We start from the raw sequence: 133,223 nt of genomic DNA, 5'->3' as shown, positions 1-133,223 counted from the left end.
CAGGAACCTGTAATCCCAGCTACTTGGAAGGCTGAGGCAGGAGAATTGCTCGGCGGAGGTTGCAGTGAGCCGAGACCACGCCATTGCGCTCCAGCCAGGGCAACCAGAGTGAAATTCCGTCTCAAAATAAATAAATAAATGAGGTGCTATTAAAATTTCAAGCAGAATGGATAACATGATTGGATTGGGTTTGGGGGTTGTTGTTTTTTCTTTTTTAGGGACAGGATCTGTCTCTGTTGCCCAGGTTGGAGTACAGTGATGGAATCACAGCTCACTGCAGCCTCAATCTCCTGGGCTCAAGTCATCCTCCTGCCTCACTCTGGAGTAGCTGGGACTATAGGCATGTGCCACTACTCCCAGCTAATTATTTTATATTTTTGTAGAGACAGAGTTTCACCCTATGTTGCCCAGGCTGGTCTCGAACTCCTGGGCTCAAGCTATCCTCCTGCCTCGGCCTCCCAGAATGCTGGGATTGCAGGCATAAGCCACTGTGTTCAGCCCAGATTAGATTTTTTAAATGATCACAGGTAGTGTAAGAATAAACAAATAGCTGGGCGTGGTGCCTCATGCCTGTAATCCCAGCACTTTGGGAGGCTGAGGCAGGCAGCTGAGGTCGGAAATTGGAGACCAGCATGACCAACATGAAGAAACCCCATCTCTACTAAAAATACAAAATTAGCTGGGTGTGGTGGCACACGCCTGTAATCCCAGCTACTCAGGAGGCTGAGGCAGGAGAATTGCTTGAATCTGGGAGGCAGAGGTTGCCGTAAGCCAAGATCACACCATTACACTCCAGCCTGGGTAACGACAGTGAAACTCTGTCTCAAAAATAAAAAATAAATAAATAGAAAGAATAAACAAATAGATCATTGAAACAACACAGAAAATGCATTAACAAACCTATGTATAATCCCAGCACTGGCTGGGCGCTGTGGCTCAAGCCTGTAATCCCAGCACTTTGGGAGGCCGAGGCAGGAGAATCATGAGGTCAGGAGATAGAGACCATCCTGCCTAACACAGTGAAACCTTGTCTCTACTAAAAATCCAAAAAATTAGCCGGGCATGGTGGCAGGCACCTGTAGTCCCAGCTACTCGGGAGGCTGAGGCAGAATTGCATGAACCCAGGAGGCGGAGCTTGCAGTGAGCCAAGATCACGGCACTGCACTCCAGCCTGGGCAACAGAGCGAGACTCTGTCTCAAAAAAATAAATAAATAATTTTTTTAAATCCCAGCACTTTGGGAGACTGAGGCAGGCAGATCACTTGAGGTCAGGAGTGTGAGACCAGCCTGGCCAACATGGTGTAAACCCCATCTCTACTAAAAATTTCCAAAATTAACTGGGCATGGTGATGCATACCTGTAATCCCAACTACTTGGGAGGCTGAGGCAGGAGAATTGCTTGAACCAAGGAGGCAGAGGTTGCAGTGAGCTGAGATTGCACCACTGCATTCCAGCCTGGGCGACAGAGTGAAACACTGTCTCAAAAACAAACAAACAAAAAAACCTATGTATTTGTGGGAATTTGGTATACTATTAAGGTGGTATTTCATTTCTGTGGGAAAAGGAAATTTTCTTAAAAGGCCAAATAGTCTGGAGTCATTCCATTAGTGTTAGAATACTAATTCTACCAGTTAGTATCTGTATGAATTGGACAAACCATATAACCATTTGTTGCCTTCCTTGTTTCCTTTTTAAAATGCTTAATCCTCAAAGCAAACCTGATAAAGTGAGATTAAATTGAATAGTACCTGGCCCAAGGAAGTGTTGTTCAGTAAATGTTACTGATTATTACACGATGGCAAGGTGGCTATCCATTTGAAAAAAAAAATTAGGCCAGGCGCAGTGGCTCACGCCTGTAATCCCAACACTTTGGGAGGCCGAGGCGGGCAGATCACCTGAGGTCGGGAGGCGGAGACCAGCCTGACCAACATGGAGAAACCCCATCTCTACTAAAAATACAAAAGAAATTAGGCAGGCGTGGGGGCGAATGCCTGTAATCCCAGCTACTCAGGAGCCTGAGGCAGAAGAATCACTTGAACCTGGGAGATGGAGGTTGCGATGAGCCAAGATCATGCCATTGCACTCCAGCCTTGGCAAGAGTGAAACTCTGTCTCAGAGAAAAAAAAAAAAAAAAATTGATTCCTACTTCACATGATTCATAAAAATATTTCAAGTGGATCAAAGACCTACTTTTTTTTTTTTTTTTTTTTTTGAGACAGAGTTTCTCACTCTGTCACCAGGCTGCAGTGCGTTGGCACAATCACGGCTCACTGCATCCTTGACCTTCCCAGGCCCTGATGATCCACCCCAGCCTCTCAAGGAGCTAGGATTTTTGTATTTCTTATAGAGATGGGATTTTGCCATATTGCCCACCTTGGCCTTCTAAAGGGTTGGGATTATGGGCATGAGCCACTGCACCCAGCCTAAACTTATTTCTAAGCTATGGAAGCATTAGGAAAATAAATATAAAGAAAAATGTGTTTATCGCCTTTGGATAGAGTTCTTAAGCAGAATCTAAAAAGATTTAAAAGTTTGAATATATTAAAATTATAGATTTCTGTGCAAGACACTCCCCCCCTAAAAAACAAGTGACTGATCAGATTTTCCAATACATATAACAAGGGTTTGGAGAAATGAGTACTGACGTCATGCTGACAGAAGTGCAAATATTTATGACCATTTTTTACAGCTGTTGGGAAGATCCACTAAAATAAAAATTGCGGATACCTGTGAGCCCAATTCTATTTTTTTGGTTACTTAATAGTATCATACAGGTGATTTACTTTAAAATACCTCTGCATGGACAATGTGATATGTATGTGAAGAAACATTCACATGTGTACAAGGAAACAGGTAGAAGGATGTTTACTGCACTGCTGCTTATAAAAGAGAAAAACTTAAACTAAATGTCCATCAAAAGGATCTTAACTATAGCCAGGCATGGTGACTCACACCTGTAATCCTAGTACCTTGGAAGGCTGAGGTGGGTTGATTGCCTGACCTCAGGAGTTCAAGACCACCCTGGGCAACATGGCGAAAACCTGTCTCTACTAAAAAACAAAAAATTAGCCGGGTGTGGTGGTGCACACCTGTAGTCCCAGCTACTCAGGAGGCTGAGGCACAAGAATTGCTTGAACTCAGGAGACGGGTTACAGTGAGCCAAGATCGCACCACTGCACTCCAGCCTGAAGACAGAGAGAGACTCCGTCTCAAAAACAAACAAACAAAAAAAGCGGTGGGGGGTCTTATCTATGGAATGTCATGAACATCTACAAAAAATGAGGGAGGTTTAAAATGGGCAAAGGACTTAAACATTTCTCCAGAGAAGGTACACAAATGGCCAAGAAACATGTAAAGATGGTCAATATCACTAATCATTAGGGAAATGCAAATTAAAACCACAATGAGATACCACCTCACACCCCTTAGCCACTATTAAAAGAAAGAAGCAATAGTTATTGAAAAGTACTTGTGAGGATATGTAGGAATTGTAACCCTTAGCTGTGCACTGCACATGCCCATAGTTCCAGCTACTCTGGAGGCTGAGGTGAGAGGCCTGTGCCCAGGAATTCGAGGCTGCAGTGAGCTATGGTTGTGCCACTGCACTCCAGCCTGGGCAACAGAGCAAGACACTGTCTCTAAAAGAAGCAAATTAGAACTCTTGTGTACTGTTCGTGGAAATGTAAAATGATATAGCCACAAAGAATATGGCAGTTCCTCAAAAAGTTAAAAATGGAATTACCACATTATTCCGGCAATTCCACTTCTTCACATGTATTCAAAAGAATCAAAAGAAAGATCTTAAAGAGAGTATTTGCACACCTATATTCATCACAGCATTATTTACAATAGCCAAGAGGTGGAAGCAACTCAAGTGTCCATCAACAGATGAATAGATCAACAAAATGTGCTCTGTACATACAATGGAATATGAGTCACCCTTACAAAGGAAAGAAATTCTGACACATGCTGTAACATCGATGAACCTTGAAGCCATTGTGCGAAGTGAAATAAGCCAGTCACAAAAAGAGACATACTGTATGATTCCGCTTACATGAGGTATCTAGAGTAGTCAAATTCACGGAGATGGAAAGTAGTGTGGTGGTTGCCAGTGGCTATGGGGATTGGGGAATAGACAGTTGTTTAATGGGTGTGGAGTTTCAGTTTTGCAAGATGAAAAGAGTTCTGGAGATTGGTTGTACAACAGTATGAATGTACTAAAGCCATTGAACTGTATGCTTTAAAATGGGTAAGATGGCTGGGCAGGGTGGCTCATGCCTGCAATCCCAGCACTTTGGGAGGCCAAGGCATGCGGATCACCTGAGGTCAGGAGTTCAAGACCAGCCTGGTCAACATGGCAAAACCCAGTATCTACTAAAAATACAAAAAAATTAGCTGGGTGTGGCAGCACGCACCTATAATCCCAGCTACTCAGGAGGCTGAGGCAGGAGAATCACTTGAACCTGGGAGGTGGAGGTTGCAGTGAGCCGAGATTGTGCCACTGTACTCCAGCCTAGGTGACAGAGAAGAACTCCATCTCAAAATAAATAAAATGGTTAAGATGGTAAATTTTCTGTTATGTGTCTTTCACCATAATTAATATAAATGAGATTGAGCTGTATCACTTAAATGGAAATAACTGTGACCTATTTATTATTAAGAGAAAGTAAATTGTAGAACAGTTAGGTACAGTGTGATACTGGTTTTAAGTTTTAATATCACAAAAATTTTTAATTGTTTATTTAGAAATATACAATAGATAGAAAGAAAAAGGTCTGAAGATAATTCTTTCTCTTCCCTCATCACTGGTATAGAATTCCTTAAATAAATTAACGTCAGGCTGGGCGTGGTGGCTTACACCTGTAATCCCAGCACTTTGGGAGGCCGAGGCAGGTGAATTGCCTGAGCTCAAGAGTTTGAGACCACCCTGGACAACATGGTGAAACCCCGTCTCTACTAAAATCCAAAAAATTAGCCACGCGTGGTGGCACGCACCTGTAGTCCCAGCTACTCAGGAGGCTAAGGCATGAGAATCGCTTGAGCCCAGGAGGCAGAGGTTGCAGTGAGCCGAGATCACACCACTGCACTCCAGCTTGGACTACAGAGTGAGACTCTGTCTCAAAAAAAAAGTTATAGGACTGGATTGTGGCTCACTCCTCTTGCTGCTCCCCCCCTCCCCCATAATATGGGTGGAATCATCCTGGATAGGCCAATTATAATATTCTTATTCCCATTGCCATTGTGATTATTTCAAACCTGAATATCAAAGACAAGCCAAGTAGTTGTAACCAGAGCTTTCACTGGAGAGTTACGCTCTTTCTGTGGGAGAACTGTTCAAAGTTTTAAATATAAGCTTTAAAATTGAAAGACCGTATTTACTAACACATTGGAAGTGCCAGGCTGGGCGCGGTGGCTCAAGCCTGTAATCCCAGCACTTTGGGAGGCCGAGACGGGCGGATCACGAGGTCAGGAGATCGAGACCATCCTGGCTAATACGGTGAAACCCCGTCTCTACTAAAAAATACAAAAAACTAGCCGGGCGACGAGGTGGGCGCCTGTAGTCCCAGCTACTCGGGAGGCTGAGACAGGAGAATGGCGTGAACCCGGGAGGTGGAGCTTGCAGTGAGCTGAGAGTCGGCCACTGCACTCCAGCCTGGGCGGCAGAGCAAGACTCCGTCTCAAAAAAAAAAAAAAAAAAAAGAAGTGCCTACCTGGGTTTTACTTTACATAGCGAAACCCAATAGTAATTAATATGGAATGTATGTCTCCTAAACCAAAAGACAACAGAAAAGAGAAATTCAGCTCATTAAAAAAAGCAGAATTTGTCAAAATGTATGGAATTGCACCATTACGAACTGTATATTTGATTATGTGTAAATTTTTTAAAAACTAAAAGGAAAAAGAAATGCAGAAGAGGAGAGGGAAGAAGCAGCAATGGTAAATACAAAACAAAGTAAGATAGGGACTGGGCACGGTGGCTCTCACCGGTCATCCAGCACTTTGGGAGGCCGAGGTGGGTGGATCACGAGGTCAGGAGATTGAGACCATCCTGGCTAGCATGGTGAAACCCCATCTCTACTAAAAACATACAAAAAAAATTAGCTGGGCATGGTGGCGGGTGCCCGTAGTCCCAGCAACTTGGGAGGCTGAGGCAGGAGAATGGCACAAACCCAGGAAGCGGAGCTTGCAGTGAGCTGAGATTGCGCCACTGCACTCCAGCCTGGGCAACAGAGTGAGGCTCTGTCTCAAAAAAAAAAGAATAAGATGGTGGGAATAATGACATGACTACATGCAGTAGTCATGATGAGTGTGACTGGGTTAAATAGCCTTATTAAAATAAGCACAATGACTACATTGGGAATTAATGACATGACTACATGCAGTAGTCATGATGAAAGTGACTGGGTTAAATAGCCTTATTAAAAGACAGATACTCAGGTTGGAATTTTTTTTTTTAATCTTGTGGCTGTACTTTATTTACAGACATAGCTAGAACAGAACGGCTCAGAACAGCTGGAAATAAAGAGAAGGGAAAAATAAACTTACCATACAACTCAACAGTTCCTCTCCTAGGTATCTACCCAAGAAAGAGGAAAATACATGTCCATACAAAGACTTGGACACAAATGCTCATATTATTATTTTTTATTATTATTATTTTTTGAGACAGAGTCTCACTCTCTCACCAGGCTGGAGTGCAGTGGTGCAATCTCAGCTCACTGCAACCTCCGCCTCCTGGGTTCAAGTGATTCTCCTGCCTCAGCCTCCTGAGTAGCTGGGATTACAGGCACTTGCCACCACGCCCAGCTAATTTTTTTGTATTTTTAGTAGAGATGGGGTTGCACCATGTTAGCCAGGATGGTCTCGATCTCCTGACCTCGTGATCCGCCCACTTCAGCCTCCCAAAGTGCTGGGATTACAGGTGTGAGCCACCGTACCCAGCCGCTTATATTATTTTTCTTCATACTAAACAAATGTGAAAACAAACCAAGCAACCATAAACACAGTGGTCCCCAATGTTTTTGGCACCAGGGACTGTGGAAGACAGTTTTTCTACAGATGGCAGTGGGGCATGGTTTCTGGATGATTCGAGCACATCACATTTATTGTGCACTTTATTTCTATTATTATTATTACATTGTAATACATAATGAAATAATTATACAACTCACCATAATGTAGAATCAGTGGGAGCCCTGAGTTTGTTTTCCTGTAACTAGACAGTCCCATCTGGGGTTGATGGGAGGAAGGGACAGATCATCAGGCATTAGCTTCTCATAAGGAGCACACAACCTAGATCCTTTACCTGTGCAGTTCACATTGAGGTTCACGCTCCTATGAGACTCTAACGTCGCCGCTGATCTGACAGGAGCTCAGGCAGTAATGTGAGCGATGGGTAGTGGCCGTAAATACAGATGAAGCTTCACTTGCCTGCCCACCACTCATCTCCTGCTACGTGGTTCAGTTCCTAACAGGCCGCCGGCCACTAGTGATTCGTGGCCCATGGGTTGGGGACCCCTGCATAACCAGATAAATGGATAAACAAAATGTGATGCATTCACACAATGGAATACTGTTCAGCAATAAAAGGTATAAACCACCGATAGAACAACATACATGAATCGCAAAATTGAGTCAAGCGAAAGAAGCCAGATATAAAATATACAGATGGTGCCTGACTTAGGATGGTTTGACTTAGGATTTTTTGACTTTACAATGGGTTTACTAGGGTATGCATTTTCAGCTTACAGTATTTTGATTTACACAAGACTTATTGGGGCTGGGCATGGTGGGCTCATGCCTGTAATCCAGCACTTTGGGAGGCCAAGGCAGGAGGATCACTTATGCCCAGGAGTTTGAGACCAGCCTTGGCAACATAGAGAGACCCCATCTCTATAAAAAATAAAATAAAAAGAAGGTTTACTGGGATGTAGCTCCATTGTAAGTCAAGAAGCATCTACACACTGTATGATTCCATTTACATGAAACTCTAGAAGAGACAAATCTAATCTATAATGATAAAAAGTAAATCATTGTTATGGTATTAGTGGTGTCCATGAAAAAAAAGAAAAAGAAAAGAAGAAAGTAAACATTGTTCACTGAGGTGGAGGTAGGGTATTGGCTGGGTACAGGCACAATGGAATTAGTGGGGAGGGGAATTCATTGTTTCCAAAAATTATCTATTTTGATTGTTGTGATGATTGCTTGATATATTGATTTGTCAAAACCAATGAAAATGCACACAAAATGATTGCATTTTATTGTGTGTAAATTATGCTTCATTAATTAAAAGATGGAAAAGGACACACAAAAGAAAAGATAGGCCAGGCTCATTACTATAATCCCAGCACTTTGGGAGGCTGAGTGGGCAGATCACTTGAGCCTAGGAGTTTCAGACCAGCCTGGGCAACATGGCGAAACTCTGTCTCTACAAAAAATTTAAAAATTTGCTGGGTGTGGTGGTGCAATTGTATAGTCCCAGGTACTAGGGAGGCTGAGGCAGAAAGATCGCTTGAGCCAAGGAGGTCGAGGCTACAGTGAGCTGTGATAACGCCACTAAACTCCCACCTGAACAACAGAGTGAGACCCTGTCTCAAAAAAAGAAGAAAAAAATGGAAAAAATATGCTGTTTGAATATGCAAGATGGAAAATATTGAGGTTTTCTTTGTGGGCTAACACATGGAAAATGTCATGAAAGTACAATGTACACTTGAAAAGGAGGTGCACTCTCTGTTATGTAGGTTTAATATTTATCCATAAGATCTACCTAATTATTTAGGTCTTCTGTATGCTTATACTTTTTTTTTTTTTTTTTTTGAGATGGAGTTTTACTCTTATTGCCCAGGCTGGAGTGCAATTGCGTGATTTCGGCTCACTGCAACCTCCACCACCCAGGTTCAAGTGATTCTCCTCCTTCAGTCTCCCAAGTAGCTGGGATTACAGGCATGCGCCACCATGCCTGGCTAATTTTGTATTTTTAGTAGAGATGGGGTTTTGCCATGTTGTCCAAGCTGGTTTTGAACCCTTGACGTCAGGTGATCCACCCGCCTCAGCCTCCCAAAGTGCTGGGATTACCCACCCATGTCCGGTCTATGCTTATACTTTTTATTTTTGACTCAGAAGTCAAAAGCAGAAAAATACATTAGAGTGTCCTAATACTCGTGCATTCTTTTTTCTTCTTCTTCTTTTTGAGACAGAGTCTTGCCCTGTCACCCAGGCTGGAGTACAATGGCACGATCTCAGCTCACTGCAACCTCTGCCTCCTGGGTTCAAGCGATTCTCCTGCCTTAGCCTCTCAAGTAGCTAGGATTACAGGTGTACGCCACCATGCCTGGCTAATTTTTTGTATCTTTAGTGGAGACGGGGTTTCACCATGTTGGCCAGGCTTGTCTCGAACTCCTGACCTCGTGATCTGCCCACCTCAGCCTCCCAAAGTGCTGGGATTACAGGTGTAAGCCACCACACCTGGCCTTTTGTTTTTTGGGGTTTTTTTTTTTTTTTTTACTACTTAGTGTTTCCATTGCATGAAAGTTGCTACTGTATTGTTTTGTGCATAGATACTTATAACTGATATAGTTCTTCCTAATTGTAGCCTTTGGCACTGTACTAGTTCATTTGCATGCTGCTGATAAAGACATATCAGAGACTGGGTAATTTATAAAGAAAAAGAGGTTTGGCCGGGCGCGGTGGCTCAAGCCTGTAATCCCAGCACTTTGGAGGCTGAGTGGGCAGATCACTTGAGCCTAGGAGTTTCAGACCAGCCTGGGCAACATGGCGAAACTCTGTCTCTACAAAAAATTTAAAAATTTGCTGGGTGTGGTGGTGCAATTGTATAGTCCCAGGTACTAGGGAGGCTGAGGCAGAAAGATCGCTTGAGCCAAGGAGGTCGAGGCTACAGTGAGCTGTGATAACGCCACTAAACTCCACCTGAACAACAGAGTGAGACCCTGTCTCAAAAAAAGAAGAAAAAAATGGAAAAAATATGCTGTTTGAATATGCAAGATGGAAAATATTGAGGTTTTCTTTGTGGGCTAACACATGGAAAATGTCATGAAAGTACAATGTACACTTGAAAAGGAGGTGCACTCTCTGTTATGTAGGTTTAATATTTATCCATAAGATCTACCTAATTATTTAGGTCTTCTGTATGCTTATACTTTTTTTTTTTTTTTTTTGAGATGGAGTTTTACTCTTATTGCCCAGGCTGGAGTGCAATTGCGTGATTTCGGCTCACTGCAACCTCCACCACCCAGGTTCAAGTGATTCTCCTCCTTCAGTCTCCAAGTAGCTGGGATTACAGGCATGCGCCACCATGCCTGGCTAATTTTGTATTTTTAGTAGAGATGGGGTTTTGCCATGTTGTCCAAGCTGGTTTTGAACCCTTGACGTCAGGTGATCCACCCGCCTCAGCCTCCCAAAGTGCTGGGATTACCCCCCATGTCCGGTCTATGCTTATACTTTTTATTTTTGACTCAGAAGTCAAAAGCAGAAAAATACATTAGAGTGTCCTAATACTCGTGCATTCTTTTTTCTTCTTCTTCTTTTTGAGACAGAGTCTTGCCCTGTCACCCAGGCTGGAGTACAATGGCACGATCTCAGCTCACTGCAACCTCTGCCTCCTGGGTTCAAGCGATTCTCCTGCCTTAGCCTCTCAAGTAGCTAGGATTACAGGTGTACGCCACCATGCCTGGCTAATTTTTTGTATCTTTAGTGGAGACGGGGTTTCACCATGTTGGCCAGGCTTGTCTCGAACTCCTGACCTCATGATCTGCCCACCTCAGCCTCCCAAAGTGCTGGGATTACAGGTGTAAGCCACCACACCTGGCCTTTTGTTTTTTGGGGTTTTTTTTTTTTTTTTACTACTTAGTGTTTCCATTGCATGAAAGTTGCTACTGTATTGTTTTGTGCATAGATACTTATAACTGATATAGTTCTTCCTAATTGTAGCCTTTGGCACTGTACTAGTTCATTTGCATGCTGCTGATAAAGACATATCAGAGACTGGGTAATTTATAAAGAAAAAGAGGTTTGGCCGGGCGCGGTGGCTCAAGCCTGTAATCCCAGCACTTTGGGAGGCCGAGACGGGTGGATCACGAGGTCAGGAGATCGAGACCATCCTGGCTAACACGGTGAAACCCCGTCTCTACTAAAAATACAAAAACTAGCTGGGCGAGGTGGCGGGCGCCTGTAGTCCCAGCTACTCGGGAGGCTGAGGCAGGAGAATGGCGTAAACCCGGGAGGCGGAGCTTGCAGTGAGCTGAGATCCGGCCACTGCACTCCAGTCCGGGAGACAGAGCGAGACTCCGCCTCAAAAAAAAAAAAAAGAAAAAGAGGTTTAATGCACTCACAGTTCCATGTGGCCGGGGAGGCTTCACAATCATGATGCAAAGTGAAAGGCATGTCTTACATGGCGGCAGAGGAGAGAATGAGAGCCAAGTGAAAAGGGAAACTCCTTATAAAACCATCAGATCTAATCCCAGCACTTTGGGAGGCTGAGGCGGCCAGATCACGAGGTCAGGAGATGGAGACCATCCTGGCTAACATGGTGAAACCCCGTCTCTACTGAAAATACAAAAAATTAGCCGGGCGTGGTGGCGAGCGCCAGTAGTCCCAGCTACTCGGGAGGCTGAGGCAGGAGAATGGCGTGAACCCAAGAGGCGGAGCTTGCGGTGAGCCTAGATCGCGCCACCACACTCCACGCTCTGCTCTGAGCCGCAGAGCAAGACTCCGTCTCAAAAACAAACAAACAAAAAAACACAAAAACCAAAAAACCATCAGATCTCGTGAGACTTATTCACTACCACGAGAACAGTATGGGGGAAATTGCCCTCCTGATTTAATGAACTCTCACCGGGTCTCTCCCACAATGCATGGGAATTATGGGAGCTACAGTTCAGGATGATATTTGGGTGGGGACACAGTCAAACCATATCAGGCATTATAATGCATCCTTTTGCCTCATTTAATGATTTTTGGCCTAAATTCTACTTTTTCTGATATTAAGAACAGGACTTCCGCTTTCTTTTTCTTTTTCTTTTTGTATTGCATTTGCCTGATATATTTTGTCCATCTTTTTATTTTACCTTTTCTAAATTCATTATCCCCAAAGTAGGGTGCTCCAGACTAGTCACTGCTATGTGTCCTTTGTTTTCTTTTTCTTTTTTTTTTTTTTTGAGACAGAGCCTCACTTTGTCACCAGGCTGGAGTGCAATGGCACAATCTGAGCTCACTGCAACCTCTGCCTCCCAGGTTCAAGGGATTCTCCTGCCTCAGTCTCTCGAGTAGCTGGGATTACAGGCATGCCGTCAACACACCCAGCTAATTTTTGTATTTTTAGTAGAGATACGGTTTCACCATGTTGGCCAGGATGGTCTTGATCTCCTGACCTCTTGATCCACATGCCTCAGCTTCCCACGTGCTGGGATTACAGGCATGAGCCACTGCGCCTGGCTGCTGCTTCTTGTTCTTCTTCTTTTTTTCTTTTTCTTTTTTTTTTTTTTTTTTGAGGAATCTCCCTCTGTCACCCAGGCTGGAGTGCAATGGGGTGATCTTGGCTCACTGCAGACTCTGCCTCTCAGGTTCAAGCGATTCTCCTGCCTCAGCCTCTGGAGTAGCTGGGACTATAGTTATGCACCACCACACCTGGCTAATTTTTGTAGTTTTTTTTTTAGCACTCAGGGTTTCGCCATGTTGCCTAGGCTAGTCTTGAACTCCTGACCTCAAGTGATCCTCCCGCCTCAGCCCCCTAAAAGTGTTGGGATTACAGGCACTTTTCTGTAAAATCTGGGATTACCCAGATTTTTTTCTTTTTTAAAATGGGAGTGTTCACTGTGGATGTTCTGTTCCTATTCTGCCATTGTATATGTGGTGTTTGAAGGCAGATTATTTGTCCTTTTGGCGCATAGGTCTCTAGATCAAGTGAAGCCACACCTCCTGATATAGCAACTACTACATATACCCCTTGCTTGCATCACCTACATATACCTCTACTCTCATCACCTAGATGTGGTGGTCCTTGAGCATGATGCCATTACTGGACAGGACTTTTAAGATTGTCTCTGTGGGTGAGGGAATTGTGTATACGTTGCCTATGATTGGGAAAGTGAGTTCAACATTTGGTAAACAGAAGGGTAGAGTGTAGCAATGGCTTGTGCTGGTCACCAAGTATTTCTGGCTCTCTACTTTATGGACCAAGGTAGCATTGCTCTTCCCCACCACCTGTAAAGTCAGGTGTGGCAAGTTGACTTGCTTTGGCCAATGAAATGTGAGTGAAGATGACGTATCATTTCTTGACAGAAGCTTTAAGTCATTGTGTGATTAGCTGTGCCCCCTTTGCCCTGAGTTGGTAATCATGAAAGCCTGGAAATGGAACCCAACTTGGCCTGGGTCCCACAGAACATCTTAGCCAGTTCATGGTGGTAACATTAGGGTGAATGATAAGTAAGCATTTCTTGTTTTAAGCCACTGATATTTGGGTTGTTGTTTGTTTGCTTTTATTACTGCAGCATGACCTTGGCCTATACCAACTGATAAAGTATATGTTAAAAAGTTGGAGTTGGAGCAGTTAGAAAAGAGAAACAAGTAAAAGATATCCAAATTGGAAAGGAAGTAAAATGATCTCTATTCACAGATGATGTGATCTTATATGTCAAAATCCCTAAAGAATTCACAAAACACTGTTACAATGAATAAATGATTTCAGCACAATTTCAGGATACAAAATCAACACACAAAAATCAGTAGCATTTTATATAGTAATAATCACGACTGATCTGAAAAAGAAATTAAGAAACCAATCCCATTTGCTATACATCAAAAAGGATAAAATACTTAGAGTAAAACTAACCAAAGAGGTGACTGACTTGTACACTGAAAATTATAGAACATTGCTAAAAGAAATTTTTTTAAAAAGATAAAAAATATAGAAAGACGTCCCACACTCATGGATTAGAAGACCCCGTATCATTAAAATATCTATACTACCCAAAGCAATCTACAGGTTCAATGTAATCCCTATGAAAATTCCAATGGCAGGCGGGTCACGGTGGCTTATGCCTGTAATCCTAGCACTTTGAGAGGCCGAGGTGGGCAGATCACTAGGTCAGGAGTTCAAGACCAGCCCGACCAACATGGTGAAACCCCATGTCTACTAAAAAATACAAAAATTACCCAGGCGTGGTGGTGTGTGCTTGTAGTCCCAGCTACTTGGGAGGCTGAGGCAGGAGAATTGCTTGAACCTGGGAGATGGAGGTTGCAGTGAGCCAAGATCACACCACTGCACCCCAGCCTGGACAGTGTAGCAAGACTCCATCTCAGAAAAAGAAAAGAAAAAGAAAAAAACAAAAGAAATCCCAATGACACTTTTTGCAGAAATAGAAAAAGCCATCCTAAAATTCATATAAAATCTCAAGAGACCCCATATAGCCAAAAAAAAAAAATCTTGAAAAAGAAGACTAAAGTTGGAGGTCTCACAATTTCTGATTGCATACTACAAAGCAGCAGTAATCAAGAAAGCATGGTACTGGCATAAAGACAGATAGATATGTAGACCAATGGAACAGAATAGAGAGCCCAGAAATAAACCCTTGGGTATTTGGCCAAATGATTTTCAACAAGGGTAATACTGGGGAAAGAGCAGTCTCCTTAACAAATTATGTTGAGAAAGTTGGATGTCCACATGCAAAATAATGAAGTTGGACCTTATACCATATACAAAAATGAACTCAAAATGGATTAAAGACCTAAATGTAAGGCCTAAAACTATAACACTCCTGGAATAAACTGGGAGTTTGATGGCTCACACCTGTAATCCCAGCACTTTTGCAGGCCAAGGTGGGCAGGTCACCTGAGGTCGGGAGTTCGAGAACAGCCTGACCAACATGTTGAACCCTCATCTCTACTAAAAATACAAAATTAGCCGGGTGTGGTGGCTTACACCTGTAATCCCAGCTACTCAGGAGGCTGAGGCAGGAGAAATCACTTGAACCTGGGAGGTGGAGGTTGCAGTGAGCCAAGATTGCACCATCGCACTCCAGCCTGGGCAACAAGAGCAAAACTCGGCTGGGCGCGGTGGCTTATGCCTGTAATCCCAGCACTTTGGGAGGCCGAGACAGGCGGATCATGAGGTCAGGAGATCGAGACCACCCTGGCTAACACGGTGAAACCCCGTCTCTACTAAAATACAAAAAAAAAATTAGCCGGGCACGGTGGCGGGCGCCTGTAGTCCCAGCTACTCAGGAGGCTGAGGCAGGAGAATGGCGTGAACCTGGGAAGCGGAGTTTGCAGTGAGCTGAGATCGCGCCACTGCACTCCAGCCTGGGTGACAGAGCAAGACTCCGTCTCAAAAAAAAAAAAAAAAAAAGAGCAAAACTCTGTCTCAAAAAAAAACCCAGAAATTTATTTTTTCACAGTTCTGGAGTGTAAGGGAAGTCTAAGATGAAGGCACTGGCATCTGGTGAGGGCCTTTTTGCTGTGTCCTCACATGGAAAACAGATGACAAGCTAGTCGAAGGCTGCATAAAGCTTCTTTTGTAAGGGCCTTAATCCTGTTAATGAGGGAGGAGCCCTACGGGCCTAATTACCTCTTAAAGATCCCACCTCTTGGCCAGGTGCCATGACTCATGCCTATAATCCCAGTACTATGGGAGGCCAAGGCAGATGGATCACCTGAGGTCAGGAGTTCGAGACCAGCCTGGCCAACATGGTGAAACCCCCATCTCTACTAAAAATACAAAAAAATTAGCTGGGCATGGTAGCGCATGCCTGTAATCCTAGCTACTCAGGAGGTTAAGGCTGGAGAATTGCTTAAACCTGGGAGGTGGAGGTTGCAGTGAGCCAAGATCATACCATCGCACTCCAGCCTGAGCAACAAGAGTGAAACTCTATCTCAAAATCAAAAACAAAAATGCCACCTCTTAATACTATCACAGTGACATCATGTAGATTTTGGAGAAGAGACATTCAAATCATAGCAGATGGTAAATTTAATGTTATCTTTTAAAAAAACACAAAAGTAAATATAGATATGTAGATCAAAGCAATGCAGAATCTTTTAAAAAAACACAAAAGTAAATATAGATATGTAGATCAAAGCAATGCAGAGTGGGAAATGAAGGTTTAATTATCAAAGGAACTGTTGCTCTGAACATCATATCCATTTAAGGTTGTTTTATTGGTTTTTGTTTGTTTGTTTGTTTGTTTGTTTGCTTTTGAGGCAGGATCTGGCTCTGTCACCCAGACTGGAGTGCAGTGGCATCATCTCAGCTCACTGCAACTTCTGCCTCCTTGGCTCAAGCCATCCTTCCACCTCAGCCTCCCAAGTATCTGGGACACCACACCCAGCCAATTTTTGTATTTATTGTAGAGATGGGGGTTCGCCATGTTGCCTAGGTTGGTCTCAAACTCCTGAGCTCAAGCGATCACCCACCTCAGCCCCCCAAAGTACTGGGATTACAGGCATGAGACACCGTGCCTTCCCTAAGCTTTATTTTAAAGGCTGTTTTCAATATTATTTGAAGATTGGGCAATACATGATGCAATCAAACAAAACACAGGTTTCAGGTATGTATAAATGCTTATGCTTTATTTCATATATAATGCTATGTGTTCCTTGACACACAGAGTTCTATGTATTCCAAGTGGTCACTGTAGTTTATCACAGCAAATACATCTTCAAAAGGAAAATGTTAATGCCCTAGAAATTTTCATCTGAGGTATCTAAGCTCATAATAGGTCATCATTAAATAGTCTCTGAATTATTGTTGTGTATTATATACTGTGTGTATTGTATCTATTATATATTGTGTATTATAAGTTACACCACAAATACTATAATATGTTCGCTCACTCTAGAAATTTAAAAGTGGGAGATATACTTTAACAAATAACGGATTGACCCATAGATGACTTTTTATTACATAAACTACTGAAGACATATTCTTTGTGCTGCTTTTCTAAAATAGAATATGTTAATATAAACATATTTGAAATTCAAAAAACTTGGCCTGTGTCTGTTTTGTTTCTCAGTGCAATTTCTGTTATCAATGTACTTGTAAGTAATAATTTATTAATACTACTACTAAAATATTCACATGATTGAGAGGAAAAAATCTGGATTAATTAGCTAAAGAAATAGAGAAGCATGTAAGGCTGGGCGTGGTGGCTCATGCCTGTAATGAGGCTGAGGTGGGCGGACCACAAGCTCAGGAGATCAAGACCATCCTGGCTAACACGGTGAAACCCTATCTCTACTAAAAATACAAAAAATTAGCCAGGTGTGGTGGTGGGCACCTCTAGTCCCAGCTACTCGGGAGGCTGAGGCAGAATTGCATGAACCTGGGAGGCAGAGCTTGCAGTGAGCCAAGATCACGCCACTGCACTCCAGCCTGGGCAACACAGCAAGACTCTATCAAGAAAGAAAGAGAGAAAGAGAGAAGGAGAGGAGAGGAGAGGAGAGGAGAGGAGAGTAGAGGAGAGGACAGACTGAATGAGACAGGAGGATCACTTGAGCCCCAGGAGTTTGAGATCAGCCTGGGCAACAAAGCGAGATCCTGTCTCTATAAAAAATACAAAAATTAGTTGGGAGCAGTAGCATGCACCTGTAGTCTTAGCTACTTGAGACACTGAGGCAGGAGGATTCCTTGATCCCCTGAGTTGAGGATGCAGTGAGCTATAATCCTGCCACTGCACTCCTGCCTGGGTAACAGAGTAAGACCCTGTCTCAAATGAATGAATGAATGAATGAATGAATGAATAAATGGCCGGGTGTGATGGCTCATGCCTGTAATCCCAGCACTTTGGGAGGCCGAGGCGGATCACCTGAGGTCAGGAGTTTGAGAGCAGCCTGGCCAACATGGCTAAACCCCGTCTCTATTAAAAATACAAAAAATTAGCCAGGCGTGGTGGCAGGTGTCTGTAATCCCAGCTACTCAGGAGGCTGAGGCAGGAGAATTGCTTGAACCCAGAAGGCGGAGGTTGCAGTGAGCCAAGATTGTGCCACTGCACTCCAGCCTGGGTGACTGAGTGAAACTCCATCTCAGAAAAAAAATAATAAATGTATCTGTCTGTTCTCACACTGCTATAAAAATCTATAATACCTAAGATTGGGTAATTTATGAAGAAAAGAGGTTTAATTGACTCAGTTCTGTAGGCTGTACAGGAAGCATGCTGAGGGGAGGCCTCAGGAAACTTACAGTCATGGTAGAAGGTGAAGGGGAGGCAAACACGTCTTACCATGGCAGAGCAGGAAAAAGAAAGCCAGCTAAGAGGGGAGTGCCACACACTTTTAAACCAGCAGATCTCATAAGAACTCGCTCACTATCATGAGAACAACATGGGAGAAGACCGCCTCCATGATCTAATCACCTCCCACCAGGTCCCTCCCCCAATATTGGAAATTACAATTCAACATGAGATTTGGGTGGGGACACAGAGCCAAATTACATAAATAAATAAATAAGAAACTAGCAGTCTAAAAGAGAGGAAGAGAAGAGAAAAAGACAGGACAAGTGCAACAACTGAAAAAGCACAAAATAAACTTGTTAGATCTTCTCAATCTTAAAATATACATATATATATATATATATTTTTTTTTTTTTTTTTGAGACGGAGCCTCGCTCTGTCACCCAGGCTGGAGTGCAGTGGCCGGATCTCAGCTCACTGCAAGCTCCGCCTTCCGGGTTTACGCCATTCTCCTGCCTCCTGAGTAGCTGGGACTACAGGCGCCCGCCACCTCACCCGGCTAGTTTTTTTTTTTTTTTGTATTTTTTAGTAGAGACGGGGTTTCACCGTGTTAGCCAGGATGGTCTCGATCTCCTGACCTCGTGATCCACCCGTCTCGGCCTCCCAAAGTGCTGGGATTACAGGCTTGAGCTGGGTGTGGTGGCAGATACCTGTAATCCCAGCTACTTGGGAGGCTGAGGCAGGAGAATCGCTTGAACCCGGGAGGTGGAGGTTGCAGTGAGCTGAGATTGTGCCACTGCACTCCAACTTGGGCAACAGAGTGGGACTCTTCAAAACAAAACAAAAAGCAAAAATTAGCCAGGCAAGGTGGCTCATGCCTGTAATCCCAGCTACTCGGTATGCTGAGGCAACCGAATCGCTTGAACCCGGGAGGCGGAGGTTGCAGTGAGCTGAGATTGTGCCACTGGACTCCAACCTGGGCAACAGAGTGAGACTCCATCTCAAAAAATAATAATAATAATTAATTTTTAAAAATTGCCTGGCACAGTGGCTCCCAGCACTTTGGGAGGCCAAGACAGGTGAATCACTTGAGGTCAGGAGTTTGATACCAGCCTGGCCAACATGGTGAAACCCCATCTCTACTAAAAATACAAAAATTAGCTGGGCATGGTGGTGCACACCTGTAATCCTAGCTACTCAGGAGGCTGAGGCAAGAGAATCGCTTGAACCCAGGAGGCAGAGGTTGCAGTTAGCCGAGATTGCGTCACTGCACTGCAGCCTGGGCAACACAGCGAGACTCCGTCTCAAACAAAAAAAAAAATTAAAAATGAACAAATTTTTTGGAGACAGGGATTCTGTATAACGAAAATGACTGCCGGGTGCGGTGGCTCACACCTGTAATCCCAGCACTTTGGAAGGCCGAGGCGGGTGGATCACCTGAGGTCAGGAGTTCAAGACCAGCCTGACCAACAGAGAGAAACCCTGTCTCTACTAAAAATACAAAATTAGCCGGGATGGTGGCGCATGCCTGTAATCCCAGCTACTCAGGAGGCTGAGGCTGGGGAATTGCTTGAACCCGGGAGGCAGAGGTTGCGGTGAGCCAAGATCGCGCCACTACACTCCAGCCTGGGCAAAAAGAGCAAAACTCCGTCTCAAAACAAAAAACAAAAAACAAAAATGACTATGATCTTTGAAAAATAATTGCGTAGGCTAGAAGCTTTGAGTGGCTGAAGTATATGTTAGTTCCGCAAAAGTAAGAATCTAGGGGATAGGATCCCCACGGCAGCTAGCACAACTTTATCTTGAAACAATGACGGGAATGTGAAAGGGCCTGTTTAAACAGTGGTGCTGTCTCCCAACTAGGTGCTGAAAGACCCTTTGTGTTGAGGGCAGGGATCTGGTTAGAGGACCTGAGAGCCTCCCCAGTAGCTGGGATTACAAGTGTGTGCCACCACGCCTGGCTAATTTTTCTATTTTTAGAAGAGACGGGGTTTCACCATTTTGACCAGGCTGGTCTCAAACTGGTGATCTCAAGTGATCTGCCCGCCTTGGCTTCCCAAAGTGCTGGGATTACAGGAGTGAGCCACCGTGCCCAGCCTGTGCACTTTTTTATATGCTATGATTTAATAATGTTTATTCATGAAAACGTTGAACAATGTGATCACTCCAGCCTGGGTGACATGGCGAGACTCCATCTCAAAAGCAAAAATGAACAAATACTGCCAGTATGAACATTCTTATTTATGTCTCCTGGTGAACATATCTATGTATTTCTATTGGTTATATGCCTTAGAGTAGGATTCCTAGGTCATGGGCTATGGGTCTGTTCAGCTTTGGTAGATACTACCAGACAGTATTTCAGAGTAATCATCCCAATTTACATTCCCACCAGCAGTATATGAGAATTTCATTTGTTTCACAGTCTTGCCAACCTTCAAGATTACATCTCATAATTTAGCCATGTTGATGTGTTGTATATATACTGGTATCTCATTTTGGCTTTAGTTCACAAAACCCTGGTTTCTGAGGTTGAATTCCTTTCACTTGTATTGATAATTTAGCTTTTATTTTATGTGAAATACCTTCACGTCTCATTTTTCTCCTATAAGTTGTCTTTTTCAAATTGATTTGTAGGATTACTCTACATTGTCTAAATGAGTCCTTTGCAGGTTAAATGCATCACAAATATTTCCTTGTACTCTGTAGCTTCTCAGTTTCTTTATGAAAGGTATCTTTGTATAGATTATATATGTACATGTTTATTTGTATATTGGCTTTATGCCCAGCAATCTTTTAATTCCCATAATTTACCTGTAGATTATTTTGGATTTTGAATGTACACAATATAAATAAACAGTGATGATTTTGTTTCTTCCTCTCCAATACTTATTTCCTTCCTTCCTTCCTTCCTTTCTTCCTTCCATCCTTCCTTCCTTCCATCCCTCCTTCCTTTCTCCCTTCTTCCCTCCCTCTTTCCCTTTTCCTTTCTTTCTTTTTATACCCATTGCATCAGTAGGGCCTGCATTACAATGCTGATAGATATTGTATTAGTTTCCTAAGGCTGCTGTAACAAAGCATCACAAACTGGGTGCCTTAAAACAACAGAAATGTATTCTTCACAATCCTAGAGACTAGAAGTCTGAAATCATGATATTGGCAGGGTCATGCTCCCTCTGAAACCTGTAAGTGAATTATTTCCAGCTTCTTCTTAGCTTCTGGCGGTTTGCAGCCAATCTTGGGATTTCCTTATCTTGTAGCAGCATAATCCCAGAATCCCAGTCTCTGCCTTCATCATCACGTGGTGTTCTCCCTCTGTCTCCGTGTCTTCACATGACCATCTTATTTTAAGGACACCAGATAAATTGGATTTGGGGCCCACACTACTCCAACGTGACCTGATCTTAACTAATTACATCTGTAACTACCTAATTTCCAAACGAGTTCACACTCTATAGTACTGGGTGCTAGAACTTCAATATATTCGACTCATAATAGATACAATGATAGTGGACATCTGTACTTGATCTTAGTGGGAAAACTTTCAACTTTTCACCATTAAATATGATGTCAGCCAGGCCCAGTGGCTCACATCTGTAATCCCAGCACTTTCAGAGGCCGAGACGGGTGGATCACTTGAGCCCAGGAGTTCAAGACAAGCCTGGCCAACATGGTGAAACCCCACGTGTGTGTGTGCATATATATATATATATATATATTTTTTTTTTTTTTCCTTTGTTTTTGAGACGGAGTCTTGCTCTGTTGACCAGGCTGGAGTACAGTAGCATGATCTCAGCTCACTGCAACCTCCACCGCCCGGGTTCAACCAATTCTCCTGCTTCAGCCTCCTGAGTAGCTGGGATTACAGGCATGCGCCACCACAGCCGGCTAATTTTTGTATTTTTAGTAGAGATGGGGTTTCATCATGTTGGTCAGGCTGGTCTTGAACTCCTGACCTCAAGTGATCCGCTTGCCTTGGCCTCCCAAAGTGCTGGGGTTACAGGCATGAGCCACCATGCCTGGCCTAAATTTATACATTTTTCAAAAGATAATGTCAGCCCAAAATGTTAAAAACACAACTAACTAGGATTTCTGGGTTGGGTTCCTGATCTGGGTGCTGATTTCACAAGTGTGATTGGCTTGTGAAAATTTACTGTGCTGTATACTTAAGACATGTATTAAATAAAACTTATAGCAAGTCTCGGGTTTAGACTAAACTGCATTAGGCCCAACAGAACAAACCAAAATGGAGTTTATTGATGCTGCAGTTCCACACCACCATGCCAGAATTAAAATCTTTATCTGCCCATTCAATAAACCAGGAGAGAAATAATAACCAAGTCTGCAAACAGTCCATTTTTAGCTAGCATGATAAAAAAGTCCTCTCTGCTTTAACCTTATAAGAAAAGAAACTTTGAAACAAACAACCCACTTTTAGTTTTCTGTTTCTCTCTCTCTTTTTTTTTTTTTTTAATTGAAATGGAGTCTTGCTCTGTCACCCAGGCTGGAGTGCAGTGGCACGATCTCAGCTCACTGTAACCTCTGCCTCCTGGGTTCAAGTGATTCTCCTGCCTCAGCCTCCTGTGCAGCTGGGATTACAGGCACGTGCCACCATGCCTGGCTAATTTTTTTTTTTTTTAGTAGGGATGGGGTTTCACCATGTTGGCCAGGCTGGTCTCGATCTCCTGACTTCGTGATCCACCCGCCTCAGCCTCCCAAAGTGTTGGCATTACAGGAGTGAGCCGCGCCCGGCCTTTGCGTTTCTTTTCTATGAAATCATCCCGATTGTTCTGCTTGTTGGAACACTGTTTCTGCTTTATAGAATGAGACGTTGCCTGATTCTAGAATAGCAGGTAAAAGTTAATTAAGATCTTTAAATTAAATTTGTTGTAATTTTGTCTTGTGACATGTAATTTTCTGTATATTCGTTATACTTCAATACAAAGTTAAAAGAAACATAACTACATTTCTATTTGAGAACAGAAGCTCTTCCTTCTGAAGGATGCCTTGCTACTCCACTTTCCATTCACATTCACCTCCTGAGAGAAGTGAAGATCTGGGTTGCTAAGATGGAAGAAGGGTCAATTCTGCATGTTACTCAAGTGATGCACTGACACAATCTTCTCACAGTTCTCTCCCCCCACACACACACCCAACGGAATTCAGTGTATTAGCTTTGTTTTCAGTGATTCACTCAAGCTAAATAAAGAGTTTATGTTTGGTATTATGTTGAGAGTTTTTGGAAGATTGTCTTCCAGGTTGTCTTTAGACCATTTTTTTTTTAATTATTTTTTTTTTGAGACGGAGTCTCGCTCTGTCGCCCAGGCTGGAGTACAGTGGCGCGATCTCGGCTCACTGCAAGCTCCGCCTCCCGGGTTCACGCCATTCTCCTGCCTCAGCCCCCGGAGTAGCTGGGACTACAGGCGCCCACCACCTCGCCTGGCTAGTTTTTTGTATTTTTTAGTAGAGACGGGGTTTCACCGTGTTAGCCAGGATGGTCTCGATCTCCTGACCTCGTGATCCGCCCGTCTCGGCCTCCCAAAGTGCTGGGATTACAGGCTTGAGCCACCGCGCCCGGCCTAGACCATTTTTGTATCTGGTTTTTGCTCTCTTTGCTTTCGCTCTGAGATTCTGCAACACAGATTTATAGGTGTTAAGATAGTCTAAAAAATTCTATTTCTCCCCTTTTACAATTCCTGCAGATGTTACTTACTATATGTCTGCAGGAATTGGTGTAATCTTACACTCGGCCTTGAAAACACCTTTCCATTCTTCACAGCTTTGTTCCCAGTAGAATTTTTGGGTAGACTTGAGTTGGGTCTATTCATTTAATTTGGGAGAAACTGACATCTTTACAATTTTTCCTCTTTTCACCCAGGATCATGGTAAGCCTCTCCATTATTTGAAGTCTAATTTCATCCTACTTGGATATGCTTCTTTATGACTCTGTAGTTTTCTACATATAAATCCTACATCTTTCTTGTTAAGAGTTTTTCCTAGTTGCGTTATTTTTGTTGTTATTGTTGTTGCGATTGTTGCTATTGTGAATGGAACCTTTTTTTTTTTCATTCAAAAATGAACCCGTGGAGCGATAGGATCTCTACCACCCCTTTCGGCTGAGAGACTCTATGGTTTTTCAGTTATATGAGAACATTCTACTCACGCCTACATTATCTGAACCCAAAGGAAGATGGCAACCACGAGTCTCCAAGTAAAGGGCCGCTCTATCTCGCCTTTGTTCTCCTCTCGATGGTTACTGCGCAGACGTAGTCGCCTAAGTCGCGTCCCCGCCTTCCCGGTCGCGGGCCCAGCTAGCGAGCGCCGGCGCACTGGCGCGCTCCGTTTACACGCTCCGGGGCCTGTAGGCGCCGCGAGTTCCGGCTGTCGCCGTCGCCGCCGCGGCTCCTGGAGGTCGGTTGCGACTAGTAACGGTGCCAGGACGAGCCCTACGCCTTCTTTTTCGATATGTACCCGAACTGGGGCCGGTATGGCGGGAGCAGCCACTATCCGCCGCCGCCGGTCCCACCGCCGCCGCCAGTGGCGCTTCCTGAGGCCTCGCCGGGGCCCGGGTACTCGAGCTCGACGACTCCCGCGGCCCCCTCCTCCTCGGGCTTCATGAGCTTCCGCGAACAGCACTTGGCGCAGCTCCAGCAGCTGCAGCAGATGCACCAGAAGCAAATGCAGTGCGTGCTTCAGCCCCACCACCTTCCTCCGCCCCCCCTGCCGCCCCCGCCGGTGATGCCAGGGGGCGGCTACGGAGACTGGCAGCCGCCACCGCCACCGATGCCCCCACCACCTGGGCCGGCCCTCAGCTATCAGAAGCAGCAGCAGTACAAACACCAGATGCTCCACCACCAACGAGACGGGCCTCCTGGTTTGGTTCCAATGGAGCTGGAATCCCCCCCTGAATCTCCCCCTGTGCCGCCCGGGTCTTATATGCCACCATCTCAGTCTTACATGCCCCCACCTCAGCCGCCACCCTCTTACTACCCCCCGTCCTCATCTCAGCCCTACCTGCCTCCTGCTCAGCCGTCCCCTTCGCAGTCCCCACCTTCCCAGTCCTACCTGGCGCCCACCCCTTCTTACTCATCCTCCTCCTCTTCCTCGCAATCCTATTTGAGCCATTCCCAGTCCTACTTGCCCTCTTCTCAGGCATCTCCTTCCCGCCCCTCCCAGGGCCATTCTAAATCCCAACTACTAGCTCCACCACCACCGTCCGCCCCCTCTGGAAATAAGACAACTGTCCAGCAAGAGCCTTTGAAAGAGAGTGGGGCCAAAAACAAGAGTGCTGAACAGCAGCAAGCCGCCCCTGAGCCAGATCCCTCTACGATGACTCCACAGGTAAGAAAGCATCTGCCTGAGCCTCATCTTTCACCTAGAGGGCCCTGAGTGAGCAGGCCTCAGGGCTTTAACCAGTGCTTAGTCTAATTCCAACACACAATGACTAGCTAACACTCCAAAGGATTCCACAAGAGTCAGAGGGCTGACAGCTCAGCTTTTTAATTAGCTAGATGTGAATTACTAAAAAAACAGCGTTTGTAGATGTGTATGGATTACATACAGTGGTGGGGTGGCTTAAAAGTTACCTCTCAGATATATTCCTTGGTTTCTTTGACCATCCTCTTAGATGGGAATTGTTGCTGTTGCAAATAGATTTTGTTGCAGAGGGTCTTGTTTTAAAACTGTATTTTAAACTGAAATTTCCATTTGAGAGAAAGCATGAAAAAGAGGCCTCTCCAAGGGCTGACGCTTGAATGTTTGTAAACCTTATGACCAGTTAGCTTCTTTTAAAACTACTACTTAGGGGCCAGGGATCGCTGTCAGCTTCCTGAATTAAGAGGTTTCAGAAAAAGGATGGAAATCTTGTCTTACCAGGAGCATCCTAATTATGCTTATAGGTACATATGCAATACATAGGTGACCCTAGACCCTTTTGGGGATCAGTTGGTCCATTTTAGGAGTTGACCCAGACATCCTTTTCTCATATTATTTAAAGATTGTTTTAAGATAATGAGCAATTTTCTGCATTTCATTGTCATTACCATTCACTCCAAATAAACAGCCTTGGAATATGGCCAACGTAAAAAAAAGTTTGGTGATACCTTTTCATGAGAGAGCCAGCCCTTCTTATCCCACAGAACAGGCAAATTCACAGGGTAACAGTAATAAACGAGTTCCCCCTTGAGACTCAGAGGGAAGGTCAAGCTAAAGCAGAATAAATCAGTTGTTATGATTTCCTAAAGCAATTACTAATTTACTTTAGATTCATTAAGGAAAAGAGAATCTTGTAATATAAACGCTCAGTTTTACCTATAAAAGATTTCCAAAAGATAGGATACAGTATTATAATTTTACGATGGTTTGGCATTAGAAATTAAGAACAGAAGCAAGTTGTTTTAAGAAATGATGCTTGGCATATCTTCTGGAGAAAACACTTGGGATGCTGAAATAAAGTAGTAGAATAATGATTCTCTTGGCTTACATCAAATTTGTACCATCTCCCCAGTTTATTTTCCCCAGATTGCCCTATTATAGAGACAGAATTTTGTCCTCTTTCCCACCCCACTCTGAAGTCTTTAGTGCTTTTGTTGTCAAACATTCTCAGAGTTAGTCTGAGCCAAAATAGGACATTTGTATTCTCACTCTACTAGACTGTTTTTCTGACCTTACAGAGAGACAAATTAGTTGTATTTTGGCTTTTTTTGGGAGGAGTGTTTGTGTCAGATCAGGCCTTAATATGTATAGTTACCACGAACAGTGCTATTACTTTTCTGCCTTGTACTCTTGTCTGTAATGAACTCAGTGTCTTGAATATTCAGTGCCTGCAATTCTTTGGTGAGAGGCAGAAAGAGTGGTGGAAAATGAGACTTGTGGTGCACATAGACCAGATGAAGAAGAGCCTTGAAGCCTGTGGCTTTCTTACTTCTTTCTAGAATTCATCCTAACCTCCTCAACCCTCTGTTTCCCCTTAGAGTTGTATTGCTTTCAAGGCATATCTCAAATATCAAGGTTTCCATGAAGCCCTGCTTGCGCTCACCCATCTGGTTTGGTTCTGTTCTTCAGATTGTAAGTCCCTTGCAGGCAGGAAGTATCTTGCTTATCACTGTAGCACCTAGGACAGTGCCTTGCAAATTGTAGGCTCTCCACAGATTTGTTGAATAAAATAAGAGAGTTGTCATGTTCTAGACTTAGGATATCTTGGTTTATTAGATGATAAATATTTCTTCATGCCAGTGCCAGTCTCTGACAGTCCTTCTACATATTTATTATTCTTCGATTCATATTTTGTTTTTGGAATGTGTCATTCAAAATTTCTTATTGTGAAATATTTTTAAAATACATAAAATAGAGAAAACAGTTTGATCCCCATATATACCCATCATTCAGATTCAACAGCTATCAAGATTTTGCCATGTTTGCTTCACCTACACCTTTTTTTATTATTGTTGCATATGTATATTGAGACAGGGTCTTGCTGTGTCTGTCTCCTAGGGTGGATTGTAGTGGTATAGTCTCAGTTCACTGCAACCTCTGTCTCCCAGGCTCAAGCCATCCCAAGTAGCTGGGACTATAGGTGCATGCTACCATGCCTAATTTTTTTTTTTTTTTGGTAGAGACGGGATTTTGCTCTGTTGCGCAGGCTGGTGTTGAGCTCCTGAGCTCAAACAGTGCACTGCCTTGACCTCTCAAAGTGCTGGGATTACAGGCATGAACCACCACACCTGGCCGCTGCTGAAATATTTTAAAGCAAATCTTAGCTCTTAGGTCATTTCATCCTTACATTCTTAGTCAAGTACCTCTATAAGTCTCACTCTCTTGCCCAGGCTGGAATGCAGTGGCGTGATCTCGGCTCACTGCAACCTCCGCCTCCCGGGTTCAAGCTATTCTCCTGCCTCAGTCTCCCGAGTAGCTGGGATTACAAGTGCTGCCACCATGCCTGGCTAATTTTTGTATTTTTAGTAAAGACGGGGTTTCACCATGTTGGTCAGGCTAGTCTTGAACTCCTGACCTCGTGATCCACCTGCCTCGGCCTCCCAAAGTGCTGGGATTACAGGCGTGAGCCACCGTGCCTGGCCAAGACCTTTTCTTAGATAAACACATTGTTAACACCTAACAAAATTAACTGTTCCTTGGTATCATCTAATACCTGATCCATTCAGATTTCCTTTATTGTTTCATCATACTAATGGAATTAAAAGTAATTCTTTGATACCATCCATGTTAAAATACCCCAAATTGACTCAACAGTGTTGTTGTTGTTGTTTTCTGTCCCCAAACAATCTGTTCTCAAACAGTGTTTTGTTGGCGTATTCAAATCAGAATCCAAACAGAATACTGAAAAGACTCAGTATAGATCAGGGTTTCTCAACTTCAACACTAATGGATATTTTGGGCAGGATGATTCTTTGTTGTGGAGGGACTTGTCCTATGCGTTGTAGGATGTTTAGCAGCATCCCTGACCTCTACCCATTAGATGCCAGTGGCGCCCCCAGTTTGACACCAAAAATGTTTCCACACATTGCCAAATATCCCCTGCAGACAAAATTGCTCTCAGTTGAGAACCCCTGACCTACGTCAGTCCCTCCTATTTTCTTTTTCTACCTCATGCCATTGAACTTGATGAAAAATCTGTGTCGGTTGTCTTGTAAAATGTCTGACATTCTGCATTGTCTGCTTTTTCATGGTATCATTTGACTGGTTCCTCTGTCTTCCATGTTTTTTTTTTTTTTTTAATTAGAAGTTAACTCTGGAACCTTCATTTAAGTTCAGCTTTCTTTTGGAAAGTGCTGCATTCCATCATGGGACACCCGATGCCTGGTTGTCCCACTGTTAGTAATGCCATTGGTCCCTCCACTGTAAAGCTTTCTGTCAATCTTGCATCTAATGTTTCAGTCTACTGGTTCATCATTTGAAAGTCTTTGCCTAAGTAAATTATTTCATTAGACAGAGGTTGCAACCTGGTGATTTTTTTTTTCTGCCATTTCTTCCACATTTACTATATAGTGTTCTATAAAGAAAAACTTTTGCCACAGGTATTTGATTGGAAATACAATTGGTATAGGAAGGACAAGATAAATACTTGATATTTTTCCAAGTGTTTTCTAGTTTTTCGGGTAAAGCGTTGATGATTTAATGGAATGTGTTTTTTGTTTGTTTCTGAGAGAGAGTCTTGTTCTGTCGCCCAGGCTGGAGTGCAGTGGTGAAATCTTGGCACACTGCAACTGCTTCCTGGGTTCAAACAATTCTGCCTTAGCCTCCCAAGTATATGAGATTACAGGTGCATGCTATCATGCCTGGCTAATTTTTGTATTTTTAGTAGAGACGGGGGTTTCACCATGTTGGTCAGGCTGGTCTCGAACTCCTGACCTCAAGTGATCCACCTGCTTTGACCTCCCAGAGTGCTGGGATTATAAGAGTGAGCCACTGCACCCAGCCGGAATGTGTCTTTTTGAATAATTCATTTTTCTATATGTTTAAAGGACTGATTTATTTATTTAGTTAAAGCTGTTGGCTTTGATTAGTTTTTAGAGGTATCATTTATTTAATGTTTAAGTACTTACTAGCAACTATGTGCCAGGTACTATGAGTACTGTGCTTAATACTGGAGATGAAATGGTGAACAAGTTAGACATGGGAACTGCCCTCATTGACTTCTTGTTTCAGTTGTAGGGGAAGGGAGAAGACATTTAGTAAGAGGAGACATACAGAGTGCTATGGGATTATAAAATAGCACTAGATTATTCCCCAAGGAACTGGCAAAGACCAGTTGGTTTTTTTTTGTTTTTGTTTTTTTTTTAAAGTTACCACTGTATTCCCAGTACCTTGCATAGGATCTAGCACATAGGAGGTGGAGAACAAATATGTTTTAAATAATTGAATATAGCTGGGAGCTCTAACCTAATTAAAGAGGGTTCCCTTTGTAAAGTGATATTTTTTGTTTTTTATTTTTATTTTATTTTATTTATTTATTTTTTGAGATGGAGTCTCGCTTTGTTGCTCAGGCTGGAGTGCAGTGGCGCAATCTCGGCTCACTGCAACCTTTGCCTTCCAGGTTCAAGCAATTCTCTGCCTCAGCGCCCCCTAGTAACTGGGATTACAGGTGCCTGCCACCACGCCTGGTTGTATTTTTATCTTTTTTTTTTTTTTTTTTTGAGATGAAGTCTCACTCCTGTTGCCCAGGCTGGGGTGCAATGGCGTGATTTCTGCTCACTGCAACCTCTGCCTCTAGGGTTCAAGCTTTCTTCTGCCTCAGACTGCCTCAGCTAATCCCAGCAGTAGCTGGGGTTACAGGCCCCTGCCACCACGCCCGAATAATTTTTGTATTTTTAGTAGAGACAGGGTTTCACCATGTTGGCTAGGCTGGTTTTGAACTCCTGACCTCAGGTGATCCGCCTGTCTCAGCCTCCCAAAGTGCTGGAGTTACAGGCGTGAGCCAGTGTGCCCGGGCTTTTTTTTTTTTTTTTTTTGTATTTTTAGTAGAGAAAGAGTTTCATCATCTTGGCCAGGCAGGTCTTGAACTCCTGACCTCGTGCTCCACCTCCTTCAGCCTCCCAAAGTGCTGGGATTACAGGCGTAAGCCCCCACGCCGGGCCTATAAAGTGATATTTAAATGAACTCTAAAGAATAAGTAGGAGGACTGGGTGCTCACACCTGAGGAGTTCAGGGCCAGCCTGGGCAATTAAGTGAGACCCCCTCTCTACAAAAAATTTAAAAAACTAGCCAGGCATGGTGTTGCATGCCTGTAGTTCCAGCTACTTGGGGGTGGCTGAGGTGGGAGAATTGTTTAAGCCCAGGAATTCTCATGCCACTGCACTCCAGCCTGGGCAACAGAGTGAGACCTAAAAAAAAAAAAAAAAAAAAATGAGTAGGCCAGGTGCAATGACTCATGCCTGTAATCCCAGCACTTTGGGAGACTTGAGGTCAGGAGTTCAAGACCAGCCTGGCCAACATGGTGAAATTCTGTCTCTACTACAAATACAAAAAATTAGCTGGGTGTGGTGGTGCTTGCTTTTAATCTCAGCTACTTGGGAGGCTGAGGCGGGAGGATCACTTGAACCCAGGAGGCAGAGGTTGCAGTGAGCCAAGATTGCCCCACTGCACTCTAGCCCGGGCGACAGAGTGGGACTCCATCTCAATTAAAAAAAAGAAAAAGAATAGAAATTAACCAGAAGTTAGAGTTCAAAGAATTAAGTTCTGTAAGGCTCACCGAAAGCTCAGGGTGAGGATGGTAGATATGAACTAGATCAGGGAAGGCCTGTAAGGACTTTATTCTAAGGGCAGTAGGAAGCCATTGAAGGATTTTGCATAGGTGACTGTGACAGATTGGCATTTTTGAAAGCTCACTCTGCTTGCAATGTGGAGAGTAGAATTAAAAGGAGCAAGAGTGATTTAGAGAGAATAGTTATTGAAGTAATCTAAGCAAGAGATAACAGTGGTTTGGACTTTGATGGTATTAGTTGAGATGGAGAGAAGTGGGAAGAGTGCAGAAATATTTAACTGCTAGAATCCACTTTGAGGTTGAGTAGTTAGGGAGAGGGAGGCATCAAGAATGATTCTTAGGTTTCTGGGATGGGCTGCAGGGTGGATGGTAGTCAAATGTACTAAAACAGAAAAACCTAAAGGAGAAAGAGGAAGAACATTTCTGGGGGTGAGGGGGAAATGATGAGTTAAGTTTCAGACATAACTGAGTTTGGGGTTCTTGAGACATAGATTCCAAATGGAAATGTCCAGTTGGAAGTTAGATATAGCTCTGGAGTCTAGATGTAAGATCTGGGAGACATAGATTTGTAAGTCATCAGCATAAAAATGGTATTTGAAGACACAGAAATAAATGAAGCCTCTCAAGGAATGTGTGTAGAGTAAGAACTGAGGTTAAAGGACATTAAGCCTAGCTCCACAGAATAGCAGTATCTAAGGGAACCAATGAAAGAATGGCCAAATAGGTAGTCATATTAGGTTGGTGCAAAAGTAATTGCAGTTTTTGCTATTTTAATGGCAAAACCACAATTACTTTGGCATCAGTGTGATAGATGGAAAATCAAGATAGTGGATAATGTGGTGCCATGCAAGTGAAGGAGCAGACTGTAGGAGGAGGGAGTTGTCAGCTGTGTCAAGTACTGCTGAGAGGTCAAGCAAGATAAAGACTGCTAGTTATCTTTTGCACCTACTGACATGTAGATTATTGTTGACCTTGGCAGGAGCAGTTTCATAGTGACTGAAGCCATATTGCATTGATTTGAGGAGTGATGGAAGGTGAGGAAATGGGGATGGTGAGTATAGACAACTCTTTCAAGAAGTTTGACTGAAGGAGAGAGAGAATGAGGGAAGGAACTGGAGGAATAGATGAAGTAAATGAGCATTAAAAAAAAAATAGATGAGGACTAAGCTTATCTGGTGACCCATATTATTACAGTAAAATGTGAATCTCAAAAATATTTAAGCCTGCTTTAAATAAATTTCTAAAATGGAAAGCCAATTCATTATTTTACCAAGTGTCCTCCTTGCCCCCTGCTTTAGAATGTAAGACATAGAACATTGTCTTATAGGCATTTATGATAACCTGGATAGGGAAGGTAATCTTCCAAAATTAATCTTTAAAGCATTACACACAAACACTCACCTCTTTTATATTTCTCCACTTGGAAAATCATTTAGTATCTAGTTCATTACTAGAAGCAAGTGGTCAGTAAGTGCTTCCTGAGTAAATTAAAATCAACCTCTTTTTTTTTTTTTTTTTTTCCATAGAGATGGGATCTTGCCATGTTGCCCAGGCTGGTCTGAATTCCTAGGCTCAAGCGATATTCTTGCCTCAGCAGCACCTTTCTTAGTAACAATATTTGTGACAAATAGTTCTACATTCTTTTTTTTTTTTTGAGATGGAGTATCACTCTGTCGCCCAGGCTGCAGTACAGTGGCACGAGAATCTCGGCTCACTGCAACTTCCACCTCCTGGGTTCAAGCAATTCTCCTGCCTCAGCCTCCCGAGTAGCTGGGATTACAGGCATGTGCCACCATGCCCAGCTGATTTTTGTATTTTTAGTAGAGACGGGGTTTCACCATGTTGGTCAGGCTGGTCTCGAACTCCTCACCTTGTGATCCTCCTGCCTTGGCCTCCCAAAGTGTTGGGATTACAGGTATGAGCCACCACACCTGGCCAATAGTTCTGCATTCTTTATGTTTGAAATCCCTTCATTCAATCTCATTTTAAATCTGACCTATACTATGACTTCCCTCTACCTGTAAAACAACATCCCATATGAAATGGAGTTATCTGATATGATAGGACATTCAGAAGAACTGGCGTCATTAGCAAGTTCAGGCATGTGTTTTTCTTTCTAAAATAGGGATAATCACGCTTCTCTTAGGGTCACTAAGGACATTTGTGAGTGATGCCATTATTATTTATTTCTAGAGCTTCAAAAATGTGCTGAAACCTATCCTAGGATTGAATTAGATCTGGTTACTACTTATGGGGTTCATATTAAATAGAAATTGACCTACAGGGCATACTGTCAGTACTTATATTATCCTCAACTTACAATGGGTTTATTGAGATGTAACCCCACTGTAAGTCAAAGAATATCTGTACTTTTACTATTCAATGTAAGAAAACAGCACACTTGACCGGGCACAGTGGCTCATGCCTGTAATCCCAGTACTTTGGGAGGCCGAGGCGGGCAGGTCACCTGAGGTCAGGAGTTCGAGACCAGCCTGGTCAACACGGTGAACACAGTACACACAGTGAATCAACAAGTACTTCAGCCCTTAACAAGTTCTTAACCCTGGTCTGGATCTAAGACAAAACATAAGAATAGGTGATAAAGAAGAAGCTGATAAAGAATTTCGACCTGTACAGTTTTCATCCTGTACAGTCTTCATATCTGTAACATTGGCTTAGTTTGTGAAAGATAGTTTGCATCTTTGTATCTTTTAATAGTGCTTTCAAAGCAACTTTTAAAAAGGAAACTTTTAACTTCTACTTAAAAGAGAATGAATTTATTGATTTTTTTTAAAACTGAAGGATAAGTCTGTTGATGTTTTCAGTATTAAAATAATGGAAGAAAGTGTTTTAATGCGACATTGTTATTGACCTTCATGGTCAGTGTGCTGTTTTCTTTCTTTCTTTCTTTTTTTCTTTTTTTTTTTTGAGACAGAGTCTTTCTCTGTTGCCCAGGGTGGAGTGCAATGGCATGATCTCGGCTCACTGCAACCTCTGCCTCCCAGGTTCAAGGGATTCTCCTGCCTCACCCTCCGGAGTAGCTGAGATTATAGGTGCGTGCCACCACACCTGGCTAATTTTTGTATTTTTAGTAGAGGCAGGGTTTCACCATGTTGACCAGGCTGGTCTCGAACACCTGACCTCAGGTGACCTGCCCGCCTCGGCCTCCCAAAGTACTGGGATTACAGGCATGAGCCACTGTGCCCGGCCAAGTGTGCTGTTTTCTTACATTGAATAGTAAAAGTACAGATACTCTTTGACTTACAGTGGGGTTACATCTCAATAAACCCATTGTAAGTTGAGGATAATGTAAGTTGAACATTTAATACACTTAGCCTACTGAATACCATAGTTTAGTCTAGCTATTAAATGTGCTCAGAAAATTTATATTAGGCAAAGTCATCTGACCACACAGTACACAGTAGAGTATTGGTTTTGTCTTGTTTTGTTTTGTTTTCTTTGAGATGGAGTCAGTGCAGTGGTGAGATCTTGGCTTACTACAACCTCCACCTCCTGGGTTTAAGTGATTTTCATGTCTCAGCCTCCCAAGTAGCTGGGATTACAGGCACCCGCCATCATGCAGTAATTTTTTTTTTTTTTTTTTTTTTTTTGAGACAGAGTCTCGCTCTGTCATCCAGGCTGGAGTGCAGTGGCGTGATCTCGGCTCACTGCACCTCTACCTTCCAGGTTCATGCCATTCTCCTGCCTCAGCCTCCCAAGTAGCTGGGACTACAGGCGCCCGCCATCACGCCTGGCTAATTTTTTAATATTTTTAGTAGAGACAGGGTTTCACTGTGTTAGCTAGGATGGTCTCGATCTCCTGACCTCGTGATCTGCCTGCCTCGGCTCCCAAAGTGCTGGGATTATAGGCATGAGCCACTGCGCTTGGCCTTTATTTTTTTGTATTTTTGTAGAGACAGGGTTTCACCACGTTGGCCAGGCTGGTCTCGACCTCCTGACCTTAGGTGATCCGCCCACCTTGGCCTCCCAAAGTGCTGGGATTACAGGTGTGAGCCACTGCACCTGGCCCAGGATTGGTTGTTTGCCCTCATGAGGCATGGCTGACTGGGAGCCCAGGGCTCACTGCTGCTGTCCAGCATCACAAGAGAGTATCATACTGAATATTTTGAACCTGAGAAAAGATCAAAATTCATGGTATGGTTTCTACTTTCACACCATCATAAAATTGAAAAATCATAAGTTGAACCATTGTTAAGTCAGGGACCATCTGTAATTATGTCCTGGGAGCTGATGATTATATGTATAATAGTTAAAACCAAAAAACCCAGTCATGGGTTAAATGTCAAGATAGAGTTCATGAGATGGAATTTATTCTTCCCAATAGATTGGAGCAAGTTTCAGGTAATAGAAATGAGTGACTGAGAGGGAAGGGCTTCAGTTGATCAATAACCATTTATTGACATCCTACTGTGTGCTCCAGCACTATGCTTAACTACCAGATAAGATATAAAAAGAGCGGACGGCAGCTGTCCCCTAAGAAAAATTGCATTCTTTGAATGAAAAGTAGGTAACAAATCAGTATGTTTGGTGAGAAAAAGGTATATATCATGTATATTTAATGCATTTGTTTGCATATGGAAAATTAGGGGGGTTATACTAGAAAATATTAACAGTGTAGGAAATGCTAGTTATCCAAAGATAATTGGATTAGAAAGTAGGCAAGTAAAGTGAATTCATTTAACACAGGAACCAAAAGTTTATTGTAAAACATAAAACATTTGATTGGGACCCAGTCTGGAAAAACAAAGCTCAAAGTGATAAGAATAAGCAGATTTTGGCCGGGCGCGGTGGCTCAAGCCTGTAATCCCAGCACTTTGGGAGGCCGAGACGGGCGGATCACGAGGTCAGGAGATCAAGACCATCCTGGCTAACATGGTGAAACCCCGTCTCTACTAAAAAATACAAAAAAAAAACTAGTCGGGCGAGGTGGCGGGCGCCTGTAGTCCCAGCTACTCGGGAGGCTGAGGCAGGAGAATGGCGTAAACCTGGGAGGCGGAGCTTGCAGTGAGCTGAGATCCGGCCACAGCACTCCAGCCTGGGTGACAGAGCGAGACTCCGTCTCAAAAAAAAAAACAAAAAACAAAACAAAACAAAACAAAAAAAGAATAAGCAGATTTTATATTTGATGGAATTGTTATAAATGAAATCATAGCCAAGTTTTAGAATGAACAAAAAATAAAGTGTAGATTAGGTTTCTTTGCTATAATTTTCGTGGGAAAATTGTATGACAACAGTATAGATCATCTTTTATTTCATTTTTTGACATGTTGAAAAAATACTTTAGGGATTTATTGATTTTTATAGGGACTGTTTTTCAACTTTTGGTATTCAGCCATTCTCTTATATAGTTTCTACTGTAAAGTACTGTTTGGTTGTTAACTGGTAGGACTTCTATCAGATCCTCAGCTGCCAGTAATAAGTTCCAGTATTCTCCAACATCACTTTCTTAAAATACTACATCCATACAATTGTAGTAGAAACATATGCTTTTGTTAGTCATATAAGTATACAGAGCAGTTCATCAGTGAATATTTTAGTGTTATGGTAACTTTTGCAACCTTGTAACCATGGGAAATTATATAATACTAGGATAATGACACTCCTGTAGTTTTTTTCTGAGTGGTGAGATTTCTTTTATTGATTTTAATTAATTAGTTATTACTTACCTGTGTAGTCAGTTTTTTTTATTTGAGATTTTTAAAGTCACTATAGACACTGAATTAGTGAATACTGAACCATTGCTCCTTGGGGAAATACAGGGTTTGGTTCCTGTGAGTCTCTTGTCATATTTTTATCAACTGATGAACACATAGCCTTGCTTATGTGTGTTTCTGTTTAAAGACACCTTATTTAGTACATACTGTTGATTTATTAACATTGTACTTATGGCCAGCAGCACTGTAGCACCTGCCCAAACAAAGCTGACCTAATACAGATCTTTTCTCTGTGAGACATAAGACTGCTTTCTTGCTCTCGGGACACCCCAGATCTGTGCCTGGGGGCCATTTTAAACAGTGAAATCAACAAAAAAAAAGCACAAAAGTATGAAAAATGTGGCACTAAATAGACTGAAAAGGACACTTATTTGTGGTATAGAGCTGGAACAAGAAGGCAGAGCATCACCTTGCGATTTGTCTCAGCTGGGAATGCACACATCAGGGGACTCATGTGTTTCACTGCTCTCCACATGTTTGTGAATGACTGGGAAAGCTCAGTGAGTATGGATTCTGGGTTTAGAAATAAATTTTAGGTTGAGCATGGTGGCTCTTGCCTGTAATCCCAGCGCTTTGGGAGGCCAAGGCGGATCACTTGAGTCCAGGAGTTTGAACCAGCCTGGGCAACATGGTGAAACCTGTCTCTACAAAAAATACAAAATTTATCCAGATGGTGGCACATACCTGTGGTCCCAGTTACTCGGGAGGTTGAAGCAGGAGGATCATTTGAGGACAGGAGGCAGAGGTGGCAGTGAGCCAAGACTGCATCACTACACTCAGCCTGGGTGACAGAGGGAGATGACCCTGTCTCAAAAAAAGAAAAATAAAAATTTTAGCAAGTAGGCAAATTTGCAAATACAGAATCCAAGAATAATGAGGATTGGCTGTATTTTCTAATATTTCCATACGAAGCTTATTATTGTAATTTTTAAAACATGAAAGCACAAAATAAGCTTTCAGAAAATTACAGTATGAAAGATAAAACTAAGGCTTTTTTTTTTGGAGACGGAGTCTTGCTCTGTCACCCAGGCTGGAGTGCCATGGCCGGATCTCAGCTCACTACAAGCTCCACCTCCTGGGTTTACACCATTCTTCTGCCTCAGCCTCCCAAGTAGCTGGGACTACAGGCACCCACCACCTCGCCCGGCTAGTTTTTTTGTGTTTTTTAGTAGAGACGGGATTTCACCATGTTAGCCAAGATGGTCTCAATCTCCTGACCTCGTGATCCGCCCGTCTCAGCCTCCCAAAGTGCTGGGATTACAGGCTTGAGCCACCGCGCCCAGCCTAAAACTAAGGCCTTTAAAATAAATCAAAAGCATTTTAAAAGACAGTATATTGGCCAGGTGCGGTGGCTCACACCTGTAATCCCAGCATTTTGGGAGGCCAAGGCTGGTGGATCACCTGAGATAAGGAGTTCGAGACCAGCCTGGCCAACATAGTGAAACCCTCTGTCTACTAAAAATACAAAAATTTAGCTGGGCGTGGTGGGGGGTGCCTGTGATCCCAGCTACTCGGGAAGCTGAGGCAGGAGAATCACTTGAACCTGGGAGGTGGAGGTTGCAGTGAGACGAGATCACACCATTGCACTCCAGCCTGGTGATCGAGCAAGACTCCATCTCAAAAAAATAAATAAATAAAGCACAGCATATTCTCTTATATGTGCATACATCTGAGTATGGTTAGACTAATGCTACAACAGGTGTTGAAAAGAGGGAAGAGACTGGATGCAGTGGTTCACACCTGTAATTCTAGCACTTTGGGAGACTGAGGTGAGAGGATTATTTGAGCCCAGGAGTTCGAGTCCAGCCTGGGCAACCCTGTAAGACCTCGTGTCTATAAAACATAAAAAGATTAGCTGGGTGTAATGGTGCATGCTTATGAACACAGCTGCTCAGGAGGCTGAGGAGGGAGGATTGCTTGAGCCTGGGAGGTCGAGGCTTCAGTGAGCCACGTTCAGGCCATTGTACTCCATCCTGGGTGAGAGAGCGAGATGCAGTCTTAAAAAAAAAAAGAAGAAAGAGAAGAGGGAGGAGCGCTGGAGGAGAAAGAGAGAAGGCAGAGAAGATAGGTAGTACTGTTCAGTTCTATTCATTAATTACAAGACCCCTGTCAATAAATCTGAACAAACTGAAGCCAGGTTAAAAATAAGTAGCTGTGAATACTAAAGGGATTTACCCTGATCATTTATCAAGTTCCAAAAGCATGTGTTTGTTAAGAGTACAAAAGCATGTTGAATTAGTATCTATGGTTTAATTTAAATGTATAAATTTGAGGGAGGAACTGAAATTTTTCTGTAGCCTGTGTTTAAGGTCTTGTTAACTTATTTGTCTTCCTCAGTCTAGCTTTGCCTTTTCTTACATATAGACACATGAACACAGACATAAAGATAGCTCCTTGTCAACACCAAGTTGCAGAGATACATGATTGTCAACAAGAATTCTCAAAAATTGTTTCTGTTGTAGGAACAGCAGCAGTATTGGTATCGACAGCACTTGCTCAGTTTGCAACAGAGGACAAAAGTTCATTTGCCAGGACACAAAAAGGGTCCTGTGGTAGCAAAGGATACACCAGAGCCGGTAAAAGAAGAAGTTACAGTACCTGCCACCAGTCAAGTTCCGGAATCTCCTTCTGAGGAGCCCCCGTTGCCACCTCCAAATGAGGAAGTGCCACCTCCTCTCCCACCTGAGGAACCCCAGGTAACCATATAATTAATTGTTTAGTGTTTATTAAATTATTTAACTTTTTTCTGATTCATTTATGTATACTTTTATCATAAATGGATATATATTTTTGTTTTTTAAAGTACCTAGAAAGTTGCATTTGAAATAATCAGATATCTGTTGTATCAGGTTTATTTATTTATTTATTTTGAGACAGAATCTCGCGCTCTTGACCAGGCTGGAGTGTAGTGGTGCGATCTTGGCTTACTGCACCTTCTGCCTCCCAGGTTCAGGCAATTCTCCTGCCTCAGCCTCTTGAGTAGCTGGGATGACAGGCACGCACCACAACGACCGGCTAATTTTTGTATTTTTTAGTAGAAATGGGGTTTCACCGTGTTGGCCAGGCTGGTTTCGAACTCTTGACCTCAAGTGATCTGCCTGCTTCGGCCTCCCAAAGTGCTGGGGTTACAGGCATGAGCCACCGCGCCTGGCCTGTTGTATCAGGTTTAGAAAAGGAAATTTTTCCTAGTTTGAGTGAAGAATTAGATACTCTTCTGAATTGAGTACTTCTAAGCACTAAAGGAAGATGCCAGCATATGTTCATAGTGACAGTACAGGGCAATAGTTGAGTGCTTGAGCTTTTAGAGTCCAGCTACCCAGGCTATAATTCAGGTACTGCCACTTGCTGGTAGTGACTGGGCAAATTTGATAACCATTCCGTGCTTCAATTTACTTCTCTGCAAAATGGGTGTATTCAGTAGTAGCTATCACATAGAGGTATTGAGGCATTAAATGTGATAATGTCACTCCTTGTCACTCAGCATAGTGAGTGGCACATGGGAGGTTCTCATATTGGTCCAAAGGTCATTGTTCTCCCAAGAGCCTTATATGAAGGGTTTATCAAACCTTAATGGTTATATTGTAGTCCATCGGTGAAAAGTGACAAAAAAAGAAAGGGATTTCTCATAGAGTGAAAAGGTCTATAACTTAAGGTTCACTTGTTTTTGTTTTTTGAGACAGGGTCTCACTCTGTTGCCCAGGCTGGCGTGCAGTGCTATGATCTCAGCTCACTGCAGCCTCAGCCTCCCAGGCTCAAGTGATCCTCCTGCCTCAGCCTTCCAAATAGTTGAGACCCCTTTTCTTTTTTCTTCTCTTCTCTTTCTTTTCTTTTTTCTTTTCTCTTCTTTTCTTTTCCTTTTCTTTCTTTTCTTTCTTATGGAATCTCACTCTGTTGCCAAGGCTGGAGTGCAGTGGTGCGATTTTGGCTCACTACTACCTCCGCCTCCCAGGTTCAAGTGATTCTCCTGCCTCAGCCTCCCAAGTAGGTGAGATTACAGGTGCCCGCCACCACGCCTGGCTAATTTTTGTATTTTTAGTAGAGACGGGGTTTTACCATGTTGGCCAGGCTGGTCTTGAGTGACTACTGACTTCAAGTGATCCGCCCGCCTTGACCTCCCAAAGTTCTGGGATTACAGGTGTGAGGTGTGGCGCCCGGCCTGGTACCACTTTCTACTAGGAAAATTGTTGTCATATTTAGGAATAATAAGATTATTATTCTAGTGAAGACTATGGAATTTATAAACTCCTTTGTATTAGTATCCGTAATAGTATACATAGAGCTATGTGTTTTATCTAAAGATAGAATAACTGTTCTCAATCCAAAAAGAACTAAAGATAACTGTGTTTGACAGATGTTTCTGAGTTGTAGGGATTCTGGACTTTATAATACATTTATAAAATATTTTTGGTTGCTGTTTTATGACTTACATAAAGATGTGTCCTCTTTTATCTTTAGTCTGAGGACCCAGAAGAAGATGCCAGGTTAAAGCAGTTGCAGGCTGCAGCAGCACACTGGCAGCAGCACCAGCAACATCGAGTCGGTTTCCAGTATCAGGGAATAATGCAGAAGCACACTCAGTTACAGCAGATTCTGCAACAGTACCAGCAGATTATACAGCCCCCACCGCATATACAGGCAAGTGCTTCCGTAGTCCACAAATAGGAAGTTGCCCCAAGACATTGAAATGATTTGTTATTCTTGAAAGATGTAAGTGTGAAAAACAAAAGATATCAACTGTTGACAGTTGTTTCCCAAGGGGTGCCCAAGTTCTGCCACATTACCTGGGGGACTGTGGAGGGATGGGTTATAGTAGAGTTTCCTGATCATGTCAACCCAGGCCAGATGTTAGCTTACTATGGCTAAGGGTCTTAAGAGCTGAGGATTTTTTTTTTTTTTTTTTTTTTTTTGAGACGGAGTCTCGCTCTATCGCCTAGGTTGGAGTGCAGTGGCCGGATCTCAGCTCACTGCAAGCTCCGCCTCCTGGGTTTAGGCCATTCTCCTGCCTCAGCCTCCCTAGTAGCTGGGACTACAGGCGCCCGCCACCTCGCCTGGCTAGCTTTTTGTATTTTTTAGTAGAGACGGGGTTTCACCGTGTTAGCCAGGGTGGTCTCGAACTCCTGACCTCGTGATCTGCCCGTCTCGGCCTCCCAAAGTGCTGGGATTACAGGCTTGAGCCACTGCGCCCGGCCAAGAGCTGGGGATTTTAACCATATAGTTACAGGTTAACCTGTGTTTTGCCTATAAACTACTACAGTAACAGATAAGCAAAAAGGCCAAAAACAGCCATCACAAAAAAACCTAAGGAAATATACCATAAAAGATAAAGTGACTTAGGTACTTGTTTGTCTTGTATCTTTGAGGTGTAATGTTGTGTCTGTATATCTATAATAACAGATCATTTTTCAAGTTCTTAAAATTACCCATATTAAAAACTTGAAAAATACTTATTGCTAAGATAGGTATTTGCTTTATTGTTTGGTTGGTTTTTCTAACTCTGTGGTAAGTCATCTAAGCCAAAAGAAGGAAGAAGAAATCATCATCACTCAAAGAACTTGACAAACTTATTCTTAGCCTCCTAGTCTTTAGTGTTCTAATTTCCTAAAGTGTCAAATGCCCTTGATTCATCAAAATTTTAACCTATGATTAATTCTCTTAATATGAATGTTTTGAAATAGTTTTTATCCTTTTATTTGTAGACCATGTCTGTAGATATGCAGCTGCGGCATTATGAGATGCAGCAGCAACAGTTTCAACATCTTTACCAAGAATGGGAGCGAGAGTTTCAGCTATGGGAGGAACAACTCCATTCCTATCCTCATAAAGATCAGCTTCAGGAGTATGAGAAGCAGTGGAAAACATGGCAGGGACATATGAAAGCCACTCAGAGTTATCTCCAGGAGAAAGTCAATTCATTTCAGAACATGAAGAACCAGTATATTGGGAACATGTCAATGCCACCTCCTTTTGTTCCATATTCTCAGATGCCTCCACCTCTACCTACAATGCCCCCTCCAGTGTTGCCTCCTTCATTGCCACCACCAGTGATGCCCCCTGCCCTCCCTGCTACAGTGCCACCACCTGGCATGCCCCCACCTGTTATGCCACCTTCTCTACCAACCTCTGTTCCCCCACCAGGGATGCCTCCTTCTCTCTCTTCTGCAGGGCCACCTCCAGTTCTCCCCCCACCTTCCCTGTCTTCTGCAGGGCCACCACCAGTTCTTCCCCCACCATCTCTCTCTTCAACAGCACCTCCACCTGTCATGCCCCTCCCACCATTGTCTTCAGCTACACCTCCTCCAGGAATACCTCCCCCTGGAGTTCCACAAGGGATACCTCCTCAGTTAACAGCAGCCCCAGTTCCACCAGCCTCCAGTTCACAGAGCTCACAAGTTCCAGAGAAACCTAGACCAGCACTGCTTCCTACTCCTGTGTCTTTTGGTTCTGCCCCACCCACAACTTACCATCCTCCATTGCAATCAGCTGGTCCATCAGAACAAGTGAATTCAAAAGCTCCTTTGAGCAAGTCTGCTCTGCCATACAGTTCATTCTCATCTGATCAAGGACTTGGGGAGTCTTCTGCTGCTCCATCTCAGCCAATCACTGCAGTGAAGGACATGCCAGTGAGATCAGGTGGCCTGCTTCCAGATCCTCCTAGAAGTAGTTACTTGGAAAGTCCAAGAGGCCCAAGGTAGGTCTGCTTTTTTCTGTCTTTTTTTTTGATTTGGCTATGTTATTGATTTAGGCTATTGGGTTCTCGATGGTATAAAAAGCTTCATTTATACAATTTTTATACTCTCTTTCTACTTATATTGTCTGCTTGTTAGACATCATGTATGTAATCTAGAAAAGGTAATATGCCCCCATTTCTTTGATGTCTGCTTTTGTCCTGTCTGTAGAGATTACAGTCCAGAATGAATGTAGTATTGTGGAGTAATGCTTATCATTTTATATTGACTTAGTAGCTTTAAAAATAATATTAAAGTTTATCTTTTTTTGCTTTTTCATTCGACAAATAATTGAATTAGCAATTACTATTTGTTAGATAATTTGTTAGTTGTTAGAGATAAAGATGAATAAGCCAATATTCTACTGGCTTGAGGCAATTAAATTTAGCATAAGTTAAGTAGGACTTGTATCCATTCAGCAAATATTTAAGTTCCTGCTCTTGTACTTAGAGCAGTGAATATAACAGAACACATAAAATTCCTGCCCCCATGGAGCTTACATCCTTTATTTTTTCCCCAGTTAAGGAGATACTTCTGTTTTGCCAGAACCACATATTTAGAAAGAAAACAAATTGCTGGTGTGTAAGTTTTTTCTCTTTACCTTTTAAAAACTCTTAAGTTCATTTTTTCCAAGTTTGTAAAAATAGATTTTTCTCCCCAAGTTGACCTAAATGATAACTTTTCTATGGAAATTATTATTTTTTGAGGCAGGGTCTCACTTTTTCACCCAGGCTGGTGTGCAGTGATACAATTATGGCTCAGTGCAGCCTCAACCTCCTGGGTTCAAGCAGTCCTCCCACCTCAGCCTCCTAGGTGGCTGAGACCAGAGGCACGCACCAACACATCTGGCCAGTTTTTTAAAAATGCTTCATAGAGGTGGGAGTCTTCCTATGTTGACCAGGCTGGTCTCAAACTCCTGGGCTCAAGCGATCCTCCTGTCTTCGCCTCCCTGCCTGCCTTGGCCTCCCAAAGTGCTGGGATTACAGGCGTGAGCCACCACACTCAGCCAGAAAAATACTTTAATCAGTTTTTTTCTCAGTTGGGAATTGTAATAGAAATGCATACTCCTTATGCAAAATTCAAACATTACAGAAAAGTGTAGAAAAAAGTGAAAGTCACCTAATTCTACCATCTGGAGAGAATCATTTTAAAAATATATGTTACAAAAATGGGATCATACTGAGTAGATTATCTTGTAACTTATTTTTCCACCAATCTGCATATTGCTTAGATTTCCATCTCAATGGATCTACATCATCATTTTTTTTTCAACCTCATTTTAACATTTGAAAACAAAATATCTTTTATTCCCCAAGTTTATAATTGTGAATGCAGTGTGGCACAAAAACTCCACAATCAAAGTTAAGAGAAAGGGGCAATTAACATGAATTCCTCTGTGTACCAAGAAGCCTTGCTGGAGACTTTACACACATTATTATCTCATGGGAGTTTTCTCAACAACCTGTGAAGTAGGCAGATTATTCTGTACTTACCCTTAACAAACTGGCACTGAGAGGATTGGGTAACTTGCTCAGTCAGGATTATTTAGCTGAGTGAGTAGAACCCCATTACAGGTACAGTTGAGTCTGGGGGGGTCCCCAAAGCAAAAGCACGATTTAAGCACTGTTTACTGCTGTGATCCAAGCCTGTACTGTCAGTGCTTATTTGGTATGTGTATCATCTTGATTTGAATTCGTACTTATCTCCGGGAGTGAGCATTGCCTTTTAGATCTGGTGACTAATTTGCTGTCAGAGAAGTACATTCTTAATACCTCATGAAACATACATTTCCTGCTCCCTTGATTTCTGTCATGTTAATATTTTCTCTCTTTGCCTACTAAATCTTGGCTGTGTGAATTTAGGACCTATTTTAAGTTTTTTCTTACTTCAGAAGAAAATAACTTCTGAAGTTAATAATCTCAGTGCTGGGAGGATATTAGCAATTATCTAATATTATATCCGTCTACTGCAATGCACATTTGTATTCTATTTCAGTTTGTCACAAATGGGTCTTGCACATATCTTATTTATTCCTCTTAGTAATATCAGGAGGTAAATAAATACATAAGAAAAACTGAGATTCAGAGGTTGTGAATACATTGCCTCATATAACACAGCTAGTAAGTGGTCGAGATGGGATTAGAATCCAAGGACTTCTGATCCACTTTAAGTCCATTGTACTTTCTGTGATGAGCAGTTGTATACTTGACATTGGCATTGTGATAAGGAACACTACCATATAATTCATTGATTCTAGAAAGTTTGTTTTTCACATTGAACCTAAATGTGATTCTTTAACTTTTATCTGTTGATTCTAGATTTGCCTCTGGAGCAACACAGAATGAATTATCCTATCCCTCTTCTACAGTGTGTCACTACAGTTATTTAAAAACTATTACCCTCGTGTCTCCCTCACCCTGCCTTACCCAGTTTGCTCTGCCAATCACAACTCAGATTCTTTTCATCTTAACGTTGGTTCTAACCTCCTCCTCTTGTACTGCTCACTGTCCTTTGAAGGGCCTTTGGTTTGTTAGCCTCCTTCAGAATGAACACTTACTTCAGATGCAGAGGACCATGGGCCTAGTACCAACTTCATTATAAATAATGTGCTTATATTGTATAGCTTAACAAATTGCTTTTTTGTTTGTTTTTTCCAGCACTCTCACAGTGTTGACTCTTGTTGAGCTTAACATCGATCTAGCTTCCCAGGTCTTTTTCACATTAGCTTTCGTTAAGCCAAGTCGCTCTTATCCTGAACTTGTGTGGTCAGTTTTTTGTTTTTGTTTTTCTTGTTTCTTTTTCTAAGGCTTTACATTTCTTTTTAGATTTTTTTCTAGTTAGGTTTGTGCCATCATTTGAGTCTGCTGAAATCTTGGTGAATGATTATATTGTTTTAGGGATGTGATATTGCTCTTCAACATTTTCATCTGCAGCTTTGGTAAGGATGACTTTTTAATCCTTGAATTGGATCCTGCTCACATTATCCACCTTGTTTTGAAAACCTTTCCCCACACTAGTTTATGTCATTGCCATTTCAGTCACACCTCTGCTTCTTTTGCTCACTTAGTCCTTATAGAGTATAGTTTGGGGCTGTTACCCAGGCATAGTTATTTTTCTCCAGTGTAACTAGATAAAAAATCAGTGGGAAGCTGGTTAGTCAGTGAACAAGACTGAAGTAAGAATAATCTATACTATTAAGGAAACCTGTGAACTTCTTTATTCCTAATTCAGATTTTGCTATCAACATACAACTGATATGGTAAGCCACTTTTTTTTTTTAATAATCAAAGCTAAGTAGAAAAGCAAGAGTTTAGAACACAGCTAAACAAATTTACTGATAACATGCTGTTACAAATAAAGTACTGTAAATGGCTTTGAGCTTCTGCAAAATCCAGATTTAGGCTGCTTTCTAAAAACGAGATTTCTAAAAAGTCACGTGACAAAACTGCATGACATGTAAATAGCATGTCACGTTGTTGAGCATCTAGGGGAGCTGTTTTGACACTGTGTGTATCATTGGATTCACTCAGTCTTCCAGAAGACTACTGTTGCTCCAGCAGACTGTCATATCAGTGGATGTTGGTTTTCCAGGACCTTTTATTTTTCACATATAATAAAACTTATTGAAAGGTAACAGAGAAGCACGCACTTTTAAGTGTTCAGCTTGGTGAATTTTCACAAAATAAAGACACACATTGGCCAGGTGTGATGGCTCACGCCTGTAATCCCAGCACTTTGGGAGGCCGAGGTGGGCGGATCATGAGGTTAGGAGTTCGAGACCAGCCTGGCCAATATGGTGAAACCCCATCTCTACTAAAAAATACAAAAATTAGCCGATGTGGTGACACGTGCCTGTAGTCCCAGCTATTTGGGAGGCTGAGGCAGGAGAACTGCTTGAACCTGGGAGGCGCAGGTTGCCTGAGATCATGCCACTGCACTCCAGCCTGGGAGACAGAGGGAGATTCCGTCTCAAAAAAAAAAGACACACGTGGTATCACTACTAGATCAAGAAATAGGAATCACTAATGCCCAAGAAATCTCCCTCATCCCCCTCAGTTGTTTTCTAATACCCCAAAGATAACTGTTATACTGAGCCATAGATTAGTTTTGCCTATTTTGAACTTTATATGCGTGAAATAATACCGTACGTACTCGTGAGTCTGGCATCTTTCACTTGACATTGTATTATTGTGAGAGTCATCCATGTTGTGTGTAGTAGTAGTTTGTTTATTCCCGTTCCTGTGCAATAGTTCATTGTATGAATATACCACAATCTGTTTCTCCATTTTAATATTAATGATCATTGAAATTTTTTGGTTATTATGAAAAGTGCTGCTGTGTGTCTTTTGATGCTGTATGTGTCCCTTTAGATGTATGTGTTTGTTTGTGTATGTTTAATTTTGTTTGGATATCTATTAAGGATTGGAATTACCTGATTATAGAGTATATACATGTTCTGCGTTAATGGGTATTGTTAAAAACATTTTTCCAAAGTGGTTGTTTCAGTTCATACTCTCACCAGCAGTGTTTCAGTGTTTCAGTTTTTTTGCATCCTTATCAACACTTGGTATTGTTAAACTTTTAGGATTTAGCAATCCTAGTGGATGTTTAGTGGTATCATGATAATGGATTTAATTTACATTTCCCTGATGACTAATGAGGTTTCACTTTTTTCATTTGATTATTGTTCATTTGGATTTCCTCTTTTATGAAATGCTGATTCAAGTCTTTTTCCCATTTTTTGACTGGGTTTTATGTCTTATTGATTTTGTAGGAGTTCTTAGTATATTCTACACGACAGTTCTTTGTCCATTATATGTATTAGAAATTTCTCACTGCAGGACTTTTTATTTTCTTAATGAGCACTTGAATGTAAATGCTGCAGACCGGGCGCAGTGGCTCACACCTGTAATCCCAGCACTTTGGGAGGCCGACGCGGTCAGATCACTTGAGGTCAGGAGTTTGAGACCAGCATGGCCAACACGGTGAAATTCCATCTCTACTAAAAATACAAAAATTAGCCAGGCATGGTGGTGTGCGCTTGTAATCCCAGCCACTCGGGAGGCTGAGGCACCACTTGAATACAGAGGTGGAGGTTGCTGTGAACCGAGATCAAGTCACTACACTGCAGCCTGGGCGACACAGTGACAGAGCGAGAGTGAGACTTCGTCTCAAAAAAAAAGTAAACTCTGCAGTATAACAGTTTGATTTCAGTATACTAGAAAAGTAATCTTTACCATTTACCTTTTAGGTCCAATGGACCCTTTTTATTTTAAAGTTTAAAGTAATTTTACAAATAATTTACAGAATATAAGAATAAAGGGGCCAGGCATGGTGGCTCACATCTGTAATCTCAGCACTTTGGGAGGCTTAGGCGAGGGGATCACTTGAGGTCAGGAGTTTGAGACCAGCCAGGCCAACATGGCAAAACCCCGTCTCTAGTAAAAATACAAAAATTAGCTGAGCGTGGTTGCGCACACCTGTAATCCCAGCTACTCGGGAGGTTGAGGCATGAGAATTGCTTGAAACTGGGAGGCAGAGGTTGCAGAACTGCGCCACTGTACTCCAGCCTGGATGACGGAGTGAGAGTCTGTCTCAAAAATAAAAACAAAGTAAAATAAAGGGATAGCAAAAAAATGTTAAAGACAAACTCTTCTCATCCATTAAATTTGGGCACACAAACATTTTAAAAGATGAAATAATTCTGTCACATATACTTTTAGCAAATTGAGATGGTCCAGGTTCTTGTCACAAAATATGTGATAAGATAAGGTTCATCCTGTGTAATAACTAAGTGGATTACTGCACCACATTTTCTTTCTGTTCTTTTTTTTTTTTTTTTTTTTTTTTGAGACGGAGTCTTGCTCTTTCGCCCGGGCTGGAGTGCAGTGGCCGGATCTCAGCTCACTGCAAGCTCCGCCTCCCGGGTTTACGCCATTCTCCTGCCTCAGCCTCCGGAGTAGCTGGGACTACAGGCGCCCGCCACCTCACCCGGCTAGTTTTTTTGTATTTTTAGTAGAGACGGGGTTTCACCGTGTTAGCCAGGATGGTCTCGATCTCCTGACCTCGTGATCCGCCCGTCTCGGCCTCCCAAAGTGCTGGGATTCTTTCTGTTCTTAGAAACATATTGTCAGCTGGGCATGGTGGCCCACACTGATAATTCCAGCCCTTTGGGGGACTGAGGCAGGAAGATTGCCTGAGTTTAGGAATTTGAGACCAGCTTGGGCAACATAGTGAGACCCTGTCTCTACAAAAAGTAAAAAATTAGCCTGGCTTGGTGGCATGTGCCTGTGGTCCCAGTTATGTGGGAGGCTGAGGTGGGAGGATTACTTGAGCCTCCCACATAACTGGGACCACAAGGCAGCAGTGAACTGTGCACTGAACTCCAGCCTAGGCAACAGAGTGAGATCCTGACTCAAAAAAAAAACAAAAGTAATCCCAAAGCTATAAATATTATTATTTACTTTTTCTTATGTCTTTTATTTCTTTAACCTTTTATTTTTAAATCAATACTCTATATAGAACTGATTTTATATAGTGTGAGGTAAGGATCAATGTTTATTATTTTCCAAATAACTATCCAGTTCACTCGAACACCATTTACTGAAGAAGTCATCCCTACTACTTTGCAGTGACTTCATCATAAATCCAATGTTTAAATGTGTTTGTTTCTGGACTCTCCATTCCTGTGGTCTATTTGTCTGTCTTTGCATTAGTGCCATATTGTTTTAATTACTGTAGCTTTACAATAAATTTATCTGTTAGTATAGGTCCTCCAATTCTGTGCTTCTAGATGAGGGATTGGCAAGCTTTCTTTCTCTTTTTTTTTTCTTTTTCTTGAGATGGAGTCTGGTTTTGTCATGCAGGCTGGAGTACAGTGGTGCTCACTGCAACCACTGCCTCCTAGGTTCAAGCGATTCTCCTGTCTCAGCCTCCCAAGTAGCTGGGATTACAGGCATGCGCCACCATGCCTGGCTAATTTTTGTATTTTTAGTAGACCTGGAGTTTCACCATTTTGGCCAGGCTGGTCTTGAACTCCTGACCTCAGGTGATCCGCCTGCCTTGGCCTCCCAAGGTGCTGGGATTACAGGCGTGAGCCATTGTGCCCGGCCTGGCAAGCTTTCTATAAAGGGCCAGATGGTAAATATTTGTAGGCCTTGTGGGTCACATTTGGTCCCTGTTAAATATTTTTCTTTCTTTTTTTTCTATTTCTTTTTTTTTTTTTTTTCACATTTTAAAAAAATTTTATTGAGACAGGGTCTTTACTCTGTTGCCCAGGCTGGAATGCAGCGGCAGGATCACAACTCATTACAACTTTGACCTCCTGGGCTCAAGCATTCCTCCCACATCAGCCTCCTGTGTAGCTGGAACTGCAGGCTTGTCCTGCCATACTTAGCTACTTTATTTTTTGTAGAGGTGGATCTCCCTATGTTGTCCAGGCTGGTCTCGAACTCCTGAGCTCAGGCCATCTGCCCGCCTTGGCCTTCCAAAGTGTTGGGATTACAGGCATGAGCCACCATGTACAGCCCTTTTTTTTTTTTTTTTTAAACCTTCAAGAATGTAAAAAAGATCACTTTTAACTGTGTTTGGAACATAGACCATAGTTTGCTGACCCCTGTTCTAAATTGTCTTGATTATTCTTATTAGAATCAGCTTGTCGGTTTTCAAAAACCTGCTGGAATTTTGATGAGCATTGCATAGAATCCATTGACCATTTCGAGGAAGAATTGAAATCTTTATAGTATCAAGGCTTCTGATCAGTCACAACTACGTTTCGACTGGCTTTAGGATTGGAATTGTGGACTTCTTCCATTCTATAGCTGTCTTACTAGAATTAGTAAGGGACTGTGAGTGCTATAGGTTTTCTTTATATTTCCATTTGTTATGATTGTTCCTGTTTATAGTGATTACTTATCTTTGGGAATTTTAATTTTAGGACCTTGGTTATACATATTTAGAAAACAGGTGCTATTTCACATGAAAACAAAACGGGAAGGAATTTTAATTCCAGAATTTCGTATCTTGTAATTCCCATGGTTTGTTAATTTTAGTATGTTTCTGCAAATAGTAGAATACAGAAAATACCTTCTTTAAAAGTATTTGTATAACTGCATCATACCTCTTAGGTTTTTACATTTTAGAGTTTTATATCAAATTTTGAAATTTTTATAATTCTAAGGTATTTATACCTAGTTTTAGGGGTTTTTAAAGGGAGTGTATAGCACATTTTACAAATAAACACTTTCTAAATACTTAAAACAAATATTTGCTTATTTTTCTTTTCATCTGACCAATGTACAATGCATGCGTTTTTATGTGATTGTATTTAGTGAATTTATGTAATGTTTCTACTATATTTTAAATACATGTTTTTATATGTCAAAAGGATCATAGTATTTCATTATATTGATTTAAAAGTGGCTTATTTTCATACAGATTTTTAATATGAGTATCTCTTGATATATTTGTTAAAAAGGCTTAAAAGGTCTCTAGTTTTATAAATGAAAATGGTTTTGAGTCTGTTATTTTGTACATCTTTGAACGTTGAAAATTTGAAAGTCCAGTAATAGCCAGATGCAGTGGCTCATGCCTGTAATCCTAGCACTTTGGGATGCTGAGGCAGGTGGATTGCTTGAGCTCAGGAATTTGAGACCAGCCTGGGCAATTTGGTGAATCTGTATCTCTACCAAAAATACAAAAATTAGCCCACCCTGGTGACATAAAAAATTAGCCAGGCGTGGTAGCGGGCACTTGTGGTCCCAGCTGCTCGGAGGACTGAGGTGGGAGGATCGCTGGAACCCAGAAAGTCTAGGCTGCAGTGAGCTATGATCATGCCACTGCATTCCAGCCTGGGTGACAGAGTGAGACCCTGTCTCAGAAAAGGACAAAAAAAAAAAAAAAATCAAATAGTGATACATATTTGCCATTTATATGTAGTGTTGAAATTGTGTTTCAGATGGTTTCAATATTTTCTGGCCCCCAGAATGAAAACAAAATGATGGGCCTTGGCTGTTGATCAGCAATTTGGTCTGAAAACAAAGCACCCTGCCCTTTCAACTCTTCTGCCATGTCCTCTTATCTGCACACCTTTTAATGCCTTCTAATTCCTTTGTCCTTTCCTCTGGCTTTTACACATGCTCTTTTCTTTGTCTGGAATTCCCTTCTTGTCATTCTTTGCTTTATTTATGCCTATTTATCCTGCCCTGGAACAGCACTTCAGTAATTACAGATCGGGATTCTTTAATGCAGTCAGACATTGGGAATACTTTGGATAGCAAGACAAACATGTTCCGTATTTATCAAATTCTGTTCTAATTGTTGAGTTAATTGTCTCACTCTTCCTGTGGACAGTGAACTCCTTGAGGTTAGGCATGACTCTCTTTTTAGCACTAGCACGTTACCTGACAATCAGTAGATGTTCAATAAAAGTGGCTTCTTCCAAAATGTCAGTCATGGATAACATTCTCAAGGCATTCACAATTTTGTTAGGAGGGACTTAGCTCATACTTAGAATTTGATTAGAATACTAGATAACATGTTGATAAGGTCTCTCATGGACTCTTGTACATTGTGGAAGATAGTCTTAATACATAGCAAATGACTTTATACAACTTTGATTCGATATATTATTGAGGCACTTTGAATTAATAAGTGTAATTCCAAGAAAGGAACCAAACCTTCACAAGCCCTAAAGTGGCATGCTTTTTTTCCTTCTGTAAATATATACTCTTCATCCTTACTTAGCATTGTGATATATATACTTTGACAAGTTCCTGGTCACCTTCTTTCCCCTTTGCCCATTATAGCTCTGCCAGACCTTCACTACTTCACATAGACCATCTACTCTAGTGCTGCTTTCTTGATGTTAGCAAACGTTTTTATTTTGCATTATATTTATAATTTAGCTTCCTGCCTCACAGGAAATCAAGTCTACCTATCAAGCTCAGTAAAACATCTCACTTCTAACCCTTAGTTGTACTTACCATGCTCATCATCTTGTGGTCTCAGGAGAAGCAGCCCTTCTGATGAGGGCTAATCCTCTTTCTGTGCCCTTTAAAGAGATAACAGTTTACATTTTTATCAAAGTGATTCATATACATGATTTTAAAAAATTGGGCCAAATGGCCACCCACTGCCCCATCCCCATGCCCCCCAAATGTTTTTTCCAGTGGCATCCTCTTCTAATTATTTAGCTGTTTCTTTTGGTCGCCGTCTTCATAGCACTAAATAATTATGCTGCTCTTTTCACGACTTACACACTTACACATTTTAGATATTATATATTTATTTAACTGTCCTGAAAAATAAAGTTTTCATTCTTCCTTGACACTCTGCCATATGGGTGTTAACTACAGCATTCCCCTTGACGATCTTCCAGAATGTGATTAGCTATTTATCGAATCTCATGGCTTCCTGTTACCATTCAGTCCCTCTATTTCCTGGAGGGCATGCTCAGGTAACTTGCTAAGGAAGTGTGGGTGAGGGGTAAATTTTCTTAGTCATCCTGTATCTGACAATGTCTTTATTCTAATCTCACACTTGCTTGCTAATTTGGATATAGAATTTGATGTTGGAGATAATTATTCCTCAAAGTTTTAGGATCATTGTTCTGTTTTGTTCTGTCACCTTGTGTAGGTGTTATGCCATTCCGATTCTTTTCCTATTTTGGTGACTTGCTCTCTCCCAAACTTAAAAAGTCTCTGGTATTCTGAAATTTCAGTGTTTTTTGTTTTCTTTTTTTTTTTTTTTTTTGAGACTGAGTCTCGCTCTGTCGCCCAGGCTGGAGTGCAGTGGCCAGATCTCAGCTTACTGCAAGCTCCACCTCCCGGGTTCACGCCATTCTCCTGCCTCAGCCTCCTGAGTAGCTGGGACTACAGGCGCCCGGCTAGTTTTTTGTATTTTTTTAGTAGAGACAGGGTTTCACCATGTTAGCCAGGATGGTCTCGCTCTCCTGCCCATCTTGGCCTCCCAAAGTGCTGGGATTACAGGCTTGAGCCACCGCGCCCGGCCTGTTTTCTTATTTAGTTTTATTATTAATTGTACTGAGTACTCAGTATGCTGGACCCTTTCTATCTAGAGATTGGAATCTCTTAACTGTGGGATATTTGTTTGTGCTATTTATTCATTAATTTTTTTTCTGTCATTTGCTGTTTCTGGAACTCTTCATTATTAGCAGGATTTTGGATCTGTTGGATTGATTATCTTTGTGTCTTTTATCTTACATTTTGTTATATTTCCTGAGATACTTTAACTTCTAATCCTTTTGTTGTATCTTTTATTTTGAGAATTGGAAAAAATTTTTTTTGTGGTTCTTTTGGTGTTGATCTTTTTTATAAATAGCACATTGTTCTTGATTTATAGATGCAGTCTCTTTAAGAATCTCTCTGAGGATAACAATTTGAGTTGAAAGTTCTTTTCTGCTTTTTGCATTCTGTTTTCTCCAAATTCAGATCCTATTTATCTTTAGTTTTTCTTTCATGTTGGACATGTTCCTCAAATATCTAGCAATCCTTGGCTGTCCATTTATGTTTAAGCATGGAAGACACTGACAAACTGATTGGGAGCTCTGTGTGTATGGGAGGGGCTTGTTACCTGTCACGTTTCTGCTTTATGTGAACAGGGTAAGGAACTGTCACTACTCCTAGGGGACTCTCAAATTCAAGGATTTAAGAGACATTCAGCCTAAGGAAAGGCTGGTTGATGGTTCTGAATATAGATTTACATATTTTTAGCCCCAAGTTTTACTCCTTTCCTTCCCTAGCACCCCCTAGTGCCTGAGAATCCTGACCCTCTTTGATGTTCTCTGGGCAAGCCCGCCTCCTTTTGATTTTATCCCCTTCTGCCATCAGTACTCTAAACTGTGACTTCTTCCTCCTCTGTAAGTTACCGCTCATATTTGTTCTTTGTCTTTCAGAATTTACAGACAAGATTCTCATCTTCTGATTACCCCCTCTCTCTGTTTATTATGGGTTTGTGTATTTTTAAGTTCCTTGCAATGAGTTTGTAAAAGGTCAACTTGGCTAGGCTGAACTACATTTCCCAAAATTCCCTTTCTCTCTGTCCTTCTCTCTCTCTGTCTCTTTTTTTTTTTTTTTTTTTTTGTTTGAGACGAAGTCTCACTCTGTCACCCAGTCTGGAGTGCAATGGCACCACCTCGGCTCACTGAATTCTCCACCTCTTGGGTTCAAGTGATTCTCCTGCCTCTGCCTCCCGAGTAGCTGGGATTATAGGCACACACCACCATGCCCAGCTTAAGTTTTCTATTAGTAGAGATAGGGTTTCACCATATTGGCCAGGCTGGTCTCAAACTCCTGACCTCAAGTGATCCACTCGCCTCCGCTTCCCAAAGTGCTAGGATTACAGGCGTGAGCCAGTGTGCCTGGCCGCCTTTCCCATATGTTTCTGATTAAATTGGGTCACAGGGAGATTTTCATGCCTAACATGAGGCATTTATTCCTGGACAACCAAAAACATTCTAACTCTTTCCCCAGAAGAGCACAAAAAGTCTTTTTCTTTGTCTTTAGGATAATATTAGTTCATCCTTCTCCTACCTGACTCACATTCCCTCTTTCATGTTCTGTAACTTAAATACTGAAATAATAAAGTTAACTATTAACACATATTATGTTAGATAATAAGGAGGAAAACAAATGAACCAAAAAATATTTGGTTAATACACGCACACACACACACACACACACACACAAACACACATACATATTTAAACACATATATATCAAATTAAGGAAGATATACTTGTAACTATTGTAGTCTGTATTTCTACAATGGTCATGTGGTCATAGCTGGTATATATGTTCTTCCACTACTCATTCCATATTCCCTTTGCTCTAAGTAAGTACCTTGGCCGGTGCTGATTCCTTATCTGATGGGGTGACCCAGGCTTTCATTCTTGAAAGATACGGGCTATTAGCAGATTCTTTCTGAATTAGTTGTGCTATTTGCAGTTCTACAAAACCCTTTGCAATTTTCCATGGACTTGAATCTCAGTACATGGGAAATACTAAGAGATGTCCTAGAGGATCTCTTGCATTTCGGACGTACTCCACTTCACCTGTATTGTGTGGTAGTAACCCAGATTCCCCTTGAAGGTTAGGATCAGTCATCCCCAGTGAATACAGTAACCCTCTCTCCATTGCCTCTTGATTTGAAACTTCCGAATAAAGTTGGGGTCTCAACTTCAGGTTAGTGGAATCATTTGTTGTGTCCCCTAGTGGAAGTATTCATCTCTTTGAAACTAGACATTTAGAACAACAAAGCCTAAAGTCACAGGGATAGGAAATAAATATTTTGCCAACACTGAATTTATTAGTCTTCATTGATTTCCCAAAGAAATGAAAGAAAAAACCTCCTAGCACTCATTAAAGGCATGAAAGGCATCACTGTCTACTACTCAGTCATCTAAGCCAGAAACCTTGGAATCATCTTAAATTCTTCTCTTACCCCTATCATTTTATTTCTACTGGTGACAAAATCTTACCAATTCTACCTTATTTTACATCTCTCACTTTTATCCCCTCCTCTGCATTTTCATATCAGTCATTGCCTTAGGCTAGGCATCACCTTCACTTATCCACATTGTAGAGATAATCTTTAAACTTTTTGTTTCTGTCCACTGTTTTTCTGCTAAAGCAATCTTTTAAAAATCAGACTATATTTAGTGGCTCTAAGTGCTTATAAGGTAACACCAAACTCCTTAACCAGCCGAATTAATTTATCTGTTATTATCGAGATCCAAGTCAGATGGCTTTAACAAGTTAGAAGTTTATTCTCTCTTAGGACTTAGATGATGGCTCAGGAATCCAGTTCCTTCAGATTTACCTGATCCTGGATATTTCACCACCATGTCATAACCAGCATGAAAAAGGAAATAGTGAAGAGGAGGATGTGCTCTTTCCTTTAAGGGGACAACCCAGAGGATGTGCAAATCATTTTCACTCTCAGCTCCTTGGCCAAAACTTGGCTGCCAGTTCTAGCTGCAAGAGATATTGAGAGAGTCCCTTGTGTGGAGAGCCTTGTGTCTAGCTGAAAACAGGAGGCCTGTTATTATAGATAAGTGGGGAATGGGTATTGGAAGACCACCAGTAGTCTCTGCCACATGAGGCATACACAGTCTTCTGGAGAGTGATCCTCGCTTACCTCTTTATTTTTTAGTGTGCTGCTTTTCCACACTTCCCTCTTTATCAGCTCTCTTGACTCTGTTTCCCCTTTGCATTAGCCATGCTAAACTATTTGCACTTCCAAACATGCTCTGCTGATACGAGTTTCTCTGCCTTTCCTCATCTTGTTTCCTTAGCTTGAGGTGCCCTTGCCACATACTTTCCTCATCTCCAGCTCATTCTGTCAGCTTTATTTCAGATAATTTGTCTTTCAAGACTCAACATAGGCCGGGTGCGGTGGCTCACGCCTGTAATCCCAGCACTGTGGGAGGCCGAGACGGGCGGATCACGAGGTCAGGAGATCAAGACCATCCTCACTAACACGGTGAAGCCCTGTCTCTACTAAAAATACAAAAATTAGCCGGGCGCGGTGGCGGGCGCCTGTAGTCCCAGCTACACGGGAAGCTGAGGCAGGAGAATGGCGTGAACCTGGGAGGCGGAGCTTGCAGTGAGTGGAGATCGCGCCACCGCACTCCAGCCTGGGCAACAGAGCGAGACTCCGTCTCAAAAAAAAAAAAAAAAAAAGACTCAACATAAGTCTCTCCAGTTCTGTTGTCCTTATTGTATACACATAGACTTGAGACATTACACCTCTTGGTACTTATTTACACTTAGATTATCTTTATATTTGGTTGTAAACTCTTTGAGGGCACAGATGATATTTTATTCTTGTATCTCTTGGATGTAATGTAATGCCTGACAGATAGGGGATGTGTTATCTCTTTACTGGATAAGAAAGTGAGTTCATAGCAAAAATAACTGTGCAGACTTTTTAAAATGTCAGAGCCTACTCTTAAGATAGGGTTGCTGTTTCTTTTTTTTTTTTTTTAACTTTTTTCGATTGAAATGTTAGTGCCAGCTCTAACAATATAATCATCCTGTATTTTCTTGTTTGTCTTTTCATATTTAGTTTTTAGTTACAATTTAATTCCAGAAGTGCTCAGTTATGGAATTTGATAATTTTTTTCTCTTTAAAATGAGTAGCCTTTCCTGTCTCCCAAGGCACAGTATTTATAATTGCTTTTTTTTTTTTTTTTTTGAGACAGAGTCTCGCTCTTGTCACCCAGGCTAGAGTGCAATAGTGTGATCTCAGCTCACTGCAACCTCTGCCTTCTAGGTTCAAGTGATTCTCCTGCCTCAGCCTCTAAAGTAGCTGGGATTACAGGCACCTGCCACCACACCTGGCTAAATTTTTTTTTTTTTTTTTAAAGTAGAGACAGGGTTTCAGCATGTTGGCCAGGCTAGTCTCGAACTCCTGATCTCAGGTGATCCGGCCATCTCTGCCTCCCAGAGTGCTGGGATTATAAGTGTGAGCCACTGTGCCTGGCCTGTAATTGCTTTTTAACTGTTCAGTATATCAGTGACTTGCTGCAGGAGATGTGTTATAAATTAGATAATACTGACATGATTTCCAACACCTGTCCTAAGACCTTCTGAGCACTGCCACCTTAACATACTGGTTCAAAGATACTGGTGACTCAGGATTTATTTAATGACTGAAAAGAGTCATTGTTGTAAACAAATTCTAAGGCAAGAGTGCCTTAAATATTCTTACATGGAGAATTTTTTTTTCTGCTTTACTGTCTTGAGTAATATCTTTTGTTTTACTTGTAGATTTGATGGTCCTCGAAGATTTGAGGATTTAGGGTCAAGGTGTGAAGGACCGAGACCCAAAGGGCCTCGTTTTGAAGGAAATCGCCCCGATGGGCCAAGACCCAGATATGAAGGTCACCCAGCAGAGGGCACTAAAAGCAAATGGGGAATGATTCCCCGGGGGCCAGCATCTCAATTTTATATTACCCCCAGTACATCCCTAAGTCCTCGACAGAGTGGACCACAATGGAAAGGCCCCAAACCAACTTTTGGACAGCAACATCAGCAGCAACCTAAGTCACAAGCAGAACCTCTTTCAGGAAACAAAGAACCATTAGCAGACACCAGTAGTAACCAGCAGAAGAATTTTAAAATGCAATCAGCTGCATTTTCCATTGCTGCAGATGTAAAGGATGTCAAGGCGGCTCAGTCAAATGAGAATCTAAGCGACTCTCAACAGGAGCCACCTAAAAGCGAAGTCTCGGAAGGGCCCGTAGAGCCTTCTAATTGGGACCAGAATGCTCAAAATATGGAGACTCAAATCGACAAAGCCCAAGCTGTTACTCAGCCTGTACCCCTTGCAAATAAGCCTGTACCTGCTCAATCTGCTTTTCCTTCAAAAACAGGGGGGATGGAGGGAGCAGCAGCAGTAGCAACATCATCATTAACAGCAGATAATGATTTTAAACCTATGGGTATTGGTCTACCCCATTCAGAAAACAACCAAGATAAAGGCCTGCCTCGGCCAGATAATAGAGATAATAGATTAGAAGGCAATAGAGGCAGTAGCTCATCTTACAGAGGTCCTGGGCAAAGCAGAATGGAAGACACACGGGATAAAGGTCTAGTAAACAGAGGTCGCGGCCAGGCAATCAGTCGAGGCCCAGGATTGGTCAAGCAGGAAGACTTTCGGGATAAGATGATGGGTAGAAGAGAAGACAGTAGAGAGAAGATGAACAGAGGAGAAGGTAGCCGGGACAGAGGGTTGGTGAGGCCTGGAAGCAGTCGGGAGAAAGTGCCAGGTGGTCTGCAAGGGAACCAGGACAGGAGTGGAGCTGGCAGCCGAGAAAGGGGACCACCTCGGAGGGCTGGCAGTCAGGAGAGAGGACCTCTTCGAAGGGCTGGGAGTAGAGAGAGAGTACCACCCCGAAGAGCTGGGAGCAGGGAGAGAGGACCACCTCGAGGGCCTGGCAGTCGAGAAAGGGGACTGGGAAGGTCAGAGTTTGGTCGTGATAGAGGTCCATTCAGACCAGAACCAGGAGATGGTGGGGAAAAAATGTATCCATACCACCGAGATGAGCCTCCTAGGGCTCCATGGAACCATGGAGAAGAGCGAGGGCATGAAGAGTTTCCATTAGATGGTAGAAATGCTCCAATGGAACGAGAAAGACTCGATGACTGGGATAGAGAGAGATACTGGAGAGAATGTGAACGTGACTATCAAGATGATACACTAGAGCTCTATAACAGAGAGGACAGGTTCTCAGCACCACCATCTCGGTCTCATGATGGAGATAGGCGAGGCCCTTGGTGGGATGATTGGGAGAGAGACCAGGATATGGATGAGGACTACAATAGGGAAATGGACAGGGACGTGGACAGGGATGTGGATCGGATTGGAAGACCCATGGATATGTATGATAGAAATTTGGATAATGAGTGGGACAGAGATTATGGGAGACCACTGGATGAACAAGAATCACAGTTTCGTGAACGGGATATTCCATCTCTTCCACCTTTACCGCCCCTCCCACCTCTTCCACCTTTGGATAGATATCGGGATGATAGATGGAGAGAAGAAAGAAATCGAGACCATGGGTATGATCGAGATTTCCGTGATAGGGGTGAGTTGAGGATTCGAGAGTATCCAGAAAGAGGAGATACATGGCGGGAAAAGCGAGATTATGTTCCTGACAGAATGGACTGGGAAAGAGAACGATTGTCAGACAGATGGTACCCATCTGATGTGGATAGACATTCCCCCATGGCGGAACATATGTCCTCCTCACATCATTCCTCAGAAATGATGGGGTCCGATGCAAGCTTAGACTCTGACCAAGGCCTTGGAGGGGTAATGGTTCTCAGTCAGAGGCAGCATGAAATCATTTTGAAAGCTGCACAAGAACTGAAAATGCTTCGGTAAGTTGACTCCTTCAGATCATTTCTTTTAATAAAAACCACATTCAGACTGCTCTTTTTAAAGTGATATATATTTGAATGGAATCATTTTACTTCAAGTTCTTATCACATACTTTTAATTTATATTTCTGGTCATTCGGTGCATTTTAGGGTTAGGATGGGTATTTAGGAACTGTGTTAATGATAAACTTATGCCCTAAGATGTGAAAATTGACTGCTCTCTTGGCCTTCGTAGATGTGTTGCTGGCATGCCATGCCTGTGCATGTTTCAAGTGTCAAACTTCAACTTTTCATTGCTCTGGATTTCACAGGGTTCATGTGTAACCTTCATTTTTTTCCAGTAAGCAGTTTGTTCTTTGGTATTAGATCTAATAGACTTTCTATTCACTAATCATTGGTATAACTTTGGAAAGTGCTGTATTTTTCTTTGTTGAAGCTAAGAATGGTTTGCTTAGGAGCATCCTCAGATTTGTTTAACTATTGATGCTTTCTTTTGGGGATGTTTTATCTTTCATTTATAACTAAAAGCAGATATTTCTCCTTGAGGATGTTACTTGTTTCTACATAACCAAATGTTTTCTTTGTGAAATGGAAAATAGGATTTCTTGACTTACAATCAACTGTGTATAGGTATCTACATAATTTTCCTCTTTTCCTGTAGTAACATTAATAACAAAAGCTAACATTTACTGCATGCTTACTCCGGGCCACGAACTGTACTAAGTGTGTTGTATATAATAACTCATTTAATCCTTAAACCAGCTGTATCTTGGGATAGGAATTTAGAAGTCAGTGACAGATTGCAAGCTTTTTTAAAGCAATTTTTTTGAGAAAGTCAATTAATGATTAGGTTTTGATAGATTCCAATGTATTATATTTCTTCCATTTTTAAATTCTGGTTTACATTTGTGGATCTTACCAATAAATTATAACTTAAACTTTAGAACTAGGAAAGAAAAATATGGTGAAGAAAAGGTAATGATGAAAGACCAGGTACAGCAGGTTTGTGTGGTCTATAGCTGAGAGGTTTATTTTTTCCAGATTACTCATGAAGAAAATGTGGAAAGCATGCTATAGAATATTTAGGTACTACACTATTCACTTTTAAGTTATAGACACCTTTAATTTTAATTTAACACCTACCATGTAACTGGGCACTTGCTAATAATTGAGTGTATATATTATGTCAGTCTGTCTATCTCAAAGGCCTGCAAAGATAAGGTAGTATTATCCCCACTTCACAAATGACCCTAAAGTTCAAAGAGGTTAAGTTCACTTGGCTAGTAAGTGGCAAACCCGGCCTTTGAACTCAATCTGTGTAAAACTCTAAAACCTGTGTTGTTTATGGAGCATACCAAGCTGATTGGTGGTGGTAGCTGCCAAGGCTTCTTTCTTTTTCCTTTTGAAATTTCTTTTTAATTCATTATTGCTTTGCAATACTGGACAATGCTGGCAATGCTGGACAAAAGGTGCTGCTGCTGCGTCATCCTTTTTTTAAAGCTTTCTAGGCAACATGAACATAATTAAACAATATATAGGGAGTGATGGATAATGTGGTCATAGCCAAATGCAAGTAGTTTATGTTGTGTCAGTGTACAGTCATAAGGAGTATCGTAAGGGATGTGATGATGGGATTTACCTGAGCCGTAAATAATTTTACATACTTGACCCTTACTTTGTGGTCCCTTGTTTGTGAACCCTCATTTGGGTCACTTACTTTAATGTGGGGAGAAAATTATAAAAGGTCTTAAGAAGTTGTAGTGAATTTTACCCATGTTTAAGGTAATCTTACCCATGTTTAAGGCATTGTGAAGAAAAGTAAAAGTATTTTCACCAGAAATTTAAAGAAAAAACTGAAGGGTTATGTAATTATCTTCAGGAATATGAAATGTTGTTTTTAAAGGTATAGACTGACAATTGTTCTTACCGTCTACAGCAGGGGCCATAAATTAAAATGTCCCCAAGAATCAGATAACAAAAATGAGTGAAAGTGGGCCAAGTATAACTCTGTAGAGTATGGTGAAGACTGTGACAGGTTATTTCATCTAACATGGGCAGCTTCTGCTGCACTCAGCTGAATCGTTGGCATGTGGGAATGTACGCCTAGTGTTACCATATCTCTTTAAGATTTGAATTTATATATGAAAAATTTTGCTTTGTAAATATGACAGCTAATTCAAATTTAAAAAACTGATGTGAAAGCCACCTTTTAAAAACATTTTTGCCGGGCACGGTGGCTCAAGCCTGTAATCCCAGCACTTTGGGAGGCCGAGACGGGCGGATCACGAGGTCAGGAGATCGAGACCATCCTGGCTAACATGGTGAAACCCCGTCTCTACTAAAAATACAAAAAAAACTAGCCGGGCGTGGTGGCGGGCGCCTGTAGTCCCAGCTACTCGGGAGGCTGAGGCAGGAGAATGGCGTGAACCCGGGAGGCGGAGCTTGCAGTGAGCTGCACTCCAGCCCGGGCGACAGAGCGAGACTCCGTCTCAAAAAAAAAAAAAAAAAAAACATTTTTAGGCCATATTTGGCCCATGGGCCACCATTTTGCAACCTCTGGTCTAAAGAGTTGAAAAAAATAAGCCGGGCGTGGTGGCTCACACCTGTAATCCCAGCACTTTGGGAGGCTGAGGCAGGCAGGTCACGAGGCCAGGAGTTTGAGACCAGCCTGGCCAATATGGTGAAACCCCGTCTCTACTAAAAATATGTAAAAAATTAGCCAGGCGCGGTGATGCGTGCCTGTAGTCCCAGCTACTCGGGAGGCTGAGGCCCGAGAATCACTTGAACCCGGGAGGCGGAGCTTGCAGTGAGCCACGATCGTGTCATTGCACTCCAGCCCAGGCGACAGAGCGAGACTCGTCTCAAAAAAAAAAAAAAAAAGAGAGCTTTTGGTTGGATCAAAGAAAAACAAAACAAGTGGATGAGATAGTAGAAAACTACTGAGGCAGGTTGTGGAATCTGTTCTCGAATATCTTCAATAATTTATAATTAATTATTTATATGTCTTAAATGACTGATGAGTTAGCTACATAAAAGCAAAAGAGGGTAATCCCAGAGCTGCCCAGTGTATGGCCACTGTGGAGAATTTTAGGACAAGGTTTTTTAGGTCTCTTCTTTTTAATTAAATATTAATTGTAGTCACTTAGGAATGGAATAAGCATGCTTTATGGACTATGCCAATTTTATTTGTTTGCAGGGAACAGAAAGAACAGCTTCAAAAGATGAAAGACTTTGGGTCTGAGCCACAGATGGCTGACCATCTACCACCTCAGGAATCAAGATTGCAGAATACATCTTCAAGACCTGGAATGTATCCGGTATGGGAGAATGTGTGCTCAGAAAATGAAATGGTTTCTACTTTGTATGTTTCTATGTCTGATTTTTTAAAAAATTGAATAAATACAGGTTTCCTCTATAAAATGTAAATTTTGGAAACTTAAAAGTTAATGGTAATTGAACTTTAAACACCTTAAAAGCATGTTCAAAAGAGCTTTTGGTTGGATTAAAGAAAAACAAAACAAGTAGATGAGATAGTAGAAAACTACTGAGGCAGGTTGTGGAATCTGTTCTCGAATATCTTCAATAATTTATAATTAATTATTTATATGTCTTAAATGACTGATGAGTTAGCTACATAAAAGCAAAAGAGGGTAATCCCAGGGAGCAGAGATGCTCCTTTTCCCCAGATTTTGATAAGTATACCAAGTACACCTGAACTACATAGCTTCTGTTCACAAAATGGTAGAATTTTCCTAATAATTTTTTATGTTAAAATAGTCCTGTTGGCTGAACATAGTGGCTTACGCCTGTAATTCTAGCACTTTGGGAGGCTAAGGCGAGAGGATTGCTTGAGCCCAGGAGTTTGACACCAGCCTGCGCAAGATGGTGAGACCCCCATCTCTACCAAAAAAAAAAAAAAAGTCCTGTTTTCCATCTAGGCAGAGCTGGATGTGGGCCTCCTGATGCTTCCTACCTCTTCAGGCTGCTAGTCCTCCAGATGGGGAAATATCATCGCCCAGTACATTCGGAACTGTTCAGGCAGTATGAAAAGGGGTGTTTATGTTAAAGACTTCAGTAATTAAGTTCTCCTTTTTTTTCCAAGAGCATGCCAGAACTCCTTTTGTTTTTATTATTTTACCTTTAAACCAGTAATGGGCTTTTCAAATGTTTTAAATGTTATCTTGCAAGTAGTTTTATGACAGCATAATGGAGAAAAGAGCTCTATTGAACTTCTGTTGAACCATTTCATCAAATTAACACTTTTCATTTCTCAGTGTTCCCTTCCATCCTGGTCTAATACTTAACAGTAAGACATAGTTGTTGACATCAGCGACCACCATAGTGTTGTTGACTCCCCAGACTGGATCTCCTGATCTTTGTATGCATCTACCTGTCTGCAGGGTTTCTGTCTGTGGATGTGACTCCTGTCAAATGCAGCATGTTCAAAATGGGGCTCATTATACCCCATTAAATTGTCTTTTCTCACTATCACCTAGTCATGCTAACTTGAAACCTGAAAATCTTGCCCATGTCCTACCCTGCCATAACCATTCTGCTGATTGATTTTACCTCCTGTGAATCAAATTCTCAAGTATAATTACACCCATTTTAAGCCTATAGTTCGAGTTTTTGACAGATGTATACCAAAAGATAAAAAAATTCTCGGCCAAGCGTGGTGGCTCATACCTGTAATCCCAGCACTTTGGGAGGCCAAGGCAAGTGGATCACCTGAGGTCGGGAGTTTGAAACCAGCCTGACCAACATGGAGAAACCCTGGCTCTACTAAAAATACAAAATTAGCCAGGCGTGATGGTGCATGCCTGTAATCCCATCTACTTGGGAGGCCCAGACAGGAGAATCACTTGAACTTGGGACATGGAGATTGCAGTGAGCCGACATTGCGCCATTGCACTCCAGCCTGGGCAATGAGCAAAACTCCATCTCAAAAAAAAAAAAAAAGTTGTCATCACCCTAAACAGTTCATGCCCTTTTGTAGTTGAGACTACCCCTACACTCCACTTCAGGCAGCATTGATGTGATTTATGGCCAGATGGACATTTTAAAACATCTCACCATGTGGCTACCTGGCTTTAAAACTCTTCAATGTTCTCCCATGCCTTCAGGATGAAATTTAGAATCTCTTGCATGACTTTCTTGTTCTTCCTAAGCTGGCTTGACCTCTGCTGACCATTGCTTGCTACTCCACTCTCTGATGCTTCATTTTCCCTCCACATAGAGCTAGTTAACAATTTTGTGACTGTGCTAGATTCTTTTACTCCTTCATTCCTTTGTGTATGCATGTTGTTCTCTAAGCCTAGAGTCTTTTCTTTGCCTTCCCATCCCCTCCTGCAACTGACTAATGCTTGTTTATCTTTTAGAACTCAGCTCTAGTATCTTCTCTTCCACCTATGTAAGGCAGTTACCCTCATACATACCCTGTAACATCTTGTACTAGTCTCTGTTGTCATCTTCATCATGTTGCATTTTGATTGTCTGTTTTCTTGTCTGTCTTTCCTTCTAAATTGAGTCCATAAGATAAGAACTATATCTTTCATCTTTGCATGTCTTAGTAAATAGTAGAAACGCCAGATTGTACATACACATTTCTGCTTTATTTGCTTAACAAATCATAATCATCTTTGCATATTGTTATATGCTATATTATTTTTTGATTTACAGTAATTTATTGAATTAATTCAATTTCTGTTTGAATTTGTTTCTAATCTTTCAGTGTTCTCTTAATATTACCCTAATGAATGTCTTTGTATTGGGTTCTTATTTTAGATAACTCCTTTTCTTTTTTTTTTTTTTTGAGACGGAGTCTCACTCTGTTGCCCAGGCTGGAGTGCAATGGCATGATTTCAGCTCACTGAAGCCTCCGCCCCCTGGGTTCAAGCGATTCTCCTGCCCTGGCTTCCAAGTAGCTGGGATTACTGGCGCCTGCCACCACGCCCGGCTAAATTTTTTGTAATTTTAGTAGAGACAGGGTTTTACCATTTGGCCAGGCTGGTCTTGAACTCCTGACCTCACGTAATCCACCTGCCTCGGCCTCCGAAAGTGCTGGGATTACAGGCATGAGCCACCGCACCCAGCAGATAACTTCTTAGGAGTAAGTTTTATGTTTTTGTTTTGTCTCTTTTTTTTTTTTTTTTGCTCTGTTGCCTGGGAAGCTGGAATACAGTGGTACAGTCATAGCTCACTGGAGCCTCAAACTCCTGGGCTCAAGTGACTTTCCCACCTCAGCCTCCTGAGTAACTGGGACTACAGGCACACACCACTATGCCTGGCTAATTAACAAAAAAAAATTTGTTAGTAGGGACAGTGTCTCACATTGTTGCCCAGGCTGGTCTTGAACTCTTGGACTTAAGTGATCCTCACACCTTGGCTTCCCAAAGTGCTGGGATTACAGGTATGAGCCCCTGCACCCAGCCAACAGTGGTTTTAAAGTCCCAAAGTGGTATACTTCGGTCAAAAAATAAGCATACTTTTTTTTTTTTTTTGAAACCGAGTGTAGTCTGTCACCCAGGCTGGAGTATAGTGGCGCAATCTCAGCTCACTGCAATATCTACCTCCCGGGTTCAAGTGATTCTCCTGCCTCATCCTCCTGAGTAGCTGGGATTGCAGGTGCCCAGCACCATGCCTGGCTAAATTTTTTGTATTTTTAGTAGAGGCAGGGGTTTCACCATATTGGCTAGGCTGGTTTCAAACTCCTGACCTCAGCTGATCCACCTGCCTCAGCCTCCCAAAGTGCTAGGATTACAGGCATGAGCCACCACACCTGGCCCAGAATAAGCATACTTTTTAAATGATTCCTGTCACATAGCCAAACAGCTGTCTATAATAGTTGTATAATGGCCACACGCGGTGGGTCATGCCTGCAATGCCAGCACTTTGGGAAGCTAAGGCGGGTGGATGACGTGAGGTCTGGACTTCCAGACCAGCCTGGCCAACATGGTGAAACCCTGTCTCTACTAAAAATACAAAAATTAGCCAGGCTTGGTGGCATGTGCCTATAATCCTAGTTACTCATGAGATTGAGGCAGGAGAATCACTTGAACCTGGGAGACTCTATCTTAGGTGCATCACCTGAGGTCAGGAGTTCAAGACCAGCTTGACCAACATGGTGAAACCTCGTCTCTGCTAAAAATACAAAAATTAGCCAGGCATGGTGGTGCGCGCCTGTAATCCCAGCTACTAGGGAGACTGAGGCAGGAGAATTGCTTGAACCTGAGAGGCAGAGGTTGCAGATAGTGCCACTGTACTCCAGCCTGGGCAACAAGAGTGAGCCTCTGTCTCAAAAACCATATAAATAAATAAATGAAAAAAAATAGTTGCATAACATCTATACTATAGCCTCGTAAGCATTAGCTACTTCATATTTTTGGTATATTTAATAATTTTAATACAGCATTTTTGGTTACTATTGAACATGAATATTTTCCATATTTGTTAATTATACTTTCCTCTTACAGAAATTCTATTCATGTCCTTCACCCATTTATCTGTTTGAGTCAGGTTTTTTTTTTTAATTAACTCATTATCCTTAATATAATATAAATATTAACCCTTTCTCATATCAACAATACTTTTAAAAAATGTATCTTTTACTCTCACTATATAGAATGAAGGAAGCACTTTTTAAAAAATTTGTAAGTATACTTCTATGACATCTTAAGATATTTAAAACTTGTCTTGATAGATATGCCCAGACAGAATAGTTTCATCCTATATTGGCATTTTCTTAAAATTTACCATGCCATGCTTTAATTAAAAGTTTACCTTTAGGTAATAGCCATTTGTATTTAACTGTAGCCAGTAGTTACCTCCAGTCAGTAATGTTCCTTCCATATTAGTCAACTCCATTTTATTATTCAGAAGATTTATTTTTAAAGTACTGCCTATGTATGGGCAAATATATAAATAATGTATATTGTGAGCTCTCCAGGGTCTAAAATAGCTGTCAATAAAGAAAAAACATCCTAGAATAACAGAGAAGTGAAAAACCAAACCAAAACAAAAAAACAAAAACAAAACAAAACAAAAAACCAAACCAGCCAGACACAGTGAACTAAGAAATGGGAAATAAGTGTTTGAATCATACTTACGAAGATTAAAATAGAGACTAGGCGTGGTGGCTCACACCTGTAATCCCAGCGCTTTGGGAGGCTGAGGCAAGAAGATTACTTGAGGTCTAGAGTTAAAGACCAGCCTGGGCAACATAGCAAGACCCCATCTTTACCAAAGAAAGAATAAAAATAAAATGTATGTGGCAACTGGGTTTCAGTATTGAGTGGATAGGACCTATCTGCTAAGAAGTTCCGCCATCTCTGTCGTAGACGTTTCTGATGGCACCTGGTGGTGCTTTGGGAAAACAAATGTAAGCAGGGCACACAACAGTGGCACTCCTTAGATTACTAGATGTTCATTTAGTTTATTTTGTTGTTTCATAGTACTCATGTTCTCTGTTGGTCTCAGCTTTACCACAGACTACTATTGTCAACCAGATAAGGAACAGAAGTGTGGAGGCTATCTAGGATTTCTCTCACTGAAAATTTACTGTTTTTGTGGAGGAGATAGTTCTCTAGAGTAGGAAGATAGTTCTTATTTATTTATTCATTTCTCTCCTTCCTGCACACTGAGAGTAGGGAGATAGTTCTTAACCAAGGGGTATAAATCAGAATTATTCATGGAGGGTTTTTTTTTTTTTTTTTCCGAGACGGAGTCTTGCTCTGTCACCCAGGCTGGAGTGCAGTGGCCGGATCTCAGCTCACTGCAAGCTCCGCCTCCCGGGTTTACGCCATTCTCCTACCTCAGCCTCCCGAGTAGCTAGGACTACAGGCGCCGCCACCTCGCCCGGCTAATTTTTTGTATTTTTAGTAGAGATGAGGTTTCACTGTGTTAGCCAGGATGATCTTGATCTCCTGACCTCGTGATGTGCCCGTCTCGGCCTCCCAAAGTGCTGGGATTACAGGCTTGAGCCACCGTGCCCGGCCTATTTTTTTTAATTTTAAATTACTGGTGGGACCCCACCTACAGAAGTTCTGTAGTTTTGGTAGTGACCTGGGACATTTGAATCGTACGTGGCTACCACCCTAATTTGAAGTATGGAAATTTTAGAACATTTTCATTACCCCTGTAAGATCACTGCACCAGTTTACAGTTAGTTAATCCTCATTCCTGCCCTAGTCCCAGCACTTTCTGTCTATATAGATTTGCCTTTCTGGGCATTTCATATAAATGAACTATATAATATATAGTCTTTCGTGTCTGTCTTCTTTTCAAAGTTTATCCATGTTGTAACATGACTCAGTACTTCATTTCTTTTTACTGCTTTTTAAATTTCTTTTTATTTGTAACCTGTTGCATGAATATACCACATTTTGTTTAACCATTCACCGTTTATGGACATTAGGGTTGTTGAATAGTATGGCTATGAATATTTGTGTGCAAGTCTTTGGATGGACATATGTTTTTATTTTTCTTGGATAGATACCTAGAAATGAAATTGCTGAGCCATGTGATAAATTTACGTTTGGCCAGGTGTGGTGGCTCATGCCTGTAATCCCAGCATTTTGGGAGGCTGAAGTGGGTGGATCGCCTGAGGTCAGGAGTTCGAGACCAGCCTGGCCAACATAGTGAAACCCTGTCTCTACTAAAAGCACAAAAAATTAGCTGGGCTGGTATCGGGTGTCTACAGGCCCTCTCAGTTACTCAGGAGGCTGAGGCAGGAGAATCACTTGAACCTGGGAGGCAGAGGTTGCAGTGAGCCAAGATTGCACCATTCCACTCCAGCCTGGGCAACAAGAGTGAAATTCCATCTCAAAAAAAAAAAAAAAAGTTTGACTTTTTGAGGGAAATTGGCATTTTCTATAGTGGCACCATTTATTCCCACTAGCAATCTAAAAAGGTTTTTCTTTCCTATATCCTTGCCATCATTTGTTTTTGTCTCTCTTATTAATTATAGCCATTCCAGTGCGTATGAAAATGGTATCTCATTGGGATTTTAATTTGCGTTTCCCTAATTACTAATGATGTTGAGCATCTTTTCATGTGCTCATTGGGCATTTATAAGGTTTGACTATGTTTTCTCCCTTTCTGTGGCTTGTCCTCATTTTTTTTTTTTTGATGGTATGTTTTGAAGCACGAAATTTTGAATGAGTCCAAGGTGTTAACTTTTTTCTTATAAATTGAGAACCAGATTTTAATTTCCACTGATCTGTAAAAACATAGTGGTGTGCTTGTTTGCTAATCTGTTTATTCTATTCTCTAGCCTCCAGGATCCTATAGACCTCCCCCTCCTATGGGCAAACCACCAGGTTCAATTGTAAGACCCTCTGCTCCACCAGCAAGATCATCTGTTCCTGTGACCAGGCCACCTGTCCCAATACCACCACCTCCACCTCCTCCCCCTCTACCTCCTCCTCCTCCAGTGATAAAGCCACAAACATCAGCTGTAGAACAGGAACGATGGGATGAAGATTCTTTCTACGGGCTCTGGGATACAAATGATGAACAAGGACTGAATTCAGAATTTAAGTCAGAAACTGCAGCAATTCCATCTGCTCCAGTATTACCACCCCCACCTATTCACTCTTCCATTCCCCCTCCTGGCCCAGTGCCTATGGGTATGCCACCAATGTCCAAGCCACCACCAGTGCAACAGACTGTTGATTATGGCCATGGCCGAGGTGAGTAGTGATAGTGAACTTGTATTTGGGATTCTACAGGAATTGTTAGCTTCAGCTTTAGCTTTCTCAAGCTTCACTCTTACAGTGCTTTATCTCTGATTTTGTTTACCAGATATATCCACTAATAAAGTTGAACAGATACCTTATGGAGAAAGAATAACTCTGCGCCCAGATCCACTACCTGAAAGATCAACTTTTGAGACAGGTAGGATTCCCAGAGAGGTCAGTATTTTTAAACATTTTAAGGCCTAATTATCACATTATTTTCCTTTTGATGAGATTATCTGAGCCTTCATTTAATATAGCTAAAAGATTCTTAAGTTGAATTTAGGGCAAAAATTTATACCAGCTCTGAAGTTAGATTTATACTTTTCTGCTTTTATTTCATAAAAGGGATATAGTTATTTTGTACTAATTGTTTTTATAGAGCATGCAGGCCAGCGTGATCGTTATGATAGAGATCGTGAGCCTTATTTTGATCGCCAAAGTAATGTCATAACAGATCATCGAGATTTTAAAAGGGATCGTGAGACACATAGAGATCGAGACCGGGATCGTGGTGTTATTGACTATGACCGGGATCGATTTGACAGAGAACGCCGACCCCGAGATGATAGGTATGCTATAAAATAATCTTTGCTAGGTGTGCAAATTACTATATACTTAACAGTAAAAGTTTAAGAAAAATTTAGTAACATATTTTTCTCATGCATGTGTATATGTAATTTGGAGGGGGAAGAACAATTCTGGACCAGTTTTCAGGAAAGTATGTCCTTGACTTGGTAGCTTGAATTCCAAAGGAATGGAAATGGTATTGTCAATAAAGGTGCAGTCATACTCAGTGGGCAAGCAATTTATTTTTGCAATTCATGAGCTTTTTATTTATTATTGTTGTTATTATTATTATTATTATTATACCTAAGGACATTCTGGTGGGCATTCTGGCAGCCAGCCAAGGAGAAGGGAAAGGGGGACAAGCCCATGAGCTATTTATTTATTTATTTATTACTATTTTGTATGGAGACGGGGTCTCTCTCAGTCTGTCACCCAGGCTGGAATGCAGTGGTGCAGTCTCAGCCCACTGTAGCCTCTACCTCCTGGGCTCAAGTGATCTTCCCACCTCAGTCTCCTGAGTACCTGGGGCCACAAGCATGTACCACCATGCCTGGCTGATTTTTGTGTGTGTGTGTGTGTGTGTGTGTGTGTGTATTTTTGGTGAAGATGTGGTTTCACCATGTTGCCCAGGCTGGTCTCAAACTCCTGAGCTCAAGTGATCCACCTGCCTTGGCCTTCCAAAGTGCTGGGATTATAGGCGTGAGCCATCATGTCCAACTTTCCCATGAACTTTTTAGATATATGTATATACAGTAAATCTAAATGAAAAAGCGAAGTCAAAATGTAAATATTAGCCGGGTGCAGTGGCTAACGTATGTAATCCTAGCACTTTGGGAGGCCAAGGCAGGTGGATCTCTTGAGCTCAGGAGTTCGAGACCAGCCTGGCCAACATGGCAAAACCCCATCTCTACAAAAATAACAAAAGTTGGCCGGGTGTGGTTGTGTGTGCCCATAGTCCCAGCTATTCAGGAGGCTGAGATGGGAGGATTGCTTGCACACTGGAGATCAAGGCTGCAGTGAGCGGAGATCATGCCACTACATTTCAGCCTGGTTGACAAAGCAACACCCCCATCTCAAAAAAAAAGTAAACGTTGACTGTGTGGAGTACCTGCCTATAGAGAAAATTGGGCAGATAATGCTGTTGCATTATAAAGCGGAGACCTCCAAATATTTTTTATTTGCTGAAGCACTTCCTATTACACCTTCTAGAGCTCAGTCATATCGAGACAAAAAAGACCATTCCTCTTCCAGAAGAGGGGGTTTTGATAGACCATCCTATGACCGGAAGTCTGACCGACCAGTCTATGAAGGACCATCCATGTTTGGAGGTAGAGTGATGCCTTATTAACTACAAGGATGTTGAGAATGTAAAGTATCGGAGATGCTATGGATTTAAGCTTTTAGAGTAAAATGTATTCACAGATTTCTTAGAGGTGGTGGCATTGTCATAAAAAATAGCAATATAATTAATGAAATAAAACATGTTTATTTTTGAAACAAAGTAGAAACAACATTACTAATAATCTCACTACCTACAATACTATAGCTCTTATAATTTTGTAGATTTTCTCTCATTCTTTACAGACATATTTTTGAAGTTGTAATCGAAGTATAATAATACAGTTTGTCATGATTGTTCTGATTTATATTGCACCATACACATTTTTGATATGTAAACCTATTTTATTAATGGCTCTGTGACATTCCATTGAGTGGATAAAATATAAGACCAAGAACCTTATTGTTAGGTATTTAGGTTGCTTTTAGTTTTTCACTGCTATGATTTATACTTAAACTAGAAACTCATACCTGTGTATAGGAACACACTCTCCTAAGATGGTATAACTCTTATTCTTAAAACCATAAAGCAGAAGTTACAGAACTTAGGACTGTCCAGCAAAGCATTTATTATTCTTCCATGTCCTGTTGCTTAGCTTTCCTACATTTAATACAAATAAGGATGAATTCAGTGTTTTGCAGAACATTCTATTTGCCTGAAATCATACTTAAATCTTCTCATTTTCTTGACTTCAGTAGATTTTACATTACCTTAAATTTTCTCTAATTAAAGTTAAAAGTGGCCCCAAAATCACTGGGCTTGGTTTGAATTATATTACCTTAGGTGTGTGGGGAGAGTTGAATTTCAAAATAATTACTATACAAATAGTAATTTTGTTCAACTGCTGGAATCCTAGGAGAACGTAGGACTTATCCTGAGGAGCGAATGCCTCTGCCAGCTCCTTCACTGAGCCACCAGCCACCTCCAGCTCCACGGGTCGAGAAGAAGCCTGAATCAAAGAATGTGGATGATATTTTGAAACCACCGGGCCGGGAGAGCAGACCTGAGAGAGTGAGTCCTATGAAGTTGATTCATCTTCATGCAAACCAGAAGATAAGAGATCTTGTTAATATCCTGAAATGAATTTCTTTACTTTTCTGCAACACAGTAATAATATCAGGTTCAAGGCATTTTACTATCTCTAAATCACCATATAATCTCATAAATGGCCTTCACTATAGAATCTTCAAGAATTTATCACTAAAGTACTTGACAAAAAACATGTTGAATTTTAAAACATATTCATGAGACCTCAATTAATTGCACGTTGAAGAGAGGAAAAGTGGATTTGGTTTTACGGTATGTGGAATAGAAAGGGAGAATTAGGAGACTTGATTAGCTTAGGCTTAATTTCCTAGTGACCTCCAAATGTGTGCATTCTTTTAAATTTGTCCTGTATTACAGAATAGTTAGACTGATTCCATTTGAATTAACTGGTACTGGAGATTTCAGCCAGATATTTCCATTCCATATATACAGAATTAATAGATTCCTGTTTTAAAGTCTTTTTGCCTACTATTAATATACAGCTACTCAGCCTTTCCTGTGGTTGCTGTTTGCGTGATAAATCTTTTACCATTTCCTTACTTTCATTCTGTTTGTGTCTTTTAATGTAAAGTGTGTCTCCTGTAGTATGCCTATGGTTGGATCTTTTTTTTTTTCCAGTCAGGTTCCGTTTATTTCTGACATTTTTTCACCATCCCTGCAAGGGTAACTCCCTAATCACTCTAGAAATTCAGATTCCTATTTCTGACTCTAGGATACAACGGATCATGTTTTTTAATACAGTCTGACAATCTCTGCCTTTTGGTTGGATTGTTTAATACATTCACATTTATTTATTTATTTTTTAATTATGGATTCAGGATACATGTGCAGGTTCATTACACGGGTATTTTGTGTAATGCTGGAGTTTGGGGTTCTTTTTTTTTTTTTTTGAGACAGAGTCTTGCTCTGTCGCCTAGGCTGGAGTGTAGTGGCCAGATCTCAGCTCACTGCAAGCTCCGCCTCCTGGGTTTACACCATTCTCCTGCCTCAGCCTCCCGAGTAGCTGGGACTACAGGCGCCTGCCACCTTGCCCGGCTAGTTTTTTGTATTTTTTAGTAGAGACGGGGTTTCACCGTGTTAGCCAGGATGGTCTTGATCTCCTGACCTCGTCATCTGCCCGTCTCGGCCTCCCAAAGTGCTGGGATTACAGGCTTGAGCCACTGCGCCTGGCCTGGAGTTTGGGTTTCTAAAGAGCCTGTCACCCAAGTAGTGAACATAGTACCCTGTTGTAAAGTTATTATTGATGGCTTAATTTCATTTTGGGATTGTTTATTGCAAATATATGGAAATATGGTTTATTCTTGATTATTCATCTTGTATCCTGCAATACCACTGAATTCATTTATTACTTTTAGTAGATTTTTAGTGGATTCTTAAGGTTTTCTACATGTAAGATCATGGCATCTGCAAATATACTTTTACGTCTTTCTTTCTCAATTGAATGCCTTTTATTTATTGCCTAATTGCCCTGGCTAGAACCTCCAGTGCAGTGTTGAATAAACATGGCAAGAGTAGACATTCTTGTCCTGTTTCTGATCTTACAGAGAAAACATACAATCTTTCACCATTAGTGTGGAATTTTTTTGTAGATGTGCTTTATTAGGTTGAGAAAGTTCCCTTCTATTCCTAGTTTGTGGAATGTTTTTATCATAAGAGGATATTGGATTTGTTGAATGCTTTTTTTGTGTCAGTTGAGATGATCATGTGATTTTGGTTTTTAGCCTGTTGATATGATGTGTTACATTAATTGATTTCATACGTTAACTTGCATTCCTGGGATAAATCCCACTTGGTCATGGTGTGTAATAATTTTTATATGTTGCTGGATTCAGCTTGCTAATATGTTGTTGAGGATTTTTTTTATCCATATTCATAGGAGATATTGTAGTTTTCTTGTCTGTATGTGGTTTGGTGGAATGCTGGCCTCATAAAGTAAGTTAGAAATTATTCCTTCGTATTCTATGTTTTTGAAGACTTTGTGAAGAGTTGGTATTTAAATGTTTGGTGAATTCAGTGATGAAGTCATCCAGGCTTGGGCTTTTCTTTGTGGGTAGTTTTTTAAAATTACTGTCTTAGATTCTTCACTTGTTATAGGTCTATTCAGATTGTTTATTTGTTCTTGAGTAAATTTTAGTAGTCTACGTCTTTCCAGGAATTTGTCTGTTTCACCTAAATTACTTAATTTGTTGGCATACAATTGTTCATAGTATTCCTTTGTAATCTTTTTTTATTTCTGTAAGGTTGATAGTAATGTCCCCTCTTTCATTTCTTTTTTATTTGAGGCGGAGTCTCACTGTTGCCCAGGCTGGGGTTGCACTCCTGGGCTCAAGTGACCCTCCTACCTCAGCCTCCTGAGGAACTGGGATTATAGGCACACGCTGCTGAGCCCAGCTTTCATTTCTGATTCTGGTAATTTGAATCTTCTTTTTTTTCTATTCAGTTTAGGTAAGAGTTCATCAATTTTGTTGGTCTTAGCCAGGCGTGGTGGCTCACGCCTGTCATTCCAGCACTTTGGAAGGCTGAGGTGGGTGGATCACTTGAGACCAGGAGTTCAAGACCAGCCTGCACAACATGGTGAAACCCCATCTCTACTAAAAACACAAAAATTAGCTGGGTGTGGTGGCAGGCACCTGTAATCCCAGCTGCTTGGGAGGCTGAGGCATTAGAATCGCTCAAACCTGGGAGGCAGAGGTTGCGAAGAGCCAAGATTGCACCACTGCACTCCAGCCTCAGTGACAGAGCAAGACTCCATCTCAAAAAAAAAAAAAAGACCAACTCTTTTTGGAGTGCAGTGGTGCAATCTCGACTCACTGCAAGCTCCACCTCCCGGGTTCATGCCATTCTCCTGCCTCAGCCTTCTTAGTAGCTGGGGCTACAGGCATCCGCCACCACGCCTGGCTAATTTTTTGTATTTTTAGTAGAGAGGGGATTTCACCATGTTAGCCAGGATGGCCTCAATCTCCTAAGCTCGTGATCCGCCTGCCTCGTCCTCCCAAAGTGCTGGGATTACAGGCATGAGCCACCGCGTCTTGCCAAAGTTGGTCTTTTTAAAGAACCACTGCCACTGTTTGGTTTTATTGATTTTTTCTTTTTTCTGTTTTCTATTTTATTAACTTCTGCTTTAATCTTTATTGTTTCTTTCCTCTGTTTCTTTTTTTTTTTTTTTGAGACTGAGTCTTGCTCTGCCACCCAGGCTGGAGTGCAGTGGCCGGATCTCAGCTCACTGCAAGCTCCGCCTCCCGGGTTTATGCCATTCTCCTGCCTCAGCCTCCGGAGTAGCTGGGACTACAGGTGCCCGCCACCTCGCCCGGCTAGTTTTTTTGTATTTTTTAGTAGAGACGGGGTTTCACCGTGTTAGCCAGGATGGTCTCGATCTCCTGACCTCATGATCCGCCCGTCTCGGCCTCCCAAAGTGCTGGGATTACAGGCTTGAGCCACTGCGCCCGGTCGAGTATGTTGTTTAATTTTCACATATTTGTGAGTTTCTCTAACATATTCTTACTATTAATTTCCAATTTCATTCCACTTGGTCCAAAAACATACTTTGTATTATTTCTATCCTTTCAAATTTATTAAGGTTTGTTTCATGGCCTATTGTATAGTCTATCCTGGAAAATGGTAGGTCATTGTTAACTATTATCTCGTTGCAGAAACTTTTCTCTGAGTGATTTTTTTTTTTTGGTCTATTCTGTTTCAGATTGTTGTTATAATGAGAGGATTACCTGGCAGTGGAAAGACACATGTTGCAAAACTTATTCGAGTGAGTATGGGGAAGCTGAAAAATCAGTTGCTTGTGTTAGTAGTCACTTGCCTTCTTATTAATAGCAGGCAACATAATACCAGTAGAATTGTCTTCCATTTGATCCACTAGAGTTGGCCTATGTGGTAGATGTTGTCCATATATATTTTTATCTACTCAGAGAAACATTTTGCCTCGGCTTGATTTGAAACCACCAGAAGATTGTATATTATTTGGCCACAGAAGGGAACTTTGATGTGATAATTAACTAATTTATTCCATAAATTCGTTTTAACATTCTTGACTATATGATTCTTAGGATAAAGAGGTAGAATTTGGAGGACCTGCACCCAGAGTTCTAAGCCTGGATGATTACTTCATCACTGAAGTGGAAAAAGAAGAAAAAGATCCAGATTCTGGAAAGAAAGTGAAAAAGAAGGTATGGTATTTATGTCAGATCTCATTCTGATTCATTAATAGTGTTTAAAGGAAAATGTGTTTGGGGAGAAGTGTGGCTTTTTTAAGGGCAAGGACCTCTCTCTTTTCTGAACACAGTACTTTAGTACTTGGCTGTGAAGGAAAGACTACAAAGTAATCTCTATCCAAATGCTAACTGAGGAAAAGATTTAGGATGATTCTTTGCTTTTGCTAATTCCATATCTCTTTTGGGGGACCTTAGGTAATGGAATATGAATATGAAGCTGAGATGGAGGAGACTTACCGCACCAGCATGTTCAAAACTTTCAAAAAGACTCTGGATGATGGCTTTTTTCCCTTTATCATCCTGGATGCCATCAATGACAGAGTTAGGCACTTTGACCAGTTTTGGAGTGCAGCAAAAACCAAGGGATTTGAGGTAGAAACTTAAAGAACTTTAAAGTACTTTGTGTTGTCATGTAAATGTTATATATCTTTGCCTAATTATTATTCATTCTTGCTTAGGTATATTTGGCTGAAATGAGTGCAGATAACCAGACTTGTGGCAAGAGAAATATTCATGGAAGAAAGCTTAAAGAAATAAATAAGGTGATTTTAAGAAACATAGAATAATAGAGTACCATCATGCACAACATAATGATGTTTTGGTTAAGGAAGGACTGCATATATATTGTGGTCCCATAAGATTATAATAATGTATTTTTATTGTACTTTTTCTGTGTTTGGATATGTTTAAATACACAAATGCTTCATTGTGTTGCAGTTGCCTACAGTATTCAGTACATTAACATGCTGTACAAGTTTGTAACCTAGATGTGCAGTAGGCTTTATCATCTAGGTTTGTGTAAGTATACTCTGTGCTGTTCACACAGTGACAAAATTGCCTAATGACCCATTCCTCATAATGTATGCCCATTGCTAAGTGATGTGTGACTGTACTCTAAACCTCATATTATCTGTACCAACACTCTTGTCTGGAAGCTCTTGTTTATCTCCTTTTTTTTCATAACAACTTTCCGATCTGCTTTAGTAAATGTTTCTCTTCCTTTGTTTCTTTTCCTAGCTCTTCTTGAAATTAGCCTGTTATGGCCTGGCGCAGTGGCTCAGGCCTGTAATCCCAGCACTTTGGGAGGCTGAGGTGGGCGGATCGCTTGAGCCTGGGAGTTTGAGACCAACCTGGGCAACATGGCGAAACCCTGTCTCTACAAAAAAATACAAAAATTAGCTGGGCATGGTGTCATGTGCCTGTGGTCCCAACTACTGGGGAGGCTGAAGTGGGAAGATCACTTGAGCCCACCATGTCAAGGCTACAGTGAGCCATGTTGGCGCCACTGTACTCCGGCCTGGGTGACAGACCGAGATTCTGTCTCAAAAGAAAAGAAATTAGCCTGTTAGACTTTACAATATTAAATTAATATTTAATAATTAAATATTTAATTAATATTTAACAGTATTTTAAAATATTGTTAAATGTTGTTTATCTTGGATGCTTGCTTGGTGTTTGAGTAGTTTCCAGAGATAACTCGACCATCTGAATTTTTCAATAGATGGCTGATCACTGGGAAACTGCACCTCGTCACATGATGCGTCTAGATATTCGTTCTTTGCTGCAAGATGCTGCTATTGAAGAGGTAAGTATCCCTTGGTTCAAATGCAATGCAAAGTGACATTACTTTTTCACCTTTTTACTTTGAAAAACTTAAAACCTACAGAAAAGTTACATAAGTAGTATTAATACAAGAACACCTACTGGTATGCCTTTCGTTGAGATCACAGTTAATATTTTGCCACATTTTTCTCTGTATGCATATATTTTTATTAACATTCTTGTTAATGATGTCACTATTTTTGTGGAACCATTTGAGAATTAAGTTGCAGATCTCGTAAACCTTCACCCTTAAATACATCAGCAGATATCTTGTAAGAACAAGGACATTCTCTTTTGATTTGATAACAGTTATCAAATGCAGGAAATTTAGTATCAATAAAATACTATATTAGGTAATATAAATTTCCTGAATTAAATTTCTTGAATTATCTCACATATAGTTTATATTCACATTTCACCAGTTGTCCCTATGACATGATTTATAGAAATTTTCAAAAATCCAAGATTCAATCCTTTAATATAAAATATAGTTTCTCAGCCTTGTCATTGTCATGAAAGATAAGTAATTTATGAAGAGTATAAGCTTGTTTTGTAGAATGCCCCTTAATTTGAATTTGTCTGTTTGTTTCCACATGCTTAGGTTCAGGTTAAACATTAGCAGGAATGCTGCATAAATGATACTGTGCCCTCTCAGTGTGTCACATCAGGAGTCATATGGTATTAATTTATCTCATTGTTAGTGATTTAAGCACTGATTACTTGGTTAAGGTGGTATCCATCAAATTTTTCTACCTTTTTCTCTTTGTGATAAGTAAACTGTAGGGAGATACTCTTAACATCTTTTCCCCAACAGATTTTCATTCATTGGTAATTCTTGCCTGAATCAATTATTAATTTGATGGAAGGAGAAATTTTCTATTTTTACCAGTTGTAGGTTTCTGTTTTGTTTGACCTCTTAATACTCAATATTGTCCTTTTTTTTTTTTTTTTTTGAGGTGGAGTCTCACTCTGTCACCCAGACTGTAGTGCAGTGGCATAATCTCGGCTCACTGCAACCTCCACCTCCGGGTTCAGGTGATTCTCCTGCCTCAGCATCCTGAGTAGCTGGAACTACAGGCATGCGCCACCATGCCTGGCTAATTTTTGTATTTTTAGTAGAGACGGGGTTTCACCATGTTGGCCAGGCCGGTCTTGAACTCCTGGCCTCAAGTAATCTGCCCCCCTCAGCCTCCCAAAGTGCTGGGATTACAGACGTGAGCTACCATGCCCAGCCATCATTGTTCTTTTATGTGATTTTAATTCCCATGCCATTCCTCAACCTATTTCTTTCTGGCTTCTGCCACTAACATTGTCTGGCAACCCTCTCACTAATAATTTCCGTGACAGTGAACAGTTCTTATTTCCCCTATTGATTAATTTTGCAGCCAAATGTAATATAGTTGACCATGCCCACCTTCTTAAAAAACATATTTTTCTCTTGGCTTTTGTGAATTCACATTCTTCTGGTTTTCCTTTTACTTTTTTGGCTATCTCTTTTCAGTCTCTTTCACTGGCTTCTCTTGCTACTCAGTCTTTAAAAGGGCCCCCTTAGGGCTCCATCCTAGGCTCTGTTTTTATTTTGTACCCTCTGTATAGATCATCTGAATCTTTCTAGTAGCTTAGATTGTCACTTATGTGCCATTAATGTTATAAAGTCTAGACTGAATTATATGACTATCTTAACGGTAATATTTCTGAATGGAGGGAGTATAGGTGATTTTTATAATATTCTTTTTACTGTTATTTTCCAAATTCACTACAAAAAATATATGTTATCTTAGTATACCTCAAACTCAACCTATCCAAAATGTAGTTTGTACAAACCTGTTTTTCATTTAGTAGTCTCTGTTTTAGTAATTAGAACCCTAACCACTTGATTGCTGAAACCAGTACTCTGGAAGTTATCCCTGATTCTTTTATCATTGTTGAGACAGAGTCTGACTCTGTTACCCTGGCTGGAGTGCAGTGGCATGATCATAGCTCATTGCTACCTCAACTCCTGGGTTCAAATGATCCTCTCACCTCAGCCTCCTGAGTAGCTGAGAGTACAGGCGCATGCTACCGTGCCCAGCTAATTTTTTATTTTATTTTTTTAGAGATGGGGCCTCACTATGTTGCCCAGTCTGGTCTTGAACTCCTAGACTCAAGCGATCCTCCTGCCCCAGCTTCCCAAAGTGCTGGGATTATAGGCATGAGCCACCGTGCCCAGGCCTGACTCTTTACTCTGCCCTTATACCGGTGTTCAAACCTGTCATGTAGTCAAGAAAGTTTAGTCAGTTTTACCTTTTAATGACCTCTCTAACTCATCTGCTTACTTGCATTGCTACCACTCTGGGCCAAGCCAATATCATCCGACTTTTCAGTATACTGTTTCTTATATTTTGAAATTTGAATCATGGACATGTTTTTATCTGATTGGAAAAATATTTGTTAAAGATTTTTAAAAGAAAATTCTAGTAATCCATAGGCATTCAAAATAGGTAACCATCTACTTAGCACTTAACTTTACAGGGAATTATACAGATGGATATTCAAGGAAAATTAAAGGCAACAATATCCTGTCTTTTATCAGTTCTGTTTCAAACTTTAGGGTATTAAAAATTACTTGGTATGTAACAGTGAGCCTGTCTTGCTCTAGGCTGCTGTGTTCATTCCAGATCTCAATGAAGGAGTCAACATTTTGCTAAATGTTAACTCAGTCTTTTTTTTTTTTTTTAATGGTTGGTATAGGTAGAGATGGAAGATTTTGATGCAAATATCGAAGAACAGAAAGAAGAAAAGAAAGATGCAGAGGAAGAGGAAAGCGAACTGGTAGGAGACAGACCAACCACTTTGAACAGTGTCTCTTTATTAAAATTCTTAAAGAAGGTTTAAATTCAGATCTGTGGTCAGACAACCACTGTTGATATACACTTTAGCGGTATAAGTTTCCATAATCATCTTCAAGGAGACTTTTGGATACTCTTTCTTTTTCCCCAGACCAAAAGAACCCTCTACTGTGGTGTTAAAAGAAAGTTTTAACAGAGTGCTAAGAAACTTACTCTTGTACTCATCTATTTGTGGGTGGTTTTAGGGGAGTATACCTTTTAAGAAAATAATTACATATGAAAGGGCATTCTTACATTCCAGCAGATATGTGGCACAGCCTACCCAACATAGGCATGATTGTCTCTTCTTTGCTACAAGATCTCCAAATTTAGTTCTGTCAACTGAGGCAGAAGAACTTACTGAATGGGGAGGCAGAGGGTTGCCACTGGCTGCTAGATTTGTTCTTGCGCATTTTATCCTAAGTGACAGGGAAAAATTAAATGACTGTGTAGGCAATGGATTTTGCTTAGGCTGATTAGAGGCTTACGTAGTGTGAGTTTAAAGTTTCTGGGTACCTAATGTAAAATGCTTTCGATCACACCTCTGTAGAGACGTTTGCCTTTCCCTGTCATTCAAGAATATGCGACCTATAGAGTTACGTTGACTTTTCAGTGTTTGCTGAAGTACAGAGATTAGCAATGCCTTGGAATAGTGTTGCATTTTAAATCCAGAATATTACTCGGTTTATTTAATACTTGAGCCCTTGCTAAAATTGCTCATCATATTCCTTTGAAAATGTACAAAATGAGAACTCTGATTCCTACCCCCTAGAGTATACAGAATCTCCAGGGAGTGGTCCCATCGAACCCGTGTGTGATATAGAGGACTCTTGATAAAAACTGTGTTTATATAAAGATGGTGTCAACCTCTACATTCCAAGATTTCAAATGTGGATTAAAAAATAAGTTTTAAAGTTAATGGCATTTGAGTCTCAGTATGTGTTTTTTTAAAATCTATTTTTCTTAAGTTGTATTTTGGCATACATAATTTAAAATTTAGGCAGGATATTCACTACAAGGTCCACGCTCTTCTGGAATATGGCTAATGACTTCTTTAGCCATTTGCAGCGTGTGTACTAGAAACTGACTATGTGAGAAGTCTATAATGTTTTAGCTTTCTGAAGCTCCGTCTTTCTATTGTGGAGATTTCAGTTCAAGATACGGTTCGTAACATCTGACTTGCTTAGGTGTAGGTCAAAACTTGGGAACTTTAACTGAATGTACTATTACTTTTTTAAAATGAAACACACTGTAATACTATATTTTTATGTCAGAGTCATGGCAAGGAAGCCTTAGAATTCTACCCTGCTGGATTATCTGCTTTATTTCCAAGTGGCCTACAATTTCAAGCAATGGGAGGATAATATAGTTTAAAGGAAGAACAGGATGATTCCATTAGTGGGGAATGAATACACTTGTTTGCCTAACTTGATTATAAAACTTCTCTTAACCCATTCAAAGATGCAGAATTGAAATCTTTTACTATTGGAGTCTATTCCGAGAGTAAAAGATTCTTGGAGAATATATTAACCAAGGGTTAAGAGCAAGTTTCACACCAACCACTCAGACCATTTAAATGGAATTATCAGTAAACCTTGCATTTTCCACTCTGCACTTATTAATATAGCTGGGTGAAATCCAAAGTTTTGCTGGTAAAGATAATCCTTTGTAGGGGATCATTGGTATGATAGTTTGCCGCCTTTAGTGCTTCAGTGAACCTAAGTAGATAAAATTTATAAATATATTATTCCAGTGATGCTTAGTTTTCAGATGATTTTTAAGATGTAACTTGTCTTCGGTACTTTTAGCACTATCACTTCAGCATAGCTTTGTCTTGGTTTGTTCTAAAAAATGTATTTGGAAAATATATAATTTATAATCCAAAATACTATCTAGTAAGTTGAAATTGAATTATTAGTTCTGGCTGATAGACTAGAAATGTATGAAACCCATACGATTATGCTCTAGTAAACTCTCACACAGAAGCTATCATCATGAAATCTTCAAAATGCTTTGTGATTTACTTTACCTGTGTGTCAGTTTGTTTCATGAACTTGAACATTACCAACAGTAGAGAGATAGATTGATTCATAAAAGAAGATGCTGACACTTTTGATGAATCTGTCCTATTTACTAGATTCCAATATTTACATTTCTGTATGTTAGATCTAATGGAAAACAGTCTAAATGAAGGTAAAGGGGAATCATGATAAATCACATGGTAAAAGCATATACTTGCTAGGTGAATAAACAGAAATGATTACTGCATAGCTCAATAGGCACATTGGGAAATTTGAAAATCTTTTGGGAGTGAGTTTGAAATAAGCCACCCAGTTATTTTATGAAATGTAAGATGTAAGTTACCAGTGTAGATTTCTGGTTTTGCATGTAATAGGATAACATAATTTTTAAAAACATCAGAAATAATAATCTAGTTTTCAACTAATAAAAATGTTCTGAATTTGATTCAGTAAAAGTAGCCTTTGTATGCTCTAACTGGTAAATGAATTGAGTCATTTTAAAATGAAGTTGAACTTCCTAATCGGGTAATTGGGTTAAGTGCTACCAATTCTTTTCCTTTCTTTTGAGTACTTGAAATTACTGAAATATAAAGTAACTATCTTGAAGAACACTTTTTGGACCTTATGGCTACTATCAGTTGATAATAGCAGTTATATTTAGAAGATAACCTAGCTAGTATTACAAATTATCTGATACTCTGAATAATATTAATATTAGCACAGTAACTACCTGTATGTTCTTATCATATTTGCTATACAGCTGTTGTTCAGACTACAGTTGTGAGTCCTGAACTGTAGCTGCCTCAGAGCGCCTTCATGATACTATTCTGGAGTGACTACTCCGAAATGTGGACAGTGCAGTTTGGTGAATTTGATCATTTAGTTTCTTCAAAGATAATGAGATTGTGTTTCCCCTAAGGATGTATTTACAGCTAGTCAGTGGAAACTGAATCCATTCCCAGTTTTAATGCTTTTCCAGTTCAAACGTGATATGCATGTATGTGTCTCTTTCTAACCCTTCGAGCTTCTCTCTGTGTACGATTTAGGGTTACATTCCGAAAAGCAAATGGGAGATGGACACATCTGAGGCAAAGCTAGGTGGGTATTTCCTTTTTCCTGTTTTTATATGTGATACCTGATGGTAATGGTCATAGATCTTTTCTGCTATAAGAGGAACAAATTTCCTAAAACTTCTACTTGAACAGAGATTTCTGGCCTACCTTATATCCTCCAATCTATTTTGTTAGCTTTTATATCTTGTGACAAAGTCATAAGTATTTTAAAAGAACTGCTTTCAATACTATTTAAAGTTTTTAGAGTCAACAGAAATATTTGATAATTCAGCAACAAAATATTGTCACTTATAAAATCTATTCTTTTATATTAATCAGAAATGTTGGTGCTGATGAGATTTCTTTTTTAAAGAATATTTAAGTGCAGTCCAAAGTTAAACCTGATTATGAATACTTTAGATAATAAAAATAATATAAAGTTTAAAATTAATTAAAAGGCATTTATTCTCCTTGTATAATAAATGAGAATTTCTGAGTAGAGAGAAGCAGATATGTAATTCAGGTTTTTGAGGAGCCTGCTTTATAAAATTCAGTTTAAATTTTTCTTCAAATTGTTAATGCCAAATTCCAAGATAAACCAGTTTAAATGATTGTCTAAATCAGAATTTGAAGTTGCTTAATGTGAAGTTATCTGTCAAACAAAAAAGTCATACATACCCAATGGATTCCCTCTAGTATTTGTTGGTGAAAACTGCAAAATATTTTTTCAGTTTTACTTCGTTTAAAGAGAACCATTTAGCATGTTGATTAAGATGTATTAATAAAAATCTAAAACAATGTGCTAAGGACTTTTTGAGATCAGCCTTACTGATGTATGAGGTATGACTGTCAGTTTATGTTTCTTTTCCTGGTATTATACTCCAAAACTAAAGGAACCATCTAAGTATCTTAAATTGATACAGGAAGTTTGAGTCATTTAGCTGCTTCATTGCTTGGGACATGTGTTTCTGACATCAAAGGAGTGCATTTTACATGCAATTACATAAGCTATGCCTTTAATTTGCCCCAACTACTTGTGTTAGCAGTTGGTATTGACCAGGTCCTGTGTTAAAAGACAGTTCCGCAAACTGTATTATTACATTACTGGTATAGGTGCTTTGTTGTCAAGTCTAAAAGATTTTTTTTAGTTTATGTCGTGTGAAAATTTTATGTGGTTTTTGACATATTCTTCTAGTCGTCTTCCCTCTGTGGGAAATCTTAATAATAACTAATTGTCATCTTCCAGAGACCCTTAAAGCACTTATGTGTTTAAATGCAATTAAATATGTAGGAAAATAAAAATTAGAAAATACTTTAAAAATAATAATAATGCTTTAGTTCTGCTTATTTCGACGTTAGATTAACTCTCTGTGAAGTTCTGTACATTAGAATGACCCGTAATATGCTAAGATCTTTTCTCTCTTCTGGTTCTCTAAATATTGATTATCTTTTGGGGCAAAGAGAGATCATAAAGATAGTTAAGGGGGATGTAAAAGTGATAAATATTAGCTTAACGTGTAATCTTTAGAGGCCTCATGTAATACATGATCTGGGGTAATGCTGTTTTAAACTCAAACCAGTCCATCTTTTACTTTTCTGTTTTTAAAAGGAAAAGGGAATTTAGTTGTGATGATTATTCAAGCATATATATTAATATTGGTATTTCTTGGAATTTCTGGAAAAAATTCTGGCCCGTCTACCATTTGCTTTTCAGAAAATACATTTTATACAGATTTTCAGTTTTAAAGACAGAATAGTAGATAATGAATTCCAGAAATGGATTTTTTTAAATAAACCATTTCAATGAAAGGCACTGAAGATCTGGTAATAAATCTGGGAAATAAATTTTAACATATTTGCAGTCGGGTTTTATTTTTTAACAAGAGTGACAGTAATGTTATATATAAGGACTTGTATCTTGCACCACTGTATTGAGAGCTAATCCTACCACAGAGGAAGGCAAATGAGTGTGCATTCTTGAAAGTGCTTACTACTTCAAGGTTGGTCCATTGACCCAACTGAGAAGATTCTTCTCTGAAACATGAGGATCTTGTGTCAGATCTTGTAGCCTATTTATGTTGCCTTCCTTATCATAACAAATTTAATATAATTTGATTACCAAGTACAATTTATTTTTCTGAGTACTTTACCAACATTCCCCAATTACTCTTGGAAAATGATTATACTGGGTGGAAATGTATTACGTTTTAGCAGTGTCACATGTTGAGCGAAAACAGTTGAATCTGAAACAGAGGAATTTTGATTCACAAATGAGTCTGCCAGTGAGAACATACTTACCTATATAGTCTTTCAAGCAGCTGGTTAGATCTTATTGCAGATTCTTGATCTATGCTCATTAAGTATAGTGTTCAGCCTGTGCCTGAATGTTAAATTGAAAGTGATGTGATTTTAGAACAGTTTACAACGGGCCTGAGCTACCTCTGGCATGGAGTTGTTGAAGGCTGCCTGTGGCCCACCTTCAGTCCCACCAGACTGGTTCTTCCCTGCTGGGACACAGACATCCTAATACAAGGGCAGGTTGTTACTTGCCACATCAGGTGCTGGGATTCAGCACTGAAGCTACTTAAACTCCAGTGACATGATTTTAGTTTCTCATACTGTGAAGCTAGTTGAAACTGTTATCATCCTAATTTAGGTTTCTTCATATAAAGTACTTTTGCTTTTCTCATCTCAGTGTCATTTGTCTCTACTCATGAGTTGTATATTGGTTTTCTACATGTCAGACAGATTCATCTCTTCGGAGTTGGAATATAATTATTATTTGTATAGGTGTGTAATCTTGTATGTTTACTTTGAACAGATTTTCAGAAATACCATTTACATTTAGAAAATACATAGCTGTATCTAAGGAATTTTTCTGTTGTGCTATAATACATACTGTTTCAAATATGTGATAAAATTCTGTGACCTGCCAAGTTGGATTTAAAACTTCATCTTCATCTTAAAACTTCATCTTTTGAAATCTCTGAAAATCATTAGTGTGCATGGATTGAACACCAGTCTTTCTGTAATTAACAACCCCAGATTTCTCTCCCCTCACCTTATGCCATCCATCTGTGTGTTTGGTTTCCAGTATGCCATGTGGAAGAGGTGTGAGCCTTTCTTCAGCCCAAGAAGGAAACTTTAAACATATTTGCACAATAAAATTTCAAATTAAACATTTCAACAAGGGTGCTCAGACTAGAAATACATGCTCTTCTGAAATTCCATGTTGCAACTGTAACTCCTGTCATATATACCCAGTGTATGAGGAAAAGTTCTTGCAGTTTTCATACTGCCCTTCTGTATTGCTGCCTGGCTGTGCTCTGTTGTTGGAATTGAAATATGAAATTTTTACTTTGAAGTATGTTAATGTCAAACTTGATCGTATTAAGTTTGGAAATCCTTTGAGGTTTATTTAATAAGTGTGTTGGAGCTTCTTTCTCTTCTGGTAATACTGTACACTGTTGAACCGAGAACAGTTTTATTGTTTGTGGGACTTTGTTGGTTTTCTAATACCATAACCTGTGTCCCTGTGCAGTCAGGGGGTCACTTCTTTAAGATCATGTATAATATGGCCCGTCATATACACGTAGATAGAGCTATTTGGTACAGCATGTGATTCCAGAGATTAGACGACTGGATCTCTTGAATCCATACATGTTAAAATTTTGCCAAAATGAGATGATTAAAATTTTTGTGAGTTTTATAAACTGTTGCAGTTTGCCTTACTGATTTTTCAATGATAATCACTTTTATGGGAAAGGGGCTTAGGAACAAAAAACTTAGCCACGAATGCAAAATCTTACTGGTTTTTAAAGCTTGTAACAGTTAGTTGTGTGTAAAACTTTTATATTTGAAACATAAACTCACCCTTTCTGCCACTGCTTTCATTGCACTTTTCATACCAAGTTTTCTCCAACGTGGTGTCTAAAAGATTTTTATTATATACACTCTTTATGGAATTCAATGAAGTGTGGTTATGCTGTGTTTCTGAAGTTTTTAGGCTTTTCTTCATTGGCCTGCCTAGTACTAGTGTGTTTATATGACTTCAGATGATTCAGAAGTTTAGTGCTTCATTGTAGCAAAAAATGTATATAACTCATAATATCCTACATGTAGCATTCAAAATCAATTATTAATAACCAATAAAAGACTCAACACATTTTCATTGCGTGTTCTTCTTTAAGACACCTAAACTCATATCTCATAATTTCTGAATCTGCAATCCCTATTCATTAATTGATTATAGTTTTTGAGTTGTTGGAAAGCCTAGCCCTCTCAGATTCAGGGTTCAGAAAGAATTATCAGGTCTGGTAAAATTGTCTGACTAGCCCTTAGCCTCAGAATGGTCAACTTCATAGTATGAGCAAAGAAAGTGGTGATCTCATATAGTCAGCTTATTCATGAACATTAATTCATGGTGAATGCACTCACAGCAACCAAAAAATAAAAATAAAAAAAAAAACTGTTCATCTAAAACCTTAAACGTTAGCTTGGCTCATTAAGTTCTTGGTACTACCTGCTTTTCATATGACACAGTATCAAACATGATTGCAGATGAAATGGGTGGTGGTAATATTGTGTTAAAGAAAAAAAGAATGGAAGACACTGTCTGGAAAAGCCCAACTTTGCATTTGCCATCAGAACATGAGAGCTATGGTGGGTGGGAGGACAAGGAGACCAGGAGCCAAGTGCCTTTTCTTGCCTTGCCCATATTTGCTCTTAAACCAACATCATAAACATAATGGCTACCAGAGTGAATACCAAATAATGGAAATTCTGGCACAGAACTTGATATTATCTCAGCCAAGAAGATAGTTTGGATCTGCAAGTGATGCTGCACTCAAAAATGTGGATATGCCCTCTGAAAGTGTTCCAGCCTTCTTTTCCCCTGTGTGTGTGTCATGTGCAAACTCACACTCTTCCTTAATGTTACGGCTCTGTGTTTGTCCCTCAGACAAGTTGGATGGCTTGAGGACTGGTACTAAAAGGAAACGTGACTGGGAGGCCATTGCCAGCAGAATGGAGGATTATCTTCAGCTCCCCGATGATTATGATACTCGTGCTTCTGAGCCTGGGAAGAAGAGGGTAAGAGACTTTGTCAATAACTGCCAACAAATGAAGGGCCCATTTAGGCATCTGGTTTTAGGAAGTTACAGGCAGATAATCACATGAATGCTATTTTTAAAATGATTTAGTTTACGCTATGTCATGTTACACTTCCCAAAAAGGAGTCATACCTTATAAATTATCTCATCAAAATGTACAAGTAACTTAAAAAACTGGAGAACAGAACCTCACATGGCTAGTGCGTTGTCAACCTTAAAGGCATTGGGAGTGGCCAGTCACTTGTGCCATTTTGTCATGGGGCAAAAGAAGCCAAGTACAGAGTAGGGTATTGAAGAGAACCTGTGGAACTTCTTAATGGATGGAGTGTGGAGGGTCTAAAGGTAGATAGAATCAAGGGTGACCCCTTGGTACTCTGGCCATGAGCACTGCATGTATGTGGTGCCATTTAGTGAGAGAGAGAAAACTGAGGGAGTCATAGGTCATGATTTTTGGAACTGAGAGAAATAATTTAAGTTCTGTGAGAGAAATTTTAATTTTTCTTCTAATTAAGTTAGAAGTGTAAGTGAAAATGTCAAAATGACTATTGGATTTATTAGTACAAAATTCACCAGGGAGATCAGACTGAACTAACAAATTTCAGGAAATGGTATTTAAAAGCATGGGACCGAATGATCTTGCCCAAGGAAAAAGTATAAATGGAAAAGGCAATAGGACGCCAGACTCTAAAATTTAGTTCAGATAGAGCTAAGTGTTTCAAGAAGAAAAGAGTGTAGTCAGTTTTTAAATGATGCAGAAAAGACAAGTAAGTTTGGAACAGATAAATGACTGCTAGATGTGGCAACATGGAGGTCACTGATGATTGTAGTTTGTCATCAGTCTACAGTGATGAGGGGGCAGAAACCAGTTTGGAGCAGATTAAAGAATGAATAAGAAATGATGAAGTACAGTACAGCATATGTAGGCAACTTTTTGAAGTTTTGCTATGAAAAGGAATAGAGAAATGAAGCTAGAGCATTAGATAGGTCTTTACATAAATGTTGAATTCAGTAAAAGTGATAGATGTGCATATCCTTTAAAACAAAATAACAAAGCAAAGGGATCATATATACTGTTCTGTACAAGTCTTTTTCAGCTATTCCATCTTGATCTTTCTATATAAGCATTCTTTTTAAAGGGCTCCTTAGTGTGCCATTGTTGGGTTGTACAATCAGTTATTTAACTAGTCCCTTTGTATTAGTCTGTTTGCGTAGCTATAAAGGAATATGGGAGATTGGGTAATTCATAAAGAAAAAATATTTATTTTGGCTCATTGTTCTGCAGGCTGTATAGGAAGCTTGGTGCTAGCATCAGCTCCTAGTGAGGCCTCAGGAAGTCTTCAGTTATGATGGAAGACAAAGGAGGAGCCAGCGTGGCAAGAGAGGAACCAAGGGGAGGGGGTCCCAACTCTTTTTAACAACCAGATCTCATATGAACTCAGAGTGAGAACTCACTCATTACCATTAGGAGGGCACCAAGACGTTCATGAGGGATCCTCCTCCATGACCCAAACACCTTCAATATTGGGGATTACAATTCAACATGAGATTTGAAGGGGACAAACATCCAAACCGTAATATGAGATTTGAAGGGGACAGACATCCAAACCGTAATATCTTTATTGATGGATGCTTACAGTGTTTCCATTTATTGCCAGTACGGACGTGAAGGTTGTGGTGTGTATGTCTCTCTTTAAATACCTACATGCAAGTAATTGCCTGTTTTTCTACACTTCGACCAGCAGTGCTGTTATCAAACTCTTTAACTTTTAATAATCTGATAGGTGAAAAAAAATAGTATCTCATTTTTCATTTATTTACTTAAGAATGAGGTTGTGCATCATTTACCTCTATGCATCATTTCTTTGTATTTGTTTCTTAATGAATTTTCTCAGTGCCTTAGTGTACTTAGTGTACTTTGTAATGGACACTATTACAAAGAATCCAGGTTTCAAAACTTTTTAAAATACTGCAGATACTCCAAAGCCTGCCCTTGTCTGTGTAACTTCAAGGGATGGGGAAGGGAGAGCCCACTGCCATTTGCACCCAGCCTCACCAAAGAACTACTTGTAGTGATACCTCTTACTCAAGTTTTTTTTTTTTTTTTTTTTTTTTTTTTTGAGGCGGAGTCTCGCTCTGTCGCCCAGACTGGAGTGCAGTGGCCGGATCTCAGCTCACTGCAAGCTCCGCCTCCCGGGTTCACGCCATTCTCCTGCCTCAGCCTCCCGAGTAGCTGGGACTACAGGCGCCCGCCACCTCGCCCGGCTAGTTTTTTGCATTTTTTTAGTAGAGACGGGGTTTCACCGTGTTAGCCAGGATGGTCTCGATCTCCTGACCTCGTGATCCCTCCGTCTCGACCTCCCAAAGTGCTGGGATTACAGGCTTGAGCCACCACGCCCGGCCCTCTTACTCAAGTTTTAAGACTGGAGCCAACAGAGGCAGAAGTGGCCCTTCCTTGCAAATAATAAAGTGTAGTTCTGGTAACAATTAGTAATCTAAAATGAGAAATATTTTCTCTGTTTTTACTCAGGTAACTATCACTGTCTTCACTAAGGAGTATGTAATGCCATGCAGTTTATTTTGTTAGGTTGGGTGACCAAAGAGAACTGAATGGTGCACATTCTAGTTCTTTAAAGTTACTCCTCTTTAACTCTCCTCCCCTGCCTTATACCTTGACTTCAGATAGTTTTTAACTCTTGAACTACTCACCAAAATCAACATTAGAGCACAAGAAGATCCTACAGGTAGTAAAGAATACAGAATGCTGTACATTACTCATTCCTTTTCTGGGGTTTTTTTGTTTCTGTGATCCAGCTTTTTACAGATACCAGGTGGGTTCTTGGGATTAACTTCCTCTATAACGAAAAGGTGGTTCTGTAGAGTTGGTTATATTAGAATTTTGCCTAAATGGCTAGGCTTTAAAATATAATTTACTTTTAAAATGTTTGCTTGCTTGGGTATAAAATGATAGCTTACTTGGACTTTAATTTGTATTTCTTTGATGACTATGAAAGGCAAACATTTCCCTTGTTTGCTTGCTGAATTTGTGTATTTTAGAAATATTTATAGTGACAGTGGATGAAATATAAGGACCTCAAACCTTTGAGTGCTAGTCGAGATTTTTCTGTATTATAACAGTTTTATTTTTACAGGAAAAAACAACAGCAAAAATGTTGTCAGTCTCAAAAGTACCTCTAGGAAAATTAAAAGGGACACTGACATTTAAGAAGCCATTTCAAGCTGAAAGTCATTATTCTGCTTCTTATATTTTTAGTGGTTTGGTAATCATTTATTCATTCCATATGTTGAATGTCTTTGTATGAAGTCTATGAATGAGTCCTCTTAAGGAGCTGACATCCAGTGGAGGAATTCAACATGTAAATAAATAATTTTACTATAGCATCAGTATAAATTAGAGATATTAACAAAATACAGTAGTTTCCAAAATACTTTAATTCCAACTTCATTTGTTGTTGGTTTTTTTTTTTATTATTATACTTTAAGTTCTAGGGTACATGTGCATGACGTTTATATCATGTATAACTCCCCAAGGTTTTTTTTTTTTTTTTTTTTGAGACGGGGTCTCACTCTGTTGCCAGGCTGGAGTGCAGTGGCGTGATTTTGGCTCACTGCAAACTCTGCCTCCCAGTTCAAGCCATTCTCATGCCTCAGCCTCCTGAGTAGCTGGGATTACAGGTGCCCACCACCACACCTGGCTAATTTTGTTTGTATTTTTAGTAGAGATGGGGTTTCACCATGTTGGCCGGGCTGGTCTCAAACTCCTGACTTCAGGTGATCTGTCTGCCTCAGCCTCCCAAAGTGCTGAGATTACAGGCGTGAGCCACTGTGCCTGGCCGAATTCCAATGTTAAAATCTTGGGCATTTATTCGCAAACATACTACTTATTTCAAAAACAACTAAACACTTTTTCTTCTAATCCTACCATATAAGGGGCAAACTGTGGCCACTGAACAAAGAAAAAGTAACCAGCCCACAGCAAATTTAAATCCATTCCCATGGCATCCTCAGCACAGTAGTGTGTTTTCACATAAATGCCCAAAACTTAGTTTGTAATGACTTTCGCTAAAATGTGTATCCTTGATCCTAGGTGGAGCTGAGAGAGTATATATGAATTTTATTTATTTATTTATGTATTTATTTTTGAGGTAGGGTCTCTCTGTCACCCAGGCTGGAGTGCAGTGGTGTGATCTTGGCTCACTGTCACTTCTGCCTCCCAGGCTCAAGCAATTCTCCTACCTTATCCTTGTTAGTAGCTAGGATTTCAGACACCCACCACACCACCATGCCCAGCTAATTTTTGTATTTTTAGTAGAGACATGGTTTCGCCATGTTACCCATGCTGGTCTCGAACACCTGGGCTGAAGTGATCTGCCGGCCTTGGCCTCCCAAAGTGCTGGAATTACAGGTGTAAGCCACTGTGCCTGGCTGTATATATGAATTAATCAAAATAGGTACTTCAGCGTTGATGGGCAGAATGCCCAAAGATTTTTCTATATGAAAGCCCACATTATTTATTAGGCTTCTTACTAAGGCCCATGAAAGACATTGAGCCATAGGTTTTCTATATACTAAAAACCTACTTTCTGGGAAGTCAGGTGTTATCAGTTTCTTCCTACTGCTATTACTGTGACTCCTCTCTTTGACCAGGTGATACTGTTAGAAGCCTAGTTATTTCATTGCCAGTCATGCAAATAGTAATTTGTGTACGTTAGAGCAATAATGCATTTCCAGGTCCAGTGTGAAGAGCATGGTGTTTCCATGCTCTGGTTCCCTCTCCTTGTCACAGATAATAAATCACAAGCCATGTTTAAAATACATTATCTGCAGACTTTGGTACCATGTAGTGCAAGCAACAGATTCATAGTTTCTTTTTAAGAATCTGAACTTTTACAGAGTATGTATATCTCCATATACTTTTAAAAACATGTTAACATAATATGTGGCTGGGCATGGTGGCTCATGCTTATGATCATAGCACTTTGGGAGGCCAAGGCAGGAGGATTGCTTGAGCCCAGCAGTTTGAGACCAGCCTGGGCAACATAGTGAGACTCTGACTCTAAAAAAAAAAAAAAAATTACAAAAATTTTAAAAAATCATATGTAAGAATATATATATTTTAAAAATCAGAATACCAATAGGAAATATCCCTGATCCATGTATTTGTAGTTATAATCTTGCCATGGATATCAGCTGAGTCTGTTTCTTGGTCTCTTTATCTCATGAATAAAAATAGTAATACCAGCTTACTGTTTTCTCTAAGATTAAATTTCAAGAAATATTTTTGTGTAGAGATAAATAAAATTCAGTTACTGATCTAGGGTGTTGATAGTCTGTTAGGAAAGACAGATCTATAAGTGGATAATTACAGTACAGTGTGGAAGTTCAAAAGCAGACATATCAAAATCCAGAAGTTAACTGTGGGAAGCAGTGATTATTTGATTGGCAAAGGAAAAAGGGGTAAGTCAGGGAGGGATGACTGGACTCATGCCAAGCGGATAAGGTTAGGGAAAAGACATTTCAGGAAGAATGACTAGTACTTATATGCAGAGTTACAGAGACATGAAATGGTGCAATGCGCTCTGAGTGCTAGAAGGAAGTCTGTATTGTTTGTATAAAATGCCATAGGCACTGGCCAGAGATGTTGCAGGAAAGTAGTTGGGGCCAGCTCAAGAGGGACCTGAGTTCTTGGACTTTACCTGGTAGGTAGGGGAAGGAGTTAAAGCAAATGAGTCACAACTGTGTGTTTTAGGAAGATCACTCTGACAGCATGAATCTGGAGGGCGTGAGTACAGACAGGAAGACTAGGTAGAGATTAGTGCTTTGCTTTCAGGTGAAAAAAAAAAATGAGGTCAGTGAATTATTAAATAAAAAGGAATGGCAGAGGAGAAAGAGAGGACAGGATTGAGCTGAACTGTTCAGGAGCTGGAATGGTTAGGACTTGGATTGGCCAGAGAGTTTTCTCTCTGTGACTTAAAATATGTGACTTTTCCCAGTTTTCCTGGGTTAGTTTTTAATTTTTTAAGCTTGAGGTTTCAGATGAGTCATTCTACCCCTTAGACTGTCCAGAGAGGGAGGGGGCTCTTTGCATATTTATTTTTCCTAAAGCTCAGCCTAATGCTGTGTTCTTTTTAGGTCAGATGGGCAGACCTGGAAGAGAAGAAGGATGCAGATAGGAAAAGGGCCATAGGTTTTGTGGTCGGACAGACTGATTGGGAGAAGATCACAGATGAAAGTGGTCACCTGGCTGAAAAAGCCCTCAATCGAACCAAATATATATGAGACTTAGTTTTTGAACGGAGTCATTATTCCTCTAAGGTAAGAGTACACAGTCATATAAATAGCCTACTGTGTGGTTGCTTCAAAGGGTTTGAGATAAAGAAGACAGCATGCTTTGCTAAAAATGCTCTCTTCTTGTGTTATTTTATAGTGCTGAAAGAGTAAGTATGTGCTAGTTGTTAACATTTACAATACTATTAGAAAAGGAAGCCATTTTCTACAACCTGGCTCACTTATAAAAATAAAAACCTTGAGAAAAACTTGAATTCAATAGATTTGGGAAGGAGTGAAATGATGTTATATTAAGGGTTACTGAACCTTTTGCCTGTTCTTTCCAGGTGTCACAGCCTTGTCTTTTCTTTCCAGGTGGTTCGCTTTGAGGTGATCTGAAGCCAAGGCCTCACGGAGCTTCTTTGTGTGTCACCTTGCTTCCACGTTTCAGTTATTGTTTTGTTTCTACTGCTTTAGTTTTTTTAAAGTTCTCCAGTGTCCCCAAGAGGTATTAGAATCTTGCTGTACCCAAGCAAGATGTTAATTTTTCTTTTAACTATTTTGGGGAGGGAGGGAGTGATAGCTTAACTGCTGAAGCCAGGTGGGGGTCCGCTGGAGGATTCCAACAGAGAATATTTCCTCCACTGTACAATGTCACAGACTATCTCTATCATCATTGCTTTGTGGCTGTTTCTGTTTTTTACTGTATGTAACTGGTAGCTGATTGTACTAGGATTAAAAACAATAAACTTTCATGATAAAGCCGATGAGATTCATGGGCTATACAGCATGGGCCCTTTTCTCTTGTTTTCTTAATTTTATTTTTATTGCTTTTTAAATATGGTATGTCCTAATTAAATGCTAGCTGAACATCCCAAAACCTCTTTTTAATTGAATATTATGTGGCTCAATGATTCCGTAGCACATGTTGTAAAACACAAGGTTCAAATGATGTTCAAAACACTCATCTTTGTTTTATAGCTGATTTATTTCTCTATCTTTGTGTCTTGAAGACTGATGAACCTTAAGTTCAAATATTCATCAGTTCCCTGGAGCATATCCATTCTGTAACATGATGCTTTATTTAAAAAAAATTTTTTTTCCTCTCTGTTCTTCCCTCTCTTCTTTCCTTTCTTCCTTTTTTCACTTTCTCCCTTTATACTCTGTTAGGTTTTTATTTTTTCCTGATCTGGCTTTGAATCCTGGTAGACAGAACTGGTGTATTCCATGGAATTCAAGCTTGTTGCCTTACTTTGAACTTGAATTGTAGATTTTTAAATGAAGATTGCAGGGAAAGAGTGATAAAGATGCAGAGCACTCTGGCATGTAACCTTTAAGCCTGTCAGGTTTTCAAGTTCTTGCCAGATTGTTCATTACTGGAAAGCATGGCCTTCTGCACAGAATTTCCTCTCTTGTGATTGATACCAGGTGGAACCCAGAAACATACAGAGATAAAACCCAAATATTATTTCTATTTAAACATCCTGCAAAGAAAAAAGTCATCTTTTAGCATGAAAGAAGATGAGCCTTCTTCCTCAAGCATCATTTCCATTTTGTAATCCAACTCAGCAATTTGTAAATGTGTTCACTGAATACTTCAATATTTTGAAATATTCTCTTTCAGGCCACAGATGAAAATCCTTTAGTTTTATGACCTACATTAAAGACTGTATGAATAGAGCTAATATTTAGTAGCATTTGAACAGTATCTCTTTGGGTTCAACAAGTTGATATTATAGTACTGAATACCCCAATTTAATGGAAATTCTAACAACTTTCTGTACTTTTATCTTCCCTGAAAATCTGAACTTTTAAGCAAAAGAGACTTTAAGTTCATTAAAAGTCAATATTGAATGTATAAATTGCTACATTAAATAACTTCCACTGTTTGCAGTATTTAATAAGCTATTTTGATTGCTTATTGGCCTACAATATATTTCTGTGTACTGACCTTTCTCAACCGCCTTTTTTATGTTGAGTGAAGATACGTCGCAAAATAGCCAAATAGAATTATTGTTTGTACAGAGACTCATTTACTACTTTCTAAAGCCACCCAATGCCTATTCTCATCAAAAACAAAACTTCTAGAATGTGTTCTCTAGTTCAGACAAAATGGAGGCTGATATGTTCTTCTGCAGGATGCTTTATTTCAGTTGTCCTTAACCTTGTGACGTTCTAACTGACAGTAGTCAGAATGCCAGTGAAATGAGTGGTGATTACCTGTGAATCACTTAAGAATCATGGGTAATTTTGCGTGTGTGTTTTCACCTTACACCCGTGGCTTTATGTCTGTTCTGTTATACCAGGACAGGGTGGGGAGCTGCGGAAGAGTTAACAGAGTCAGAAAGGACCTCTGTCAGTTTTCAGAAGATATCGATTACATGACCTTAGAGAATGAACATCGAGTGCTCCTACTTTAGAAAATGGGTATAACAACCTTCATGCAAGGGGATTAATGAAAAAAGATTTGGCACCAAAAAGAGTAATGGAGACAGCCAGTTGATAATTGATTTTGCTAGTCCAGTGTGGGGCTTAACAAAATTCTTGCACTTACATTACTACTAGAAGCAGAATAGAATAGGAAGTCCAAGGTATCTTGAAGAAGAAATTTGCTGTGGGTAGAAACTGCCTTGATAATACAAATATTATTGTTTAAGTTTGTTAAGAGGTGCCCTGGAAATGCAGAGGACAAATCTTGGGTTCCATTATTTGCTGGCATTTAATTTTAATTTTATTAACATTGTTTTTCTTCTCTTAGAAAGTTGCTGATTTTAGTCATATGAGTTTTATTTTAAATCTTTTGTGGTGTCATGTTACTTAAAATAATCTTATGTTGGGGAAGGTTTCTGATACCTTGGTGGATGTTTCAGCTTTTTTTTTTTTTTGGTCAGCTCTGTAAAGATGATTTCAGACATTTTAAACTAAAAGTGAAATCTCTTGCTTAAGTGATCCGTCTTTACTTGTAAACTTCCTGTATGAGGAATTCGGTAGATGAGACCCAGAAATTTTTCTGTTTGAGAATATTTAGGGTTAAGTGCTGTATTTGAAATATTCAGGGACTGATTACAGAAATCAGAAGCCATTAATAATAATACACCAGTAGTCTATTGACAGATGATTCATATAATTTTCTAGAAGTTTGAGTTTGATTCAGATATCAGTGTTTAATCCAGAAGTTTATTGACAAAGATAAAATCTTAAATTTTCTGGTTGGATGTATTTTCCTTGTGAAAGAGTTTTGATCATTGAGCAAACCAAAGTAGGTGCCATCTCATCTAGGGATCAACTATTAAATTTTTTATTAGATTGACTAAGAGTCTCAACTTCGGCTTTCTTATTTTGGAGCCCCCTCAGTTTTTGTGTTAAGTATTGTATCCTGGCCAGGCGCGGTGGCTCAAGCCTGTAATCCCAGCACTTTGGGAGGCCGAGACGGGCAGATCACAAGGTCAGGAGATCGAGACCATCCTGGCTAACACGGTGAAACCCCGTCTCTACTGAAAAAAAATACAAAAAACTAGCCGGGCGAGGTGGCGGGCGCCTGTAGTCCCAACTACTCAGGAGGCTGAGGCAGGAGAATGGCGTGAACCCGGGAGGCAGAGCTTGCAGTGAGCTGAGATCCGGCCACAGCACTCCAGCCTGGGCGATAGAGCGAGACTCCGTCTCAAAAAAAAAAAAAACAGTATTGTATCTGCTAACTGCAAGTTGCAGATATTTTGATAATAGGTTTCTAGAGCCTAGCTTGATTACTAGGATCGTAAAAGCAACAGATTCTCAGCTGAGGTAAGTTTTACTAAGCTATAGAAGGAAAATGATGTCTCATTTTTAGTATTGACAGATCCTAGTACAAGTTCAAGTTCTTCTCTTAGAAGCTGTATGACCTTAAGCAACTTTGTTTATTTTTATTTTTATTTTTATTTTGGAGACAAGGTCTCACTCTGTTACTCAGGCTGAAGTGCAGTGATGCTAGATATAGCTCACTGCAACTTCAACTTCCCAGGCTCAAGTGATTCTCCCATCTCAGCCTCCCAGGTAGCTGGGACTAGAAGTGTGCACCATCACACCCAGCCTTTTTTTTTTTTTTTTTTAAAGACATGGGTTTTTGCCATGTTTCCCAGGCTGGTCTCGAACTCCTGGGCACAAGTGATTGCCCACCTCAGCCTCCCAAAGTGCTGGGATTATAAGTGTGAGCCACCATGCCCGGATGAAATATGTAACCTATCTGAGCTTCAGTTTCCTGCCTATAAAATGAAAATAACACAACACACCTATTAAACATTGAGATAATGTATGTAAGCTACTTGGCACAGTACTGAGCACATAGTAAAAGCTCAAAAATCAGTAGTCGTCATCATCGTTACTTTTTGATTTGTTCTCACATGTTCTTTTTGAAATTCAAAATATCCAGCTGGCTTGAAGATAGTTGTCATGTTTTATAGTCAGCTATCATAAACTGAGCTATGTCATGTGTAATAGTACAGTGTGTTGAAAGTGTAATTACTCAGAAGCATTTTCAGGTAACCAGTGACATTGATTTTCAGAACTAGTATGGAGGCTTGAGAGGCTTGGGTGCAGAAGGTAATTTAGTACTTACAGGGGGTTGAGTAGTAACAGAAAGCAGTTGCCAGACCACAGGTATGAACAAAGGTGAGGGCACAGAATCGTTGATTTGCCTTGATTTTCACATATGCAAGAAGAAAGTAATTTTGTGAATAAAGGTATAAAATTCAGGAGGTTCAGGCGTCCCATCCATGTTAACACTCAGCCTCCCATGACTCCATCTGTAGAGGCAGCCAGTGTTAATTGAGAAAAATTGTGTGGATAAGCATTAAGTATTAATGTTTTTACCTGGTTTTTGTACACACACTACCTTATTTTTCCTTTACCAGTATGTTTTAGGGTTCATTCAGATCATATATAAAATATTCCCATTTTCTTTCCCCTCCCCATCTCTTTAGTTTTCCAAAGGTACCTTCATAATAGAAAGAGGTTTACTGAAAATTTTCAGAAATTGTTTCAAGAGCATCTCTGTTCTTTTCATGGCATGGAATATATGGTATGGGTGTATTTGTATACAATTCTTTCATATATGTAGGTTGGTGTAACCACCCTCCACCTTTCTCCTATTCCCCCAACCCCACCATCTCTAACCCTTGGCAGCCACTAATCTGTTCTCCATTTTTATAATCTTGTCATTTAAAGAATGTTATAAATATGAAGTCATATAGTATGTAACCTTTTGGGATTGGCATTTTGGTTTTTTTCATTCAGCGTAATTTTCTTGAGATTCATTTAAGTTGTTATGTGTGTCAATAGCTTATTCCTTTTTATTGCTGAGTAACTTTCCAGCTCATTCTCTTTTGCAGCTGCAGAATATTTTGTGTCTTTACTATCATTTAACTTACAAGGTCTCTATTAATGGGTATTCATGCTTTCGTTTGCTGTTATAAATTATGAATTTCATATATACTCAATCGTTCTGCGGCTTCCTGTACTTGCCTGATTTCTAGCAATGAAGGAAAATACCAATGGCATCATTTCATAGACATATTCAAAGGATGACAAGCGCTTAAGGACCAGCACAGCACAATGGTGAACTACTATCAAGACAGTATGACAGTAATGAGATGAAGAAGACACATCTTGTTTCCTGGAAAATCCTGCATGATAGGAGTCTGACAAAGCAAAGAACCATGATGTGTCTTAGAGAACCAGAATGGCCAGAGACTCTGCTGATCCCCTGGTCCACACATGACTGAGAGTTAATACCTTAGGTCACTGTTCTCAGAACCTGGATATTTATATGCACGTGCACCTCAGTGACTGATCAGATCTCACTTTTCAGGTCCCTTGCTTTCACGTTTGAAATAATAAAGGAGCATCCTTATGGGGCTGAGCTTCTGCATTCAACAGCCCTCTGCCTGCCGGCAGTTCCTTGCATTTGTGTTCTACAGAGAGCCTGTGGACTTAATTGCTTATAGGGAAAGGCTTGACTTTGTGTCTTCTACTTAAGAAGCTTGAACTTTTTACCAAATATTCATACTCCTTTTCCTGAAAATACTGATCTAGGCTGCAGATCCATCTCTTACCATATTTGAAAAATTGAAATAATATCTTCTGCCATAACTTGAAATTCCACTCTCAAAACTGTTATTTCTGACAGTGAGTTTGTATTTCTCAAGTAGATATGTCTGATGCTTATTTCTTTTACAGCATCTGGCTCAGTGCGTGGCTCATATAGCTGTAGAGTGAGTAAATACAGGGAATGTTTCCTATGTGTATGGCAAGGGTCACAGACTCAGGCAGGTAACAAATGAGCAAGGCAGAGGGTGGAGACTGATAAACTAGACAACTAGATAGGTCAGGTCAGTTGGGGGCAGCACCTGCTCAGCCATAGCAGATTGTGGCCATGTGGGGGTGTAGGTCTCATATTGCCACATTCCCTGGGTTTTCAAGAAAAAGTGAAAAATCTGTATTTTTATGTGAGATCTTTCAGTGTTTCAGCATGAGGTTCTTTTTGTTTGTGAGTGCTTTGGCCCGCACAGCCTGCCTGCCACATCTGACTTGTGGGCTGCCAGCTTGAAACTTTTGATATTTAGAGAAGTGGTTAGACCTTAGAGTTTGTTCTGGTGAGATCCTTCTTGTTTTACAGGTGAGGTTTCTGAGACTGAAAGAAGGGAAGTGACTTACTCAAAGTCTCACTGTTACTCAGTGGCAAAACAAGACTAGAATTTGGGTTTTCTGGTCCATAACCTGGTACTTTCTTTTTTCTTAACTACAATACCTCCTTTATGAAGACCTTCATAAATTCTAGGATGGTGAGTTCTCCTTTATCGTGTCTGTCGTGTGCAAGTGCCCATATGTGTATTTACTAAACTCTGTGGACCTGGAAATACATTCTGATATGACTATCAGGAACGATGTGATTACTTCTGAACCAACTTCCTTAAACTCTCATAAGTATAAGGTAGCTATATACCTAGGATCCCTCTTAAACGCTTACTGCTTAGTTGGGTAATTCTCATTAATAATAGAAGCTTGAAAATTAACAAAGAATATTGGATTCAATGATCGCACAAGAGCAGTGGAGTTTTCTCCACAAAGTAGAGAAAATTGTGTATTGTTATGCAAATAGCTTACAGAAGTATTAATTATTTTGTTTAATTTGTAATTTCTTATGTAACTAGTCCATTTGCTTTCACTCCAGTGATGAGCATCTTACCTGCTTCACTTGGTAGTGCCCCATTCCTCATCTTTTTAAGAACAAATTCATCAACTTGGCGTTAAAGTCTATCAGTAACGTGATCCCAGTTACTTCTCCAGCTTCCTTTTGCCCTGTCCTTACTTCATGTGCACTACACTGCAGCTACACTGTGTGACTTACTCCCCAGGGTTTCTGTTGTTTCTGCCTTGCTTTTCTCATCCTTTAGATATTATCATTATCGGCTGGGCACGGTGGCTCACACTTGTAATCCTAGCACTTTGGGAGGCCGAGGAAGGCAGATCGCTTGAGCCCAGGAATTTGAGACCAGCCTGGGCAACAAAAATCTCGGCTGCAGTGAGCCGATACTGCTCTCCAGCCTGGGTGACAGGGTGAGACCTCATCTCAAAAAAAAAAGCCAAACATGGTGACTCATGCTTATAATGCCAGCACTTTGGGAGGCCGAGGTAGGTGGATCACTTGAGGTCAGGAGTTTGAGACCAGCCTGAACAACATGGTGAAACCCCATTTCTACTAAAGCTATAAAAATTTTCAGCTACTTGGGAGGCCGAGCCAGGAGAATCACTTGAACCCAGGAGGCAGTGACCCAAGATTGTGCCACTGCACTCCAACCTGGGTGACAGAGCAAGACTCCATCTCAAAAAAAAGATTGGTGGTGGGGAAAACTATCCCAAGGCCCAGCTCACATGGTGCTGCCTCCCTGAATCTGTTCCTCATCTTGTTCCCTCCCAGCTCTCAGGCGTTGTTTGTGCGTGTCCTACTGTCTTCTCTTAATTTGCCTTTCTAGTAGAGTAACTTATATATCTGTCTTTCTCCCCAATCCCTACCCACTTACATGCAAGCTCCTAGAAGGTGAGAACTATGTTTTACTCATCTTCCATCCTTGTAACACATAATATGCAGTGTCTGTTACATATAGTTGCTACTCAAGAAGTATATTTAGAATTGAAGACCTGGTGAATTTTAAGTATAAAATTAATGTAGGTTCATATATGTATAATTTATAAAACCAATTCTTGTGTTTGCTTTTTCCCTACCTCTGTATCTTCCAGCTGGTGGCATATCCATATTTAAGGCATAGCAAATTCAAATCCCTTCAAAGGACAGGAAGATACTGCAAATGAGAGAATTGGCCAGTAATTTCATAATATATTTAGTTGTATTCTTTCAACAGAAACATAGTTTGTTTGCAGATTAGACATGTAGAAATAGTCTTCAGTCTTACGGAAAAATACTCCTTCTCATTCTCAGAACTTCTGGCACTCTCTTAGTTTTCCCGCCTTTGGTAGAGACGTAAGTACGGTATTATTTTTTCTTTACTGTGAGAAAAGCAACAGCAGAAGCAGAATAAAACAGGGTACTTGACCCTCTCAGCCTCGGGGTTCAGGAAGCAGTAGGGTATGGTGGAGGCTGGGATGGTGCAGAGTGCTTGTCCTTTCTCAGTGGACAGTTCTCCAACCAGTGGTTGGAATGAAGAAAGGTAGACCCAGTGTTACTAGATGAAGATGAAGTGGAAGTCTGGACTTTTATGTGAAATAGTCACAGTAGAAACATCACATCTGGAAGCCACATGTTACCAATAGGCTGTCATTTTGGGACTTTTCTGACATTAAAGGATGATGACAAGTCTGAAAGACAGTTATGGCAAAGAAGATATTTATAGGAAAGGAAACAGGTTATATTACATATAAATATTTTGAGCAGCACCTTTTTACTGGTATCTTGGAAAAGTGTTTCTGTCTTCATTGAGCCAAGTGGCAATACATATGTAATATACTGATGCTGAATTTGCAGTGGGTTGATTTTTGTCCATTGCTGGCTTTCACATGGAAGCATGAATATTGTCTCCGTGCTACCCCTTTTGAGTGACATCCTTCCAGTGCTTCCATTTCTTAAGTTGCAGGTAAGCACCTTGTGTGTATACAGTTACGTAGTGGGCACACACCTATCCCAGGAAAAGAAGACAGTGAGAATTCCCTTTGGTTAAGTGGAACAGCTGAATGGCCATACCTGGATGCAAATTTGATCAGAATTTTCTGCTCTAAACCCTCCACTGCTTTCTACTATTTCCACTGAGGAAAGACGATGTGTGTCACTAAAGCTTTGTTGGCACCTGTCACAGTTAAGGTGGGTATAATTATGTTTAATTTCTTAAAGTGTTTCTGGGCATCATCTTTTTCGGATTCATTTATTCTAGCCAGAAGATGTGAATTCGTTTTCATTATTAAAAAATGAAATATTACAGATAAAGCTCAACACTCCCCTCTTCCCTGTAAGCACAAATACCTTGAATCTTAGAGGTAATTACTGTTATCATTTTGGAGTGTGGCTTTTTCTAACCTTTTTGTGTGTATTGTATACATATGTACTTGCCTATAAAAATACAGTTTTACTGTTTTTTACATGACTGATATTCTTTACATACTGTTCTGCAGACCCACTGTGTCTTGGATACACACACATATGCAGGTGTGTGTGCATATATATATATGTAAATATATATATAGGTAAATATATATACATGCGTACATGTTTGTATATATTCCGTGATATGTGTATAATGGATTACTTTTTCCTTTGTGAGTGTTTCACTGTCATACCAGTGTTGCATTGAACAGCCTTATAAATGCCTTTTTCAGGCTTATTTCCAAAATTTCCCTAGGGAAAATACAGAAGAATTGAATTACTGGGCTACAGAGAAACCATTTCTCCTTTTATGTTCTCCTAATAATTATCTATATGTGTGTTTTAGAAACAGTCTTAATTTAACATTGGGGGTTTCAAAAAAATTTGTTTTCTCATTATTTTAAAATTCCAGCTTTATATGCTGCCCTCATTTGAATTCTGCCTTTTGAATCTAGATTTGGAATTGATATGGATAAGCAAAATAGGTTCTAAGCAGTAGCGATAGTTCATAACCAATACGCTTTTGGAATAGATGCTGTTTCAGTCTTGGGGAAGGTAAAATGTCAATTGAGAAAATAATCTTTAATCATGAAGTTCTTTTTTCCAAGTCATTCTCTGCTCCCTTTGGAATTATGACAACTTGGATCCAGAGGTGCTGTGAAAATATTTTCTTGCATCATACCTCTTGTTTTCTTACAAGTTTGAATGATCCTGGAAAATACAGTTTTAGGCTCTGTGCCCCTTTCAAAAAAATGAAGTCTGGAACACCCACTTTTCTTAATAGGATGTAGTTTGTTTGGGTATTAAAGCTTTGATTAAAAAGGACATACTTTGAGGATTTTCTGTTTCTCACCTGAGCCTTCTGTTTTCACTAGATATGAAACTGAGTGCATTGACAGGGCCTCTACTAGACCTGAAAGGCAGCATTCCCAGTGTTTATTTTCAGGGCCAGAGGGAAGGCTGGCGTTAACTCCTGGATTGATAAGGTTCTGGTGGAATAATTGCATAGATTCCAAAAGACTCGAATAGATGATAACTCCTTTCTCTATGTATGCATTTTTGGAAGAATGATGAAATATGATAAGTGTGAAGAGTTGTGCACTCATGTGGTGGTTTTGACCTGGGGAAATTTTAAAACTCCCAAAGCTCAGGCTACACATCATAGCAATTAAATCAGAATCTAGGAGTGGGACCCAGGCCCTGGTAATTTTTTAAAAGGCCACCACGTCATTCTAATATGCAGCCAACTTTGAGAACCGGTGGGGTAAAGGGGATTTTCAATTTTATTTCATCTCTAGCTGATGATAGGTTCATTAAGCAAAATTTTCGAACGCCCTGGTCTGTTGGTTAACTTTGCAGGTGTGAAAGATACAGTTGTTGGAAGGATACTTGTTAATAAAACTCTTTAAATGTGCAAAAGAAAATCCACCTAGCCTGAAAGAGTTTATGCGTCTTCCAAAGGTGCTTGATAGCCAAGGGAACAGCTTAGGCATAGGGACAGTTTGGCTTCTCGGGAGCTCATAAAGCCAAGATGTAAAATGCCTTTTAATCTAAAACATATGTTTGCCCGTGGGCCTGAAAACAAGCCTAGGCGTTTTCTGTTGTGAAGTTTCCTCACGATAGACAGACATGAGTTGTGGTCCAGTGTTATTTAAACTTGAGAGCTTAGAGGAGAAATCTGGTGTGTGGAGGAGGTTGTAGATGGGAGAAGAGAAGTGCAGTGGGCGGGCAGAAAAAATTATTTTTCTGTGGCTTGTCCTTTCTGATTTTAAGGAGAGCAGAACTAGTTTGTAGTTCCAGTTATCACAGACAAAATGGAACAAACCTCAACAAAATGAGAATTGCTATTTTCAGTAAGCTAGATTGTATCTCTCTAAATTAATCTGCTTTGATACCTAAGATAATTAATCTCTATTTGTGGCGTAAGTGTCCTTATAAATATACTCTATGGTGGTGTGGACTTTTTTGGGTCTCTTCTTTAGAGTACATCACTCCTTCAGTAGAACTTTTCCCCAAAGATTCTGATTTCTCATTTAAAAAAAATAAAAATTGTTTTGAAATAGTTACAGATTCATAGGAAGTTGCAGAAAAAATGTGCAGAGAAGTCCTAGTGTTTTCTTCAACCAGCCATCTCCAATGATAACATTTTATACAATGAGAAGTGTGTGTCAAAACTTTTAAAAGCCAAGAAGTTGATGTTGATACACTCCACAGAGCTTATTCGGATTTTACCAGTTTTTACAAGCACTCATGTGTGTGTGTTTTGTTCTGTGCAGTTTTATCTAATGTAGCTTCATGTATTTGTGTTTGGTTCTGTGCAGTTTTATCTCATGTAGCTTCATGTAATCACTGCCACCATAATCAAGATTCAGAACTCCATGTGGGAATGTGAAGAACTGTTAAGAGAATGAGTATAGAATGAGTCACTTTGCTTGTAGTTCCATCATGACTTAAATTCAGGACTTTATATTGTTGGGGACTACCTCTTTGAGGGGGTAAGTAGCATAGCTTTTGCAACATGAAGTGGCTTTTTAGTCTTTTTTTTTTCATGAGGTCATCAATATTGGTGCTTTTCTCAGTAACTATGCTTTTGAGTAGTTAAAGCATGGTCACTTGCTTTATTTGAAGGGAGTACAATGAGAAGTATACACCCCAGAGCGTCAGAATCTGTTACTGATCTTAATTTTGGTACAAATTGAATACTAGGAGGTTATTTTTCTGCCACACTTCAGAACATTTGAGACCTACTCCGTAAATAGTCATTATATCTTTTTAGTCCTAAAACAGTAAGAAGACTATTGGCCTCCCAGAGAAATGCCCTGATGTGTTTGAATTGAATAGGCATGGCTTTATAATGAAGAAATAGAAAGTCACTTTAAATAGCATTTTCTAAGCATTGAGTCAACCTGTCAAACCCTGCCTCACATTTTTTAGGTGATTACTGTCTCCACAGCATAAGGATACATAATCATGTCTACCATTCACATGGCATGAGGATTTAAATTATCTTTGCAACTAGTATGTCAAAATTAAAGTGGTTAGGAAAGTCTAGTGTTATTAAACTTTCTGTTCCCAGGACTTGCTGATAAATTACAATCAACAAAACAGTTTGCATGTATGTTCTGTTCTTGTACCCACATCCCACTGTCTACCTTAGAAATTCTTTTTTGGGGCACCATTTTTGGCAAGAATTCTGTAGGAAATAAGAGTTTCTGGAGTTTGTTCTGATTGGTTCAGAGTCAGCAAGCTCAGCTCTAATGAAGTAATAGTATGTGTGAAAAGAAGTATCTAAATGCCAAGATAGGAATCTTGAGCAAAAGCAACTTTGGGGTATTTATCAAAAATGCATTTTGCCTGATGTAATTGTGGTTTTTTGTTAGAAATTTAATACAGTAGAAGTCAGCAAAACTTCATTGACAATCCCATTGTCTCATAAAGCTTGATTTGAAAAAGACAATGTAGAAACAGACTAGCCAGAAGACATTTAGAGCGTTAAATATTCTGATAATCACCATCCCACACTCATGAAAGAGCAGAAGAGAAGATAATCAACATTAATGACTATAAATGAAAAGAACCAGAAAGGAGGCTGGATTGCTTTCATTCAAAAAAAGCAGGTTGGGTGTGGTGCCGCACACTTGTAATCCCAGCGCTGGGAGGCTGAGGTGGGCGGATCTCTTGAGCCCAGGAGTTCCACACCAAACTGGGCAACGTGGTGAGACCCCATGTCTACAAAAAATAGCCAGGTGTGGTGGTGCATGCCTGTAGTCTCAGCTACTCAGGAGGTTGAGGTGAGAGGATCCCTTGAGCTCGGGAGGTGGTGGAGGAGCTCAGTGACCCAAGATTTTGCCACTGCACTCCAGCCTGGGTGACAGAGCAAGATCCTGTATCAAAAAAAAAAAAAAAAAAAAAACCTGATCTTTTTGAAAAAATAATCCTGAATATAGATTTAACTGTTAAGGGTGGGGGGGAACCAGGATTCCAGTTATGTTTCCCTCCCCACCCCTCACCAAGTCAAGAAAGCAGTGAACCAGCCCCTTTTAACAAGTGGAACAACTACAGAGATGTTTTGAGTAACTGTACAGAAGTTAAGAAAATATTCAAGCCAAAACTAGTCTACTCAGTGGACATAGATACAGCCCCAAGAAGCAGTGGTTAGAGATGGCAAGTTGCATAATTTTAGAAATATCACATTAGTCACTGAGCTTTTAATTAAGAGGATGTCTGCAGTGTAGGCCGGGTGCAGTGGCTCACTCTTGTAATCCCAGCACTTTGGGAGGCAGAGGTGGGTGGATCACAAGGTCAGGAGTTCAAGACCAGCCTGACCAATATGGTGAAACCCCGTCTCTACTAAAAATACAAAAATTAGCCAGGCGTGGTGGTGTGCACCTATAGTCCCAGCTACTCAGGAGGCTGAGGCAGAAGAATCACTTGAACCTGGGAGGCAGAGCTTGCAGTGAGCCAAGATTGCACCACTGCACTCCAGCCTGGGCCACAAAGCAAGACTCCGTCTCAAAAAAAAAAAAGCAGTGTATCCCCCTGTGTAAGGAAAAAGCAGGTCAGTGTCTGAGCAACCAACCAAGAAACAGCAATAGTCGTCATGCCATTTGTCGAGTAAACATGTCAACATGGGGTTGTAGTTAAAAAGTAAATGAGGAAATGCATATAAACTTCATAGCACAAAGCTTTTTAGCTGGGTTTTCTTCTCAAACTGTATTAACAGTTTAAAGCTAAGTTTTATGGTTGCGTCAGTGTTACATGTCAGTGATGTTCTTAAGAATTCTTTTTCACTGTGAAGCAGTACAAATTCATGACTTTACTAACAATTTATGACTGCTGAGCAGTAATACAGCTAACATTTACTGAGCACATACTATGCTCTAGAAGTGTGTTGAGCATTTCACATGTATTGTTTTACCTGAACCTTAGAACAGTATTATGAGGTAGGTGCTATATTATTATCTCTGTTTTACAGATGACCAAGCTGAGGCCAAGAAGAATAAATAATTTAGAGATCTGTAGCTGATAGGTGGTTGAGCCAGGATGAAAAGACACTCCAAAGCCCGTGCACCTAACAAACTACTCGACTTGGGAAAGGTATTAGGTGAGGTGGAAAGCAAATGGGGTGGGGGAAGCAGCGTCAGGTCAGATACCTGATGATAAAGTGGGGAAAAGGTAAAGGGAGGAACAACATTCTTGCTGACAGCTGAAGCCCCAGTCCGGAAGCAGTTACTGAGAGCGTGGAAGTCAGAGCCACAGAAATCAGTAAGTAGGGGAAAGAGAAAGGTTTTCCTAAGGGAGGAAAAGGAACTGACATTTGTTTGAGGTGTGACTGGAGAATTGGAAATGGCAAAACAAGCATTTCTGAGCATGAAGGGGTGAGATGGTGAGAAATGAAATCACCCTGAAAAACTCTTAGTGAAAGAAAAGCAGACCCCTAGTGAGCAGATGGACATGTAAAACTGGTGACGTTTTGGGTTGTTCCTTTACTGTGTTCATTGTCCACCTGCCTTCAGCAGTTCATCAAACACTCCCTTCCTCTGGAGGCTAGCATCTGTTTTGCTTTTTTTTTCAATAGGACTGAGCATTCAACTCTTAGGCAATTGGTTATATATACTACTTAGGTCATTGCAAAGAGGGCGAGGTCCGTGGCTCACGCCTGTAATCTCAGCACTTTAGGAGGCAAAGGCAGGCAGATCACCTGAGGTCAGGAGTTCAAGACCAGCCTGCCAACCTGGCAAGACCCCGTCTCTACTAAAAATACAAATATTAGCCAGGCATGGTGGCGTGCACCTGTAATCCCAGCTACTCGGGAGACTGAGGCACAAGAATTGCTTGAACCCGGAAGGTAAAGGCTGCACTGAGCCGAGATCGCGTCACCGCACTCCAGCCTGGGTGACAGAGCAAAACTCCATCTTAAAAAAAAAAAAGCTTTGTGTAGGAATTGTCTAATCCTGAAAAATACTTTTTCATGAACCATCTTCTTCCACAGGTGAGTGCTTAGTAACTCTTTGTAAATGTAGATACCATGATCCACCTCAGAGGTACAGCATGTATTATTAATACTCTCAAGTAGATCATCTGAACTTATACCTTACAGATGTCTATGTGTATATTTGTGGTAAATCTGACCACGAATATTGTATACAATACTTTCATGAAACGCATTATATGTGCCGTATTGTCACAAGTTCATTTCCCGCCACCCCAAAGCTTCAATCCCTGAAGCAGTTAAGACTTACACAGAACTCAAATTCAAATGTATAAAATCCTCAGCCTGATAGAGCTATATTGTTCTAGCTAAAGTATTCAGTATCTCTTTCGTGCCTGTCACTGTTTCATTATCTTGTCTGATGATGTTGCTTTATGTGAAATTTGTGCAATACTTAACAGTTTGTGTAAAAACATCAAAGGATTTTTTAAATTTCTGTTTTGTTTTGATTATATATATTATCAAACTATGATCTGCTTTACAGAGCAAAGGATCAAAACTGTAAATAAAAGGACTAGAATCAATTATTATGAAAATCTAGACTATATAGGACTTCAGAAAACTGGTTACCAAAATTTTGGCTAATTTTGTAAGGACTTTTTTCTTTTTTTGAGACAGAGTTTCACTCTTGTTGCCCAGGCTGGAGTGCAATGGCGCAATTTCGGCTCACTGCAACCTCTGCCTCCTGGGCTCAAGCGATTCTCCTGTCTCAGCCTCCGAAGTAGCTGGGATTACAGGCACACACCACCACTCCTGGCTAATTTTGTATTTTTACAAAAAATACAAAATCGGAGAGACGGTGTTTCTCCGTATTGGTCAGGCTAATCTCGAACTCCCAACATCAGGTGATCTACCCGCCTTGGCCTTCCAAAGTGCTGGGATTACAGGCGTGAGCCACCACATCCGGCCTTTAGGACTTTTAAAAGAAATAATTTTTATCTTTTTTCTTTCCTTTTTTTTTTTTTTTTTTTTTTGAGACGGAGTCTCACTCTGTCGCCCAGGCTGGAGTGCAGTGGCCGGATCTCAGCTCACTGCAAGTTCCGCCTCCCGGGTTCCCGCCATTCTCCTGCCTCAGCCTCCCGAGTAGCTGGGACTACAGGCGCCCGCCACCTCGCCCGGCTAGTTTTTTGTATTTTTTAGTAGAGACGGGGTTTCACAGTGTTAGCCAGGATGGTCTCGATATCCTGACCTCGTGATCCGCCCGTCTCGGCCTCCCAAAGTGCTGGGATTACAGGCTTGAGCCACTGCGCCCGGCCTCTTTCTTTCTTTTCTTTTGTTTTTTTCTTTTTCTTTTTCTTTTTTTTTTTTTAGGCAAGGTCTCACTCTGTTGCCCAGGGCTGTGCAGTAGCATGATTGCCGGCTCACTGCAACCTCAACCTCCTAGGCTAAAATGATCCTCACCTTAGCCTCCCAAGTAGCTGGACTACAGGCGCCCGCCACCTCGCCCGGCTAGTTTTTTGTATTTTTTAGTAGAGACGGGGTTTCACAGTGTTAGCCAGGATGGTCTCGATATCCTGACCTCGTGATCCGCCCGTCTCGGCCTCCCAAAGTGCTGGGATTACAGGCTTGAGCCACTGCGCCCGGCCTCTTTCTTTCTTTTCTTTTGTTTTTTTCTTTTTCTTTTTTTTTTTTTTTTTTTTTTAGGCAAGGTCTCACTCTGTTGCCCAGGGCTGTGCAGTAGCATGATTGCCGGCTCACTGCAACCTCAACCTCCTAGGCTAAAATGATCCTCACCTTAGCCTCCCAAGTAGCTGGGACTACAGGCACATGCCATGATGCTGGCTAATTTTTGTATTTTCTTTTTTGGTAGAGACGGGGGTCTCACCACATTGCCCAGGCTGGTCTCAACCCCCTGGGCTCAAGCAATCCTCCCACCTCAGCCTTCCAAATTGCTGGGATTATAGGCATGAGCTACCATGTGCAGCCAAAAATATATTTTCAAGACACTTGTAAAATTAGGTTAGGGAAGTGGAATTTTAAATTATTTTCTTCTGAGGATTCTGTATTTTGTCATTGAGAACAGACAATCTTTTAAAAGTGGACCTACGTAAGAGGGCTGGGTGTTAGAGCTTTATTAAAGAGTGCTGTGCTATCTGTTTGCTGTTTATGCTTTGCTCGTTCTCTGATGGAAAATAAATTGTTTAGATACGCCTTACATGTCCAGGAGATGCCTTCAGCCTCTCACCGTTTGGGTCTGGTTTGGGATTTGTATACTATATGAAACCGTGTTTGAAATAAAGGTTCCTAATGAACATTTTCCTCCATGGGATACCAATCAACTGCCTGCTTTTAATTGATAATTGGGCATTGACTCCTCAGTAGTGCCATCATCATAAACCACAGTGCAGACCCTGTAGTCCACCATTGAAAAATTAGACAATTATGCAGTATTTGAACATGTCTAATCTAGGAGAGAGTAGCACCCAAAGCTGGGCATGGTGGCTCATGCCTATAATTCTGGCACTTTGGGAGGCTGAGGTGGGAGAATTGCTTGAGTCCAGCAGTTCAAGACCAGCCTGGGTAACATAGTGAGACCCCCCATCTCTACAGAAAAATTTTAAAAAATTAGTTGGGCATGGTGACATGTGCCTGTAGTCCTATCTACTCGAGAGGCAGAGGTGGGAGGATCACTTGAACCTGGGAGATTGAGGCTACTGTGATCATGGCACTGTGCTCCAGCCTGAATGACAGAGTGAGACCCTGTCTCAAAAAAATAAAATAGCGCCCTCATATACCTTAATGGAAAAAATGACCAGATCTTTGGCAAAGTGTGATTGCTAAAAGAACATAATAACCCACTCAGCTTACACTCCATGTGTTTCCAAGAGAGGGATACACACTTGGTAGAAACAGAAAATTATAATCAAATAGAATTCTTCTGTTGGCAGAGCATATGTATTTATACATTCTTCTGTGTTTAGCTCAGTGGTTAGAGAACACTTCCTGGAAAGAGTGCAATACACAAATGTTTTCAATTTGAGCTTGTACATTTCATCTAATTGGTCCCTGAGACAAGGTTCACTGCCCTGGAGGTGACTTGGCTCAGCCTTTAAACACACACTAATGAATTTCAGGTTTGGGACAGAAGAAGGGCTGCTCTCATTTGGACAATCATGTGAACTTGTTTCCCCTGTGTGTCTAACTTAGGTATGTAATGTCACTCTGGATAGAGGGTTCTTCTACTGTCTCCAGACACAGAAAACTGATTGCCCGTGCTCAGAGCACTCCATGCTTGCCTGTGTTTAAAACTTAGGTTTGGCAGATTCCTTCATTTTTGTGAAAATAGGGCAAAGATCTTCTGAGTGCAGTTGGATGTATTGGAGGGCACTTAATAACCTTTAGCCTGTAAAGACGGGTTTGGGCTAAGTCTGTTTTGTTTTTCCTTTCAGCTTGAAAGAGAAAATGTGAAGGAAAATTCATCTTTCATACCTTTTTATGCTGATAGTTCTAGTAATAGTTTAGGGATTTTATCTCATCTGCTCCAGCAGCGCCCCAACAGAAAAATCATGGAAGTTGAGTGGCCAAATATGAAACTTGTTTTATATAGATAGGAAAGAAGCTAATGAACTCACAGACACCCCTTATCAGGACTACAAAGCCCGAGCTATGTATTACCCCCACCCAACCCCGCGTACCTTTGGCAGTGCTTACAAAGACTTGATCCTGACTAGCTTAGAAGACAGATGCAGTTACTCAGCTTTATACGTGTCTCGCCTGTGTGCTCAAGAGTGGGTCACAATTTGTGTTGGGCCAGCAGTGGGGTAAATGTTGATTTCATGAATTCCATCATCAGTGGAAGGTCAGCCATGGACTGTAATTTTGTTACGGAGTGGGAGAATTTCCATTTCTGTGTGATGCTGCATTTGTCCCAGTTATGCCATTTATCATCTGCAAGGCTGTGCACATCCTGTGCAAGCCTCCTGTCTGGACCACAGTTCTTCCTTCCTAATTTAAGCAGCATGGGCCAGATGATCTCCTGAGGCCCTTTCTACCTTTCACAGTCTGAAGTTCAGCTTCTGCATATATGAGGTTGGGGCACCAGTTGCAATGGTCAACTGGAGACTATTTGCATTATCCAGCTGATAAACTCTTCCAGCAGACAAATGTGAATAAACAGCAACACTCAAGTCCTGCAGAAAGTTTGTCTTGAGTTTGCTGAAATGATCAGCAAAAATCTTGGGCGGTGAAGTGCTCCTAAGTGCTGAGCAGGAGTTGTCAGGTGATGGTGCCCTGTCAGCACTGGATGCTTACTAGGGGTGGGGTCCTGCCTGAGATCCTGAGTTAGCTGCAGGAGATGGGTCCAGCATGCAGTCGGGCATCAGAAAGTCTTGGTTCCTCCAGGCTCCTGACTGTCCCTATCAACCCAGATGCCCTGGCCTCATAGGCTTTGGCAAGTTACTTTGCAGTTCTAAAGCTCCTGTTTGGTCATTTTTTAAATGATGATAATAACTACTTTTCAGGGTGAAAAGCTTAAAGATAAAGTATGTGAAAGTATCTAGCAAATAGATGGCGCTTTATAAGTAGGAGACTAAAAACAGCAATTTGTAAAAACCCCAAATAAGATAACCTTATCTGAAAGAGGGATTCAAAAACCTAACATTTGTGTGTGAATAACATTGCATGGGACATACTGTCCTTTAATACTTAACAACCTCATTTTACAGATGCAGAGATACCAGGAAGTTCCCAGGGTCACAACACCTGGAAACAATGGAGTTGAGCTTCAAGTCTTCTGATTGAAAACTTGTGTTCCTTTTACAATATACTACCAATACAGTTAGTCCATTTTATAATTCAAGTTCAATTTCTGATGATTCTGGAAAGGGAAATAAATGATCAAAATGGTAATAGTACCTATTTTGGTAGGGGAGATTTCCTTGTGCCCTTTTTATATGACTACAGCTATATTGCCATTTAAGACAAACCCAGGAAACACTAGCCAGTCACTCCTCACATTGTGAGATCTTAACCCCAAAACAGCTACTGGGGATAGCTGGAAGATTTGAATATCTCTGGGATGTCACTGTCCAGTTTCGAAATAATTTTATAAATGGGTTTCTTCCAGGAAGGATCTGAGTCTCTCCCTGCGGAGACAGCCCTGAAGAATTCCTGTAACGTCAAGCTGGCGATTTCCAAGAAGCAATCTGGAACCTGCATTTCCAAAGAGACCCACAAGAAGGAAAAGACGTGAGGTTGGGGAGCACTGGTGCCAGAGCCCTCACTAGCGGATGCTGCCTGTTTCTTGGGAAGTGGGCTAGGAGCATCCCTGCTCTACCGGCCCCTGATTCTGCAACCCTAGGAATCCTCTGCTCCCTCATCAGACACAAACCTTGATATGACAGCTCCAATGAGAAAGTCCTGAGAGAAGGTGAATTAAGGACATTTCCTTTGTAGGAGAAGCTGATCCCGCTAATGAGTGACTTTTTACTAAGTAGGTCAGAAAATCTTACTGAAAGTAAATCTGTGGCTCAAAGAGACTTTGGTATTCTTTTCCCTAGTACTAACTGTGGAAGGAGTGCCCCCAAGCTTCTGACTGTCATACCTCATTCCACTGCCTTTTAGGGCTGGGTCTGAAGAGCTTACACTCCTGCTTTCAGAGCCGGTTGACAGGGGTGCTGTTCTAGAATCCTGATGCAGACTGGCACCATGAATGAAAGGTCGCTGCACCGCCAACCTCCAGACCCAGCTTGGCTTGGGGCTTGCCGCCACTGCGGGCCAAATAACCACCCTCTGTGGAAAGATGCGGCAGTGCTGCCTGTCCCATACTGGCCCTGACCCCTTGAGCCTCAGAAAGGGAGACATGGACAATTTTCCCCACAGGTAGCCTTAGCTTTCCAAACGTATTCTGACTGACCAGTCAACCAGTGGATGACCACAGTTCTTGTATTTCTTGGAGGTATCAATAAACCGCTGTTGGTGATCACAGTCAAGGGAGAAAGCAAGAAGAGGGAACTGTAATCTGTGACCAGATATACCCAGCACCTGCAGAATCGGATGCCAGCCTAACAGAGCTGTCGGCCGTGCATGAGGCAACACGCGTCTCTTCATTAGGAATGTGCACCACTGACACCTAGGCTCACCCTTCACTGATGCTTTACCTCTGAGGTGCCACCAGTGTGCCTTCATAGGGATTCCTGAGGGACTGAGCTTGAGTGTTGTTTATTGTTATTTCCAGAAAGGATTTGAGGTGACTTGAGGGGCCTTCCATAGAAGGCCCACAGATACACTTTCAAGGGAAAATACAGATAAGAACCAAATCATGAAAAGCATAGAAATTGTTGAAAAAACCTAGGCCAAGACTAGGTGTCACAACTGAGCTCAGGATTCTGTCCTGAGCCTCCTGGCACTAAGGCAAAAAGGTCAGTAAGTGATGTAACTTGATAACGACAGGGTATTCAGTCTAAGATGGTGTAACACCTGGCAGACCTCTCCCTAAGCTTCAGAATGAAGACTGGCTGTAGACTCAGTTTGCTGCTTCCACCTGTTGCCCGAGTGAAGCTGTTGAGGCTGTGATCTTTGTGGATGATACAGAGATTGGCACAGGCTGCCCTGGCTGTCAGTAACTTAAGGAGACACAGAAGGGGGATCTTTCCTAAAACCCGAATCATGTAGGGAAGACACTCATCAGACCTCATGGGACCCCAGTACATGGTCTTACCTCAAAGTCATTTCCCTTGTTATAGTGCATATTGAGAGCTCGAAAAAGTTCTGAATTGCGGAGAACCACCAGCATTTTGGGATTTGTGACACCATCTGAAATTGCTTGCCGGGCAGATTTTTCCATTTGGATGTAATAAAACTCACGGAAGTTGCTGAACCACTTGATCATCTGGGAGGTAATGCAGCGGTTGAACTGTACAAACAAGAGGTCCATCCAGTCAGACATTTGCCATGAGGTGCTCAGAATTAGAACCGTCTGCTTCCAGCTCAGTATAGGGGTTCATATACATGGCTTTAACCAGCATTAACAGGGGCTTCCTTTAAGAAAACAAGCGAAGCCACCGCTGTTTTCCAAGCCTATTCAGTTATACTCAGAAAAATCTAAATTGGCTTCAGTACCCGTTATAACAAATTTTTTTTTTTTTTTTTTTTTGATATGCTAGATTCATGAGGGTTGTTTTACCCATGAAAAGCTTTATGTGGTGTTTGAGTGGGACTTAGGGGTCAAGACCAGTGTGGTGCCAGATTTTGCTGCACCCAGGTGGATTGCATGGCAGGCCTGGGGCCTTCTGCCTGGATAAAGGGCCAAGGGAAGGGCAAGGTATAGGTCAGGGAGCAGTTTATTAGCAACTTTGAATTGTGGAATGAATTGAAATCAAAATCAGAGGTTGCTTCAGGGATCAACCAACCAACTGAATATGAGGGAAAGAAAAGCTTGAATGATGTAGGCCGAAAGTATTAACAGCCCCTAACCCAACACCCAAGGTAAAGGAGGCCCTCAGAAACCTTTTATGGGAAAAGGAGAGGTCTGGTCCTAACAATTAGTTGATTTTCCTTATTGTCACACTTCATCTGTATGTACTTTCACTCAGTTTTGAACTACAGCAACTTGAACACACAGTGTCTGACTCTCTCTCTCTCTCTCTCCATATATATATATATATATATATATATATATATATGGTTTTTTGTTTTTGTGTGTTTTTTTGAGATGGAGGCTCGCTCTGTCGCCCAGGCCGGAGTGCAGTGGCGTGATCTCTGTTCACTGCAACCTCTGCCTCCCGAGTTCAAATGCTTCTCCTTCTCCTGCCTCAGCCTCCGAGTAGCTGGGATTACAGGCGCCCACCACCACGCCAGCTAGTTTTTGTATTTTCAGTAGAGACGGGGTTTCACCATGTTGGTCAGGCTGGTCTCAAACTCCTGACCTCAGGTCATCTGCTCACCTCGGCCCCCCAAAGTGTTGGGATTACAGGCGTGAGCCACTGCACCCAGCCTATTTTTTCTTTTTCATAGTGTCCCCAGCCAAGGCAGAAAACTAGCCAAAAAGGCCACTAACTAGTGTTTCTCTTTCCCGCTACTTTTCCTGCCCATGTGTTTCTGTTTGGGGGGATTATCGACAGCTCAGTAGCTTAAGAATTTAGACAGCCAACCTTTCTAGCCTAAAGTTATTCATGATTATTTGGGTAGAGTCTCAGCCCAGAAGTGGACATTGCACCGATTCCATCAACAACACCAAGGGGAGCTTGAAGAGCACATACGATGACTTAGGACTTGCCTCACACCAGGCGAAACACACTGTCACGTGGGAGCTCTGCAGAAGCTGCAATTTCGTTGAGTGACTTTACCTGAACATCAGGAAAATAAGCCTTCAGGAGGTTGGAGCTGGGATATCGTGCGAAGAAAAACATTAGTTTGGCCTTCTTCAAGTGACCAGGGTTTAGACCTTCTTGGATTTATCTCAGTGTCAAGGAAAATGAACACTTTAAAATGCCAGTTTATCAATTAACTAGTGAATTCCTTGTTCCTGTGGTTTCTGTTTGATTTCGTTTTGTTTTTCTGATTGGAATTGTGTACTTCCTCCATTTTTCTGTCTCTGGAAGCTCTGGTCAAATAAGCTGAATGCCATATGTGCACAGTTAAGTCACAGGATGTGAAAACCATCTCGATGTGGAAAAGTTATGTACCATAGATGATGTCAAATACAGTTTGGTGTATTTGTGTGTGTGTGTGTGTGTGTGTGTGTTGTGTGTGTGTGTGTGGTGTTCCAGTGGGATGGGAAGAGAGGGCAGTTCTGTCCCAGATAAACGATTTCAAAGCCCCAAGCGGAGATTTACTTCCCCCTCTGCCTCAGTTTCCCCAGCTGTAAAATGAGAAGAATAAGCTAGGTGGTCCCCATTCTGGCTGTCACTCTTATCATTGCCTTTGTAGTGTTGCCTTTATAACCAGCAAACATCTAAGCAGGCTTAGTACCAGCTCACATTTTGTTCTTGCTCAAGAAGCTTAAATGGTTGGGCAGCACCCACTCTCCATTTGCCTGGCAGAACTGTCCTTCATCTTTCAGGTCTCAGCTGAGAAGCTCCCGCCTCTGTTAAACCCTTCCTTGCAAATTAGGCCTTCCTTACCCTGGGCTATGAAGACCCTTTGTACAAACTGTGTCAGCAATGACCTTACTGGAATTTTTACTGCATGTTTGTCTCCTTGTTTAGACTGTGAGCTCCTTGAGAGTGAGGACCTTATCTTTTCATCTTTGTGCCTAGCCCAGTTCTAGGAACATAGTAGGTGCTCAATAAATATTTGTTGTGTGAAGGAGTAAGTGAGTGAATGGTCAACCTTAATCCATACACATATATGGAAATTATATTCCAAACTATACCTTACTCTGGGAACAGACAGATTCCTTCCCCTTTAACAAGAGTTGGAGAATTGTGATGTGACTGCCGAGCACTGGAGCAGGACAGAAATGAAAAAAAGATTCTTACACAAATACACCTTGCATTTTCAGGGACACTCCTTAGGCTGGATGAGAAGCATTACACAGAGTAACTTGGGATCTCAGATCTGAGAGCTGTAGCTTAAGACAATTAAGACTTCCACATGGGATGAATCTATTTAACCAAAAGAAACCAGACTGACTAGTTATAGGTGGCCCAGGCACCTGGTTGCTGCACAGAAGACCTCTCCCTGCTACCCCATCAGCCCTACTTATCCTTCCTACAGATCCACAAATGGTGTGGAAAGAATCCTGGATTGGGATTCCAAAGACCCAGTTTCAGACACTGATTTTTACCACCTATTAGCTGTGTGACCTTGGGCCAGCCACTTAACTACTCTAAGCCTCATTGCTAAGATGTGCAGTATAGTGGTTAAAGCTTGTACTTGGCCATCAGATCCCAGGTTTGAATCCTGGTTGCTCATTAGTGTGGGGCTTTGGGCGAGTTCGCTCCCTTCTCTGTCTCTGCTTCTCGGATACCCAGTCTTAGAGTGGATGCTTGAGAACAGTGAGATAATACAGGTCTAAACCCCTTATCTGAAATGCTGGGCCAAATGGAGTTCGGGTTTCAGAATTTGTTAGCTTATAAAGATAATAGGATGTGTGTACCACGCATTAATATCCACAGCTGAGACAGTCTATAATCCAGTACATTCACATTTCTGCAGCAAAATGTATGACTTACTAAGTGGGATAAAATCTATAAATAGCTTCCAGTCAGTGCAGGCCAGGTTTTGCTACCAAAAAAAAGATTGCATCAGTCTTAGGTGGGGGAAAAAATCATAGGGCTTTATGGGTTTCAGAATGTAGCTAAGTGGTGGTGGGCACATATGTGTGAAATGCTGGTAGCAATGCCTGCCATGGAGAAAGTTCTGTCAGTGCTCCCCTCATGATCTTCACATCTGCCCTACCTATGTCACAGGATGTCATGTGAACGTAAACATTCTTTTTATGCTGTAAAGCAGCTTGCTCTCAGGTGGTTTTCATGGTCCACAGGAATAAATCTCTGGTCTTGGAATATAGGCAGCAGGAATGGGGGAAGAGTTGAGGGGCCAGGGTGCTGCCAGGGGGCCCCAAGTCATTCCAAAGATAGTCAAGTACTTCACCCATGCAGCCAGTCCTGGCTCAGGTATTTCTTAGGATAGGCCCCAAACCTCCAGAAGCTCTCTGAGCCCAATCCCCAATTTGGGGGGCCAGCAACAGGCACATGTAGGTGCTCAACAAATAGCAAATTCTGGGGGACCATCTGCCTGAGGTGTTTTTGCAGCTGTCTGTATTTAATGGAGAGTCAACTAGTGGTTATCAAAGGCCCAGACAATTAGCCTTTCTTATAAAGAAAATCTGTCTATGGTGGAATCTCTGCCTCCAAGAGTGGTGGCAAGTGAAGTGTTCTCAGCGTTGCTTTTACAGTTGCTCGCTGACTTCCAGGTTAACTTTGGGGTGTTTCCAACACCTTTGACCAGCAGGGGGCGCTCGTGGCATTTAGGACACAGGCACGTTCTGGCATGATAATGAGCTGGTCCCACCCCATCCCGCTGCCCGCACAGCAGCTGCCCGGCAAAGGACACGACTGTTCCCACCTGGATATGCAATTCCACAGACTCATCAGCCTCTGGAGATTCGCCTCAAAGCTGCCCACGAGAAGCAGCAACGTGAGCACAGCTAGCTTAAAAAGCAACATCGAAAATATATTCTCAAGAACTCAAGTTCTGCAAGATGCTTGTTAGAAATGGATTATTCTATGGGCCATATGGGTTTGGGGCTGTATACATTCTCCTTTTAGAGCTTCCACTTACTCATGTTAAAGGCTCAAAGAATTCCTGCAGAAAATAAACGATCTCAGTATTTCCCCAAGGTACTTTTTCTCCTAACTCAACAATTATTTATATCCCGAGGGTTACTCTGGGAAATACATTAAGAGAGTAGCGTTTGCTTAGGGGTTGCAAAGATGATGCAATAAGATCCAGACCCCTGCCCATCAGCCTGGGCCACTCAGGCCTCCTCATGGGAAGCCTCCTCTCCCTTCATATGCCCAGCCCCTAGTCTCCAGGCACTCCATTGCAGCTGGGAAGTTGTTCCTTAAACTGAAGACTTCTGGCCATTTCCAGCTGCCTCTCTGGGTTTAATCCCCGAGGAAAACTCCTTTTCCATCTGGCCCAGAAGTTTCTGGTCCCTCATATGCTCCCCATGAATTATCTACACAATACAGAATTTTTGCTTGTAGAGTTACGGGGTTGGGGAGGCCATACCTCAGATGAGGTCATTCCTTTGACCTTCTCCTCCTGAGTGTATGGGCATCTGACAACCAAATTATGAGGTTCTTTCTTCCATAGAGTATTCATTGTATTTCGGAAGCCTATTTGAGTCTCAAAACAAAACCCTTTACACCCAAAGGAATAAGTCAAGTGGCAGAACCTGATGGGTCACAGAAGAAGGTAAGTAAACCTTCCCAGGTCCTTAAATTCCAGAATGTGGTCGCCACTTTAAGCTGAAGGCCCAGAGCAACATTAAGAAGACCCTGAGTGATCTGTCGCCACCTCCTCTTCAACTTTCAGTTTTCTTGTTTCTCTGCACAGTGCCAATGATATTTTAATTTATTTTTTGAGACATTTTTTCTCTCTGTTGCCCAGCTAGAGTGCAGTGGTGCAATCATAGCTCACTGTAACCTCAAACTCCCAGGCTCAAGCAATCCTCCTGCCTCGGCCTCCTGAGTAGCTAGGACTACAGGCGTGCACCATCATGTGCAGATAATTTTTTACGTTTAGAGATGGGATCTAGCTATGTTGTCCAGGCTAGTCTTGAATACCTGTCCTCAAGTAATCCTCCCACCTTGGCCTCCCAAAGCACTGGGATTATAAGCGTGAGCCACTGCACCTAGCCAACAATGAGAACTTCAATTGCTATTAAAGGATATGTGGACCGAAGAGAAAGGCAGTGCCTCAGTGACAGCATGCAGGCCTCCCTGTTCCATCTTCACTGAGGGAAGAAGGCACAGACTTTCCAGATGGGCAGAGGTGAAAGGCAGGGGACACTGCTGCTGGTTCAGGACTAGTGGTTGTGGTTTAGTAGCTCTCCAAGGTCGTAGGGCGGGCTCTGAGGAGGGGTGCCTCTGGGAAGATGAGTCCTGGGGAGGACTGCTACTCCAATGGCCTTTGTTGCATCCATAACCCAGTAGCTCGCTAAGAATCTGATTTTCCTGGATGTGGGAAGGTGCAGTCAAGGGACAGTTTGCTGGGAGATCCTGACAGCGTTTGGGGATCATTCTTGGAGGGATAGGGTACCTAGGAGAATCTAGAGGCTTGGCCAGTGACAAGTTTCTTACTGGGACCCCAGCTTGTAGCTGGACCCTCCTGGGCAAGGCAGCCAAAGCAAGTGGATCTTCACAGGCCTCTCCCACAGGAGGTGAGGGCTCGCTTCTACCCTCTGGCACCTGCCCCTGGAAACTTCTGCCCAGATGAGTCAGGCGGCCTGGTGGATCCAACAGTACCTTTTGTAATACTGAATCCACAGCCCGGGACACTGCCCTGGTCAGCTCTTTCCTCAGAATCTCCAGTGAATCTGGTGCTCCAGAAAGAAGGAACCTGGGCTCCTCAGACTCTTGGTGTTTTTCTGCCCCGGAGAGGTCCTTGCTGGAACCCTGCTGGTGGTCACCATCTGCAGCCCAGGGGCGAGGCCCACAGCCATTCCCCTGCTTTGCACTCAGAGGGCCTTTCCCGGTGCCACAGCCTCCTGGCCCCTGAGCTGTGTCCCTGGGCTTGGCAGCCTGTAGGATGTGCTCTTGCAGATGTCTTAGCTGTTGCTTCAGCAGGTGAAGTTGTTCTCTTACACGAGGGCCCCCCTTCCTGTTGCCCTGGTCCCAGGCAGGGGGTGGCACCAGGAGGCCTTGCTGTGTGGGAAGGCTCTGCTTCCTCTTCCTCTCTCGGGCCTTTTCTGGGCAGCGTGGGCTGTCCCCAGCTTGTGCACTGCCTAGTACCAGAGGATTCGGGGAGAGAGACATGCCTCGGACGATGGTTTCCACTCTGGCCCTCTTCGCCTGGATGTGCTCATCACCAAACCATTCGGGTTCTGAAGGGCTGCAGCTGGGGACCTGGCTCCAGGGAAACTGGGAGTCTCTACCCAGCTCTGGAGGAGATGAGCTTCTCTCACCTTCCAAACAGGCTTCTGCCAGGTGGGAGCAGATCTGGGGCTGAGGAGAAAGCAAGATGGAGTTTGGATCCATCCCAGGCACTTGTTCGGGGCTTCAGGAATTCCTCCTCCTTATTTCCTCAGCTGGAAGTGCACCCAGAATGAGCTGGGCTTCCTCCTCTGCACTTAGAAGGGTGAAGAGCCACCGTCACTAAGGAAGGATTCAGATTCTGGGATGCTACGGCTCGTGAACCTTCTGGGAAGACTCCTGAAGTTAGAGACTGGAAGAAAACAGTACATGTGACTTTGAACAGTCCTTTTAAAATTTGAATGTGCAAACATTCAATGCGATCTTGTTAAAGTGCAGATTTCAATTCAGTAGATCTGGGGTGGGGCAGAGATTCTCCATTTTAAACCAGCCCTCAGGTAATGCTGATGCTGCTGGTCTCAGAACCCCACTTTAAGGAGATTCTCAGAGTGATCTTATAGGGAGAAAAATCTTCTCCTGCTTGGGCATAACAATAAAATAATAATAATAATATCATAGTGGCAGCCACCTGAACAAGTGGCATTATGCCAAGAACTCTACGTCCACTACTTAATTTAATTAATTTGTCATAACAGCTCCATGAGAATGTGGTCATGCCTATTGTCTACAGATAAGGAAACAAGATCAGAGAAGAAGCTACTTCCCTATGGTCATGCAGTTAGAAGTGACAGACTGGGGTCAAACCAAGCTTTGTTTGATTCGGAGTGACTTTTCTAGTGACTAAGGGCCACAGAATTACCCAAGGCACTTTTTAGAAATAGCAAATTCGGCAGGGCACGGTGGCTCACGCCCGTAATCCCAGCACTTTGGGAGGCCGAGGTGGGCGGATCACCTGAGGTCTGGAGTTTGAGACTAGCCTGACCAACATGGAGAAACCCTGTCTCTACCAAAAGTACAAAATTAGCTGGCGTGGTGGCGCATGCCTGTAATCCCAGCTACTTGGGAGGCTGAGGCAGGAGAACCGCTTGATCCTGGGAGGTGGAGATTGCCGTGAGCCGAGATCGCCCCACTGCACTCCAGCCTGGGTGTCAGAGCGAGACTCCTTCTCAAAAAAAAAAAAAAAAAGCAAATTCTGACCGGGCACGGTATCTCACGCCTGTGATCCCAGCACTTTGGCAGGCCAGGGTGGATGGATCACCTGAGATCAAGAGTTTGAGACCAGCCTGGCCAACATGGTGAAACCCCATCTCTACTAAAAATACAAAAAATTAGCTGGGCATGGTGGCGTGCACCTGTAGTCCCAGCGACTCGGAAGGCTGAGGCAGGAGAATTGCTTGAACCTGGGAGGCAGAGGTTGCAGTGAGCCGAGATTGCACCATTGCACTCTAGCCTGGGCAACAGAGTGAAACTCTGTCTTAAAAATAAAAAAAAAAAAAAAAAAAAAAAAAAAAAACCATTGTCGTCCTAACTCTCGGAAAAATCAGATTACGCACCTGCTGTGTGTCGGGCTTTCTTCTGGGCACATGGAGTGAGCAAGATCAGTATAGTCTGCCCTCCTGGAACAGGCCGTCTGGTAGGGAAAGCAGAGAATAAACAAACAAATATATTTTCAGTGTGTGATACCTGCCGTGAAGAGAAAGCACAATAAAGGGTTGGAAACTGGAGAGAGTGGTTGGGGAGAAGGAGGGAGCTATTTCAGGAAAGGCTGCCTAGAGCTGTTTTATTCCCACAAAGCATCAAAGTACGCTATACTCCAACTATGTCACTTGCTTTCTAACTAATAATCATCATTAAACTGAGCTGGGCGCGGTGGCTCACACCTGTAATCTCAGCACTTTGGGAGGCCGAGTTGGGCGGATCACGAGGTCAGGAGATGGAGACCATCCTGGCTAACACGGTGAAACCCCGTCTCTACTAAAAATACAAAACATGGCCGGGCGCGGTGGCTCAAGCCTGTAATCCCAGCACTTTGGGAGGCCGAGACGGGTGGATCACGAGGTCAGGAGATCCAGGACCATCCTGGCTAACACGGTGAAACCCGGTCTCTACTAAAAAATACAAAAAACTAGCCGGGCGAGGTGGTGGGCGCCTGTAGTCCCAGCTACTCGGGAGGCTGAGGCAGGAGAATGGCGTAAATCCGGGAGGCGGAGTTTACAGTGAGCTGAGATCCGGCCACTGCACTCTAGCCTGGGCGACAGAGCGAGACTCCATCTCAAAAAAAAAAAAAAAAAAAAATACAAAAAATTAGCCGGGCGTGGTGGCGGGTGCCTGTAGTCCCAGCTACTTGGGAGGCTGAGGCAGGAGAATGGGGTGAACCCAGGGGGCGGAGCTTGCAGTGAGCCGAGATCGCGCCCCTGCACTCCAGCCTGGGCAACAGAGGGAGACTCCGTCTAAAAATAGTCATAATCACAATCATAATCATTAAACTGGCAGAATTGATATTTTAACCAACAGGGACCCTACAACGATACCCTGGACATGTTAAATTTGATATAAGTACTAGACAGACATCTAAATGTCAAGATGTCAAGAAAACAATTGGAGGCCAGGTGTGGAGGCTCATGCCTGTAATCCCAGCACTTTGGGACACAGAGGTGGGTGGATCACAAGGTCAGGAGTTCAAGACCAGCCTGGCCAACATAGTGAAACCTTGTCTCTACTAAAAAAAAAAATACAAAAATTAGCCAGGCGTGGTGGCACTCACCTGTAGTCCCAGCTACTTGGGAGACTGAGGCAGGAGGATTGCTTAAATCCAGGAGGTGAAGGTTGCAGTGAGCCAAGATCACACCACTGCACTCCATCCTGGGTGACACAGCAAGACTCCATCTCAAAAAAAAAAAAAAAAAAGAAAGAAAAGAAAAGAAAACCAGAAAACAATTGGAGAAATAAGACTGGGGTTCAGTCGGGGAGATCTGGGCTAGAAATATAAAATTGAGGGTCGGCCAGGCGTGGTGGCTCACGCCTGTAATCCCAGCACTTTGGGAGGCCAACGTGGGCAGATCACAAGGTTGGAAGATCAAGACCATCATGGCTAACATGGTGAAACTCCGTCTCTACTAAAAATACAAAAAATTAGCCAGGCGTGGTGGCGGGCGCCTGTAGTCCCAGCTACTCGGGAGGCTGAGGCAGGAGAATGGTGTGAACCCAGGAGGCGGAGCTTGCAGTGAGCCGAGATGGCACCACTGCACTCCAGCCTGGGCGACAGAGCAAGACTCCGTCTCAAAAAAAAAATTGAGAGTGGTCAGCATGTGGCTGGATGAGGTCACGAAGGGAGTGAACGTAGACAGAGAAGGGAGGAGGGCCAAGGTCCAAATCCTGGGACACAGGGACATGAAGAGGCTCGGGGCTCGAGCTGGAATCAACAAAGGCAACTGAGAAGAAACAGTCAGACAGGCAGAAACCTAGGGGTGTGCGAGGTCCTGGGAACCAAGTGAAGTGTTTCTAGGAGGAGGGAGAGGCCAAGTCACAAAGGGATTGTAAATTGACCATTTGAATCAGTAATGTGGAGTCACTGGGAATTTTGATCAACAGTTTTGGTGGAGTACAGGGAGAAAAAGCCTGACTGAAGTGGATGTAAGGGAGAGGACAAGAAGAGGAGTAGGTGACACTGAATTTGACAACTCTTTCAAGGAGTTTTGTAAAGAGGACAGAAATGGGACAGTGCTAGAAGAGAAAATAGGGTCAAGAGAGAGTTTTTCAAGACAGGCAGAATAACAGCATATTTGTAGGCTGATGACAATGATGCTGCAGAAAGATGAAATATGTTAATGTAGGCAAGAGGGGGAGAATTTCTGGAGCCATGTGCTTGAGTAGGAAGGAGGGGAAGAGATCTAGTGCACACACGGAGAGATTGACTTTAGACAAAGGAACGCCCAGTTCATCCATGCAGCAAGAGGAAGAACAGTGGATGTACACCAGTGCAGGCAGGTGGATAAATGCGATGGGAATTGGTGGAAGTTTTCTTTTGATTGTTTCCCTTTTCTCAATGACATTGTCACTGGTATTAATCCTCTAAAATGTAGCTCTGCTTATGCCCCTCTATGGAATCAAAGTCTTTGCTAGCTTCCTGTGGACTAGAAGGTTCAGGTGTCTCAGCTCTTCACAAACATGGTCTTGATCTAACTCCTTTTGAGCCACTACCCTCAACACTTGCCTGTGTCCAGCTGTCCCGGACTTTGCGTTCACGGAACAGGCCAAGCTCCTTCCAGCCTCCGTGTCTTTGTGTTTACATTCTCTCGGCCCGACCAGCCCTTCTCCCACTTTTCCACTGACAAACTCGTATTCCTCCTTCAAAATCCAACTGAAATGTCACTTCCTCTCTGAAGTGATCAATGCATCTTCCCCTTTAGACTGTGAGCTCCCTCTTTGCGTCCCCAAGTAGTGCCTGACTGCCAGATGTCACCAAACAGATGTTTGCTAACTTCATTGAATCAATTGTCCTTATAATACTTCATTTATACTGATTTTTGTCTCCTCAATAGACAATACTTTGTTTCAGATCTCTCCAGCACCTAGCATGGAGACTTGTGCAGGGAACAAAATCAATGCAGACAGAAAGACAGATGGTAGATAGAGTCATTGATTAGAAGAGCATAGAACCACTACCATTGCTGAATCTCCCTTCTGGGTTATTCAAGGTATTGTTTCTGAGGTTCCGCGTAGTCTGTGTGCTCCAGAAGACAGATCTACTAGGGTAACAGATGGGACCAGTGTGTTTAATGAAGCAAGAATGAACAGAAATATCTTGAGGCCAGAAACTGGAAATCCAGCCAGACTCCACTGTGGTTGGGTGCCCAAAGATGTTTACGCCCATGCAATCATGGAAACTGCCTCTGGGCTGCCGAGAAACAGGAAACCTCTGTGCTGAGGCCGGCGTGCTGCCCACAGCCCTTTATCTGGGTAAGTCTGCATGAAGCAGTGATGCTTTCTGTTTGAAAATTAGCTAGGAGCACTCTCATGTTCACTGATGGAGGTAGCAATTGTCACAATCCTTTAAAAATAGCTTTATTGCACCTCTTAGATGATGAAAGTAGTGTAGGATCATTTTACTTCCCAAATATAGAAATGTATTAAGAGGAAAAGAAAGACACTCTAATGCTGCTCCCATAGAAAATCAGTTAAAATTTTGGTGTTCATCATTTTTGCCAAACTCTTTTCTCCGTGTACAGAGAAGTTTATAATTTCTTGTCATTATATACATATATAGAATAAAACAAAAATGGTATTATAGATATATAGTTTTATGCCTCCATTTTTTGATATTTCATGTGGATGAATATCAATCTACAGCAACATTGTGAAAGCTGATAATATTCCATTGTATGGATGTACCCTAATTTAGTTAACAAGTTCCCTTTTGATAGATTCCTTCTTATATTTTCACTATTATAGAAGCATAAACAAGATAGTACGAAGATGGAGAACATAGACCCACAAGTCAGACTGGCT

General features: G+C 41.3%; 2 protein-coding genes across 5 annotated transcripts; one reads left to right on the top strand and one right to left on the bottom strand.

Moving 5' to 3' along the window:
• The first annotated feature begins 24,517 nt into the window (after nt 1-24,517).
• Nucleotides 24,518-99,404, top strand: YLPM1 (YLP motif containing 1). 4 transcript variants are annotated; one of them, XM_033187423.1, is made up of 21 exons: nt 24,642-25,517; nt 39,593-39,826; nt 41,586-41,765; nt 42,827-43,818; nt 59,647-61,764; nt 64,961-65,081; nt 72,035-72,452; nt 72,565-72,657; nt 72,880-73,069; nt 74,277-74,395; nt 75,263-75,417; nt 79,151-79,213; nt 79,512-79,631; nt 79,872-80,048; nt 80,135-80,218; nt 81,178-81,261; nt 84,009-84,089; nt 87,213-87,264; nt 92,179-92,309; nt 98,480-98,662; nt 98,990-99,404. In XM_033187423.1, exons 1-20 carry the CDS (start codon nt 24,642-24,644, stop codon nt 98,624-98,626), a joined length of 6,435 nt encoding a protein of 2,144 aa, XP_033043314.1. In that variant the 3' UTR covers nt 98,627-98,662; nt 98,990-99,404. The 4 variants fall into 4 exon arrangements, 3 of the variants coding, with proteins under 3 accessions (XP_033043316.1, XP_033043315.1, XP_033043314.1); XM_033187425.1 differs by lacking the exon at nt 59,647-61,764 and having other exon boundaries at nt 24,518-25,517; nt 98,990-99,150; XR_004431505.1 differs by lacking the exons at nt 87,213-87,264; nt 98,990-99,404 and having other exon boundaries at nt 24,518-25,517; nt 98,480-98,620.
• A 17,506-nt stretch (nt 99,405-116,910) lies between these two features.
• PROX2 (prospero homeobox 2) lies at nt 116,911-128,002 on the bottom strand. Its single transcript, XM_033187422.1, has 4 exons — nt 126,576-128,002; nt 122,517-122,624; nt 120,890-121,084; nt 116,911-119,382 (listed from the first exon to the last, which is right to left on the bottom strand). Exons 1-4 carry the CDS (start codon nt 127,878-127,880, stop codon nt 119,212-119,214), a joined length of 1,779 nt encoding a protein of 592 aa, XP_033043313.1. The 5' UTR covers nt 127,881-128,002; the 3' UTR covers nt 116,911-119,211.
• Between the last annotated feature and the right edge of the window lie 5,221 nt (nt 128,003-133,223).

The sequence above is a fragment of the Trachypithecus francoisi genome, unplaced genomic scaffold (genome assembly GCF_009764315.1).
Source record: "Trachypithecus francoisi isolate TF-2019V2 unplaced genomic scaffold, Tfra_2.0 Lachesis_group3, whole genome shotgun sequence".
NCBI lineage: Eukaryota > Metazoa > Chordata > Mammalia > Primates > Cercopithecidae > Trachypithecus > Trachypithecus francoisi.
Note: the sequence above shows the minus strand (reverse complement) of the source record. Positions and strands in the feature narration are given on the sequence as shown.

Excerpts from the sequence above, each read along its gene's own strand:
- YLPM1 (XM_033187423.1), top strand. The coding sequence starts at position 24,642 with ATGTACCCGAACTGGGGCCGGTATGGCGGGAGCAGCCACTATCCGCCG. Across the intron at positions 41,766-42,826 it reads AGCCCCCACCGCATATACAG|ACCATGTCTGTAGATATGCA; the intron begins GCAAGTGCTTCC and ends TTTTATTTGTAG. Across the intron at positions 81,262-84,008 it reads AAGATGCTGCTATTGAAGAG|GTAGAGATGGAAGATTTTGA; the intron begins GTAAGTATCCCT and ends TGGTTGGTATAG.
- PROX2 (XM_033187422.1), bottom strand. The coding sequence starts at position 127,880 with ATGGATCCAAACTCCATCTTGCTTTCTCCTCAGCCCCAGATCTGCTCC. Across the intron at positions 122,625-126,575 it reads TGCCTTTCTCTTCGGTCCAC|ATCCAAGAAGGTCTAAACCC; the intron begins ATATCCTTTAAT and ends ACACTGAGATAA. Across the intron at positions 119,383-120,889 it reads ACAAGGGAAATGACTTTGAG|GTTCCAGATTGCTTCTTGGA; the intron begins GTAAGACCATGT and ends TTGGAAATGCAG.